Genomic DNA, 127944 nt, shown 5'->3' with positions numbered 1-127944 from the left:
TCTGTATTGTTTTTTTTTAATATTTATTTATTTATTTATTATATTTATTTTGGTTGTGCCGGGTCTTAGTTGCAGCACACGGGATCTTCGTTGCTGCATGTTTAATTGTGGCATGCGAGATCTTTAGTTGCGGCATGCATGTGGGATCTAGTTCCCCGACCAGGGATTGAATCCAGGCCCCCTGCATTGGGAGTGCGGAGTCTTACCCACTGGACCACCAGGGAAGTCTCCTTGTATTGTTAAATACATGGATTGTGACATGTTTCCTTGTTGGAACTTATTTAGCATCTACAGATACGGTTTTAATTTTTAATTATGTTTCACTAGAAATCCTGGTCTAAATATACGATCTAATTTTAAACTTTTCTATCTGTATTAAACCCTCATGTTACTATCACATGGGATTCCCAGGTCCAGGTGATACCACTGCCTGTGAACCTGATTCTTTCTCAGTAAGATGATTCCATCTGTGCTGATACAGGGACTCTTTATTTTTAGGACAGCTATTGCCATGGTTACTGTGAACCACAGAGTGGGCCTTCAGTACTATGTCCCTGAACAGTATTTCCCACGAAATTTTGTAGCAAGAGAATAAATGAAATAAAATATATCATACATATAACACAAGAAGAGCTATAATCACAAAACATTCACTTAACTGTGTCATTCATTTAAATGTGTAATGCAAAGATTTTTTAAAAATCCCTTTGCTCTTCTACAATAAGGTAAAAAAGTCTGACCAATGTATTTAAAATAAGTACATTTAGAAAGACGTTTGATTAATTATCAAGTCAGCAGGAAAAGGCAAGTTAAATGCTGTTATTATTTCCAAATTCAGTTTGGGAACTGAACAATTAAAATTAAAGTAGGTGGAACATTTGCATGGGGTATTAAATGCTTTATTTATAATGAGATTTAATTAATAATTTACAAATACTCTAATTGGTAAAAATCTAAATGTAAAACATTTCTTTCTAGTCATAATTTGCTTTGCAGGGCACTCTTTGGAACATTATTAAGAATTATTCTTTCAGCTTTAAAACACAAAATGAAAATATATGACTTTTCCAAATGGCACAAAATCTTCTGATTTACTTCTTAAATGTACTTAATGTTCTTATTTTGCAATGGATTTCCAGAAACATAAGTCTTTAGCAATCCTTTTTAGGTAGTTTTATAACTTGGGGCCACATTTCCAAAGAGTTTTTTTTTTTTTTAATTTTTTTTATGTGAGATTCAACAGAAAAATATACAGATCTTGAGACAAGAAATTTTGTTGTTGTTGTTTTTAAATAGCTAAAGCCAGTTTTAAATTGTTTATATGTGTCAAAGTTAATTCTATCTAATACAATATATGGCATTTAATAATTTAATGAGTTAAGCATTTTGAATATTATATTTATAATATATGATAAATGTAATACTATATAAAAATAAAGTATATAATATATATTCTATACATAACATAATGTGTTAAAATAACACTCTGCAATAGATCCTTTTTAATATAATTATTGGCAGGCAATGCAATTTCCATTGTGTGGTCTAGTTTCTGAGTTCCTGAAGCTGATTTTCTGACCCAAAACAAAAATAAAAACAAAAGCAAAAAAACCACCCCATTTCCCTCTGCTAACTGATATTGAGGTAAATTAGGACTCAAGTGGAGGATTCTATTCTCAATAGTATAGCTGTTTAATTTGAATACCTTGAAATTCTAGAGATTCTGAGGACCCATGAGGATTACATCAAATTTTGAAACTCATGTTGCCAACTGAGTGAGAAGCCATCATGAAATAACATTTAATTTTTGTTGCTAAACTACCCAGGTTTTATATAATAAACTATACGTTAAAAAAAAAAAACTTTAAATATCTGATGAGTCCTCTGAATGCTATTTTTTAATGACAGCTGAATACTCTGAGGAGAAAGTACATTAAATCCCCATCTTTGTCTTAACATTTTATATGTAATATGTAAATATTATCATCTACATTAAGAATACACAAATATAGAAATTAAGGGTAATACAAAGATTAAACACAATTTTTTAAAGTGTTATTATTATAAGTGGTTATTATTATATTCACAGTTATGTGTACCATCACTACAGTCAATTTTAGTAATTTTTTTTTCGCCTTACCACATGTGGGATCTTAGTTCTCAGACCAGGGATGGAACCCAGGCCCCCTGCAGTGGAAGCACAGAGCCTTAACCACTGGACCACCAGGGAAGTCCCCAATTCTAGTCAAACATAATTTTAAATTTCCTAATCATGAAGACTACATGAGGCCTTCCCTGGTGGTCCAGAGGTTAAGACTCCGCGCTCCCAATGCAGGGGGCCCGGGTTCAATTCCTGGTCAGGGAACTAGATCCCACATGCCACAACTAAGAGCCAGCATGCCAGCAACTAAAGATCCCGCACACTGCAACAAACATACCGCATGCGGTAACGAAGATCCCGTGTGCCTCAGCTAAGACCCGACGTAGCCAAATAAATAAATATTTTTTAAAAAGGACTACATGCCATCATTAGTTAATATATCAGATTTATATACTCTTAGGGCAAGGTTTATTGTACTAACAGTGGGTCCAATCCATAATTTGATTTTTTTTTTTTTGGTTGACTTTTTTTTCATGGTTAGATCATTGTAATTTACCTGGTAATGTTGCTGATGAAGAGTTCATAACTTATTTTCTTCTTGTTTGCTTGTTCATGCATATCACTATTAGCAGCTTCTTTGTAAAAAACCTTTTTAAGGCACTTACCCACTTCACGAAGTTTAGTTTAGTAAAACTAGTAGATAATAAATTCCAAGAACCAAGTACATATGAAGTACAATCTGTAGCAATCCACTGAAAAGTCCCTTTGTTCTCCCCTTTGGAGGGCAGAACTCCCACTTTCCCCTCAGGATACCTTAGTTACCAACAATTCTATGTGATCACTTGGTAGCCACCAAATAAGGGAAAACCTCACTGTCTGTCTGTACATTAAACATTAGCAAAATTGAATTCATTTTTATTAAACATGAAAATAAATATGTTTAAATTTCTTCTCTTCTCACATCAATGCATAGTCTCACACATCCCATGAGTTGTGTGTATCCCATTTGGGGGACCACCATGTTAGAAAATGTCTGTCTATTCTCTGATACCTAAATTTTTAAAAAGAAAAATGACAAATATGATCAGCGATAGGAAAGAGAAAGAGAAGAATGAAGGGTAAGACTCAATTTATTTCTACTGGAATAGTTTTATCTAGTCCCTAACCAAGTAAGCCTTGCCAATGTCCTCTCTCTCCAAACTTAAACAAATTTATGTTAATATGTAGATTGACTGTGTTAAAACCCAATGTAAAGTACCTTCCTTTTCACAGTATCATTAAGGTCTATATTTGATTGAAGCAGCGAGTGGATGATTGTTAATACATCCTATTGTGCAAGTTCTGCTTGTCTCTGCTGCTTCCATCAGGTCCATAATCCTACAACCACTTCTTTTCCTTTTTTATTTTCTTCTAATTTGTTTCTTCCATCATATTAATTGTCCAATTGGATAAATTCTTATTCTTTCCATGGTTTTGTCTTTGTACACATTTTCTATGCCAACTTGTCCCTCCAAAGTCCTCATGTTACTTTTAAAAAATGTCTAAATCTGTTTCATTAGGTGTATCAAAACAGAGTTCCCTTCAAAGTACAAGTATACAGTAAAATGACTGTATTCATTATTTTTTCATAAAATATTACAAGCCACACTTTAGATTGTTAAAAATCCCTACTGTTTACTTCAAGCGTAATTAGAAAGTAGCACTGAGAAAAGATCCAAAACGATAATTTTATGGCATCTTATAGTAGTTATCAGATACAACATGATAGGTAACATAATTTAGTGGTAACTATGGGCTGTGGAGTCCGACCTGGATTCAAATCTAACTCTAGAACTTACTAGCTATGCCATCTTAGGTTTTGTTACTTTACTATGAACTTGGCCAACATACAGAAAAGGGCTAATAACCCTTTTAATAATCATCTACAGTGCTTATTCATGAGGCTAGCAGACACATAATTAGCATTATTCTCAAATGTACTTCGGTCATTTTAAGAACGAGTATCACATTTAATTGGCTCTAGTTCAAGTAATGGCAACAGCTAAGATGACAGTCGTTTGTATGCTTTGCAACTCCTAAGGTATTCAGGCAATAATTTTCAAATTAAAATATAAAGAAAACTTTACTTCTTGCTTCCAGCAAATATTATGATGGATAAGAAAAATCAATTCTAAGATTTGAGAACAAAACTACTGTTATTCTCTACTATTAATGTATCAAGCACTGCACTTTCCATCTTTTCGCTACCTAACCCAGCAAATGAATTTACAATTAACCAGAGATTCAATTTCTTTAATATATATATGGCTATTCAGGTTATTTACTTCTTTAGTGAGCTTTGGTAGTTTGTCTCATAAGGATGTAGTCAATTTCATCAAAGTTTATTTGCATAACGTTGCCAATAAATATTGTTTCATTGTTGTTTTAATGTCTCTAAAGGATCTGTAGTGATGTCTCTTCTTTCATTACTAGTATTCCTAACTTGTGTCTTTCTTCTCATCAGTCTAGCTAGAGATCAATCTTATTAGCTGCATGCCACAAATTTTGCTATTTGTGTTTTCATTTTATTCAGTTAAAGATATTTTCTAATATACCTAGACTTTTTTGAGCAGGGGCTATTTACAAGTGTGCTGTCCAATTTCCAAATATTTGTAGATTTTTCAGATGTTATTTTTAGTCTAATTTCTTCATGGTCTAAGAATATACTTTGTGTTGTTTCAATCCTCTTAAATATAGTTTTATGGCCCAGAATATAGTCTGTTGTGGTAAATGTTCCATGTTCATTTGAAAAGAATGCTCTACTGAGCCTGCGCTCTAGAGCCCACGAGCCACAACTACTGAAGCCTGTGTGCCACAACTACTGAAGCCCACGTGCCTAGAGCCTGTGCTCCACAACAAGAGAAGCCACCGCAGTGAGAAGCCCGTGCACTGCAACGAAGAGTAGCCCCCGCTCTCTGCAACTAGAGAAAGCCCACGCACAGCAACGAAGACCCAATGCAGCCAAAAATAAATAAATTTATTAAAAAAAAAATTCTGGGGACTTCCTTGGTGGTCCAGCCTTCCAATGCAGGGGATGCAGGTTCGATCCCTGGTCAGGGAACTAAAGATCCCACATGCCGCGGGGCAACTAAGTCCGTGTGCCGCAACTACTGAGCCTGTGTGCTCTAGAGCCCGTGCACCACAACTAGAGAGCCCGTGTGCCGCAACTACTGAGCCCGCACGCTCTGGAGTCTGAACACCACAACTAGAGAGAAGCCCACGCACCGCAAGGAAAGATTCCACGTGCTGCAATGAAGATCCTACGTGCTGCAACTAAGACCTGATGCAGCCAAATAAATACATACATAAATAAATATTGTTAAAAATATTTTAAAAATTCAAAATAAAAATCTGGGGACTTCTTTGGTGGTCCAGTTGTTAAGACTCCGTGCTTCCACGGCAGGGGGCACAGGTTCAATCCCTGATCAGGAAACTAAGATCCCACATGCCACAAGGTGCAGCCAAAAAAAAAAAAAAATCTGTTACAGTACACCTATGTTCATAGCAGTATTATTCACAACAGCTAAAATGTGGAAGCAACCCAAGTGTCCATCATGAATGAATGGATAAGCAAAATGTGGTATGTACATAAAATGGAATATTATTCAGCCTTAAAAAGGAAATTCTGACCCATGCAACACAGATGAACCTTGAGGACATTATGCGAAATGAAATAAGCCAGTCACGAAAAGACAGATTCTGAATGATTCTACTTATATGAGGTACTTAGAGTAGTCAAAAATCACAGAGACAGAAAGTAGAATGATGGTTGCCAGAGGCTAAGGGGAAGGCAGAATGAGGGGTTATTAATTAATGGGCACAGACTTTCAGTTTTAAAAGATGAAAAGAGTTATGGAGATGGATGGTGGTGATGGTAGCACAACATTATTAATATATTTAATGTCACTGACTGTTCACTTAAAAACAAGATGGCAAATTTTATCACAATTTAAAAAATTAAAACAAAAACAAAACTATTAGAACATACCCATTTGTTCAAATATATGCTGGCTGCCTGCTATTTGCAGAATGTACTGCTGCCAGTCCTCAACTCCCCAAGTATTCCAAACCAAATCTGATATGGCTGGAGACACTTTTTTTTTTTAAAAGAATGACAAAGCAGACTGGTACATGTTCTCTTACTTTATTAAATCTTACTAGTATTCTTTAAGGAACAAACACACAGATGAGTAGGCTACAGTGAAGAAATCTTCTTTTTATAAGAGAGTTAAGAAGACATTAAAAGATAATTCCAGGTATCATCTTCAGTGATGCTTCTTATCTTTTTTCTGGGACTCCAGGTAATATTCAGCCCCTACAGCTACCACAAATGCAGCAAATCCCCATTTGAATCCTTTTAATAATGCACCAACAAAGGAAACATTATTTGCAAAGCCACCCATGTATCTCCAAGCTTCATTGCTAGAGGAAAAAAAAGGGGAAAATTATATTCACATATGACTTACATACATTCATTGAGTAAAATATATTTGATTTCATCTTTCTAACAGACTTAAATGCAACCTTATATAAGATAATCTAAGCAGATCACAATAGGAATCTTTCTTCGGCATAAGATAATTAGATCTATATGCCCACATTTCGTACATGAAATACAAGAAAAAATACTTGATGATTTCATATTTCACAGTCATAGTACTCAGGATTTTACAGAATTCTCAAATGCAAGGCTCACCTTGGCCTATCCATCACAGGTCAGTTGTGTAGCTTTGCTCATACTAGTCATTACAGCTTCATGGAAAGAGGAAGTTAAGAGACCAGGATATTAATCTTTGCTCTGCCATACTACATACACAACTTAGGCTCGGCAAGTTACTTAACCTGTTGGGGTCTGTTTCTTCTACTCAATAATGATTACTATTTACCTTATAGCATTATTATAAAGATTAAACAGAGTAATGTATGATGTATTTTGGCACAAAGAGTATGTAACACTCGATAATACTATTACTATTCAAGAGGATCATTGATTTTCCCTGTCATAGAAGTCGGAACTTTAGTAGACTAATTTCGTGCTCTGGCAATCATTCTTTTGAGTATCCTGAACAGAGAAGGAAACAAATCAGAGCGCTCTAGTGAAAAAAAGTCTTCTCTCGCAGGTAAGGATAAATAAGTGGAAAAAAATCATGTTTTAAAGAACAAAATCCACTTAACTCTAAAAATCTGACTTATGAAAGCTAATCAAATCTAATTTAAGACACCAAAACCAGACAAAGACATTAGAAGAAAACTACAGATTAATATTCCTCATGAACATAGATGTAAATATTCTTAACAAAATTTTAGAAAATTGAATCCAGCAATATTTAAAAGGATAACATATCACGATGAAGTAGAGTTTACCTCAAAAGAATGCAAGATTGGTATAACATCTGAAAATCAATAAAATGAACTCACCATATTAACAGAATAAAAAAAGAGGTTAGCATCTTAATAGATGTAGAGAAAGCATTTAACAAAATTCAACACCTATTAGTAACAATAACAATAATAATAGTAACTCATAGTAACCCAGGAATAGAAGAGAAATTCCTCAACTTGATGAAAGGCATCTCTGAACATCCCACAACTAACATTACACTTAATGATGAAAGACTGAATGCTTTCCCCATTAGTAATAAAGCTAGGATGTTCAAATACACCACTTTTATTCAACATTATACTAGTAGTGTTAGCCCATGCAATAATGCAAGAAAAAGAAATTAAAAGGTTATAGATCGAAAAAAAATAACGTTGTCTTTGTAGACGAAATGATCTTCTATGAACTAAATTCTAAGGAATCTGTAAGAAACGTCTGCTAGAACTAAAAAGTGAATTTAGCAAGGTAACAAGATACAAATTCAATATATAAAAAGCAATTATATTTTTATATATTAGCAATGCACAATTGGAAATTGAAGTTTAAAAATACTGTTTACAATAGCATAAAAAATATGGAATAGTGAGGATAAATTGAACAAAATATGTACAAGACTGTATGAACACTGCTGAGAAAATTAAAGAGGATCTAAACTGTCCATGGACTGGAAGACAATATTGTTAAGACAGCAGTTATCCTCAACTGAGTTAAAGATTCAAGGTGATCCCAATTAAATTCCAAGCAGGCTTTTTATAGAAACTGAAAAGCTCATTCTAAAATTTAAATATAAATACAAGAACTTGGAATAGCTAAAACAATTTTTTTAAAAAGTTGGACATCTTATTTTATACTACCTGATTTGAAGACAGTGTGGTATTGACATAAAATAGATATATTGATCAGGGTAACAGAAAAGAATCCAGAAATAGACTGTACAGATATTGTCAACTGACTTTTGACAATGGTGTCAAAGTCAATTAATGGGGAAAGACAGTCTTTTAATATACGGTGCTAGAACAACTGGAGGTCCATATGCAAAAACATTAACCTTCATCCTTACCTCATATGACATAAAAATTAACTCAAATGGATCATATACCTCAATGTAAGAAAGAACACTATAAAAGCTTCCAGAAGGGGCTTCCCTGGTGGCGCAGTGGTTGAGAATCTGCCTGCTAATGCAGGGGACACGGGTTCGAGCCCTGGTCTGGGAAGATCCCACATGCCACGGAGCAGCTGGGCCCGTGAGCCACAATTGCTGAGCCTGTGTGTCTGGAGCCTGTGCCCCGCAACGGGAGGGGCCGCGATAGAGAAAGGCCCGCGCACCGCGATGAAGAGCGGTCCCCGCACCGCGATGAAGAGTGGCCCCCGCTTGCCGCAACTGGAGAAAGCCCTCGCACGAACCGAAGACCCAACACAGCCAAAAATAAATAAATTAATTAATTAAAAAAAAAAAAAAAAAGTGGGATGAATATCAGGAGTCCCACTTTAAAAAAAAAAAAAAAAAAAAAAAAAAGCTTCCAGAAGAAGATTAGGAGAAAATCTTAGGATGCAAAAAGCACAAACCATAAAAGAAAAAAATGCTAAATTGGGACTTCAGCAAAATTTAAAACTCTTTGAAAGACATCATTAAGAAAATGAAAAGAGGGACTTCCCTGGTGACACAGCGGTTAAGAATCTGCCTGCCAATGCAGGGGACATGGGTTCAATCCCTGGTCCAGGAAGATCCCACATGCCGCAGAGCAACTAAGCCTGTGCACCACAACTACTGAGCCTGTGCTCTAGAGCCTGCAAGCCACAACTATTGAGCCTGTGTGCCACAACTACTGAAGCCTGCACACCTAGAGCCTGTGCTGTGCAACAAGAGAAGCCACCGAAATGAGAAGCCTGTGCACCGCAATGAAGAGTAGCCCCTGCTCGCCGCAATTAGAGAAAGACTGTGCACAGCAACAAAGACCCAACGCAGCCAAAAATAAACAAACAAACAAATAAATAAATTTATTTAAAAAAAGAAAATGAAAAACATCTGCAAAACTTTTATCTGATAAAGGACTTATATTAAAAATATATAGACAACTCTTATAATTCAATAAAAGACAAACACTCTGATAAATAGAATGGGCAAAAGATCTGAATAAACATTGCACCAAAGAAAATATACAAATGACAAATAAGCATGTGAAAAGATTCTCGTGATCTTCATTCTTCATGGAAATGCAAATTAAAACCCAAAGAGATATTACTATTACATTCACTAGAATGGCTAAAATTAAAAGGCTGATAATACCAAGTATTGATGAGGACATTGAGCAACTGAAATTCTCATGCATTGTTGGTGGGAATGCAAAATGGTACAGCCACTTTGTATAACAGTTTGGCAGTTTTTTATTTAAAAAAATACACTTTTCAAATGATTCAGAAATCCCACTGTTAGGTATTTACCCAAGAGAAATGCAAGCATATGTTCACACAGACTTGTACTTGAATGTTTAAAGCAACTTTGCTCATAATAGCCAAAAACTGGAAACAAGCCAGATGGCCATCAACTGGTGAACAGTAAACAAAATGAGGTATATGCATACAATGGAGTAGTACTCAGCAATAAAAAAGGAACTATGGATATAAGTTAACAATGAACATAAGTCTCAAAAGCACTATGATAAGTGAAATTGGCCAGAACAAAAGACTACAGACTGTATGATTCTAATTGAAAAAGCAGATCAAGGGTTGCCAGGAACCAGGGGTAGGATAGCACTGAGTGCAAAGGATCATCAGGGAACTTTTTGGTATTCTAGAAATATTCTGCACCATGATTGTGGTGGTAGTCACGTAACTGCACACGTAACTGCACATATCTGTCAAAATTCATGGAATGATACACTTAAAGTGGGATGAATTTTACTGTATATAAGTGGTATTTTAATAAAGCTGATTTTAAAACTTAAATGTAAAAGGCCACTTTCAATGATTTTTTAAAAAAGAGAATACATTGAAATGGAACATAGATACTGCTTCTCTAGGATAAGTTCTATTTAAATTATTTAATTATTCTTACCGGCCCCATGGATCCCTTAGCCCTCGTGCAGCCAGCTTCTCCTGGACAGTTTCTAATGGTGTCCCTTCTATAGTCCATTGTTTATAATCTGGAAGTTCCATTTTACTATGACCATGTTCATGTCCATGTCCATGGGCCATGTCTACAGGAAAAGATTAATTTAAGGGAGAAATACATATATTGTAGATATCAAATACCCAAGTTTACTATTTATGTTTTAAGGTAAAACATTTAAAGCTAATGTTTTAAAAAGAAAGGCAATATAAATACTTGAAAATTCTAAGCCAAGAAATTTTATAAAACAGTGTCTCTTTACATAACTCGTACATGTTCACAGTTTGGAAATATACATATGCAAAATATAAAAAAGAAAAATAATCGGTAATCCCATCACTAAGAGATAACCATTTGCTGTTTGGTTTCTTTCTTCATTATAATAATAGCAAATATTTATCATGCCCTATGTGCCAGGTGCACTATGATAAAGTGCTTTAACTGTCTTGACTCCACATTATTCCTAAAACAACTCTTTGAACTTAAATTACTATTATTATCCCCATTTTATAGATGAAGACAATGAGGCTCCAAGAAAGTAAGCAACTTTCTGAAGGTAACAAAAATAGTTAATGGTACAATTGGGTTTTGAACATTGCAGTTTCATTTCAGAGCCCTTGCTCCTAACTTTTAAGCAATACTGTTTCCTTCTTTTCAGTCTTTCGTAATGCATGAATATCTATAACAAAAATGTTGTACATACTGTTTTGTTACGTGCTTTCTTCAGATGATTCTTTAAAAATGCAGTACTACTGTGGTTAATACATATGGATCACATGAACTTTTTCTGTAAAAAGCCACATAGTAAATATTTTAGGCTTTGTTGGCCAAGAGGTAAAATCAAGGTTATTATGTAGGTACTTTATATAACAGGAGAGAAAACAAATTACCATAAATATTTATTGATAAAATTCAAAATATAACTGAGTATAATTTTTTATAATACAAGTCTTCTGATGAAAAAATGCAATTCCTTTTTGGGGGGATAACATTTTGCTTAACTGGGGCTCAAAGTTTAGTGTTCCTTAGTATCAAATTGATTGCAAATGTTCATCTGTAAAAACCCTTCTTAACTCATTGGCCACATAAAAACAGGCAATGGGTTGAATTTGGCCAGCAGGCTGTAGTTTGCTAACTCTTTTTTTTTTAAATAAATAAATGTATTTATTTATTTATTTTTGGCTGCATTGGGTCTTCATTGTTGTGCATGGGCTTTCTCTAGTTGCGGGGAGTGAGGGCTACTCTTCGTCGCAGTGCGTGGGCTTCTCACTGCAATGGCTTCTCTTTTTGCAGAGCACAGGCTCTAGGTGCATGGGCTTCAGTAGCTGTGGCTCGCGGGCTCTAGAGCGCAGGCTCAGTAGTTGTGGCTCACAGGCTTAACTGCTCCGCAGCATGTGGGATCTTCCTGGACCAGGGCTCGAACCCATGTTCCCTGCATTAGCAGGCAGATTCTTAACCACTGCGTCATCAGGGAAGTCCCTAGTTTGCTAACTCTTGATGTAGATCAACAGAGACTTTTTTTTTTTTAATTTTTATTGAAATATAGTTGATCTACAATGTTGTGTTAGTTTCATGTGTACAGCAAACTGATTCAGATAATACATATATTAAGTATAAGTATTCTTTTTTTTCTAACATTCTCTTCCGTTAACAGAGTCCTTAGGACCCCTTTTTAATCGATAAATTTGCTTTAATAAAATATGTCCCCAATGGGTATATAAATATTTCAGTTTTCTAGTGTTACTTTTATAGATAATACAAGAATAAACTTGAGCTCAGTCCCCAGTTATATTGTTATGAATTTCGAATTAACAGGGTATGAATTAATAATGCTATACTGTCATTTGTATAAGGTTAGCAGTAGCAATTCTATAATCACTGCTTTCCAGAAATAAAACCAAACCAAATGATTATTACCATTTTGTCTACATTTATAACTATAAACAAGTCCAATAATAAGGCAGGATTCTTACACTGAATTTTAGAAGACAGAGGTAATTATTAGATAGTGTATACTAAAGACACATTATGTGAAGTGCTCATTTCATTAAACAATAGTTCCCAGAATATGGGGGACAAAACTGTACATAGTAATTTTGACGAATTAGCCAACACTTAATATTTTTATTTATAGACATGTTAAGATATCAAAAAACATTATGTTGATGATTTTCACATTTAGAAGAGAATAAAAATGAATACTTACCAAACACAAGTTAAAACTACAACATTCACAACTTTGAATGAAACATTTAATCCATTATTTCATTATTATTTGGTGGATTCAATAATATAAAGGAAACAAATTATGGTTTCAGATTTCAGTCTGACTTTTTTTTTTTTTTTTTAAATTTGAGTCTCAGATTTTTTTTTTAATTTTATTTATTTATTTATTTATTTATTTATTTTTGGCTGTGCTGGGTCTTCGGTTCGTGCGAGGGCTTTCTCCAGTTGCGGCAAGTGGGGGCCACTCTTCATCGCGGTGCGGGGACCGCTCTTCATCGCGGTGCGCGGGCCTTTCACTATCGCGGCCCCTCCCGTCGCGGGGCACAGGCTCCAGAAGCGCAGGCTCAGCAGCCGTGGCTCACGGGCCCAGCCGCTCCGCGGCATGTGGGATCCTCCCAGACCAGGGCTCGAACCCGTGTCCCCTGCACTAGCAGGCAGATTCTCAACCACTGCGCCACCAGGGAAGCCCTCAGTCTGACTTTTGAGATTCAATACCTTATCACAAAAGAAAGACTTCTAGAAGCATTTAATTATAATGATAAAGTGTTGGCTTCTTCTAACTATGTTTTCCAAAAAATATTTTTTAAATAATGTTTCAGGGGCTTCCCTGGTGGTGCAGTGGTTGGGAATCTGCCTGCCAGTGCAGGGGCCACGGGTTCGAGCCCTGGTCTGGGAAGATCCCACATGCCGCAGAGCGGCTAGGCCCGTGCGCCACAATTACTGAGCCTGCGCGTCTGGAGCCTCTGCTCCACAACAAGAGAGGCCGCGATGGCGAGAGGCCCGCGCACCGCGATGAGGAGTGGCCCCTGCTCGCCGCAACTGGAGAGAGCCCTCGCACAGAAACGAAGACCCAGCACAGCCAAAATAAATAAATAATTAATTTAAAAAAAAAATAAAAAAAAAAAAAAATAGTGTTTCATTCCAAAAATCTTTAGATTACAAGAAAACCCTTATTTTGGCAAATGTCAATTCTAGAACATTAAACGTACTTGAGTATCAATGTACCTGGAAGAGAATACAAAACAAAGGTCAAATATTTTTGACTAAATAGCTTGATTTTGAAAATGAAAATTGAAATATTACCATGGTATGAAGGCTATCTCAAAGTTACAATACTACTACGCTCAAAATATTAAGTAATTTGGAAGATATATCTTTGAAAAAAAAAAACCATGAAAGTATACCTATACTCATTTCTCCTAAACAAATTTCCATTAATAAATTCAATGTATTTTCTCTTCTATCTAATTAAAATATTTGAGTAAGAGTCCCTTCATAGGCATTTACTAAATATTTTAATGACTTTTCAAGAAGAACAAAAAGTTGAACAACACTATTTTTAGGGAAGCTTCATTTTCTCTTAAAAATTATTTCTACTTCAGAATAGCCATAAATCAAACAATGATATCCTGATCACTTGAAGGAAGAGTTTGGAATCCTACAGAAGGGCACTTTGGTGCTGTACAGATCTGGCATCAAACCCTGAATGCACCATTAATAGCTATAAAATCCTGTGCAAATCATTTAAATCTTGCTCAACTTCAGTTTCTTCATATAACATGAGGTTAAAACCTACCTTGCAAGATTGTGAAAATTGGGGAAAACACATTGTGATGATGTGCCTTCCACTGTCACACCCAGGTGGTAAGAATGTGATTTAACAAAACCACTGTAAAAAACTGCTTGGTATGACCTAGAAAAGTTAAACGTTTGAATACCTTACGGCCTAGCAATTCTAGTCATAGGTACTGTATATATACTCTAGATCTCCATTGTCCAATACAGTAGCCACTAGCTCCCTAAATGTGGCCTATGCAACTGGGGAACTAAAAATTTTTATTTAATTTTAATTAATTTAAATTTCAAAACGGATTTTCAAACCAGTTATTGGAAAATTTTTAAGTGTGTTTGGTACAAACTGGGCATGCAAAGCTGCTTTATCAACTGTAAATTTTATGAAATATAAATGCAGATCAAGTGTTTGCATTTATGAAAACAGCGTATTCTGTAAAACACATCACTTTTGAAGACAGCATGAAGAAAATGTAAAATATTTCATTACTAACTTTTAATACTGATTACACCTTAAAATGATAATATTTTGAATATATACACTCGGTTAGATAAAATACATTATTAAAATTAATTTTATGTTTCTTTTTACCTTTTTAATATGGCTACTAGAAATTTTTAAATAACGTGCGGTTTGTATTACATTTGCACTAGACAGCACTGCTCTAGAGAAACTCTTGCATCTGTATAACAGATATATTTTATAATCAACAGGCAAATGGATAAGGACTTCCCTGGTGGCGCAGTGGTTAAGAATCTGCCTGCCAGTGCAGGGGACACGGGTTCGAGCCCTGGTCCAGGAAGATCCCACATGCCGCGCAACCACGCCCATGCACCACAACTAATGAGCCTGCGCTTTAGAGTCCGCAAGCCACAACTACTGAAGCCTGCGTGCTGCAACTACTGAAGCCCACGCACCTAGAGCCCGCGCTCCACAATAAGGGAAGCCACCACGATGAGAAGCCCACACACCGCAACAAAGAGTAGCCCCGGCTCACCACAACTGGAGAAAGCCCGCGTGCAGCAACGAGGACACAACGCAGCCAAAAAAAAAAAAAAAGAATGCAAGAGAATCAGGTGGAAAAACTGTTAAAATAAAAATTCAACAAAAATGCCAAACACACGATGAAAAAAAAAGAATCTCTGTAGCCATATTATTTATGCTAGCCCCAAACTGTAAACAACTCAAATGTCCAACTATGGAATGGATTAATTATGGAATATTACACGATAAAAACAACATGCAAAAGTATGAATGAATTTCACAAACATAAGAATGAGCAAGGGGTGAGTCAGAAAAAAATACACACTTTGAATCCCATTTATATAAATGGAAAAACCTAACAATTCATTTTCTAGGAAAAAAATTTAAGTGAAACAAGTAAATGATTATTACAAGTTAGGATGCTGGTTACCTCTTGCTGGAGGAGATGGAATCACACAAACTCATTCAGGGAGCTTCTAAGGCAGTGTTTTTCAACGTATTGTAATTACTGTACCCCAAAAGCTCTTCTTAAGATCTTTTTTCCCCCCTAATCATGTTCTCACCCTACCCCTCCACATGAAAATTTAATACCACAGTTTATGTACTATGGCTCTTTGGAGGGCCACAAATTATTGTATTATCTAAGGGTTTTTTTGCCCTCTCACCCCCACCCAACAAGAACCAGTTTTTACCTCCTTAAAGGCAATCACCTCTGTTGAGAATGCATATTTAAGTTTTTGGCAATGCTTTGTTTCCTAACCTGAGGAGTGGTGATCAAGTGTTTGCTTAATTATAATTCTTAAAAATGTACTTACGTTTTATACAGCCTTCTGTTATGTATACTTCACAATAAAAACTAAAATTAGATAAAGTGACTTAAATCGTGCCAAGGACTCAACAAGAGGTGATTATTTCCCTTTCAGAGCTTTTCAAACAAGAACAGCAAGGAAATAAGTTCAACAAGGAAAGAGCATGTAATCATGATTTTTTTTTCACCTCCTTCTATCTACCTATGTTTGGAGTGAACCTACAAGTTCAAGTTTGGTGGATATTAACCTCCACTAATGAGAGCTGGCTCTAGTACAGGAACAGTGTTGGCGTACTTTCCCTGAGAAGGAAATAAAAGGGTAATGCCGCTTACACTATATGTAATTTCAGTTTACCGAAGACTTTGAAGTATATATTCCAATTTCTCCTCATTTAAAAAATTGTACCATAAGAACATTACAAAATAAAAGACAAATTAACTGTTTTCCCCTTTAGTGTCCCTTCCAGTCCCTGTATCCGCGTATATGCAATTTAATAGTAATCACACTAAAAATTGATGTGATTTTGTACCCTTTTAACATTGTGTCATAAACTTTAATACCAGAAAAATCTTATTTAAAACTGTACTATACATGCTCGTGAGGCAGGCATTACAAGTATTCCTATTTTACAAATCTTCGATTTGAGTGCGGTTGTGCCTTCATTCGACTCAAAGGTAAACCAAAAAACACGGGGCGGGGGGTGCTGAGGGTGACACAGGAGGAAAAAAAGCATCTGGACTTAACAACCACAGTGATCCTCACAGCATCCTTCTACAACCACCCCTCACTACCCCAGGACTTCATAGTTCTCTCCTGCTAGTTCTTCGATCTCCTTCCCTCTTGAGCTACTCATTCTCATCATCCTTCTCTATTTAGTCTCTCCTTTTCGACAATCCCCGGAGTAGAGTCTCATTCTCATTCCCGATCAAGAGATCTACCACCAGCTCCCCTATTTACCTGACAACAATCTGACCTCTCAGGACACTCAAGATTCAACCCGCCAGCCGGAGGCAACCGGAAACGGAAGTTGTCACCTCGAGTACCTTACGGCAGGAAAGCAGAGGAGAAATTTAACATTCTGGTCCTGGGTCACAGATTCCTGGACCAGGTGGAGGTGACATGAAGGAGGCTAGAAGTGGACATTTTCCCCGCACATCTGTGCATCCGGAGTCTGACCGAGGTAAGAGAAACTGTGGAGGACAGAGGGCGGTGTAGAGGCGACGTGGTCCTTGCTCGGAGACCGGAATCTTTAGACTCTGCACAGGGGGAGGGCCGCGGGCATACTGCTGCCAATCAGCGGTGCTGTTGTTGGAGCGTGGAATCACCCAATGGGAGGTCCGGTTGTTTCGCTGCAGTTGGCAGGCTGCTGCGGGAGGCGGTGGCGGTAAGAAGCCGGAGGCAGAGGGGTGACAGGTAGGCGGCGGCGCTGTCTCTGGGGGACGCGGAGTGCCAGATAGAAGGGATTTTCTTCTTCTCCGGCTACAAGAACTATAGAGGGGATCTGCCGAGGGTGGTCTGGGAAGGCGGTAGCCGGAGTGTTGGGTGTTGGTGGTTTCGGAACCTCTAGGAGACCAGCTAGCATCTTGGGAGGGTCGTGAGGAGAAGGCAGCCGAGGCGGGTGGAGGCTGAGCCCTGCGGGGCGACGTAGGGGCCTCAGGCGTGGGGGCTGCGGTGGCGCCGGCGGAGACGGGAGAGAGGCCGGAGCAAGACGGCGTCGTGAGGGCTGGAAGAATTCCTTGCACGGAGCTCCGAGAGAGAAGAGGACGCGCGGCATTGCAGGCACCTGAGAGAAATCCTAGGGCTTGCTTCTTCTTAGGGCCGTTTCTCAGGGTGGGAACGGAGGAAGCGGAGAAGAAAGATATTTATTGGCGGTCAGATCCTTGACACTCTTCGTAGCTGTATATTATGTAATCCTTGGCCGTTATTTACCCAAACAACCAGGTTGCCCCTCCTGGAAGAGGAGGTCTTGCAACCCCTTGATGTGTGAGGATAGTTTTTTCGTTGGTTTGACTGTTTTGTACCCCGGCAGGCTCTGTGGGCGAAGAAGCATGAAGGATAGAGTAGTCACGAAGAGCTTATCCCAAATATGGACTTGGGTTGAGAGATGTGTTAGTCTGAGATGAGCGTGGCCAGGTTCACGTTTTGTAGTTCGTGAATTTATTTGTTTTGAGGGTCAAGGCTGACTACAAATCTTTTTTTTTTTTCTTTTAATCTTCAGGAAAGTGGAGACCCTCAAGAATCTATAGTGGGAGGTAAGTGCAAGTTGGAAAATGACTAGAAAATTAGTTGGTAGATTTTACCCCCTAAATATTGTGAATGTTAGAGACTGTGAAAATTAGGTGGTGGTCTGATTTTGGTGGGGGGAGAGTCGTCTTTTTAGGTAATTTGCTCTATGAGTCTGAGAAACCAGTTTGAATTATTTATTTCTTAGGTTTAAAAAGTATGTTCTCTGAACCTCTCCGGTAGAGGTAAAATGTATTTAAAGACATAATTAATTGTAGATTATCATGTTTTTTCTAAGTTTTTATAATTCATTATTTGTACAATGAAATACAGAATTAAAATAGGAATTCCATTTAGTGTGTATTATGGAATGACGGACTACATTAAAAACTTGATTTTATAGCTCACTGGAAAGCAGTTTTAAAGGAAGTGTTATAAACTTCTAAAATGTGAGCTGATTGAAATGTTGCCTTTAGCTTAGAAGATAAAGACTCTTGTAGTATTTATTAGCAAGTGTATCATTTTCCTGAGCTTATTTTAATACTGCATGTCAAAAAAACTTTCTAAAATGTGATTTTTTTTCTATTATTGATAATTTATATTAGTCCATCCCAGAAACTAAATTGAAAAAAATTTTTTTTCCACATGTCATTTGGTAAAGAGAGCTGGATCATTAGAGTTTGTTCTGAAATGTTTAGCATACTCAGATATTTATCAGTGTTTCAGATAAAAATTTTGATACTTGGTGTTTCATTCTTGGTCGTTTTATCTTTTGGCAAGAATAGTACTCTCAGTCCAAAGAACAGTTCTGCTTCTGTTTTAGGTGCAGTTCTGTAGTGTGAGTACCTGTGAACAAACCTCTGCTTTCATGCAGGGTATATGTGTCTCTGTGTGTGTATGTATGTGTTTCTTCTTATTATGTAACCAGCCTACTAGAGTTGTCTTAGAGAACTAATGGCTGATTTTGAATGGCCAGTAGGTGTCCTTGTAGCATGCAATAAAGTTGAACATTCAGTAGGAAATTACCAAGTGATTTAAGGAATGCTAGTCCAAATTAGAATATAATAATTGGCTGATTATTTATACATCATTAGAAATTCTGTTTTCTGATACATTTCAGTACTGTTTATAAGGAATTTGAAACAATGGCTGTAAAGAAGTATGATCGTTTGCCCTAAAATGGACCTTGAAAGCTTGTTTTTTAATCCAACTCTTAAGCTATCTTGACAGGCGATATGGATTTAGGATTGTTCGATTGTTTTTTAATACAGTTTTGTCATCTTATTGTAGTTTATTAGGTTCTAGAATGGTTAAGATTTTCAGCTTGACTGAATTTTGTCATAGAAAAATCAATACTACATAACGAAAAACTAAAATGATAAAACATGGGCAGAAAGTCTCCAAACAAATTAACAACTGCACAAAATAATACTTTGTTATTGTTCTTTTAATGCTTTGTTATGTTCTTTTAAAGAATAGAGGAATTTTTGTCTTTTCTTTTTCTGTGGCTTAGTTTTTTTGATGTCCCAAATAGCTTCTTTTTACATTTTTATCTGACTGGTAGACAGTGTGCTCTTCTCAGAATGATGAACTGAACATTTGTCATTGTCTAAAATATATAATGAATTCTGGAGGGAGCTGGTACAGAAAGATTACTGCTGCCATTAGTACAGCCCCTTACCTGCAGAGCTTTCTGCTGTGCTCTTATCACTTTGTAGCTCTGCTCCTTTTGCCTGCTGTTGATACAATGTTAAAAAATAGAGTTGGACCTAATTCAGGCATTCTCCATAAAAGTGAGTAACTCCAAGAGAGTTACATGTATATCAGAATAATCTAGGAGTTAAAAAACAAAAAGCAGACATGCATATCCTTATATCATCTCCACTTCCCTGCAGAATCTTAGTGGTAGGGGGAATATGAAGGGAGGCAGATAGATTTTGAAGGAAAAAAAAATCCCCTGGATGATATGGTTTATGACGGGCTTCTACTTGAGAATCATTGATCTCATTCAAGGCTCTCACACTGTGGTGTGAACCAGAACAGTAGTTTTAGCTTGAGAAAAAGGGCTTCTAAGTCTATCAGTATATTATAGCTCAATAAACTTTCACCATTTAATGTCATAGCTGGGATGATGGATTGTCTAACCAGGAGCTGAAGTTGCCAGAAATAAAAATTGTGCTGAATGTTTTGGTTGGGATTACTTTTTACTTGGCACTTAGCTGCTTTACATAAACCAAGCTAATTTCTTTTATAATTCAGACCTGTGCTTTGCACAGATATTTACTTGTACCTGTTCTCTCAATGTCTCTGAAAGCTATCTAGTACTAAATTAAACTAGAATTGGAAAATAAGAATTGGAAGTTTTCTTGATAAAAGGGTTTTTTTGCAATATTGCTATGATATGATGAAGGTATACATTTATCTTTTTGTAAACAAATAATATATATTAAAGCTTGAAATTGTGAATGTGTTGACTTTGATACAGGTCCTGTTTAGAAATTCATGGTTCATTCTTATGAATCCTAGACTTTCTGTTTGGGTATTTGTCTGCCATGGAGACAATTACGAGAAAAAGTAAATGAGTAGACTTTAATTTTGGAGAAAGGAGTAAAAAACTCAATTATGTAATATATTAAGGGTGTGACTTTGATTACTTATGGGATTATAGTTTTTTCTAAGTTTGAACTACAACTGCCAAAAATGTGGTCATAAAATATGGTAAGTGGCACTTAAATTGTTAAATGGCAAAGCATGGATTACATAATAGTTATTTTGTTCTATTCCAAAAACTGAACTTCAAAAAAGGTTAGAATCAAACTTATATATCACTTTTGTCATTATGAATCCTTGGCTTTTTTTCATTGAGGTATAATTGACATTATCCGTTGACTCTTTTTTTTTCTTCAATTTTATTTATTTATTTGCATGGGTTTTCTCTAGTTGTGGCGAGTGGGGGCTACTCTTCGTTGTGGTGCGCGGGCTTCTCATTGCAGTGGCTTCTCTTGTTGTGGAGCACGGGCTCTAGGCGCACCGGCTCAGTAGTTGTGGCTCGTGGGCTCAGTACTTGTGGCTTGCAGGCTCTAGAGCGCAGGCTCAGTAGTTGTGGTGCACGAACTTAGTTGCTCTGTGGCATGTGGGATCTTCCCGGACCAGGGCTTGAACCCGTGTCCCCTGAATTGGCAGGCAGATTCTTAACCACTGTGCCACCAGGGATGTCCCTATTCCTTGACTCTTGATATTGCTTGCTTCTTATTTAGCTACTAAGGTTTGTCAGTTTACCTCCTTAAATTCCTTTCCCCATATATTTTTTTGAAAAATGGGTGGAGGGAGTTGGATGCTGAGCGAGGAGTAAAACTTACGCTTTTTACATATTCTTTTGTACTGAGGCTTAATTATTTTTGTTTGTTTGTTTGTTTACTGGACGTTTTAGAGCGGTTTTAGGTTCACAGCAAAATTGAGTAGAAAGGACAGAGATTTCCCATAAACCCTCTCACATATGCATAGACCACCCCCCCCATTATCAATATCTCCCACAGAGTAGTACATTTGTCACAATTGATGAGCCTATGTTGACACATTATCACCCAAAGTTCATAGTCTACATTAGGGTTCAGTTTTGGTGTTGTACATTGTATGGGTTTGGACAAATGTATAATGACGTATAATCATTATAGTATCATACGGAGTAGTATTAAGGCTTTTTAATCAGCAGGTATTCCTTTTGTAGTTCTTTCTTTTTAAATGAAAAAGGGAGTGGGGAGGAGAGCATATATTACTCCCTTTATACTTTATACTTTATAATATGATTGTAAAACTCATATGGAAGACATGATATGCTGTAATATCTAAAGTTAATATGAATTTGCAGTCTGTCACAGTACCTACTGTTTTATTGTTTGTGGGAAAAAACTAGAGGAAATGAATGTTTCTGTTCTTCAGGGTTCTGTTGTCAAATCTCTTTGTCATTCTGTACCCTGTCCCTCTGATGTTATTTGCTCAAATCTATCTCTAATCCAGAGCTTTTTCTTAATCTCTGGTTCCTAGTCTATAAATCTAATTGCCTGCTAGTTGAGGATGACCTGCAGATACCTCAAATACAGTATATATAAAAGTGAATTCGTATTTTGTCATCTATCTGATGTGCTGAAGCTGGAACCTGGTGTTACCTTTGACACTTTATTCATATACCCCTCATCTGAGCGATGCTATATTCTGTTGACTCTACCTTTTAACTCTTTCTTTAATTCCATTTACTACTCTCAATTTCTACTACCACTGGAAATAGTGTGAAGAGTTAGGACCTAGAGGCAGATTATCTAGATTAGAATCCCAGCTCCACCATTTCATTTATAGCTTCAGTTTCTTTAAAAACAGAGTGTACAGTCCAGCAGTTGCACTGTTGAGCATTTATTCCAGAGAAATTGAAACTTACATTCACACAAAAACCTATACCTGATTGTTCATAGCAGTTTTATTCCTATTAGTCAAAAACTGGAAACAACCCAAATGTTCTTCAACAGGTGAATGGTTAAACAAACTGGCACGTTTATACTATGCAGCAATAAAAAGAATGAACTATTGATACATGCAGCAACTAGGATGGGTCTGAAGTGAAAAAAGCCACACTCAAAAGGTTACATACTGTATGATTTCCTTTATATAGCGCTCTTGAAATATCAAAATTATAGAGATGAAGAGCAGAGTAATGTTTGGCCAGGAGTTAAGGATCAGGGAGAAGGGAGTGGGTGGCTACAAGGGAGCCTCTCGGTGATAGAACAGTTCTGTATCTTGATTGTGATGGTAGTTACACATATCTACATCTGTTATAAAATTGTATAGAACTACACACACATGCACAGACAAATGAGTGCTTGTAAAACTGGTGATATCTGAGTAACCCTCTGTGGACTATACCAATGTCAGTTTCCTGATCTTGATATTTTACTATAGTTATGCAAGATGTTACGATTGGGGGAAACTGGGCAAAGGATACATGGGACCTCCTGGCATGTAGTTTGGGAACTTCTTATGAGTCTGTAATTATTTCAAAATAAAAAGTTTTTTAAAAGGGTTGTATTAAGGATTAAATGAGCAAATACATATGAGGTTCTAGTTATAGTACTTGCTTAGTTCATCATAAATACATAATACCTCTACTATATATAAAATAGATAACCAACAAGGACCTACTGTATAGCATAGGGAACTATACTCAATATCGTAATAACATATAATGCAAAAATATCTGAAAAAGAATATATATATGTATATATATACACACACATATATAAACTGAATAACTTTGCTGTATACCTGAAACTAACACAACTTAGTAAATCAACTATACTTCAATAAAAATAAAAATTAAAAAAAAATCACCAAAGTGACATTCTATTAAAACAAATAAAATAAATATATAATGCAAATAATAGTAGCAGCAGCAGCAGTAGTAATGATAGTCTGGCCTTCTAACCTCTTACTAGGCCTCTCACTAGGACTATTCCAGCAGTATTCATATTGGTCACTCTGCCCTCATAGGTCTTTTCCTCCCTGTGGTCCACTCTACAGTGTAACCAGAGTTCTCTTTCTAAAGTGCCTATTACATATTATTCACTTCATACAAAATCTTTTAATGGCTCCCCATTGTATTTTCATACATTAATTTCTTTTTTTTCAATCGTAGTGGAAAGAAGCATTGGAGTCGACATGGCTTCCAGGGTGCTATAACATATGAATTAAAGTTAAAAACAGAAAAATCTCAAGCGATTGTTCTCACCTTCAAGAAGCTGTTATTTTAAGTGTTATCTTAAAGTTTATTTGATATTGCTGCCTGAAACACTACTGCAAAATTAAATGACTCAGGAAAAAAAGATTTATTGTTATTTTTCATGATTCTGTAGGTTGGCTAAATTGTTCCTTTATTGGTTTCACTTGGCTGTCTCATGTAGCTGAATCCACCTGGAGGGTTGACTGAGTTAGAAGGTCCAAGATATCTGCACTCACATGTTTGCACATGGTGCTGGCTGTCCATTAAGGTGCTTCAGTTCTTCTCAGTGTGGCTTCTCATCCTCTGGTAGGCTAGTCTGGCATCCTTACTTACATGGCATTCTCAGGGTAGCATTCTAAAAAGGTGAAGGTGGAAGCTGTAAGGCTGCAAGGCCTCTTTGAGGATTAGGCTTTGAAACTATATAACAGCCCTTCCACCATATTCTGATGATCAAAGCAACTCACCAAGCTAGCCCAAATTCAAGGGAGTGGAGAAATGGAAAAGGACCTTTGTCGCAGACAATTCAGGCTGCTATAATAAAGTACCATAGACTGGGTGGCTTAAACAACAAACTTCTATTTCTCACAGTTCTTGAACTTGGGAAGTCCAAGATCAAGGTGCCAGAAAATTTTGTGTCAGCTAGGGACCCACTTCCTATTTCCGAGATGGCTACATTCTCATTGTGTTATAACATGTGAGAGAGCTCTCTGGGGATCTCTTTTATAAGGTCACTAATCCCATTCATGAGAGCACTACCCTCATGACCTAATCACCTCCCAAAGGCCCCACCTCCTAATACCATCACACTGGGGGTTAGCATTTCAGTATATGAATTTTGGGGAGACACAAAAATTCAGTCTATAACAATAGTCCACAGAGAGATCAGATTATTTTCTATTTTCTTAATGTAAGGATGAACAACAGTCCAAAAAATGACACAGTCACTATAAGAATTTGAAAATTTTTGCTGAGATCTAACAAATAAAAGTAAAAACACAAGTACCAAAGACATTAAATAGCAAGCCAAGAAGGACAGGTTCAAAATCTTCATGAAGTAGAATAATGTGCATAATATGTGGGAGAATCAACCTTATCTAACTGTTGTGCTACAGTAGTGTTTCCTGAAAACTTGAAGGAGGTTAATCTGTAGAAAGTTCACTGGGTTTTTATTTGAGCAGGTTTTAAACAGCTGATTTAACATCTTCCATTAAACTGTTTATTTTTCCTAACCTCTCATTTTCATATAATTTGGTTTTGGCCAGTCACAGTAAGCCACATTACTTTTCTAGAACATAACTCCCCAAGTGTTGGCAAGAAATTATAGTACTGCATTATGAAATGTTGTCAGTGTACTGAACTATTATAAACACCCCTCTGTCTGAACTGTAATGGTGGTGCACCTTCACAGAGTAGATTCTTTGGTCAGTCTTGCTTCCTACATCCCCACCACCCCAATTTCAGTGGAATATCCCAAACACTTTATTATTAGCATTAAATTGAAGCATAACTGAGATGGCTTGTTGGCATCTTAGACCATAAATTTGTTCCTGCAGTCTCTTTCTTACCTTATCAGGTAGGAATTGTGTTTGGCTGCTAGAAACAGAGATAAGAAATAACCATTGCTTAAATAAGATAGTAGTTCATTTCTTTGTCTTGTAAAAACAAATTCAGAAATAGTCTTAAGACTGGTACGGCAATCCCATAGACTTGTCAAGGACCCAGTCTCCTTCTCTCTTGCCTTTGCCAACCTTATCATGTGGTTTCTATTCTGAGGATCACAGAATGGTTGCTGGATATCCAACTATCACATCCATGATCTAGGCAGAAGGAAGGAGGAAGAAAGGCAGAGGACAAAAGGGGCATACCTTCCATCTTTTAAGAAAACTTTCTAGGGACTTCCCTGGAAGTCCAGTGGTTAGGACTCCATGCTTTCACTGCCGTGGGCCCGAGTTCAATCCCTGGTTGGGGAATTAAGATCCTGCAAGCCACATGTGGATGACAAAAAAAAAGAAGGAAAGAAGCCTTTCTAGAATTCCCTATACAGTATTTCGTCTGATCTCATTGACCAGAACTTAGTCATTTGGCCATACTTAGCTATATAAGTCAGGGTCAGAAATGGCTTTAGCTGATTGTATAGACTAGATCATTGCGGGTGGAGGTGTGGATCTCTATCGGATGGGAACTAGTAGTCTTTGCCATACTTGCTGCCTGTCTCCTCTGCTGAGTCTGCCGCTGACTGACTGCTTGTTGCTGTTAGGCCCTTCACTCAATAGTCATGAACTAAGTGCTAACTGTGCTAAGCCCTGTCCCAGGAACTGGGAATACAGATACATCTGAGACGTCCTCCCAGTCCTGGAGAAGTTACGGATCTTACAGTTTTCCTGCCCAACCCCCCCCCACCAGGCAGTCACATCTCTCTCTAGGTATCGGTGGTAGGTATTGTTGATTTCTTCTGGTCTTTGGCTTGCCTTTTTACTCTCTCAGTTTCTTTTGATGACAGGTTTGATACAGTCCGATTTATCGTTGTTGTTGTTATGGTTATGGTTAGTGCTTTTTGTGTTTGCTTAAAAAATATTTGCCTGCTTCAAGGACACAAAGATGTTTTGCTATGGTTTTTTGTTTGTTTACTTTCACATTTAGACCTGCCTTCTATTTGGAATTTACTTTTGTTGAGTTGTGTAAAGTTAGAGATCATGGTACACTCATTATTTTCTATAGGGATATCCAGTTGACCCAACGTCTTTTATTTAAAAGAATGTCTTTTCCCAACTGCACTGCAATTTGCCTTTGGCATAAATAGTCTTATTTGTGTGTGACTTTCTAGGCTCTATTTTTTCATTGGTAAGTTTTAGTTACTATACTTGTACAGTTAATTACTATGGCTTTATAACAGGTCTTAATATTTTACAGTATAGTCCTCCAATTTTTGTTGTTTTTCAAGGTTGCTTTGACTATTCTTGGCTCCTTGTAGTTCCCTAGAGATTTCAGAATCAGCTTGTCAATTTCTCTTTCAAAGGAGAAGAGGGGGATTTTGATTATGATAGCTTTGAAACTAGAAATCAATTGGGGGAGAATTGACATTTTTACTATGAGTCTCCAACCTGTGAACATGGTATGTCCTTCAATTTATTTAGACCCTTAAATTCTCTCAAAAATGTTTTCTTGTTTTCAGTGTAGTGGTCTTGCACATCTTTTGTTAGATTTCTTTCTTTTTTAAAAAAATGCTGTTGGAAGTTGTGTTTTTATTTTCTTTATTTATTTGATTATTTTATTTTATTTACTTATTGTTTTTGGCTGTGTTGGGTCTTCGCTGCTGTGCACGGTCTTTTCTCTGGTTGCGGCGAGCGGCGGCCACTCTTCGTTGTGGTGCGTGGGCTTCTCATTGTGATGGCTTCTCTTGTTGCAGAGCACAGGCTCTAGGCGCGTGGGCTCCAGTAGTTGTGGCACATGGGCTCAGTAGTTGTGGCTCGTGGGCTGTAGAGCACAGACTCAGTAGTTGTGGTGCATGGGCTCAGTTGCTCCACGGCATATGGGATCTTCCCAGACCAGGGCTTGAACCCATGTCCCCTGCATTGGCAGGCGAATTGTTAACCACTGTGCCACCAGGGAAGCCTGAAGTTGTGTTTTTAAAAAACACTAGTTTACAGAAATATAATTGATTTTTATATATTAGCCTTTTATCCAGAAACCTAGATAAATTCACTTATTAATTCTAATAATTAGTCTGCAGAATCTTCTGAATTTTCTTGGTACATATTCATATTGTCTATTAATAATAATATCATCTCTAAATAATGACCTTTTTTCTTTTCTGGTTATTATTCTTATATCATTTTCTTGACTTGCTATAGTAGCTAGGTCCTCCAGCACAGTGTTGAATAGAAGTGGTGATAATGGTTATCTCTTTCTTCTTCTTTTTTTTTGGCGGCACTCGGTGAAATGTGGGATCTTAGTTCCCTGACCAGGGATCAAACCCGTGGCCCCTGCAGTGGAAGCGTGGAGTCTTAACCACTGGACCTCTAGTGAAGTTCCTCTTTCTTGTTTTCAACCTCAGAAAGTAAGTTTTCAATATTTTATCATTGACTGTGACACTTGTACAACCTTGGTGGTGTTTCCTCCTTAACTTTTTGGAAAAATCCACTGGTGAAACCATCTGCACTTGAGATTTTCTTTATGGAAAGATTTTTAATAATAGATTACATTTCTTTAATGTCCATGACGCTGTATGGATATTCTGTGTCTTTCAGTGTTGGTTATTTGTATTTTTCAAGAAATGTGTTCATTTCATGCTAAGTGTCACATTTATTGGCATAAAGTTTATCATAACTTCTTGTCTTTTTGATGTCTAAAAATTTCATAGTAATTTGTGTTTTCTCTAATGAGTATTACTAGGGGTTTATCAATTTTATTAATCTTTTCAAAGAACCAACTTTTTTTTTTAAATATTTTATAATTTATTTGGCTGCGTCAGGTCTTTGTTGTGGTACACGGGGTCTTTGTTGCGGCATACAGGATCTTCTGTTGCGGTGCGCGCGGGCTTCTCTCTGGTTGCGGCGCTCAGGCTCTAGAGCGCACAGGCTTAGTTGCCCCGTAGCCTGTGGGATCTTAGTTCCTTGACCAGGGATCGAACCCACATCCACTGCATTGGAAGGCGGATTCTTAACCATTGGACCACCAGGGAAGTCCCAAAGAACCAACTTTTGACTTTGTTGATTTTTTCCCTCTATTGTGTGCTTGTTTTCTGTTTCACTCATTTGCTATCGTCTCTGACCTCTAGAGATAGATATCTGTCAATAGATAAAACCACTGATTTTTTTTTTCAGCCTCTCTGCTAATATAGGCAATCTTAGCTTTGCAAGGTACCAGGTTAACTGAAACTCCTAAATGCATATAGGAATTATGTCTTTGCTTAATACATGCAAAGTAAGAACTTTCTACATATGAAATAAGGCTACAGCTACATCCCACAAGCTTTAATATATCTTTTTTAGCATTGAGTTCGGCATTTTTACTAATTTTGGTTGTTTTTTGGGTTTTTTTGGCTGCGCTGTGCAGCATGTGGGATCTTAGTTTCCCGACCAGGGATCAAATCTGTGCCTCCTGCATTGGGAGTGTGGAGTCTTAACCACTAGACTGCCAGGGAAGTCCCTAATTTTGGTTTTAATATCTTCTTTGACCCACAGATTATTTAGAAGTATAACTTAAAATTTCCCGGTAGTTGGGGTTTTTTTTAGGTTTTTATTTATTAATTGTTGTTAATGATCTCTAGGTTACTTTGGTTGTGGTTAAAGAACATACTCTGGGGGCTTCCCTGGTGGTGCAGTGGTTGAGAATCTGCCTGCCAATGCAGGGGACATGGGTTCGAGCCCTGGTCTGGGAAGATCCCACATGCCGCAGAGCTACTAGGCCCATGAGCCACAACTACTGAGCCTGCGCGTCTGGAGCCTGTGCCCCACAACGGGAGAGGCCACGACAGTGAGAGGCCCGCGCACCGCGATGAAGAGTGGCCCCCGCTTGACGCAACTAGAGAAAGCCCTCGCACAGAAACGAAGACCCAACACAGCCAAAAATAAATTAATTAATTAATTAGATTTTTAAAAAAAAGTAAAAAGAATCACTCTCACAGAAAACAAAAAAATTAAAAAAAAAAAAGAACATACTCTGAATGGCTCGGTTTTCCTGTCATTTGCACTGTTGGGTTTTCTTGTTTTGTTTTGGCTTCTTCCTTAATTGAGAGCCTAGTATCTGTATCCTTAGCCTTGAAAGACTGTCAGAGACAGTCTTCCCAGCATAGCTCTCAAGTCTGCCTGCCTGCACTGCTTCAAAATCTGGTGATTGTCTTGGTGGTTCCAAATTCCCAAGGTACAAAAAGACAGTCTCCTTGACACCAGCTGCCCCTTCCCAGAGTGTCACCAATTTCTTGTGTATCTTTCTAGAGACTAATAGAGAAGACTTGCTAGTCCTTTTCAAGTTTTTTCCCCACTGCAGATCTTCTCATGAAATAAAAATCCCATGGGATAGCCCAGTATATACGAGATGGTTGGAGTAGGAGGTCCTGACACATCTTCAGTTGGGAAAACATTGGAGACTTTACAATGATAATGTCGTTTAACTCCGAGAGAATATTATTGCAGTATTCTTTGTATTAAAAAATGTTTTGGGGCTTCCCTGGTGGCGCAGTGGTTGAGAATCTGCCTGCTAATGCAGGGGACACGGGTTCGAGCCCTGGTCTGGGAAGATCCCACATGCCACGGAGCAGCTGGGCCCGTGAGCCACAATTGCTGAGCCTGCGCGTCTGGAGCCTGTGCCCCGCGACGGGAGGGGCCGCGATAGAGAAAGGCCCGCGCACCGCGATGAAGAGCGGTCCCCGCACCGCGATGAAGAGTGGCCCCCGCTTGCCGCAACTGGAGAAAGCCCTCGCACGAACCGAAGACCCAACACAGCCAAAAATAAATAAATAAATAAATAAATAAATAAATAAGAAAATCCTTTAAAAAAAAAAAATGTTTTGTTAATGAACATATTTTAAAATGCTAATTTTCTTCTGGTGTTTTAGCTTTTAAAGTTGTGATAAGTTTTGAATCAAAGAAGTAGAGTATAATGTGGTCAGCAACTACATGATAATAGTTATTACTTTATGAGAAAAGTATACTTTTATCAATTTGAAAATGATTTTTAATATTTTTTGTGCCAAAAGTTCAAGTAACAGCATTTTCTATGTTCTTTCTCAAAATGATAAAATTTTCAGTCTGTGAAACTCATCCGAAATTATAATGTAGCCATTGATACTTATTTAAGCTTGGTTTTATAGTGCATATTAAAATTTTAATGATCGTTGCATGTGTGTGTGTGTATGTGTGTGTGAGATCACTGTAATATGTTTCAAAAGTTGGATTCATAGAATTTTTGGCTGGAAAGTACTTATTTTTGTAGATTTTTCAGGTGAGGCTCCAGAAAATTTAACTTACTCGAAGTCTTTACAGATATTTAATGGTAAATTTGAAACTAAAACTCAGACTTCTTTTTTCCAAATCTAATGTTTTCTAAAATAGGTTTGATAATGGTACATAAGTATAGCCTAGTTATTATAGAAAACTTAAAAATAATCCCAATTATTTTTAAAATTAGATAAACTATATTATAAATGCCTTTTCAAAATTGTTCTTTCTCCTTTATATTACATTCTTGAGGATATTCTCTCTCACTGTTTCACAGTTTTTCGTTTTCATTTTTTATAGAGTTGGAAAACATTTAAGTCTCAACAAATGAATCCCACACTTGAACTCTGCCGCATTCCTGTGCCACCTCCTCCATTGGAACACTGATCTTAGAACAGAGGTAAAATTATAGAATTTAACTTTTTAAAGGATAAAGAATGAAGTTCCCATAGTTAGACATGTTAGAATTTTTGGTAATTTTTGGTGGGTAGCTTCTATATATTAAGCAGTTTTACCTAGGAGAATAGTCACATCTTAATTATTGCCTTTGAATTTTACTTTTGAAAGTGTTTCCTTTTTAATAGTTGTGTCTTTTAACTTTTTTGTTACCTAAATTTTATAGCACTTGAATTACTGAGTTTACTCAGCATAATTGTATTATCTAGCTACATCTAGATTAGAGCTGATCATAGAATTTCTTTGATAATGTCTGTGTTCTACATCTGTGCTGTCCAATATGGGAGACACTAGCCACATGTAGCTACTAAGTGCTTGAAATGTGGCTAGTGAAACTAAGGAATTGATTTTTTTTCTTTTTAATACAATGTTAGGTGTTTTTTTTTTCAATTTTTTGGCTGTGCCACGTGGCTTATGGGATCTTAGTTCCCCAATCAGGGATTGAACCCAGGCCCCCTGCAGTGGAAACGCAGTCTTAACCACTGGCCCACCAGGGAATTCCCAGGAATTGATTTTTAAATTTTTTTTTTTTAATTAATTAAAACTAACTGGACAGTGCAGCTCTAGTTTTTTCCTTAGGGAATTTGGTATTTACAATACAGTAATAGCACATGTTAAGTGCTTTGTTTCTGACTGATACCTTGAAATATCTAGATAGTTGTTGACCTAGTTTGAAAATTTGCAGTAGCATAGCCATTTTTTTACTGTCATATGTTGCCCTGATAATTGTATAGGTTTGTTTATACAATAATTTTGGTCCATTAGAAACCCTTGAGAGCAGTTATCATAATTTTGCTCACTGATGTGTTAATTTATTTAATCTTCTAAAAAAAAAAAACTTTGACATAGGTACTTATATTATCCCCATTTTATAAATGAGGGATTTGAGGCCACAGGTTAGGTAAGTAACTTTCCCAAGGAAACACAACTTGTAGGTCATGGAGGTGGAATTCAAACTCAGGCAGTCTAGAGCAAGAGCCTGTACTCTTTTTCTTTTTTTTTTTTAACATCTTTATTGGAGTATAATTGCTTTACAATGGTGTGTTACTTTCTGCTTTATAACAAGGTGAATCAGTTATACATATACGTATGTTCCCATATCTCTTCCCTCTTGCGTCTCCCTCCCTCCCACCCTCCCTATCCCACCCCTCTAGGTGGTCACAAAGCACCCAGCTGATCTCCCTGTGCTCTGCGGCTGCTTCCCACTAGCTATCTATTTTACATTTGGTAGTGTATATATGTCCATGCCACTCTCTCACCCTGTCACATCTTACCCCTCCCTCTCCCCATATCCTCAAGTCCATTCTCTAGTAGGTCTGTGTCTTTATTCCCGTCTTGCCGCTAGGTTCTTCATGACCTTTTTTTTTTTTTTCCTTAGATTCCGTATATATGTGTTAGCATACTGTATTTGTTTTTCTCTTTCTGACTTACTTCACTCTGTATGACAGACTCTAACTCCATCCACCTCACTACAAATACCTCCATTTCGTTTCTTTTTATGGCTGAGTAATATTCCATTGTATATATGTGTCACATCTTCTTTATCCATTCATCTGATGATGGACACTTAGGTTGCTTCCATGTCCTGGCTATTGTAAATAGAGCTGCAATGAACATTTTGGTACATGACTCTTTTTGAATTATGGTTTTCTCAGGGTATATGCCCAGTAGTGGGATGGCTGGGTCGTATGGTAGTTCTATTTTTAGTTTTTTAAGGAACCTCCATACTGTTCTCCATAGTGTCTGTATCAATTTACATTCCCACCAACAGTGCAAGAGTGTTCCCTTTTCTCCACACCCTCTCCAGCATTTCTTGTTTCTAGATTTTTTGATGATGGCCATTCAGACCGGTGTGAGATGATATCTCATTGTAGTTTTGATTTGCATTTCTCTAATGATTAATGATGTTGAGCATTCTTTCATGTATCTGTTGGCAATCTGTATATCTTCTTTGGAGAAATGTCTATTTAGGTCTTCTGCCCATTTTTGGATTGGGTTGTTTGTTTTTTTGTTATTGAGCTGCATGAGCTGCTTGTAAATCTTGGAGATTAATCCTTTGTCAGTTGCTTCATTTGCAAATCTTTTCTCCCATTCTGAGGGTTGTCTTTTGGTCTTGTTTATGGTTTCCTTTGCTGTGCAAAAGCTTTTAAGTTTCATTAACCATTAGGCCATACTGCCTGTTATATACTGTTTCTCTCTAAATTGACAATTCCTAAAAAAGAATATATATGCTGACTATCAGCTAAGACACAATTTCTACCAGTGTTGTTAATGGAGAACTTACTGTACTTGTGCAAGTACTGTGAGTTTGCTTCCTGGCAAGTAGTTATTGACCTCTTTCAGATCATGTTCCAGCACTTTATTATTTTTTTCATTATGTTTTATTCAGGGCTTGCTAATAAAGGTTGCCATTACCATGGTCACCCAAAAGATAATCATTTTCTGTGATATCCTCTTTATTTTGTTTCATACTCTGGAAGTGAGGCAATATGGGCCTGAATTGATCTGCATGCTAGAATATCAGCTTGACTTTTGCCTTTAAATATAGCTTTTAAACTAAAAATAGAACTACCATACAACCTAGCAATCCCACTGCTGGGCATATACCCTGAGAAAACAGTAATTCAAAAAGAGTCATGTACCACAATGTTCACTGCAGCTCTGTTTACAATAGCCAGGACATGGAAGCAACCTAAGTGTCCATCGACAGATGAATGGATAAAGAAGATGTGGCACATATATACAATGGAATATTACTCAGCCATAAAAAGAAACGAAATGGAGTTATTTGTAGTGAGGTGGATGGAGTTAGAGTCTGTCATACAGAGTGAAGTAAGTCAGAAAGAAAAACAAATACTGTATACTAACACATATATATGGAATTAAAAAAAAAAAGGTTCTGAAGAACCTAGGGGCAGGACAGGAATAAAGACGCAGATGTAGAGAATGGACTTGAGGACATAGGGAGGGGGAAGGGTAAGCTGGGACGAAGTGAGAGAGTGGCATGGACTTACATATACTACCAAATGTAAAATAGATAGCTAGTGGGAAGCAGCCGCATAGCACAGGGAGATCAGCGAGATCAGCTCCGTGCTTTATGACCCCGTAGAGGGGTGGGATAGGGAGGGTGGGAGGGAGACGCAAGAGGGAAGAGATATGGGGATATATGTATATGTATAGCTGATTCACTTTGTTATAAAGCAGAAACTAACACACCATTGTAAAACAATTATACTCCAATAAAGATGTTAAAATAAATAAACAAATAAAATAAATAAATACAGCTTTTATACATCAGATGATGGGATGGGTGTAACAGTAGAAGAAATGATTTTCAGAATTCCATATTGTCTGTTTAAATAAAAAGAGGGCTTGCTGTATGTTTATAACTGTGTTCATAGCTACCTCTAAATACTAAAAGATGCTGATTCTAGTTAAAAAACATATATTTAAAAAATTTCTCTGTAACTGGTACTGTTCTGTTTTCCAAATGAAGGTACTAAAATATATTTATAGGATTTTAGATTTAGAAAGTAATTTATCATTGTAGTGACCTGTAGTGACCGCTTAAGCCCAAAGGGTTTAAGCGATTTGTCCAAGGTCATACAAGCTATGTCGTTCATTGATTCAATGAATATACATTAAGTACCTGTCATATGTCTAGATACCATAATATACTTGTTAGCATTGAGTCCATAGTGAGCCCTCAAATGCTAGCAGAACAGAAAAGGACCCTGTTCTCATGGAATTTGTGACCTGATGGGAAAGATAGACAATAAGTAATAAGGTTTAATATATAAGGTATAAAATCCAAAACCCTGGGAAGGAAATTAACCATATTTGTTGGAATGGAAAACACTGGAGAAGGGAGAAAGGGCTCCTTTTTAGATAAAGTGGTCAAGAAAGGCCTGCTGAGATTAACAGGATTGGAAGGAGCCAGTTATTTAAATAGCGATTGTAGGACAGCATTCTAGGCTGGAACAGTCCACACAGAATCCCTGGGGTGAAGGTGTGCATGAAGCTCTAGAGAAACTGAAATGAGAATATGGCCAGAACATAGGAAGCTGTGGTGGGGGAGAAGTATGAGCTATAAGAAAGGGACCACGTTACATTTTTCAACCATAGATTTTATTTTATTTTATTTTTTTAAGCAAGGGGTTTTTTAAAATTTTATTTTATTTATTTATTTATTTATTTTTGGCTGCCTTGGGTCTTCGTTGCTGCGCACGGGCTTTCTCTAGTTACGGGGAGCTGGGGCTACTCTCCGTTGCCATGCTCGGACTTCTCATTGCAGTGGCTTCTCTTGTCGCGGAGCACGGGCTCTAGGTGCGCAGTCTACAGTAGTTGTGGCACGTGGGCTCAGTAGTTGTGGCATGCAGGCTCAGTAGTTGTGATGCATGGGCTTAGTTGCTCCGCAGCATGTGGGATCTTCCTGGACCAGGGCTCGAACCCGTGTACCCTGCATTGGCAGGCGGATTCTTAACCACTGTGCCACCAGGGAAGCCCAAGGATAATTTTTAAGTCATATGTGATTATATGGATATGCTTATGCTCTTATCCTTTAAACATTTTGTTTCATTTTAATAAAGGATTGTGTCTTACTTCCTACTTAAATTTGTTAATAAATTACTGTCTTAAAATTAGTATCATGGGCTTCCCTGGTGGCACAGTGGTTGAGAATCTGCCTGCCAATGCAGGGGACACGGGTTCGAGCCCTGGTCTGGGAAGATCCCACATGCCGCGGAGCAACTAGGCCCGTGAGCCACAACTACTGAGCCTGCGCGTCTGGAGCCTGTGCTCCGCAACAAGAGAGGCCCGCGCACCGCGATGAAGAGTGGCCCCCGCTTGCCACAACTAGAGAAAGCCCTTGCACAGAAACGAAGACCCAACACAGCCAAAAAAAAAATAAATTAAAATTTAAAAAAAAAAAGATTAAAAAAAAATTAGTATCATAAAATTGGGGAAATATGTTAGTGTTTTGGTTATAATTATTATTAACACCACTATGTTCTTCTATCTAAAGTTAATTAACTTGCAGTCATTTAAAAAATGGTATTGGTAGAAACTAAAGTGATTTGATGTGCCAAATTTGTGGTTATAGGAGAGATCATACAGGAATTAAAATAAGAAATTTAACCTGGATGTGATACTTTTTTTTTTTTCCAACTGAAGGGTGGTCATCAGGATTACTTGGGAAACTTTTTCAAAATATATATTCCGGGCCCTATATCAGATAGGGATTCTGATGCAGTATATATCACATTTAAAAATTTTGTGTTTCTTTCAAAAAATAATGTTTGGTTTTCTTTTTTATTTTAAGAGCTGTGCTGATGTTTTTTGTAAAGAATTTGAAAAACTTTTTTGATTAATTGTACTTGCTTTTTCTTATCCCTTTCTATAATGTAGTCAACATTTAAAACATCTTCTAATCCATTGTAGTTAGTAAAAAGATAACTTATTAGTTTATAAATTTTTCCTAAAACATAGAAATCTTAATTTAAGCCATTTTCAGTATTTTAAATATTTACCTAAAAACTTGTTCGTTTTGATTTTTTTAAAAAGTGTTTATTTTTATGTGTGTAACAACAGCTAGTTTGAAATAATGAAAAAGAATCACAGTCGCAGCAGGAAAATATAAACTTTTAACCCTTGAACAACACTGGTTTGAACTGTGCAGATCCATTTATACTCAGATTTCTTTTCAATAAATATCAATACATGCAGTGCTACACAATGCATGGTTGGTTGAATCTGCTGATAGGGAGGGCCAGCTCTGGGACTTGAGTATTGTTGGATTTTGGTATCTGCAATGGGTCTGGAAACAGTTGTCCACAGAAGATTATACTTAGGAATCAGCTTAATTTGAATGTGTTGATCTATATGAAGAAAACACAAAATTTATACAGACATATAAAAGATTTTTATTAAAAAAATTTTATTTATTTGGCTGCGCCAGGTCTTCATTGCGGCACGCAGGATCTTTTAGTTGCGGCACGTGGGATCTAGTTCCCTGACCAGGAATCAAACCCGGGCCCCCTGCATTGGGAGCGTGGAGTCTTAACCACTGGACCACCAGGGAGTTCCTAAAAGAAGATTTTTAATAAAGAGCAGTGCCATGCTTCTGTATTGGATAACTCAATTATGTGAAATGTCACTTGAAATTAATTTGTAAATTTAATTCCAATAAGGATGGAGTATGGGAAAGAAACTTATCATTAGAAGTCTAATATTCACCTGGAAGAATAAGCAGGCAATAAGAATAAAATACATTTTTAGGAAAAATAATTAGTATGGGACTTGTACTATATTATAAAGTGCATTATAAAGCCACAGTAATTAAAATATTATAGCCCCGGTACAAAATTAATGGGTAAAGTAGCTCAGAAATAGTTCCAAATATACGTGGGACTTTTAGTGTATGATAAAAATAGCGTTTCAAGTCAGAAAAAAATGGACATGCAAACAAGGTATTAGAACAACTGAGAAAACAGTTTTTATTGGGAGAAAACATTGTTAGATCTTGATCTCATATTGCATTCTAAAATAACTTTCAGGTTGTTTAAAGAGTAAACTATAAATGTGGTTTTTACCTTTAGAAGATTCAAGCCTTTACTAAACAAGCAGAGTGATTTTTAAAATACAGTGAAATACATTGTGGTATCTTTTTTGCCATGTCTCTTTCAAATACATTACAGCATTCTGTGTATTAAATTTTTAATGTTTTGGTAACTAGTACTCACTCAAATGTTCTGATACCGATTTTTGTTGTCCTAGTCTTAAAAGTCATATACATGATATTAACAAATGTAGAAAAATTGAGGTATTTATATTTAGAATTTTTTAGATTTCAGTGCTAAGGTATTAACTTTATAAATAGAGCAGGAAGAAATTATTTTGTATATGTAACAATCATATGCTCTTTAAAATTATATCATGGATTATGGTTTTGAGAATTTATTTGTATTTGGATATGCTATTAATAATATTTATATCCTGTGACCTTAAAAATTCAAATTCAAGTTTTAGAATTTATACTACAGAAGATAACAATACAAATACATAAGTATGTACAAGGATGTGTATTGCAGCATGTTTCTGTAATATAAAGAAGTTGAAAACAGATTTGTTTATTAGTAAATAATTAAATAAGTCATGGGATTATACTTATAATTAATTACACCCATTAAAAAGAATGAGCTTGCATGCAGCTCAATAACAAAAAAATAAACAGCCCAATCCAAAAATGGGGAGAAGACCTAAATAGACATTTCTCCAAAGAAGATATACAGATTGCCAACAAATACATGAAAGAATGCTCAACATCATTAATCATTAGAGAAATGCAAATCAAAACTACAATGAGATATCATCTCACACCGGTCTGAATGGCCATCATCAAAAAATCTAGAAACAAGAAATGCTGGAGAGGGTGTGGAGAAAAGGGAACACTCTTGCACTGTTGGTGGGAATGTAAATTGATACAGCCACTATGGAGAACAGTATGGAGGTTCCTTAAAAAACTAAAAATAGAACTACCATATGACCCAGCAATCTCACTACTGGGCATATATCCTGAGAAAACCATAACTCAAAAAGAGTCATGTACCAAAATGTTCATTGCAGCTCTATTTACAGTAGCCAGGACATGGAAGCAACCTAAGTGTCCATCATCGGATGAATGGATAAAGAAGATGTGACACATATATACAATGGAATATTACTCAGCCATAAAAAGAAACGAAATGGAGGTATTTGTAGTGAGGTGGATGGAGTTAGAGTCTGTCATACAGAGTGAAGTAAGTCAGAAAGAGAAAAACAAATACAGTATGCTAACACATACGTATGGAATCTAAGGGATTAAAAAAAAAAAGGGTCATGAAGAACCTAGTGGCAGGATGGGAATAAAGACACAGACCTACTAGAGAATGGACTTGAGGATATGGGGAGGGGGAAGGGTAAGATGTGACAAAGTGAGAGAGTGGCATGGACATATATACACTACCAAACGTAAAATAGATAGCTAGTGGGGAGCAACCGCATAGCGCAGGGAGATCAGCTCTGTGCTTTGTGACTGCCTGGGGGGGTGGGCTGGGGAAGGTGGGAGGGAAGGAGATGCAGGAGGGAGGAGATGCGGGAATATATGTATATGTATGACTGATTCACTTTGTTATAGAGCAGAAACTAACACACCATTGTAAAGCAATTATACTCCAATAAAGAGGTTTAAAAAAAAAAAAAAGAATGAGCTTGAACTATAGGTCTTTCATATATTTTTGACAATTGAAAAAGCAATTATAGAATACTATGTACAATGAACACAACTATATTTAAACTGTATACACACACATACACATACATGCATATACGTAAACATATATGTGAAGAAAAATACATACCAAATGGTTAACTCTGTTTATCTTTGTGGGTGGGGGAGGTAGTTAGGTTAAGTTCCTTTTTTTAGTAGATATATACTATTTATAATAACTTTTAAAATTATTTAATAATTGAATATCAACTATTCATATTTATAGCTAAGGATATTTGTAAAATTAGAGGTAATAGTTGGGGTACAGAGGAAGAATAGCTTTTTAAGTTTCCAGTAAATAAAAACCAAAAATCAATCATTATTAAAATTCAGGGGCTTCCCTGGTGGCGCAGTGGTTGAGAGTCTGCCTGCCGATGCAGGGGACACGGGTTCGAGCCCTGGTCTGGGAAGATCCCATGTGCCGCGGAGCAACTGGGCCCGTGAGCCACAATTACTGAGCCTGCGCATCTGGAGCCTGTGCTCCAAAACAAGAAAGGCCGCGATAGTGAGAGGCCTGCGCACTGCGATGAAGAGTGGCCCCCACTTGCCACAACTAGAGAAAGACCTCGCACAGAAACGAAGACCCAACACAGCCATAAATAAATAAATTTAAAAAAAAAAAAAACAACCACCATTTCATTTAAAAAAAAAAAAAAATTCAGCAGTGGAAATAAAGGAGTTTTGTGGGTTTTTTTAAGTGCCTATTTTGTTTATTTTGGAAGATAAGTCCTTTCTGTCACCACTAGAATGAAATTGTGGTTTTCTTCTTTACATGGTAGTATATTTATTGAAAGTATTTACCTCCATTTCTGGAGTACTTCTCAAAGAGGAAGTAAAATTCAGTCTATTTTTCCTCAATCTTGTGGCCTGCTGAACTCATTAGCGATAATGAGGTGGTAGAAGGAGATGTTGTAAGTAATATCAACAAAACAGCCCCTTTTGTTTGTACTTTCATAAGAGACTTGGGATAAAAGGGAACTATTAAAGGGAGATTCAAATGTTGAAATTTATCACTAAAAAAATTATTTCCGGAGAAAATAACGTGGGCATTGCTTTAACTTTTTATACTTTATTTGAAGCTTAATAAAAATGGAACCTACTTTATTTTTCAGGTACTTTGTAAATAAAAACCATTTTTATTATCAGTAGCTATTTAGGTTTCTTTTTTTTTTTGACTTCCAGAGACTTGACTTGACTTAGTAGGAACTCTCAGAGCAAGTGCTATATAGCAAACCTGGAATATTTTTAGTCTTCTTTTTTTCTTCTTCTTTTTTGAATTTCCTGTTTGTATTCTTCACCTAATTCTTTTTTTTTTTAAATTTATTTTTGGTTGCGTTGGGTCTTTGTTGCTGTGTGCGGGCTTTCTCTAGTTGTGCCAAGCGGGGGCTACTCTTGGTTGCGGTGCGTGGACTTCTCCTTGCGGTGGCTTCTCTTGTTGCGGAGCATGGGCCGTAGGTGTATGGGCTTCAGTAGTTGTGGTACGTGGGCTCAGTAGTTGTGGCTCGCGGGCTCTAGAGCACAGGCTCAGTAGTTGTGGTGCACAGGCTTAGCTGCTCCGCGGCACGTGGGATCCTCCCGGACCAGGGCGCGAACGCGTGTCCCCTGCATTGGCAGGCAGACTCCCAACCACTGCACCACCAGGGAAGCCCCTAGTCTTCTTGCTAATGGGAATTTTGTAGCTAGCTTTGAAAGAGTGTTCTCTACATCATAGCCAGGTAAGCCTTTCAAACCTTTAATCTTATCCTCAGTCACTTTCCATACTTAATGTAGACTAGAAGGTCTTGTTTATTATAACATCAGCCCATGCCTCTCTCTCTCTGCCCTCAACTTCGCCCCTTGCTGTCTGTGCTCCTAACCACTTGGATATTCTTTCAGATTCTACATCTTCCTATGTTATTTTCTTGCCACAGAACCTTTTTATATGCTGTTCCCTCTTTCAAGAATGTTCCTTCACTACTCCCCTTGACTCCTACTGATCTTTGATATCTCAGTTTAAGTGCTACCTCAGAGAAACCTTCATCAGCACTAGGTTCCTTTGTTTTATGCTTTCATGTACCTTTCCTTCTTACTCCTTATCTCTTTGCAAAAATGTGTTTAGCCTCCTCTACTAGATAAGTGCCCCATTAGAGTGAGTCTACATCTGATTCTGTTTACCATTGTATTTCCAGCTCCTAGCATAATGGCAGGTATATAGTTTTCGCTTAAGAAATACTTATGGGGGACTTCCCTGGTGGTCCAGTGGTTAAGAATCTGCCTTCCAATGCAGAGGATGTGGGTTCGATCCTTGGTCAGGGAACTAAGATCCCGCATGCTGCGGGACAACTAGAGAGCCCGCGTGCCACGACTAAGATCCGACACAGCCAAAAATAATAATAAATGAAAGAGAGAAAGAAAGAAATATTTATGGAATGGATTGATGAATTTCTGACTGAATCCTTCCTTTGCTTTTTGGTCAGTTGCCTCCTTGGGTTCTTTCTGAGAAGCTTCCAGGGGCAACTGCCTTAGGATATTTAGACCATTATTTATAACTGAAAGTTATAATGTACGATGGATCTAGGCTTGTTATTTTATTTTTTATAGTTAAATTTTTTTAAAGAGGTGTAATTTGCATAGAGTAAGATACACAGTAATCATAATTATCTCATGGAGTCCGTTTTTAGGTGAAGTACTAGGTTATACAGAGTATTTAGTACCACTTAACTAATTGGTACTTGAAAGAAAAAAAGAAAATTCTGACAGTGATTTGAACAATCATTGTAGTAAATATAGGAACCTTACAAAATGACTTCTTTGAAGGACATTATCATTAGGAAGTGTAGTTGTGCTCTACTTCATAAAGTTATTTTTAAGAGTCTCATTTCTTCACGAGTTTATAACTTGGGAGTCCATATCTATTAATGGGCTTTAGTGAATCAGTGAGCTTCCTGAAATTATTTGTAAAATCATGTACATGCAGGCATTATATTTATCTTTTTCTGAAGTACGGATCAGTACATAGTTTTGCTCAGCTATCAAAGGGGGTCTGTGACTTTGTGCTTTTGCCCCCCCACAAAAAGGTTAAGAACGTTGTTTTATATCATTTATATTATAATTTGTATGTAGAGTTAGTTCATCGATCCTTTTTTTTCCCCCCTTGAAGTTCATTATGGAACACTTCAAACCTATAACAAAGTAGAGAGAATAGTGTAATGAAACTTGTATACCAGTTAGCTTCAGAGGTTATCAACTTGCGACCAGTCATATTTTATCTGTACCCAATGCGCTCTCCTCCTTTGGCTACCCTCATCCCGATTATTTTGAAGCAAGTCCCAGGGCTTCCCTGGTGGCGCAGTGGTTAGGAATCCACCTGCCAATGCAGGGGACACGGGTTCGAGCCCTCGTCCGGGAAGATCCCACATGCTGCGGAGCAACTAAGCCCGTGCGCCACAACTACTGAGCCTGCGCTCTAGAGCCCGTGCTTCGCAACAAAAGAAAGCACCGCAATGAGAAACCCGAGCACCACAACAAAGAGTAGCCCACGCTCTCCGCAACTAGAGAAAGCCTGCGTACAGCAACGAAGACCCAATGCAGCCAAAAATAAATAAATTTTAAAATATATATATTAAAAAAAAAAGAGCAAATCCCAGATATCATTTCACCAGTAAATATTTCAGTGTGAATCTTGTAAGAGATAAACAGTATTTTCAAAAACCTAACTATAGGGACTTCTCTGGCTGTCCAGTTGCTAAGATTCTACGCTTCCACTGCCGGGGCGGGGTGGGGTGGGGGGGCGTGGGGGACGAGTTCGATCCCTGGTTGGGGCACTAAGATCCCACGTGCCACACGGTGTGGCCAAAATAATAAATAAATTGTATTTAAAAAATAAATAAGTAAAAAGCCTAACTATAATGCCATTATCAAATATAAAAGTAACCTATCATAATTCCTTGATTTAGTATCATCCAGTGTTAAGTAATAAGTCATGTTTAACCTTTTCCAATTGTGTTATGCTCTTTTTTATTGTTTGAATCAGAGTCCAAATAAGATTCATACTTTGGTTCTTGATTTTTTTTAACATATCTTTTAATCTGCTGTCTCTTTTTTCCTCTTGCGATTTATTTGAATAAATCCACCAGTCCATCTTAAGAGCATTTGCTACTTGAGAATAAGGGGCATTTCTTACTCCTTTTTGTACTCCTCGCTTACATAATACTTGGTATAGTGCATTATATATGGATATTTAGGGAATGGGGGGGTTAGAAAATCTGATTTCTTTTTTTTAGATAGAAATTTATTATGGAATATGACACATATTGTCTTTTTGATAAATATTGTCTTTTTAATAAAGGAACTTTCATTTCAGTTGCTTTGGAGACATTTCCCTCCCTGCCCAAGAAATTCCTTCTTTCTTTTGGTTACCTTTTGAACCTTAAATTTAAAACCAAAAACCTTCTGTTGCTTGTCTCACTTAAAAAATAATACATACCAATTTTTTTTTTTATATTTCAAAGTTACATAATTAGAATATCCTCAGTAATCCTTCCCTCAGAGGCCAACACTTAATAGTTTAGTATATATATTTTTCCTCCCAACTTTTTCACATTTATGTAATTTTTAGTGGAATTATTATAGCTTATATACTGTTGTACAACTTGCTTTTTCTATCTGGCCATTTTTCCATTTTAGAAAACATAAATCTACCTCCTTCAAAGGCCTTATTTCATATTATATATATATATGTTTAAAATCAGTTTGCTGTACATATGACCCTTGATTTCTAACTTTTTTACCTTTGTAAAGATCTGTCACAGTGTTCTATTATGTATAACTTTTTCCAGTTGTATGTGCCAGTTGTATATTTGGTAAAAGCTCTAGGCATAGACTGTGCATTTGTCTTGGGTAATGTGCAGTTTGATTTTACTTAGTAAACTTGTTTTTGCTACTTTGGAGTATAATTGGAAAATAGATTTCAAACGTATCATTAAAAATAGAACTTATTTCTTATAAACAGTTTTGTTTTAATTGAACACTAGTCTAAAAGTAAACCTCCTTATCTAAAATGTACACTAGATGAGTTTCTTCTTTAGTGAAAGGCACACATCATTTACTTTTGATAGTTTCTGTAAGTAACACTGTCCTCAAGTTCAGTGCCTTTTTCTTTCAGAGAGAAAAGAGGAATAGAAGGTAGAAGAAGATGCTGGGATCTGAACGTGGCGTTGTGGAAGAATGGTTATCAGAATTCAAGGTAAACTGGATTGAGGATAAGAATGTGTCATATGATTCTATATATCAGTAATTCAGTTATACATGTTCATGGAAAAACTGAAACAAAAGTTATGAAGTAGGAATGGCAAAATATGAAATAACATGTTTCTATAGCTGCACCTCTTTAAAAAGGCACTAATGTGAATAATGGCTAGAAGGTAACTTGAAAATGAAACTAGTAAACTTGTTTTTGCTACTTTGGAGTATAATTGATATGGATTGATATCAATGGATTGATAAGGTGATATATAAATTTTAAGATATATTCAATAAAAGAGGGGAAGCCTCCAAGCTTTAATAAGGCACAGAAATGAGATCTGTGCCTTATATTTTTATTTCCTGTGATTAAAAAATCACTCATTAATTTGATTGAAAACTATATAATTTATAAACACTACGGAAATAAGTGTTTTGTGAACATAAAATACAAGAATTAAAATATATCCCACACTCAGGGACATCCCTGGCGGTCCAGTGGTTAAGGCTTCGCCTTCCAATGCAGGGGGTGTGGGTTCGATCCCTGGTCGGGGAGCTAAGATCCCACATGCCTTGCGGCCAAAAAACCAAAATGCAAAACTGAAGCAATATTGTACCAAATTCAATAAAAAGACTTAAAAAAAATGCACACCTCATTAAAAACAAAAGACTATATTTTGCACACTAATTTTTTAGACCAGATTATAAGGTGACTCATTTCAGCAAATCTTGGTGTAATGTGTGATTTCTAATCATTTCTCATTGTTGAGTAGTTAGAAGAATTGTATAACATCCTAACTAATTTGTTTTATTAGCTCTCATGGTTATTTCTTAAATTAATTATTTTTACTTTTCTTAGTTGATTCAATTATAAATCTTTTCAAGAGAAACTCATATAAAATAAAGTTTCTAACTTCTCAAATATTAAGTTCACTTTTGGTTTCCTTTGATGTTTTCTTTTAGGCATTACCTGACACTCAGATCACCAATTATGCAGCAACTTTACACCGGAAAAAAACACTGGTACCAGCCCTGTATAAAGTTATTCAAGATTCGAATAATGAGGTAGGAACGTTTATAAGAAAAGTAATTTTAATGTAGTACATAATGAAATATGTGCATTAAAACACATACATGTAAGTTTTGCAGTTTTCCTTCTTTTTTTTAAATCCTTCCAGTGGGACTGGAAAACTTTCTTTCTGCTATTTTTCATTCTGATAGTTGCTTTGGCTTTCCCCATGACCTCCCTCTCCATATTTTTAAATGTTTTGATTAAATTTGTTCCTGTTGAGGACAGTATGTTTTGATTCTTGATTTGAGTGACCACCATCTCAGTAGATTTATTTAATTTGAAACTTTTCTCTGTTTCCTGTTCTGGAATGTTTCCTTTCCTGGAGTCCAAATTTTAACCATATACTGATTGAGATTTATTAATTTTAAGTATTGTTTGCAGTCCGTTTATTGACAGTAAAGAACTATGTGTCATCACTCTAATCAGTGAATTCAGTCAAACTGATAACATAAAATGATGCTGCTGTAAGTTTAGCTTGAAAATGATCAGAGAAAGCCTAAATAGTCAGGATCAGTAAACTTAAAATAACAGTTTCCTATTATTTAGCCTGTACTAGAAGGGAAAAAAAGTGCAGCTATTGGCTCTATGTGTTAACTTAACGCAAAATACACACATTATCTTTCCATTAACACAACAGTATGACATACAGTTTTATCACCACTGGAGTCATGTATGCTTTAAAATGAAATGAAAGGAACACACAGGAAAGTAGCTTCTTATCTTCCCAGATACAGCCTCCAAGAGTGCCTCTGCTGTGTACTGGAGTGAGTTTGAAGAAGTTCAGGTAATCATCTCCTAACCAGCAGCTTAACTTAAAGTGCATCTTCATTTTTGTACTATCACTAAAAGCTTGCTTATTGACCTCTTTCTTTCCTATCTTCTAAACTTGGATTGGCTCTCAGTTGGGCTTGCATCTGTTGCTATTTGTAGCAGCAACCGCAGGATTCATTTGCTTCTTTTTCTCTTGCTATGTATTTTTGAATGTTTTATAACTTTAGGTATGGTAATGGACATATATGCATATCCTTCTTGGTCAGGAGTTTTCAAAATTCTGTGTGAATATTGAATGTATGTATCCCTTGTTTTGCACTGTCTTAACATTAAGCTTTGCTTATTAAAATGCATTTGTTTTATGCTTTCTCTTTAAATTGTAAGCTCTTCATGGGCAGTGGTCGTATATTCTATATCTGTTAACATATATATCTGTTAATTCCCTAGAATCCAGTATTTCATCATGTGCGTAATGAACACTTAATAAATATTGATTAGAAGAATAGTGAAATACATGGAATTCTCTGGCGGTCCAGTGGTTGAGACTCCACGATTTCACTGCCAAGGGCACGGGTTCGGTCTCTGGTTGGGGAAGTGAGATCCCGCAAGCCACGCGGCCAAAAAAAAAAAAAAAAAATCACCGGGGGGGAAAAAAAGAATAGTAAAATACAAAATGAGATTCTAAAATGCTATCATTTTCATTAGGACTCACAAGTATGTAAAATGTATTGGCCTCCTTTTTTTCTTTTATGCTTTGGAAGCTGTGATATTACAAGAATTAACTCACTTTATATTGTCATACTTCATAATACTAATGTGTGAGACTTTGTCAAGGCTAGAAATAGAAAAATTACAACTTGAGAGACTCAAGCTCAAGACCCAGCGGTCATTATAATCAGCCAGTTACTAGAGCAGGTCTGTCTTTCCATCCTTTCTCCTGTCAGGTCATAAGATTCTAACCATGCGTTCATACTTCAGAAAAACAAGAGTGTTAAGTTCCGTAGAATCTCAAAGCAATTCTGGACTTCAGTTCTAGAAGGAGAACACTTTTAGTCCTGATTTTGTTATATTCTGAAACATAAATGTATTATTTACTTAATAAGAAACAATTTTGCCTTAAATACCATAAAAGTTCTTAAGAAAGTATATTTCCTAGAAGTTCTTTTTTTGTGTTTTGTTTTGTTTTTTGGCCGTGCCACATTGCACGGCTTGGGAGATCTTAGTTCCCCAACCCGGGATCGAACCCGGGCCACGGCAGTGAAAGCGCTGAGTCCTAACCACTGGACCACCAGGGAATTCCCAAAGAAGTTTAATATTACATATCATGGCCAACCTGTACTACAGCTCAAGTTTTAATCTCTAGACCAACATGTTGCTTTATTTTTCTCCTTTCCCTCCTTCCAGATCCCTTAGTCACTCTACCAGTTCTTCCACTTCAAGGAGACCATTAACCCTATTGCTTTTTTATGATTTGATTGTCCTTCTGCCTCCCTTCAAATGTCTCACTTCCTTCAAATGTCTCACTTGCCTCTTCTTAGCTAAATTTTCTTGATCCATCATTACAGTCATTCCCTTGCAAACATTCTGAGCTCCTTTGCCTTTCATTCCCTTAGTTCATATTCTTTGGGCAAAATCTCAACACTGGATAAAACCCAGCCATCCACTTCATGCCTGTACCTGAGTGGTTGAACGTACCTGGAAAAAACACAATTTTGTTGACTTTTTCCATTTAAATGCAGGACTAAAAATCATAAATGAGCACATAATATTTCATTGGTACACTGTCCCAGTGTTCATTTTATACCTTCTCTTTCCTCACACTTACTGCCCTTCCTCCTCATTTTCAGTTTGCCTTCTGTGTCATTATAGAAGAAGAACATAGTTGAAAACTCTTATTTTCCCATTCAAATCTACCACTCTACCAGCATCTCTACCCACACTCTCCTGCCGTTTCTGCTGTTCGGTGGATGAAGTGTCTCAGGTTGTATCAAAGGCCATCTCTTCCACTTAGGCCTGGATCCCATCTTCTCTAACTACCTCAAAGATTGCTACTGCAGTTATCCCCTCCCTTTCCTCTATCACTGATTTTTTTTTTCTTAAAACAGCAGTGTTTTTTTTTTAATTAATTTATTTTATTTATTTATTTTTGGCTACGTTGGGTCTTCATTGCTGTGTGAGGGCTTTCTCTAGTTGTGGCGAGCAGGGGCTACTCTTCATTGTGGTGCACAGGCTTCTCATTGCGGTGGCTTCTCTTGTTGCGGAGCACGGGCTCTAGGCGTGCGGACTTCAGTAGTTGTGGCACGCAGGCTCAGTAGTTGTGGCTCGCAGGCTCTAGAGTGCAGGCTCAGTAGTTGTGGCGCACGGGCTTAGCTGCTCTGTGGCACGTGGGATCTTCTCGGACCAGGGCTCGAACCCATGTGCCCTGCATTGGCAGGCAGATTCTTAACCACTGTGCCACCAGGGAAGTCCTTGTCACTGATTTTTTTTTTCCCTTTCTGATGAAAGGAATATGATAAACAACAATATTCCATTTTTTTAAAAACCTTCTTTGATTTGCCTCTTATTTTATTATCTACCCCATTTTTCTGTCCTTCTTCCCAATGAACTTTATAAAGTATTGCTTATTCATAGTCTCTGTCTACTTGTGCCCGTTTCCTCACCTCATATTTTTTCTTTAACCCACTCATATTTGGGTTCAGTTTCCATTATTCCACCCAAACTGCTCTCAATGCATTCATCATATGGCATGCCTCTTAGTAATTATCATGTCAAAACTATTTGCTAAGTTTGGGGAAGGTGTAAATTATTCTTAAGCTTTTTTTTAAGGAGATAATGATTTTTAACACCTTTTGCTGTGGGTGATAGCGCCATTTAGGGGAGGTCATTTCTGATACTGAGAAATTGAGAACATGATGGCATAATAACATATGCTTAGAATTAAAGATTTTAACAGAGCACATTGGCAAGTTTTTAACAGTCTTATTTTGCAGTGGAGCTGATGAAAATTTACTGGATTGCCACCCACTCCTCCTCCCTCCTTTTAAAAAAAAGCAGAGTAATAATTTTGGTAACTATTTCTTTGCAGTGCTTATTAAAATATAGTCTCTACATGCCAATGTACTTGCTGCTGAGGAAGGAAAATAAGGTCTTTATAACATAGACAAATTGTAATTGTACCATGGCCAATGAAATTTAGAGAAGGCAATTTTAGAGTCTTTTACTAAAGAGGAAAGTAGATTTGAAACATGGACATATATTTTTAATACATAAATTTATGAGAGCAACAATGTTTAATTGTCCCAAGGAGCTGAATATTGTTGTCGGTACTTTAAAAAGTTGCCAGCAGTTGACCATTTTCAAAAGTTTATTACTTCATTATTGGCACTACATAGACTACACTATTTGTAATTAAACAACGCTCACCTCCTCCTCCACTTCCATCCTGGTATAAGAAATGCGGTATAGTGAGAACATCAACTTGGTGTCAGAAGATCTGAATTCTGGTGTCTTTCTCCGCTACTAATTTCTGTAACCTTGGGCAAATTGTCTGACTGGTCTACACTTCAGTGTAAGGGAGAGTTGGAACGTTTTTTAATATTTTAAATCCTACGAGAGTGATTTCATATAAAGAGCTTAGTAGTTACTAGACTAGGTGTGTAAATTTTTTTAGCTTTAGAGTTGTTAAGAGCTAAGCTTAAGTCATCTAAGTATATTAACTGTACAATCAACATAGGATTTGTTGACTTTTAATTTACAATTTTGAAAGTAATGACTTTATTCTGGAGTGTTAGATTATTACAGACATATATAACTACATTCAAGCAGATATACAAGTGTATATATATATTATTATAATCATTCAGAATAGAAGTAAGCATATAAATTACTGAATCGTTCCTTGTTTTTAAAAGCTAGTGTTACAATATTATATATAAAGTAGATAACTAATAAAGACCTACTGAATAGCACAGGGAACTCTACTCAATACTCTGTGAGGACCTATATGGAAAAGAATCTGAAAAGAGTGGATATATATATATATATATATGTATAACTGATTCACTGTGTTGTACACCTGAAACTAACACAACATTGTAAATCAACTATACTCCAATAAAAATTTTTTTAAACAAAACAAAAATAGCTAGTGTTAAATTTTTTTATAATTTCCTCTCAGTGTTTTATCTGCATTTTAAAATCATAGCCAGTTTTGTGTAGTCTGCAGTTATTCTAACAAAACCAGTCTAAATTAGCAGTACAAGTTTAGGGGAAAAGGGGAGGTTTGTTTAAACTGCTCATTTTCTTCAGTTTTTAAGATTATGAAGTTCCTTATAAGTCATATTGTGTGATATCATATGAAAAATTATCCAGTTAAACATTGGAAAAGCTATTTCTGTATACTTATACTTCCTCCTTTTCAAAATCTTTCCAATAAATATAATTAGTAGAATTTGTCAGTCTTAAAACATAGAAGTAATCTGTTTTACTTGTATGTATTTAAAATATTAACTAGCATTTTGGATGTCCAAATATTATGTATTGCCAAATAATTTGTTTAAATCATAGTCTTAAGTTGAGATTTAAAGTTTATTTCCAACAAGATTATTTGAAATTATTTTCTTCCAATAGAAACTTTTAAAAATGGAGGATAGTAAGGGTTGGTAATAACAGAAAAGGAAACTCACTAAATATGAAGTAGTACATTGGTTAAAGAACTAATTATCTAATAAGTTTAATAGTACAGTGTATTGAAAGATATGTTGATATTATCTGGGCACAAAGTACTTCTTGCAGTTACTGGATTGGTCAGTTTAATGTGTAGTCTCTGAGTATAAATAGAGATTGAGGTTTTGGTTGCATTGGTTCAGAATAAGCAAAAATTAATGTTGAGAATTTATTTTAAAAATATTATACAAGTATATGTGCCTAAAAAAAAAAAATTACAGTTACAGCCAAAGGAATGGAAATAACTGATGCACTTTATTTTCTTCTTAGCTCCTGGAGCCTGTCTGCCACCAGCTGTTTGAGCTCTACCGTAGCTCTGAAGTTCGACTTAAGAGGTTCACACTGCAGTTCTTGCCAGAATTGATGTGGGTTTATTTACGGCTTACAGTTAGCCGAGACAGACAGAGTAATGGTTGCATTGAAGCACTTCTTTTAGGAATTTACAATTTGGTAAGTGGAAAATGGTAGTTTGGGAAACTTTAAGTATTTTTTAAAGTCCTCTGAAATAATACTTGAAGAATATTTAGAGGAAAATAAATTTAAATGTCTCTTGAATAACTTATTTGAGTTAATTAAATTGAGTACAGAGGTGTGTAATAAGTAATTGCTGGTGATGCATTTTATAAAGTAGGTGAAACTATTATAATTGATAGCATTATTAATATTTTATGGCTTATTTTTCTAATTATTTTGTTTGACTAATATTTATAAATGCCTTGCATTTAATTTTTTTAATTTATTTTTAATCATTTGATAAAACATTATGTATTTGATACTACATTATTTATGAAACTTTTTTCTTCTAAGGAATTCTTAAGTTCCTTAAACATTATTATTCTGTTTTTTTTTTTCCTCATGGTGCCCAGTTTAGAACATTGGTATTGAAATTCCTGCCCTTTGAATTCTTATATTCTGTGTATTCACTCTAAACAGACACTCCACATATTAAAGTTAAGTTTGTAGTTGAGAGGTACCTCAACCAAAGTACCTCACAAAACATTGAATCTCACAAAAAAATAAATATTCTTCTGCACCAGTGCTCATTCCTCTTAAGTATTATCCCTTAAAAAATCATTAAAAAACATTTCCATCACTAGAATCTGAAGGACGGAGCCTGGCCTGTGGAATCACTTGTATTTTGTTTAAAATCAGGTCCTGTCACTTACTGGCTGTTTTAAATTTAAGCAAGTTACTTAATATCTTGACTTCAGTTGCCTCATCCTGTAAAACAGAAATAAAACATTGTTAGTAGGATTAAAAGCGATTAGAAGAACCCAACATGTTTCCTGAGGTGTTTATCGAATGTTTACCACTATTATTATAAATAGTAGTAGTAATAGTTGTATCACAATTAAAGATGAGTTTTTTTAATGAAAAGCTGGTGTAGGTATAAAATTCTTTATTTTGCTACCTTGCCTGATTTTTTCTTTTAAAGTAGGAAATTTGTTTCACATATCACTGTGTTTCTAGTGCTTAGCAAGGCACTTAGTAAATGTCGATTTAATAATTGAGTTTAGTGTTTTAGATTATGTTTGACATTAAGCTATCATTTGTCTTGTTTAGTGTAATAAAATTCAGTAGTGGGACAAATGAAGCAAGAAATTTTGTATAGTGGGATGCCTGACAAGTTCTTGACAGTACTTGTTGGTGCTATGGTTTAATTATCTTTTGGTGTCTCAAAAATAGTGTACTGTTTTAAAAATGCTCAATTATATATCAGAAATGTAACGTCAGGTTTCTGTCTTCTTTTAATTCCTTTGATACCTGTGTTCTCTCTTCTCTGTGGTTCTTGATTTTTCTTACCACACTGGATTTCTTTTATATATTCATTTCTCTTTTTTCTTCTTTTCTCACTCCAGCACTTCTCCCTTGCTTCAGTAGCCCAAGAGAGAGTTTTATATTGCCCTCAACTTAAAAAAATTTCATAACATTCTTCTCCACAGATATATACACAGATATAAATAAAAAGTATTTGGCTTAATTTGAAATTTAGGAATAAAAATTAAAATTTTATTGCCTAGCTTAAATCAGGCCCATTCATCTTAGCATAAATGTTCTCTGAGGCACAGTGGCCCAGATGTGGTGGTAACTATTTTGCCTACAGAGTAGTTAAATGATCTTTCTAGGGATTTTTAAACCATTTTCCTGCCAAAATTAGAGGTATGGCCATTGTTCACATGTAATTGGTACTCTCCTATGACATATGAAACCCCAAAACTAGCCCTATAGGGAAGTTCTTTTGGGTTTGTGTCTTGGTGATGATGGTTGTTTTTTTTTCCTGTTGTTTATTCCTCTTATGCTGTGCAACTACTCAGTCTCTCTCTGACTACCTTCCTTCTAGGGCAGTCTTCTCTGTCTGGATTTTATGCCAGTTATGTATACTAATATGAGTTTTAAAAGAAACAGACTAAAGACAGTAGAGAAAAGGAGTGATGCAGGAGGAGCATTTCCCCTCTCTAATTGCTGGCGTCTGTAGGCAGTTTTTTTTTTTTAAACCTTATTAGATCTTTTATTATTTTATTTAATAGGATCTCATATCTATTTTTGGGGGGGGCGGTGCTGCACTGGGTCTTCCTTGCTGCCCGCAGACTTTCTCTAGTTGCGGCGAGCGGGGGCTACTCTTCGTTGGTGGTGCGCGGACTTCTCATTACGGTGGCTTCTCTTGCTGTGGAGCACGGGCTCTAGGCATGTGGGCTTCAGTATTTGTGGTGCGTGGACTCAGTAGTTGTGGCTCGTGGGCTCTAGAGCGCAGGCTCAGTAGTTGTGGCTCACGGGCTTAGTTGCTCCGCGGCATGTGGGATCTTCCCGGACCAGGGCTCGAACCCGTGTCCCCTGCATTGGCAGGTGGATTCCCAACCACTGCACCACCGGGGAAGTCTGTAGGCAGATTTTTATTGATACCTGTAGAAGATTGGCGTGCCAGAGACTGTAGAAATAGATGCTGTTGACCTTTCCAGTGAAAGATAAAGTGCTTTTAAAAATCACAGGAATGTTTTTGTAGTCAGTAAAAACCACTTAAGTATGAACTTATGATTAATCACTTGGACTACTATTAATTATGTTAATATGTCGCTTATTTCAGGTCATTAATTTATTGCTGAATAATTGTGAGATTTTCTTTTAGTTAAGATTCATCCTGTGTTACAACAGTGTTTTTCTTTTTTTTTTTATTGAATTTATTTATTTTATTTTTGCTGCGCACGGGCTTTCTCTAGTTGCGGTGAGCAGGGGCTACTCTTCGTTGAGGTGTGCGGGCTTCACATTGTGGTGGCTTCTGTTGCAGAGCACGGGCTGTAGGTGCACAGGCTTCAGTAGTTGTGGCTCACGGGCTTAATTGCTCTGTGGCATGTGGGATCTTCCCTGACCAGGGCTCGAACCTGTGTCCCCTGCATTGGCAGGCAGATTCTTAACCACCACTGTGCCACCAGGGAAGCCCTGTTTTTCATATTTTAATAAGTGTGGGTTTCTTGGCTAAAACCTTTAATTTTAATTTTTTATGTGGTGATTCTACCTTTAGCTTTCTGAGGAACCTCCATACTGTTTTCCATGGTGGCTATACCAACTTACATTCCCACCAACAGTGTAGGAGGGTTCCCTTTTCTCCATACCCTCTCCAGCATTTGTTATTTATAGACTTTTTTTTTTTTTTTTTAATAATATTTATTTATTTATTTATTTATTTCTGGCTGTGTTGGGTCTTCGTTTCTGTGCGAGGGCTTTCTCCAGTTGCGGCAAGCGGGGGCCACTCTTCATCGTGGTGCGCGGGCCTCTCACTATCGCGGCCTCTCCTGTTGCGGAGCACAGGCTCCAGACGCGCAGGCTCAGTAATTGTGGCTCACGGGCCTAGTTGCTCCGCGGCATGTGGGATCTTCCCAGACCAGGGCTCGAACCCGTGTCCCCTGCATTGGCAGGCAGATTCTCAACCACTGCGCCACCAGGGAAGCCCTATAGACTTTTTAATGATGGCCATTCCGACCAGTCTGAGGTGGTATCTCGTAGTTTTGATTTGCATTTCTCTACTAATTAATGATGTTGAGCATCTTTTCATGTGCCTACTGGCCATCTGTATGTCTTCTTTGGAGAAGTGTCTATTAAGGTCTTCTACACGTTTTTCGATTGGGTTGATTGTTTTTTTTGTTTTGAGTTGTATGAGCTGTTTGTATATTTTGGAGATTAAGCCCTTGTCTGTTGCATCATTTGCAAATATTTTCTCCCATTCCAAAAATATGGAACACTTCACGAATTTGCGTGTCATCCTTGTGCAGGGGCCATGCTAATCTTCTCTGTATCATTACAATTTTAGTATATGTGCTGCCGAAACGAGCAGTGATTTTAATCTTTTAAACTCAGTCATGTTTCAACTAAAAGATCTGATCACTTGTAATCTCCCTAGCCTGTATGTAAACTTATCATGAAATTTGTGTGCCTACTTCATGTTTTTGTTGTCATGGTGTATTTGATTGATTGTAGTATTATATCTTTCAGTGTCTCTCAAAGGATAACTCAACTACCAAAGTGTACAAATCTGCTAATAGGTTAGAAAAGATACACTAGGGTAATAATATTTTTATGTATTACTGTATCTAAACATTCTCCTCAGTTGCCAGTGATATATTTGTTAAGAAAGTAGTTATTATTTCTTTTAATATAGTCCTGTGATTATTTTATTATCTCTGCATTTTTTTTAACCATAGGAAATTGCTGATAAAGATGGGAACAATAAAGTTCTGTCTTTTACTATCCCTTCCTTATCCAAGCCTTCAATATACCATGAGGTAAGTAAGACTGCAAAGGTAGAATTTTTAAAAATTATGTTGAGTAAAAGTCAATTTCTTACTAGAGATAAATATTCCTAACACATCTTTACTGATTTGTTTCTTAATGGAGATGTTTGTTATTAGTGATATAAAGCTGAGCTGTTGTCAAGGGAGACAGAATGTAATTAATGGAAAATTTTCCTCTAGTTCTGGTTTATTTCTTTTTCATTCTTCTACCAGTATCATTTTTGGTCTTTTTTTTCAAAAATATTCTTTTAATTTTTTTGTCTTCTGTATTAATTAGAAATCATCTATGTTAGATTGATTTATTTTTATTATTTTTTAGGAAAATAATTACACTTCTGATTTTTGCTTATATTTATTTGGTTGAAGATTGTGAGAACACTGATAATTATATAGGTAGATGACTCCTGTTGAGCTGAACTCCTTCTGCCTGCTCTCTTTAAGGTTATAGGCTTTGAATCAAGCTTCTTGTCTGTAGTGGCCTTCAGTGCATAAACTTGTGAGGAAAGTGCTTAAAGAAACTTTACCAGTAGTCTAAAAATTTAAATCCATTTTCTTACCAACAAACGGTATCCAGTTGCCTCATAGCTCTATGCAACTATTTATTTTCTTAATTAATTCCCCTGGGACTTTGTTTTGTGTTGAAAATAGAATGCCTCCTATTTAACCAGGGCTGATTTTAGCATAGAACATTTCTGAGTAATAGATTTTAACTGTGTTCCATGTATCAAGTTATAAAATAAAATGGAGGGTAGTGAAAAGTTTACAAATGGATGGTTCTTCTAACTTTAGAAACATGAAATCAATTATATCACTATTAAAGAGACATTTGATCATAGTATTCTTGTTTGTGTTCCATAATTATAACTCTCTGCGCCTTGCTTTCTTCAGTGTGGAATGAGATTAATGAGAGCACCAACCTTCCTGAAGTTAGAAAGACCTCCAGGTTTGAATGCATAGTCCCCAAGAGTGCTCTGAGTTCTGGAAACAAACAAATTAAAGTTGATGCATTTGTAGCCTTTATTCTTTTCAGCAACTTTTCTTATTCTGTCCTAAATATAGATTCATTCCATAATATTTCAAAAAACAAAGCAGTGTATTTTTAGTTTTATATAATGTATAAATATTTTTTAAAAGGAGCTGTAGAATGTATATAGTAGAAAAATGGAAGAGGTTTTGAAACGGAAGAAATGGTCTGAAACTGTCTTTTGTTGAGACAGAATTAAATATCCTCACATGATATAGATTTTTACTTCATTTTAGAGACACAGTCTCATACTTTACCTTGTTTTTGTAGCCCTCAACAATTGGATCCATGGCTTTGACAGAAGGGGCATTGTGTCAGCATGATCTCATCAGGGTTGTTTACAGTGATCTTCATCCACAGAGGGAAACATTCACTGCACAAAACCGGTAATGGTCAAAACTGTAGACAGTAAAAATTGTTAATTTATGCTTAATAGTTATCTACAATTACTTTGGTTCAGGTTTGGTGTGAGAAAAGGCAAAAGTTAAATATGTCATACTAGTGAAATACATCATGGCAGTGAAATACTCATCCATAAACCTAGCAGCTCTTTGTTGATCAATAGAGAGTTGTTCACAGGGGCCCATCTAGGTGATAGAATCTGGCAGATTGTCAGGTGGTGCCAAAGTTGGCCCTAGGGAAAAAGAGGTTTCCTGCCTCCCTGCTTATGAGTACTACAAGTACTTCTTTCCATTCCCTTGGTAACATGTTTCTGCACAAACCATTTGCACCTTATTATGGAACTCTTCTGGCACTTATAATGGGACTCTTCTGGCACTTATTATGGAAATCTTCTGGTGTTTTTCTGACATCACCCAAGATATTATGGGTATTTCAGATTTTAGGATTATTTTATGTTTCAGTCATGGGGGCAGTCTCACTTCGTACCCATTGGTAAGCAGGTTGTCTCTCAGATGGAAATTTTCTGGTCCCAAATCCCAGAAGTTGTTGCTAGGTGGCACTTACTGGCTTCTCCCATAAGCTCAAGTCTGTATTCCACACAGGGCTATTGTTCAGCAAATTAATGACCTTATAGGCTTGGGCAATCTTACTGATCCCAGTTTAGCATGTTCAATTAATATTAGAGGAAGGATGGATGGATTTACAGGCCTTCTGTTTTACAATACTAGATAGGGGAAGTGTTCCTCAGACACAGACACAGTATCTGTTCCCATAATGCATTCAGGTAAATGAGACACAGTCACTTCACATAAAGTTCACCCAAACTTTCACCTTAATCCTATCAATCATCGCAGTCTTATAGCCTTTCAATCGAGCCATTACCAACAAAGAGAGCTTGTGTCACCAGCCCCCACTCTAAACAACTTATCAGGTATGACATAGGTTACTTCCCAGAAGCTGAGGGCAAAGGCTAAAACTTTCTTTGGGCAAGGCCAAATTTTTTACCATACATTGCCCTGCATGGTTATTGTGAGAAATAAATGAGATGATGCTTAAAACATGCTTAGCACAATGCCTGGAACATAATATATGTTAGTGATAGTATTATTATTCTTCTTTTTTACAAAATGTTTATTTATTTATTTATTTGGCTGTACCGGGTCTTAGTTGAGGCCTGCGGGATCTTCGGGATCTTCGTCGCGGCACGCGGGGATCTTTAGTTGTGGCATGTGAACTCTTAGTTGTGGCATATGGGATTAGTTCCCTGACTAGGGATCAAACCCAGGCCCCCTGCATTGGGAGTGTGGAGTCTTAGCCACTGGACCACTGAGGAAGTCCCGATACTGTTATTTGTTATATAATATTTTATGTTCATAGTAAAGTAGTACTCTTATCTTATTGGTTATAATATTAGAGTTATGGAAGGACTATAGGATCAAGCAGATTTCTAAATTATTGACGTTTGATCAAGTGCTTCAGTCTAGAATTCCAGTTCTTCTTAAGGGTCTTTCCAATATTACACATATGATAGAAAACACAGTGGCTTTCCTTGTTTCCTAACACATTGGAATTCAGCTTTAGTGATTGTTCTTTATTAGCCATCAGGGTGCTGTATAACACCTGGAGAAGGCCTTATCCCAACTTAAAGTAACAACTTAATTTTTTTCTGTGCAGTTATGTTGGGGTACTCAAATCATTTAATAATAGAAAATGTATATTAGAATAGTGGTTCATAAGTACTGTTTGCAGACTAGTTTGCATAAAAATCATCTGGTTACCTGATTCCTTTTTTGTTTTCTCATTTTAATTTTTTAAAGTATAACAATATATACTTATGGTACATTTAAAATAGAAGAGTATAAAGTAAAAATAGACAAGAGTACAAAGAGAAAAGTATATGTCCTCTTCCCTCTAACCACCCATTTCTACTCTCAGTAGTTAAATTATTAGCAGTTTTTTATGTGTCCTTCCAGAAAATTTTCATGCATGCAAAAGCATATATTCAACCTTAAACACCTGCAGACCCATACACACTGGATTCATTGGTACATGTTGTTGTACAACTTGCTTTTTTTTTTTTTGGCCATGCCACATGGCATGTGGGATTTTAGTTTCCCCACCAGGGATTGAGCCCGCACCCCCTTCAGTGGAAGTGCAGAGTCTTAACCACTGGGCCACCAGGGAAGTGCCCATACTATCAGTTTTTAACCAGTCTCATTCTGACTAAAATTTAGATTTTTTCCAGTTTTTTTAAACAATCTTATAAGGAACACAATATTTTTTGTATAAATATTTGCATGGGAGCACTGAAGTATCTGTAAAGTAAATTCCTAACAGTGAAATTGCTGTGCTAAAGAATGTCTGCTTTTTCAGTTTGAGTCAGTATTGCCAAATTACCCTCCCCAAAACCGATGGACTAATTGAATCTCCTACGAGTAGTTTGAGAGTGCCTCTTTCCTCATACTAACCCCCAGTACTAGATATTTTCAAATTTTTTAATCTTTGCCAATCTGAACATTAAAAATTGATGTCACATTATTTTACTTAGCATTCCTTTAATTATGACTAGGCTTGAATGCTTTTAATATGTTAATTCATTAAGTATTTTTCTTGACCTGTGAACTGCATATTCATGTCCTATGTCCATATTTCTTATTGAACTGTGTATTTTTTTTCTAGTGATTGGCAAGGGATTTATTTATTTATTTATTTATTTATTTTGTTTGCACCGAGAGGCTTGCGGGATCTTAGTTCCCCAACCAGGGATTGAACTCGTGCCCTCTGTAGTGGAAGCACAGAATCTTAACCACTGGACCGCCAGGGAATTCCCCGAGAGTTTTTTAAATATTGAGGAAACTGCACTGTGTTTTATACTTGCACATTTTAAGTTAATTACTGACTTTTAAATTTATTTTAAATTAAGATATAATTCACATACCATAAAATTCACCCCTTTAAAGTATACAATTCAGTGATATTTAGTGTATTCACAAGCTTGTGCATCCACTACCACTAGCTAATTCCGGTATGTTTTCATCACACTAAAAAGAAACTCCCCTTTCCTTTCTCCCCAGTCCCTGGCCACCATGTATCTCACTTTCTATCTCTATGGTTTTGTCTATTTTAGACATTTCATATAAGTGGAATTATACAGTATGTGGCCTTTTGTTGTGTCTGGTTTCTTTTACTTAACATGTTTTCAAGGTTCGTTTATGTGGTAGTGTGTAGTTCCTTTGTATGACTGAATAATATTCCATTATGACAATATACATTTTGTTTATCCATCCATCCATCAATTGATGGATATTTGGGTTATTTCCAGTTTTGGAATATTTATGAATAATACTGCTGTCAACATTTGTTTGTTTACAAGTTTTTGTGTAAACATTTTCAGTTCTTTTGAGCATATACCTAGTAGAATTGCTGGGTTATATGGTATTTATTTCATTTTATTTTACTTTATTTGATTTTTATTTGATTTTTATTTTTTGGCTGCACCACACGGCATGAGGAACTTCCCTGACCAGGGATCGAACCCGTGCCCCCTTCAGTGGAAGTGCGGTGTCTTAACCACTGGACCACCAGGGAAGTCCCTATATGGTATTTAACTTAATACTTAACTTTCTGAGGAACTGTCATATTGTTTTCCAGAGTGGTGTACCATTTTGCATTCCCACCAGCAGTGTATGATAGTTCCAGTTTCTCAACATCCTCACCAATACTTATTTTCCATCTTTTTGATTATATCCATCCTATTGGGTATGACAATTGGTATCTCATTATTGTGCTATTGTTTTGTCTTTGCTGTATATTTTACTTTTTTGTATAGCCGACTGTATCAGTAATACACACACACACACACCCTTTTTTTTCGGTTAAATATGCATTAGTCCTACAGAGCTTATTAAGAAGAACTGCAATCTCCAGCTCCCTCTCCCTTCCACTTCTCCCTTCCCAGATGTAACAACTTGTAACCAGTGGTTTTCAGCCAGTGCACTTCTGCCCCCCAGGGAACATTTGGCAATGTCTGGAGACTTGTTTGGTTGTTACAACTGAGTGGGAGGGAGGACTGCTACAGGGATCTCAGGTGTAAAGGTCAGGGATGCTGCTCAACATCCTACCATGCCTGGGCCAGCCCCCCACAGCAAACACTTATCTAGCCCGAAATGCCGATAGTGCTGAGGTTGAGAAATCTTGCTTTTAATATTTACCTCCACTTCTTTGAGTAATTTACTGCTTTTTAATTTTTCACTTTGGGGCATTATCTAATAACTTATCTCTAGGAAAGATAAAAATTTAGGTTGTTACCTCTCTCATTGTCCTATCTTATGTTGTAATTCTGGGGAACTCATTATTTAGATTTCTCATTATTATGAATGATCATTGTTCATCAGAGCCATTCAGGCTGAGCTTTGTGATTAGTTTATTACTTTTCCTTTCCTGCATATCTTTTTATTTTCCTTGAAGTTCATCGTTGGCCTTTTGTTTTCTTTGTTTACTATGTGCTTTGTAATTCAACCCTGCAAATTTTCTATCAGTTTTCTACATAGCCTTCCAAGACTTCATTTACACCAGTTATTTTCTCAGTTTTATCTTCCCAGAACCTTTTGACTTACTCCAATCTGGGCTGTGTTGCCCTCTTTGCCTGGTGTACACATTGTCTTGGGATCTCCCCTCACTCTTATCCTGGGAATTCTCTTTGTCTTTTTCCTGTGTGGATGGATCCACTGTTGCCTGCACCCTATATCCTCATTCTTTGTTCCTAGTACTCTGAAATTCCATGGTTGTATTTCTTGGTGTGGGTTTATTTCCTCCTTTGTGCTGAGCACTATGTGGACCTTTTCTATTTGGAAACTCATGTCCTTCAGACTGGGAATTTTCTTGAATTATTTTTGTTAATTAGTTTAGGCTCCCCATTTTATCTGGTCTTTTACTATTTGTCTTTTATCTATCTTGTCTTTTATTATCTTTCTTCTGGAGCTTTTATTATTTGAATGTGGGAACTCCTATTTTGGTCCTCTTTCCTCTCCCATTTGCCATATCTTTTTCCTTTTGCTTCACTTTCTGTGGTATTTCCTCAACTTCATCCACCAATCCTTTTCTTGAGTTTTTAATTTCTGTCATCATATTTTGTATATCTAAAAGGTGTTCTTGTTTTCAGAATGGTCTTTTAAAATAGATCCTGTTTGGTGTTTTTGGTTTTTTTATTTTTTTAAACAACATCTCATCTTTTAGAATATTAATGATAATTTGCTTTATATTTTCCTCTTTTATGTTCTCTGTGTCCTCCAAATTGTGCCCCCGCCACCCCCCATTTCTTTATTTTGATCTCATTTTCATGTTAGTGAAGTTCCTCAGGTGTCTGGTAATCCTTTTTTCCCGCTTATGTTTAAAAGTAGGGGAATAAAACAAATGAGAAGCTATGGCCATGTTGGTAGGGCTAACTGACGGTGAACTTCACAACTTCTCACTGGGCCATCCAGCTGGGGAACTTCCCAAGTCCATATCTTTAAGTCTTTTCTCTTAGGGTGGTCAAATTCCCCAAAGAAAACTCTTCCAGTCTCTTAACCAGAGGGCTTGCTGCTAGCATTCTGATGACCACATGGGGAAAGAGAACTTGAGGTCTCAATATCCAATAAGACCTATTTCACTTAAGTTTTCTATTTTCAGTATCTTCCCTTCCTCCCCCACCGCCCGCCCTGACCCCAAATCATAATTGTGCCTGGTGGTTCCCAGGTAGAAATTTGTCTTTTATCCTTTCAGAAAATAAATCTTCAATTTCAGAAAATAAATCTTCAATAAACCTAGCAGCATAGAGAAGGAGAAAGGATCTGAAGATGTGCCTGCTTCCACGTCAGACTTTGAACTCACTTTCTACCTTTTCATTTTGAAATAATTTCTGACTTACAAAAAATGTTTCAAAAATAGTACAGTGAGTTTCCATATACTCTTCACCACCTATGGGAAGCTTTTTAGACATACAACGTTCCTGGGTCCTGCCCTCAGAGATTCTAATTGGGTCAATCTGGGTTGAGACACAGGAATATATTATTCCAAAATGTCCTTAAATAACTGTAATGTGCATCCAGGCTTAGGAGCCACTTTCTTAGTGATCATAAAGATTAGGAAAGCATTCATTTATTCATGCAATAAAAATTAATTGAACAGTAATAATGTATTAAACACTATGCTGGACACTAGAGTTAAAGATGAATAAATCAGGGTCTGTGTCCTAAAGTTGCTTATTACTAAATAGATAAAACAGAGGTAAAGACAGAGTTGATTTAGCGGGATAAATGCTGTATTAGAGCTACACAGATAAAGGGAACAGTGTTTGTTTGTTTTAGTTAGAAGAATTAAGAATGGCTTTATGAAAAAAAGAAAAAAAAAAAAGAATGGCTTTATGTCTGAGATTAAAGTTTGAGCCAGGTTTTGAAACCTTAGCAGGAGTTTCCCAAGTGAAAAGTATGTTCTAATAAAAAAGGGTGCATCCATAAAAGCAAGGAATTATGAAAGGTTATGGCATATTCATGGAATGGTATAAGACTGATGTAGTGTGGTGTATGTGGTAGGCAGTAGAGGGAAGTAGGGTTGGAGAGGTAGGTTGAGGGTGGATTTTAAAAGACTTTGTATGCTATGATGAGTTTGGGCTTTATCATGCAGTCAATAGGAATAGTGGATTAATGTAGCATAGAGGAGTCATCTGTTCAAGCATGATGGGGGTTTTTCTGAGGAAGAAAATATAGATGGCAGCAAGAGCTGTGACCTTTAATAAGGCAAATGGAAATAGGGAAATTATTGAGGAGGATATTACAGTAATCTGATTGAGAAATTATGAAGGTCAATATTAAGGCATTGCTGTTATAACCATCAAAGGAAGAAATCATTTACTACAGTCTCTAAGTAGAAATAATTGTAATCCTTTTTCCTTGTTTTTGTTTTTTCTAGGTTTGAAGTCCTGAGTTTCCTCATGTTATGTTATAATTCTGCTATTGTATATATGCCTGCTTCATCTTACCAGTCTCTTTGCCGAATGGGCTCCAGGTAAGAAGAATAATCATCATTAACCTTCACACATATTTATTGAGCACATTCTCTCTGGTAGGCCCTGTTCTAACTTCTGGTGATATAGCAGTAAACAAAACTCAGGGAACTTACATTCCTATAGGAATCCTTATCATCCCTCATGCATCATGATTTCTTGAAAATATTTCAGTTATTAAAGAAGCATTTTCTAGCTCAACATTGAGCTAAGCCAAGATGTTTTAGGTTTAGGGTGGTTTAGTGATAAATCTAGTCACTGCCCGGATGCCAGTTTTTATAAATCACTTTAAGTGATTTGAATAAATAGTCCTCTATGTAGAGAAAGTTGTAAGAAACATGAACTTTTTCCTTTATATATCTCACAAATAACTGCTTTGGATAAGATTAGCAGTGACATCAATTATGTGTATGTCTCGTTTGTATTTGTATATTCTAATCTTTACTAAATCAGAATTTCTAATAATTTGGACAAACCTGAGCTGAAATTTTAAATTTCAACTGTTGAAAAAAAATTAAGTAATATAAATGAGTTTGGAGATAGAGGAGCAGAATTTTAATTATAGAAGGAACACTCAGTTTATCCTGCCCAGTTGATTTTTATTTGAGGAAACTAAGCCCCCACAAAAGTTAAATGCTATATTAGTTTTTCTATTGCCTCATAACAAATTACACCATGGATTTAGTACCTTAAAATAGCATGCATTTATCATTTCAGTTTCTTGGGGTTAGGAGTCTAGGTATCATTTAGGTGGGCCCTCTGCTTAGGGTATTACAAGCTGCAGTTAAGATGTTGGCTGGAGTTGCAGTGTTATCTGAGGTTCATTTGAGGAGTTATACACTTCTCTTGGCAAAATTCAGTTCCTATAGTTGTAGGACAGGCTTCAATTTCTTGTTGACTGTCTGCTGAAGGACAGTGGTCAGTTCCTCTTACATAATATATAATGTGTACGTGTACGCATGAGAATCCTATCACCTTTGCCTTGTTACAAGCAAATCACAGGTTCCACCCACACTCAAGAGGAGAGGATGACACAAGGGTGTGAATACCAGGAAGGAGGGATCATAGGGATCAGGGCCCCTGACCTCACCCCCAAAGAGTCTGCCCACTGCAAATGCTTTGCACAAGTTCATGCTGTTGTATTATTGGGAAGAGACCAAAACTCAGTTTTGCTAAATGGAGGAAGGCCGATCTAAATTAGCTGTGAGATTGATTTATAGATTATCTTAAAGTTCACTTGCCTATAATAACATGATTAATGACTAACAAAATTCTTGTCTCTAACCTAGATGCTGTTATCAAGAGAGTATACTGTTTTGTTTAAGCACTTGCTGCCTATCTACAGATAAATTTATTTATAAATGACTATTTTTTGGCTCATTAAAACAAATCTGCCGTATCTCTAATTGGTAACATTACTGTGGCATGAAATAGAGTTTCTTAATAACAAAAGTGATGATAGAGTATAGTAGTCCTCAGACTTTTATTCACATATCCCCTAAAGAATTTCGAAAAACTGTGTAGCCTTTGTACACTTTTAAGTTAACATTTAAATTTTTTATTCTGTTTTAAATAGTTGTAAATTATATGATTTCCAGTATGTAAATATTGACATAATAAAACAAATAATTGTTGATCACTATTTTAAATGTATATAATGTAAATACACAGTGATCTGATTGATAACCACCATCATCCCATGTATGGAATAAATGAACAAGCTTTTCTTTAATAGTCTAACATTCTTTTTCTCCTTAAAATTGAATTTCTGTTCCACTTTATCCACATAATTTTATCCTAATATCATGCCATATTATACTTACAGATCTTTTATTGATCACCTAATTATACATCTCTGCTACCAAAAAAATGCGTAAATTAAAAATTTAAAAATATTTCCTGAGACCATAATGCACGAAACACTAAAAAATTTCTTCTGGACTCACCATTACAATTATTCTAATAAATTAATTTCTTAAAATAATAGAAGTACATAACAGTTTTTGATAATTATTAAGCGTAACTTTTCTGGAAGCATCTCTTAATGAGATGGAAAACAGAGAATTGTTTATGATACTTTGGTTATTTGTTTTGAGATTTCTGTATCTTCCACTAATTCCATCCTGATTCAATTTGGGATGTGTGAAAGTTATGCATTTCTTTTGGGAAGAGGGAGAAGGATGATTATGAAAGAGATACCTATTTGAAAAAAGTTATTACTTTTATTGATATAGTCCACTAGAATGTATGTTTTATGAGGGCACAGATTTTATTTTTATCTTTTTGCCTGTTTACAACTGTATGCATGGGCCCAGGATAGTGACTGACACATAGCAAGTACTCAAAGAATATTTGAGAAATGAGTAATTGAATAAGTGAATTTATGGAAACAAAAATGTTTTATTTAATGTATCAGGAAATCACATGTGATAAATAATGTATTTTCCTAGGGTTTGTGTGAGTGGATTTCCACGGCAACATGAAAAACACTGGAAAGAACTCTGTGGTCGAATAGTATTGGATCCTGAATTTATGGTGCAGCTTCTCACAGGAGTTTATTATGCCATGTAAGTAGGTGTACTGTGAAATTGGGTGAATTCTTTCTAGTGTTTGGAAACTTAATGTTTCTCTTTTTTCCTTATTAGTTACACAACACTGAATTTTTTGTTCCATGATGGACCCATTATCTTGTTTTTCTAATATGAATTTCTTTTAGTACTTTTTTTTTTTTTTTAGAGAAACTTGTTATTAAATTTAATTTTCTTTAAATACATACCTTTTTCCCACCCTCACCCACTTGGGGGAGGAACAGAAAACCCTTACCCCTTCCATTTGGGGGATTCCATGTATAAAGCCTGAGATGGTGAGGGTGAAGTATAAAAATACTGTTTACAGAGGGGAAGAGGGTGTCCACTGCGACCTTAATATTCAGACACCCCCATCCCCAGGCCCCTTTTTGCTCTTTTAGAAAAAACCCTGGGAATCCATTTGGGTGTAGACCAAGCCCTTCCTCTGGGGCAGTGGATACTCAAACCCCAACACGTAATAGGAAGCTCTGAGATCAGCCAAAGAACAGGGAATGGACAGCACCTCAGATCTAGGAGGGGGAGGGGACTGCCCTCCACCCCCCTGTAGTCAGCAGGCCGGCCAGCCAGCCTTTGTTTCCATAGGTCCCATGTAAACATTGACTTTTCTTTTGTTCATCCCTGCTCTTCCCGATTTCCTACAGAGCCTCCCTGGCTTCCACTGGAGGCACTTGGTTCCTCCATCTTTCCTTCCTTCCCTTCTAACCTTCCTCTGGAAGGAGTGGGGAGAGGGCGGGGAGGTCACAGGTGGGGCAGAGCCCATCTCATCCCTTCTTCTAGGTCAGGGCAGCTTGTCCTCCTCAGCGGAACCCTCAAGGGAGTGTGCTCTAAGTTCTTGGCCAAATAGGAATGGATTTCTTTTCCCAGAGCAGGGACAAGGCAGGCAGATAGTCCAGTACCAGGATACAGTGGTCCTGATGGGCAAGTCCATCAAAACTGAGTAGCAGGGAAGAAGGCTTCAGGAAGCAGAGAGGTGGGCAAGTCTAGTCTCACCCTGACGCTGGAAGACCAGCCCTGCACCCCCGCCCCTCCAGGTGAGCATGCCTATCACCACCCAACAGTCTTGTTCGCTGCGGCTTTGCGGAAGGACCAGGCACCCATGAGGCTAGAGATATTCTCCAGGCCTTGGTATGGAGGCAGCACTCACACTGGCTCATCCAATAGGATCCCGATGCTCTGGGTGGCCTCTGAGGGACCAGCAATGGGCTTGTTACACATGGGGCAGACATAGCGTACTTCCAGCCACTTCACCAGACACTTGCGGTGAAAGGTGTGTTGGCATGAGAGAGAGCACACCCTGCTCATCCTTCCCCTTGAAGTCTTCCAGACAGACTGCACAGGTCTGCCCATATAACTGTAACTTCTTGGCATCACCTTTAAGCACCACCTCTTTATATCCGTATCGTTTGCTCTGTGCCTGGTTCCAGAGTTTGCTGATAAAATAACAGCAGAAGATGAGGCTGAGCATGAAGACAAAGATGCCTGTGCCAAAGATGACCATGTAGACGTTGAGGGGAAGGTCTTGGAAACTGGTGGGTGGCATCGAGCAGGACTTGTTGGTGCTCACCAGTCCCAGGCCGCAGAAACACCCATTACCCCACTGGAATGGGTACATCAGTGAACTCTTGGCTGGCTTCCTCAGGCGAACGAACGCAGGCGGCGGGTTGGGCAGGCGGGCTGGGCACACCGGCTTAAAGGGTTGCAGGAGGGGTGGATGCGGTGCGCGGCAGCCGCCTTCCTCTGCAAGTCGAACTCTCTTTTTTAGTACTTTTTAAAAAATGAATTACACATTTTATTTGAAAGCTATATAATAACAAAGACAATTGTTTTATTGAGATATAATTAAAATGTAAGACTGAATTAGTTTAAGGTGTACAACATAATGAATATGTTATATTGCAAAATTATTACCACAAGTTAACATCCATCATCACCCATAGTTACAAATTTTTCTTTTGATGAGAACTTTCAATATCTGCTCTCTCAACAACTTTCAAATATACAATACTGGATTGTTAACTATAGTTACCATGCTGTACATCATATCCCAGGATTTTATCTTATAACTGGAAGCTTGTACCTTTTGACCACCTTCACGATTTTTGCCCACCCCCCCAGCCCCTGCCTCTGGCAACCATCAATCTTTCTGTATCTATGAGTTCAGTTACTGGTTTATTTTGTTTTGTTTTAGATTCCACAAGTATGAGATTATACAGCATTTGTCTTTCTCTGTCTGACTTATTTCACTTAGCATAATGCCCGCAAGATCCATCCATGTTGTCACAAATGACAGGATTTCCTTCCTTTATTTTTTCTTTTTTCTTTTTTTTTTTTTTTTTTGGCCGTGCTGCGCGGCATGCGGGAGTTCCCCAACCAGGGATTGAACCCAGGCCCCCTGCATTGGAAGCATGGAGTCTTAACCACTGGACCACCTGGGAAGCCCCAGGATTTCCTTCTTTTTTTTAATGACTGAATAATATCCTATTGTGTGTATGTATGTGTATATATATGCGTGTGTATATATATGTGTATGTATACACTTACGTACATATACTTACACATGTGTGTATAATTGTATGTATACACATACTGTATATACACATACATTACATATATACACACACACACCATATTTTCTTTATCCATCTATCTGTCCATTTACAATTAGATAGTCTCCATGTCTTGGCTATTGTACATATGCTGCAGTGAACATGGGGGTGCAGATATTTTTTTGAGATAGTGATTTAGTTTCCTTCAGATATATAACAAGTGGAATTGCTGGTTCCCTTTTCTCCACACCCTGTCCAGCATTTATTGTTTGTAGATTTTTTGATGATGGCCATTCTGACCAGTGTGAGGTGATACCTCATTGTAGTTTTGATTTGCATTTCTCTAATGATTAGTGATGTTGAGCATCCTTTCATGTGTTTGTTGGCTATCTGTATATCTTCTTCGGAGAAATGTCTGTTTAGGTCTTCTGCTCATTTTTGGATTGGGTTGTTTGTTTTTTTGATATTGAGCTGCATGAGCTGCTTGTATATTTTGGAGATTAATCCTTTGTCAGTTGCTTCGTTTGCAAATATTTTCTCCCATTCTGAGGGTTGTCTTTTTGTCTTGTTTATGGTTTCCTTTGCTGTGCAAAAGCTTTTAAGTTTCATTGGGTCCCATTTGTTTATTTTTGTTTTTATTTCCATTTCTCTAGGAGGTGGGTCGAAAAGGATCTTGCTATGATTTATTTCATAGAGTGTTCTGCCTATGTTTTCTAAGAGGTTTATAGTGTCTGGCCTTACATTTAGGTCTTTAATCCATCTTGAGTTTATTTTTGTGTGTGGTGTAAGGGAGTGTTCTAATTTCCTTCTTTTACATGTAGCTATCCAGTTTTCCCAGCACCACTTATTGAAGAGGCTGTCTTTTCTTCATTGTATATTCTTGCCTCCTTTATCAAAGATAAGGTGACCATATGTGCTTGGGTTTATCTCTGGGCTTTCTATCCTGTTCCATTGATCTATATTTCTGTTTTTGTGCCAGTACCATGCTGTCTTGATTACTGTAGCTTTGTAGTATAGTCTGAAGTCAGGGAGCCTGATTCCTCCAGCTCTGTTTTTCTTTCTCAAGATTGCTTTGACTATTCGGGGTCTTTTGTGTTTCCATACAAATTGTGAAATTTTTTGTTCTAATTCTGTGAAAAATGCCATTGGTAGTTTGGTAGGGATTGCATTGAATCAGTAGATTACTTTGGGTAGTATAGTCATTTTCACAATGTTGATTCTTCCAATCCAAGTACATGGTATACCTCTCCATCTGTTTGTATCATCCTTAATTTCTTTCATCAGTGTCTTATAGTTTTCTGCATACAGGTCTTTTGTCTCCTTAAGTAGGTTTATTCCTAGGTATTTTATTCTTTTTGTTGCAGTGGTAAGTGGGATTGTTTCCTTAATTTCTCTTTCAGATTTTTCGTCATTAGTGTATAGGAATGCAAGATTTCTGTGCATTAATTTTGTATCCTGCTACTTTACCAAGTTCATTGATTAGCTCTAGTAATTTCTGGTGGCATCTTTAGGATTCTGTATGTATAGTATCATGTCATCTGCAAACAGTGATAGTTTTACTTCTTTTCTGATTTGGATTCCTTTTATTTCTTTTTCTTCTCTGATTGCTGTGGCTAAAACTTCCGAAACTATGTTGAATAATAGTGGTGAGAGTGGGCAACTTTGTCTTCTTCCTGATCTTAGAGGAAATGGTTTCAGTTTTTCACCATTGAGAATGATGTTGGCTGTGGGTTTGTCATATACGGCCTTTATTATGTTGAGGTAGGTTCCCTCTATGCCTACTTTCTGGAGAGTTTTTATCATAAATGGGTGTTGAATTTTGTCAAAAGCTTTCTCTGCATCTATTGAGATTATCATATGGTTTTTATTCTTCAACTTGTTAGTGTGGTGTATCACATTGATTTATTTGCATATATTGAAGAATCCTTGCATTCCTGGGATAAACCCCACTTGATCATGGTGTATGATCCTTTTGCTGGATTCTGTTTGCTAGTATTTTGTTGAGGATTTTTGCATCTATGTTCATCAGTGACATTGGCCTGTAGTTTTCTTTTTTTGTGACATCTTTGTCTGGTTTTGGCATTAAGGTGTTGGTGGCCTCGTAGAATGAGTTTGGGAGTGTTCCTCCCTCTGCTATATTTTGGAAGAGTTTGAGAAGGATAGGTGTTAGCTCTTCTCTAAATGTTTGATAGAATTTGCCTGTGAAGCCATCTGGTCCTGGGCTTTTGTTTGTTGGAAGATTTTTAATCACAGTTTCAGTTTCAGTGCTTGTGATTGGTCTGTTTATACTTTCTATTTCTTCCTGGTTCAGTCTTGGAAGCTTGTGCTTTTCTAAGAATTTGTCCATTTCTTCCAGGTTGTCCATTTTATTGGCGTATAGTTGCTTGTAGTAATCTCTCATGATCCTTTGTATTTCTGCAGTGTCAATTGTTACTTCTCCTTTTTCATTTCTAATTCTGTTGATTTGAGTCTTCTCCCTTTTTTTCTTTATGAGTCTGGCTAATGGTTTATCAGTTTTGTTTATCTTCTCAAAGAACCAGCTTTTAGTTTTATTGATCTTTGCAATTGTTTCCTTCATTTCTTTTTCATTTATTTCTGTTCTGATCTTTATGATTTCTTTCCTTCTGCTAACTTTGGGTTTTTTTGTTCTTCTTTCTCTCATTGTTTTAGGTGTAAGGTTAGGTTGTTTATTTGAGATATTTCTTGTTTCTTGAGGTAGGATTGTATTGCTATAAACTTCCCTCTTAGAACTGCTTTTGGTTTAGGGTCATAGTGTTTTCATTGTCATTTGTTTCTAGGTATTTTTTTATTTCCTCCTTGATTTCTTCAGTGATCTCTTGGTTATTTCGTGGCATATTGTTTAGCCTCCATGTGTTTGTATTTTTTACAGGTTTTTTCCTGTAATTGATATCTAGTCTTACAGCATTGTAGTCGGAAAAGATACTTGATACGATTTCAATTTTCTTAAATTTACCAAGGCTTGATTTGTGACCCAAGATATGATCTATCCTGGAGAATGTTCCATGAGCACTTGAGAAGAAAGTGTATTCTGTTGTTTTTGGATGGAATGTCCTATAAATATCAATTAAGTCCATCTTGTTTAATGTTTCATTTAAAACTTGTGTTTCCTTTTTTAGTTTCATTTTGGATGATCTGTCCATTGGTGAAAGTGAGGTGTTAAAGTCCCCTACTATGATTGTGTTACTGTCGATTTCCCCTTTTATGGCTGTTAGCATTTGCCTTATGTATTGAGGTGCTCCTATGTTGGGTGCATAAATATTTACAATTGTTATATTTTCTTCTTGGTTTGATCCCTTGATCATATGTAGTGTCCTTCCTTGTCTCTTGTAATAGTCTTTATTTTAAAGTCTATTTTGTCTGATATGAGAATTGCTACTCCAGCTTTCTTTTGATTTCCATTTGCATGGAATATCTTTTTCCATCCCCTTGCTTTCAGTCTGTATGTGTCCCTAGGTCTGAAGTGCATCTCTTGTAGACAGCATATATATGGGTCTTGTTTTTGTATCTATTCAGCCAGTCTATGGCTTTTGGTTGGAGCATTTAATCCATTTACATTTAAGGTAATTATCATTATGTATGTTCCTATTACCATTTTCTTAATTGTTTTGGGTTTGTTTTTGTAGGTCTTTTCCTTCTCTTGTGTTACCTGCCTAGAGAAGTTCCTTTAGCATTTGTTGTAAAGCTGGTTTGGTGGCCCAGCACCATTTAGTAAAGACACTATCCATTCCCTATTTTATATTCTCATATTTGTTTAAATTAATTGACTATATATGCATATGTTTATTTCTCAGCTCTCCAATCTGTTCCATTGATCTCTGTGTGTTTTTAGGCCTAAAGCTTTGTGATACAGTTTGAAGTTAGTAAGTATCATGCCTCCAGGTTTGTTGTTTCTCAAGATTGCTTTGGCTATTCAGGGTGTTTTGTGGTTCCGTATAAATTCTAGGATTGTTTGCTCTATTTCTATGAAAAATGTCACGAGAATTTTGATAGGCATTGCACTGAATTTGTAGATTGCTTTGGGTAGTATGGACATTTTAACAATATTAGTTCTTTCAGTCCTTGAGCATGGAATATTCTTCTATTTATTTGTGTGTTCTTCAGTTTCTTTCATTGAGGTATTATATGAAAATCATAAGTGTACAATGCTCAGGTCTTTCACCTCCTTAGTTAAATTTATTACTAGGTATTTTTTAATGAAATTGTTAATGGGATTGTTTTCTTAATTTCCCTTTCTGATAGTTTGTTATTAGTGTATAGAAAGCAGTAGATTTTTTTTTTTTGGCCACACCACATGGCTTGTGGGATCTTAGTTCTGCGACCAGGGATTGAACCCACGCCCTCAGTAATGAAAGCGTAGAGTCTTAACCAATGGACCACCAGGGAATTCTCTTTTTTTGTTTAAAGAAATGCAGTAGATTTTTGTATATTGCTTTTATACCTACAAGTTTACCAAATTTGTTTATTCTAACAGTTTTTTGGTGTAGTTTTAAGAGTTTTCTACAGTTGACTCTTGAACAGCAAAAGGGTTAGGGGTGCCAGTTGCACAGTTGAAAATCTGAGTAAAACTTTAAAGTCAGCCTTCCATATCTACGCTTCAACCAACCACAGATTGTGTATTACTGTAGTTAGTATTTATTGAAAAGAATCCACGTATAAGTGGTCTTGTGCAGTTCAAGTCCGTGTTGTTCAAGGGTCAACTGTATATATATCATATCATCTGCAAATAGAGACAGTTTCACTTCTTTTTTTCTGATTTGCTAGAACTTCCAGTACTATGTTGGATAAAAGTTGCAAGAGTGGGCATCCTTGTCTTGTTCTTGATCTTAGAGGAAAAGCTTTCCATTTTTCACTGTCAAGTTTGTTGTTGACTGTGGGCTTATCATGTATGGCCTTCATTATGTTGAGCTACATCCCCTCTGTACCCACTTTTTTGAGAGTTTTTTTAATCATGAATGGATTTGGAATTTTGTCAAATGCTTTTTCTGCATCTATTGAGATGATTGTGTGATTTTTATCCTTCATTTTGTTAATATGGTGTATCACGATTGATTAAATTGTAGACATTGAACCATCCTTGCATCCCAGGGATAAATCCCACTTGACCATAGTGTATGATCCTTTTAGTGAATTGTTGAATTTAGTTTGCTAATATTTTGTTGAGGATTTTTGCATTTATGCTATGTTCATCAGGCATATTGGCTTATAGTGTCCTTGTCTGATTTTTGTATAAGGGGGATGCTGGCCTCATGATATGAATATGCAAGTGCTCACTCTTCGAAGAATTTGAAGATTGGTATTATTTCTTTAAATGTTTGGTAGAATTCACCCATGAAGCCATCTGGTCCCAGACTTTTGCTTATTGGGAGGTTTTTGATTACCGATTCAATCTCCTCTGGGTACAGTGATGGGTCTGTTCAGATTTTTATTTCTTCATGATTCAGTCGTGGTAGGTTGTATATTTCTAGGAATTTATCCATTTTCTAGGTTGTCCAATTTGTTGATGTATAATTGTTCATAGTCCTTTCAGTACTTTTAAAATAGCCAAAATATAACTAGTCATTAAATTGAAGACTAGAAACTGTCAGTTTTTCTGTATGGAACTCTATGTCTTTCTACGTAGTTCATAACCCCGGTTTTCATGAATGCATTAAATAGATTACCCTAAATATCAACACATGATGAAAACCAATTAATATGTAGAGACATCTGTAAAATATTTTATTTTTAGAAAGTTTCATGACTTTCTTTTTTTTAATTAATTAATTTATTTATTTATTTATGGCTGTGTTGAGTCTTCATTGCTGTGCACGGGCTTTTCTCTAGTTGTGGCGAGTGGGGGCTACTCTTCGTTGCAGCAGGCTTCTCATCGCGGTGGCTCCTCTTGTTGTGGAGCACGGGCTCTAGGTGCGCGGGCTTCGGTAGTTGTGGCACACGGCTTCAGTGGTTGTGGCTTGCGGGCTCTAGAGCGCAGGCTCAGTGGTTGTGGCACACGGGCTTAGTTGCTCTGCGGCATGTGGAATCTTCCCGGACCAGGGTCAAACCCATGTCCCCTGCATTGGCAGGTGGATTCTTAACCACTGTGCCTCCAGGGAAGTCCTGTAAAATATTTTAAATGTTAGTATTGAAATCTTCATTTTGTTCTTGTAACCAAGAAATGAAAGGATGCAAAAATTAACGTGAAAATCTTGTTACAGAACCAAAATAATAGGACTTGGAAGAATAGAAAAGATGGTTGTTGAAAATTAGAGATATTTGCTAAAGATAGTAAATAATCTGCTTCTCCATAGGTATAATGGACAGTGGGACCTTGGCCAGGAAGTCCTTGATGACATCATTTATAGAGCTCAGCTAGAACTCTTTTCTCAACCGCTATTGGTAAGTTGTTATATTTAGTTTTTATTAAACATTCCTGTGCCTGAAAAGGGCACTAGTAAGTTTAAAATTCAATATGTAATATATGAGGCGTTTTAAATCATTGAGGGAAAAAGATTTATTCCATAGTAACAATTGGAGAGAAAACAAAACTGGTTTAGATCCTGTCCTCTTACAACGTGTCAAAATAAAGTTCAGATAAATTAAAGAATTAAATGTCTTAAAATCCTTTAAGAAAAGAAAGAAGAAAAGTTATAAATATTTCCTCAAATTTCTAGAGAAGGAAGGACTTTCTAAGCTTTAGTGATGGTGACACATCACCAAAAAAGGCTGAATTTTTTTTTTTCCTACATAAACAGCTAAATTCTAAACCATCAGTTTTTGTTTGTTTGTTTGTTTTGTTTTGTTTTGTTGGCTGCACCGTGCAGCATCTGGGATTTTAGTTCCCTGACCAGGGATCGAACCCACGCCCCCTGCAATGGAAGTGCGGAGTCTTAACCACTAGACCACCGGATAGTCCCTTAACCATCAGTTTTTTAAAACCAAAATTAATATGTGGTATACAAATTGAGAAAAATATTATCAACAGGCATGACAAAAAAGCCAATTAATATTTTGTTCTATATAAAAATGTCATACTCTTCCACAAATAAATATGTCTCCAAAGGGTAAATGATCATTCAAAAAATAAACGTGAACATCCAGTAGCAGAGTAAGGAAGGCATTCTCTCTGTTACCAGTAACAGTATGACACAACTCTGATCATCCCTTTGCAGAAGCAGTTTGGTAATGTGTGTGTATTTTCTTTGACCTACTATCCCATGTCTAGCAACATTTCCCAAGAAACTACTTAAAAATTTTTTTAAAGTATTGTGAACGCTAGATCAATGTTAGTTTAATTGCAAAAGAATCAGAACTCTAAACATTTTACAGCAGAGAATGATTAAGTTATGTTATTTACTTGATGAAATTATATGTTTGAAAATTCATATTAAAGGAACATGCTAGCTGTGTTAAGTGGTAAAGCAGTATACAACTATGTTTTTTTTTTTTTTTTTTTTTTTTTTTTTTAATTTTTTTTTACTTATTTTTTATTTATTTATTTTTGGCTGTGTTGGGTTTTCATTTCTGTGCGAGGGCTTTCTCTAGTTGTGGCAAGTGGGTGTCACTCTTCATTGCGGTGCGCAGGCCTCTCACTATTGCGGCCTCTCTTGTTGCGGAGCACAGGCTCCAGACGCGCAGGCTCAGTAGTTGTGGCTCATGGGCCCAGTTGCTCTGCGGCATGTGGGATCCTCCCAGACTAGGGCTCGAACCCGTGTCCCCTGCATTAGCAGGCAGGTTCTCAACCACTGCGCCACCAGGGAAGCCCTACAACTATGTTTTAAATCTAGACAGGACAAAGGAAACAAAACAAATACTAATAGTTGTCTAGGTGATTCAACTGTGGATAGTTTTTATTTCTTTGCAATTTTCTGTGTTTTCTAAGCTTTCTGTAGTATTTTATAATGGTATTTTAAAAATATTATTTATGTATTTTTACTTGCATCAATTTAAGAGTACAATTTTTAAAGCCATTTTCTTCATATCATTTTTTATATCTTAAGCTTAATATAAATTTATTGAAGTAACATTTACATTAATTCTTTCATATTTGAATTTTTTTCCTCATGTCAACATCCCTAATTTTACCTAAAGGTTACTGTAAAACAAATGGACAGGGAATTCCCTGGTGGTCCAGTGGTTAGGGTTCCACACTCTCACTGCCGAGGGCCCAGGTTTGACCCCTGGTTGGGGAACTAAGATCCCACAAGCTGCACGGTGCAGCCAAAAAGAAAACCAAAAAACAAATGGACAACAAGATAAAAAATTATATCATGATAATAAGACCTTGCATGTCAGACTCTTTAAATTCATACTTTTATCCTTGTAAGTCTTATAAATTAACTAGAGGTGGCATTTCCAAGGCAATATAGGTAGAGAGATTAGTAATCTGTAGTTCTAGAATAATCCTTTATTGTTAGGGGTCTCCAAGGGACCCAGTGAATAACACTCCTTTTCTCTATTCAAAAATAGAGCCCGGTGATAAATAGATAAAATAGTTGGTAGATAGAAAAACAAGCATCATCTTTATTGCTGATAAAGGCTAGATTGAAAGACTTCACTCCCTACATTTTCATCTGGATGTTGGAACAGCCCGCTGGAGAGAAGGTTTGAGTTGGCAGAGCAGGCACAGGTATCCAGGCTGTTGGATTTCACTTGTCCTGTCCAAGTGGAGAGGGAGGGAGAAAACGGTCCTCTAGCTTAAGGTCTTTGCTAGATTAGGACTACCCAATCAGGAAACACGGAGCAGCCAATGGCGATTACTCTGCAGGCACATATCTCACTCTCCTCCATGGAGGGCAGAAAGTGGTGGAACAAAATGCCAGATGTGTTTAGGGAAAATTTCTCCTCATGGAAACAAAGCTAATTTTTTTATTATAGATTAAATTTTGCATGTTATTTATCATCTGAATAATCAGAAACTTATTCTAAATTTTCTTATATCAGGATTCAAATGTTAAAAACACTTTTTCTTTCTTTGGAATGTTTTTTTCTCTTTGAAAGTCAACAACTTCAAGGAATCGATGGGGTGTGTGACTCACATTATTTTAAATGAATTCTCATTTTAAAGCCTGCCTAAAAGAATATAGACCAGTGGAGATACAAACATTTCTGACACATTATACTTGTATATTTTATAATAGACGTTTTAAGTACATATTTTAAAAAGTAGGGAAACATGAAGTGTAAAATAAGCATAAATTGTATATTGGGTGTAAATACATATAGACTTATGTTATCATTTTAGGTTGCCAATGCCATGAAAAACTCATTACCATTTGATGCTCCTGATTCTTCACAAGAAGGCCAGAAAGTACTTAAAGTCGAAGTCACTCCAACAGTGCCGAGGATTTCTCGGACTGCGATTACAACAGCTTCAATCCGTCGCCATAGATGGAGGAGAGAAGGTGAGTACGAAATCCCTACAGCCCACTCATGGATTAAAGTAAGTTTTTACAGACTATATTAGCACATGATATTATAGTACTTTATGTAATTACAGTAAAATTGTTTAGTTGTTAAAAATAGCACTAGAAATATGGTTTAAATACCTGAATTCATTTTAATATAAATATGTATATATATTTTATAAAGCAGAAAGATGTTATTTAGACTGCTGTATGAATGTTAAAACAGAAAATAAGATCAAGTTAATTTTTGTCTTTTTTTGAACTAGTAATAACAATAGGAAAGAAATTTCTTTAAGCCTGTTATCATACTGGGAAAAAAGGTGCCTGTATGAGAATTGTGGGAGAAAACTATATAACTGGCCAAACTAATGGTATAATACAGCTATCCATAAAAGAATTGATTTTTATCTTTCTTTTTCTTTTCATATAAGTGCTGAATCCAGCAGTATTTCATAGGCGTATGGTACTTGAATAGTCAAGCTGTCTTGCCTAAGAGATATTAATTGCCGTTTTAATGATCTCTATTTTTCTCTCCTATTCATTTGCAAACCTCACATTATTCATCTGCTGCCTTATGTGTGTGCATGCTGTGCACACACATGTAACTATATAAATAATGTTTGCGTTTATATCATATCCATATATACATTCTCTTATCTGCCTGGGTCAAAATGCTCAGAAAAGAATAGAGCAGCACAAAAGCACTAAAATTTTATATGTTGAATCCCAGATGGCTTTGACTTCTCAAACGAGGCTGACTCGAGTATTCCTGGCTCCCCGATCCAACACGGCTCCACTGACCTAGGGATCAAACGTGTGCAAGAGGGGGAGGTGCTGGTGCGCAGGACTCCTGAGCACGGCTCACCGGAGCCCAACTCAGCAGCAGCCACAACAGAGGGTAGGACAGAGATGAGGAGGCAAAAGTCAGTGAGGCAGTTGCTGGAGAAGGATCCTGGCTCTCTGACCCCAAGCAGAACATCTTTGCATTCTAGTGTGTGTTCCCACTACCCCAGGGTATATTAGCTCCTCCTTGCAAAGTGCACCCCCCCCCATATGGCTAGCACCAGGTCAGGTACAATCTTTAGTTACCATTTGTGCTGGCCTGGAGTCTGCATCCCTGTGTAATTAAAGAACAGCTTGGCATGGCTACTAACAAGGGAGAGGCCTGTCGCCAAAAGGTCTGCAAATGCTTGGGATTTTTTCATTACTGAGCATGTTTATTCTAACATCAGGAAAGGAAAAATGCACCCAATGGACATGAGCCTTATTAGTCAGTATGCATCAATTTCATTTATATAGTAATGTATTCTTTTGAAAATATGTGAGGAGAGTTGTAAAGCATTAATACATTATCTTTGAGAAACTGGACTAAAGTGGAGCCGGCTGATTTGTCTGTAGTCCCAGGGTGGTCGATTAACAAGAATTTCTTATCTCTTTGACAGAATAAACAAGTATTGATTGGCTTTTTATCATCTTTGAGTCAGGTTGCCTGGGTCTAACTAGTGTACTACTGACATCTTTCCTCTATAAATGTGCTGTCCTGGTGCACACTACATTTTATCATTTATTGTAAATAATGATTACCTTATAAAGCTCCCAAACAGAATTGAAATGTATTATTTAGAGGTTATAAATCCTAGCAGATCCTTGTTTCTACAGTGTGGGTATCTCAAATGAGAATTTTTTTTACCCCTCCCCTGCCACCACACCCACGACCACTATCTGGAAAAGAATACGTCTCTGTGATAGGAAAGTATTTATTTGCAGTTTTACATGTGATGCCATAGAAGCTGGTTTTGTGAAAGAAGGAACTGTGGCCTAATAGTTTTTCATTATTTAATATATTGCTGCTGTGGACGCTATACACTAATTTATGAAATATAGCAAGAAGTTTTAAAATAGGTTACATATTTTTACTTATTTTAAAGACCAAACATACATGAAGCAGTCACCTTCTACCTTAGGGAAATCTCTTGCTTTTTGGTGCATTAGAAATTTGAGCATGCTCAGTAAGAATCTAAATCTACCCTCTGTTCCCTTGCCCATTTGCCCAGATTGACCTTACTTCATTTAACAGTGTTGCATGTGCATGATCTAGGGACACAAAGAAGTTGGTGCTATGAAGAGAATCGTGTGAAAGACGCAGTCTTCCCTTTTCGTTCTTCTGTATCTCTTTATGTTATCCCTGGGAGTCAGTTTTATCTTGTATAATGCATAAAAATAAATATATGAATAGATGTCGAATTCAGAGTTGGCCTAAATTGAACAACAGTGTATTTCTCCACATTCTTGATGCCAAATTAAGACACTTGAAGTGTATCCACTACCATTGTTAGAATATTGGAGTGTTTGTGCTAAACGGAAGTACATTAACACTTGATGAAATTCTAAAAAGTATGGGATTAGGTAGAAAAATTTCTTCCTGTTAATCATAAGTCATACACTTTGAAAAAGAAATCAAAATAGAATTCCTTTAAAATATCCTATTAAATGTTAAAACATCCTATTTTAATATCTCCTATTACTGGTAAAATTTCACTTTGTGAGGGTGGGATGTAGCCACAAAGAAAGAGGAATGAGTCCCTTCGGTGTGTTTGAAATTTCTCAAATTATTTTCCCTTTTAATCTAGCTTAATTGTAGCTTTAAATCAATATTGGTAAAAGCTAATTTATAAGGAAAGGCAGACGTAAGTAGAAAAGTTCATTAAAAATCCTTTTTGGTTGTCTCATCTTTGGATCATGAATAGTATTATCACCCAGGGAGAAAATTAGAAAGGAAAAAAGTTGTTAGATACAATTGCCTTTTTATTCCTTGAGGTTTTTTAAACAGAAATATGGAAATTGCTAAAACCTATGAAAAGTTTTGGTAATTCTGAAATCTTCTGGAGCTTTTGGATTAGCATCAATAATTGGTCTTCTAAAAGAAAAAGAAGGGAATTCCCTGGTGGTCCAGTGGTTAGGACTCTGTGCTCTCACTGCCGAGGGCCCAGTTTCAATCCCTGGACAGGGAACTAAAATCCTACAAGCCGTGTGGTGCAGCCAAAAAAAGAAAGAAAGAAAGAAAAAAAAAGAAAAAGAAAACATGTTTTCTAATGGTTTTAAATAGTTTTACAGTTAAAGTTGTATTTATTATATGTTGAAATTGAAGGGAGAATATGAGCCCATCACCTACCTTTATCCTGATTGTGAAGTGACTTTTAAAAGCTGGATTTAAAGTTATTACTAAACTGAGGACAACGCTTGTGATTAAAGTATATTCAGTGTTCCACTATACTGAAATAGCATTTCTTAGTATATAAAATATCAGTAGATTCTCTTGCATGGTGGTTTTTATGTTATCATCATCTTTTTATGGCCATATTGCTTGGGCATCAGATCTGCATGTGGCAAGATTCAGAAGCTAGCACTAAGTCTCTCAGTCTCCTTTCCTAACCATATATATACCCAATGATACATTTCTGTTCACTCCTAGTTTTATATTACTGATATTAATTCTGAACCAGTAACTATCTTTTCTTGGGCATTGTGGAGTTCTTTAGAGTAATTGTAAATAAATTGCTGAGATGATGTCATATAAATATAATTTAAAGTTTTTGTTTTGCTGTACATTATATACGGTTCTTTTGAAGAAGGGGTTGAGAGAAGTGGTGTCAGCTGCATTTTCATATGGCTTTGCATGATGAATAAAGATTATTAAACTGCTGGATATAACAAGATGCCTTTTGCTTTAAGGATAGCCTAGTTCATTCTTCTTTTGAAGGAAAGAAATAACTAATCCATATGAGAAAACATTTTTATTTTTTTCAGGTACTGTGTTAAATAAAGATTGTGTTTAAGTATTTCATGTATATTTTACTTAGGTAACTTGTATCTCAAAGTAATGTTTTTTTAGATTTCTTTCCTAACATTTTACCTTAACTATAATATTGATATCTGTATATAGATTCAGATTTAACTTTTTTACAGTCTGGTAAACATATTTAAAAGGTAGCAAACTGCTATCAGTTTTTGAAAGAAACAAAATGTTCTACTTTCTAAAAGAATGTTGATCATACTTTCAGTAAGAGAATTGGGCTTTCTGGAAACCCCAAGCTAAATATATTATATATGCTTCCTTTCTTACAAAATCCCAAGATAAGGATTCTTTCATTAACTGCAGTTTCTGCATGAAACGTAATGAGACACTATAGTATTTTGTGATCCCGACAATAATATATCTCAGTACTAAAAATATTATAGAAATACATCATATAAAAATTATTGTATATTATTTATATATTATAAAATAGTAAAGATTCTTCCTCAGTATCCCTGCTGGTTCCCTACCCTTGCTCTCTGATAATCAAATATTTTCACATTAATCGATCAAGAAAATATGGAAACCAGTGAGTAGAGATTTTCATAAGACAAAATGTGAATATGAAGTTACTGGAAGCAATCTAGAGCTTTTAGTTTAGAGTTAGAAAATGTACTAGTTCCATGTTAAAGGTTTTAAAGCCATTTAGAAGCACTTAGCTGTTGAATAAATATAAAATTTCATTGTAGTTAAAAAGGGTTTGGGGATGAGTTTTTGACATTATTCTGGGTGACTGAAATTAGAAGGGGGTCTCATTTGTAAGTTCTATTTTATGATAGGTTAAGGAAGATATGAGGAAAAATTTTTGTTTTTTTAAATAGATATGGTCACCTCAAATTGACAAGGTGTATCATAAAGATTTATGATAACAAGATATTGTATTTTACCTTAAGTTGTTTTGTGTGTCTAAATATTGATAGTATGCTAGGTTTGTTTGTGGATAGTTTTACAAAAGCTAGCCTAATTAAAGCTAAATGAATAGAATGAATAACATTAGAATTCTGTATAGATTAAGGTTTCTTCCCCTAAATTATTTAGGGGAAGTGTTGATAGCAAGGGCCATTGCTGACCTATAGCAAACATTACCTAGGAGATAAGGTCAGTTGAGTTGTTATTCACAGCTGCTTCTTATTTAATTTAGCTATTGCTGAGTCTGTCTGATTTGTTTTTTAGGTGCTGAGGGTGTAAATGGAGGAGAGGAGTCGGTAAACCTGAATGATGCAGATGAAGGATTTTCATCAGGGGCTTCCCTCAGCAACCAGCCAGTTGGGACCAAACCATCCTCCTCTTCTCAGAGGGGAAACTTAAGGAAAGTAGCAACTGGGCGTTCAGCCAAGGATAAAGAAACAACTTCTGCTATCAAATCCAGTGAGAGCCCTCGAGATTCAGTAGTTCGCAGGCAGTATGTACAGCAACCAAGTGATCTTAGTGTAGATTCAATTGAGCTGACGCCGATGAAGAAACACCTGAGCCTGCCTGCTGGCCAGGTGGTGCCAAAAACTAATAGTATAAGTCTAATCCGGACAGCCAGTGCTTCCTCAAGTAAATCATTTGACTATGTAAATGGCAGTCAAGCAAGTACCAGCATTGGGGTTGGCACTGAGGGTGTTACTAATTTAGCAGCTAACAATGGTAATCGATATTCAACTGTCAGTCTACAGGAAGACCGGCTAGGTCAAGCTGGAGAAGGTAAAGAGCTCCTCAGCCCAGGAGCTCCCTTAACCAAGCAGTCTCGATCCCCAAGTTTCAATATGCAGCTAATATCCCAGGTGTAGTCTTGACATCCTCTCTCATCTTTCTGCTTACCTTCTAAACTGAACATTTCATGTGCAAGAAGACACTTCATCCCACTTGTGAAAATATTGGTCATCATAAACAGATTTGATTTAGTTTAGGTATCTTCATACTGTATTTTGTATGGAAACAGCAATAAGGTTTTCTTTTCCCTCCTTCCTATATCTTCTCTTCACCTATTCCTTGTAAATGTGTTTGTGAAGCAGTAGAAAATGTTTGTGTTTTCCACACCTTCCTTTCTCCTTGGGTGAAGTGCAATCCATCGTAGGCTGATCGGTCCCATTTCAACACTGTGAGACTGAGGTTATGTTAGAGGAAATGGTGTATATGATCCCTATGAATGATTCTTCAGCTTTTGTTAAAAAAAAAAAAAAACGGGTTGTTCTCATAATCTATGAAGATTACTGGGTCATATTTTTTCTCTCTTAACCAGGAGTGCCTCAGAGATTCTGCTATGACTTTGGACTTCTCTGAGTCTGTGCAATTATTTTCTTGAGAAGCATGGGGAAAGGTGGTAGACTGCTGCACTTTTTCATTAAAACGAGGGTGGCTCTTTTTTCCCCCATCTCCTTTATCTCGAGGACACAATGTTCAATTACTGAGGCATTTAAATCAAGTTGTGGCCGCCTCTGTTGGAGGACAGGGCTCTAAGTTGATTGTGTAATAGATAATGCACTTTCTCAATGGCTCTATAGTCATTATTAACATGTCTTCCCTCCTCCCCACAAGGACATAAGGTCATTTCTGTCCTTCAAGTTTGAACAGCTAATAAATCAGAGAATCCAAGGGGCATGTTCTATTTCCCAGGAATGATTGACACTTTGGTGCTGGGGTTTTATGGGGGGAGGGGGTAGTTTTTGTTTAGCTTGTGTGGGATTGTGTGTGAGGGGAAGTTTTGATTGTTTTTTTTTCTTTTCCTTTGTGAGCTGTTGATGACTGAAGTAGAACAGGTACGTCTTCAGGTAAAGAGAGGGATTTCTCAACCCACTTTCTGTGATGTCAGACTATTGGAGAAACCCTTTCAGCTGCTTTCTAGATGTACCTAAATTCAGTCAGGTATTTTGGATTAAGAAACCTGAAGTCCTGATAGATCATATACTCCAAGGAAATACATCAGGGACAGATAATTGGCTGAAAACACTGACGCTTCAATGTGACACGTTTTTATAGAACATTTCTACCAGGGGGTACTGACTTGATTTCTCCTACAAGGACCACACTGCCTTTGTGTTTAATGTAATGCAATTTGTGTACCTTCTAATCATATATCTGCAAAAGTTTCTCATTTTTATAAAAAATCATGCCAGTAAGCTAGATGTTGAATGTATGTAAGTAGCATTTGGTAACTGTGCGAAGAGGCTACAAAAGTGCATTATTGGTTTAAAAAAAATTTTTTTTTAGATCTGATTTGGTTGGATAAGGTTTCATTATGACCTCTTCTGGGTCTCAGGCTCTAATGCTTGATTGAAATAGAAGAAAATATATTGGTTTTTGAAAATCAGTGTATTGTGACTTGAACTGCTATACATTCTTCCACACAGTATGTCAGAGTGATTAGTGCTTTGTACATTTAGACATTTTTATTTTATTGTTGTGAAAGAAAAGTATACTGAATTTATAGAAAGCAAGTATTCTCCTAATTAACAAAGTTTAAAATATTATCTCTACTGATTAAAATTACAATAGATTTTGATAAATAAAATAACCAGAAAAATGCCTCTTGTTTTTTTCACACCTAAAAATCTACCCATCCCCCCCACCCCGCCTTTTATTGTAAGAGGTTTTTGTAAGGGACTTTCTGTTAGAATCTTTATAAGAACAGTGAGATGCTTGTTTGAATTTGGTGGTGTGTAATATTTTTCAGCTCACATGAAAATGGAGAACTAGAACCTGAACTATTACCTACAACATTGCCAAAGTCCGGGGGAAAGCTAAAAGTTGATAAACAGAGATTTGTTGATTTGTGTGTGTATATATATGTTTGTTTGTGTGTGTGTGTGTATAGTGTGTATATGTATAAATCACAAAGAATATTTTAGATATCCCTTACCTCTTTTAATTTAACTAAGGGATGTCAGATAAATGAATTAAAAGCAACCAAATAAATGAGGTATAAAGCTCTATAACACACAGAGATTCAGGTGTGAAAGGAAAAGAGCATTGTACTTACCAGGGGGTGAGATCTTGGCCATGGCTGGAGATCAGTCACTTTATGGCAGAAATGTCTGGTTGATGTAAGAGACTGAAGGGTTGTTTTTAATTCAACACATTGTGCATTTATTGGCATCTAAATCGAGCATGATTTTAGTTAAAGCACAAAAAAATACCAAATAATACCAAATTACAGCAAAGGCTATAATAAATATAATAAGCTCTCCCTCTGGTTTGTTAGAAATCTTATGTTATACCTGAAAAGTTGGTTCTGAAAAACTTTCACCTTAGAGAATTTCATTTATTTCTATGTGTATTTGTATATATTTTGTACATATACATACCTGTTAATATTTCATGACCCTCTAACATTTGTGTTCCATTATTTTAAGTGATATAATTTGGCCCCAAAGAAGAAACATTTCATTTAATTCAAATTTTGCATTCGGGGTCTTAGAACAGATTTCCTGTGCAAGGTATAGTTAAAATGAATGAGTTAGTCATAAACCATAGTCAGATTTTCTAAGATTTTTGACATTCATTTGCATTATTTATTGGCATTTAATGTAAAATAGTTTTCAGATATACAGCTGTTACAAATATATGCCAGCAATATTCACGCTTTATCCTTTAACAACCTTTTGTTTCTATACTTCCTGATTTCCATTTTAAAAAGTTCTTCCATTTATGGACAAGCTAGTTAGGGAGAAAATACTTGTTTTCTCTAACAAAACAATTTGATTGATGCCGTCTATGCCACGTTTGATTAAAAAATACAAAGAAATATCTGAAAGCTTTGGGAACTCTTCTCTATGACATTAATTTGAAATCATGTTACCAGAACATTTACGTCTTCTAGAACAAACCAAGTGTAAAGTGAAAGCTACCTTGGAAGTAAGATTTTTAAATATAAAAATATTTTGAGAATCTGGAGGGGGGTGATGGTTGTAATTTGAAATCCTGACCCCTACCACCACTCTTACCCTCCTGATGACTCTCCTGTGCCTGTTTATTATAGAGTCAGAATTTTTGTGCTAAAGAGACCATAGAGATAATCTAGCCAGTCTCGCAGCACCCACCCCTCCATATCCATCCTCAGGAAACTGAGGCTCAGAAAGGTTGTAATGTGATCAAAGTCACATAACTAAGAAGCAGAGCCAGAATTAAACTCCTGTCTCCCGTTGAATGCGTATTAACACCCCACTGCCTCCTTTTACTCGTCCTATGGTAAATGTAACACTCTCCACTTCTGTAGCTTCTTTACAGTTCTGGTCTAGTAGTTGGTGAATACAGCATGTGAAGAAAGGTATTAAATCCAGAAAAAAATGTAGAGTAGTAAACATAGATGGGGAAGTGTTAGAAATGTAGGTATCTATACCACAGATACAAGGATAGATACATTTTTCTTATTCTAATTTATGCCTTACTATTTTCTGCCACATAGCAGTTGAATGCTGCCATTTTATAGTTGATTATATTTCTGGGGATTTATTTAAATGCAAAAATAAACCCAATGAAATGACTTTGATCAGTGTTTCTAGCTATCTTATGTAATTTTTGAATCAGCCAGCTTTCACAGTCACCTAGGTGGCAAGTTAATTGTATTGCACAGTGGAGTACTGCAAAGTAAAGATTAAATAAATTTGATTCCACAGTTTCTAATGTAAAGAGGTTGAACCTTATTTGTGCCCAGAGCAGATAGATAACGGCAGTATTTCCTCATGTGATTGAAAAAGGTATATAGTGTGAAGCGTATGGTTCCATAACAGAATGGTGACCGTGTCATTTAAAGTGTATATACAGTATAAAATATCTTAGTTGCAGTAGCCTCAGCTATATAAGCTCAATATTTCCAACCTACATTCTCAAACTCCACTTAGTAGTTTTAAAGTAATTATAACTATTTATTAGACACTGGAACACTGAGAATAACTTCTTTCAAATTGTTTTGTTTGCACTATATTTGTGACTATTTTAATGAAGTGGGGTGTTTTTGCTACCTCACTTGGCTAGGTTAGTATGGGTCCATTTTTTGAGTACTTTAGTTGTTGACAATCAGTTGTCTCATTTACTTCCCTGCATGTTCATTTGTAAATAAAAACACTAGTATCTGTCTTCAGTGGGTAGTACACTGTTTATACAAACACTGGCAAGGAGGATCTCTCCATTTCTGATCTTAGATTACAAAGTGGGGTTTATGGTTTTGTTTTTTTTTAAATCAGTATTCAGTTACATACTTGTTTTTCAGTTTAAAAATGTTTAAAGGCCATGCCAGTGGTCAGAAAATCTGCAAGAATTTCAGAGCAACTTTTCTATACTATGGCTATGTTAAACAGTCTGAACCTGAGACTTTTTATATTTCAAGTTGAATGATTAGTGATGTTTCAAACCACGAAGTCGGTTGAGACACTTATTTGTAATACTTTAATTTTTTTAAGTGCTTTTTAGAAACAAATTGTTTGAAAACCAATTAGAAATAATTGATAGCTTAAACTCTAAATATTAGAATATTTGCCAGATTATAAGAAGATGAAATGCAGTGTAAAACTGTTAACATGCTAAAAAAAAATCATGAGTCACCAGATTGGTACAACTTTCCATTGCCAAGGTGGTCATGTTGATAATGTAAGACATAAATTTTAGTATTACCTGCATTGTGTACCTAATGGGTATATCATATTGGCACTGAACATACATAGGAAATGCTGTTCATAGAGTCAACCAATGTGCACTTAAACTATATAAGATTTTTGGCGGTGCCAGAAATTTGTGTGGTGATCTCAACCCATTAGAATTAGAGGAGTCATATATCATCCAACCTTCCCCTGCCCATATAGGTACACTCCTTCTGAACCTGACCACACAACCACAAAATTTTGGTTAACTTCAGTCTCTTCAGTATTTTTGTAGTCTTTGCCATTAGTCACGTGAGAAATACACACAAGAGCAAACAGTTCAGGATAGACATTAGCAGAAAGCTGGGAATGATGTGAAATAACTGGCAGCATAGTACAGATATGTAAGTTCTATGTTTTGTTTCTGGATTTTAAGAAATTGTTTACAAATTAAGTCACATTCGGATGTCTGCTATTATGCTATTCTGTTTAATATAGATTTTACCCCCAAAATTAGAATTAGGTGTCGCTTAAAGTATAAATGAGTCTTTTTTTCATAATTGCATACCTGGAGGTAGGTTTAGTAAAGAAAGTCTTTTGTTTTCAAAGAAAATGAACTTAATTGGACAATCCATCCCCAACTACAGAATTGATATCAATCTGGTTTGCTGTATTTTAGTGTCAAAAGTGCCGTGTTAATTATATCAGAGGAAGTTCTTCACATCTTCATAAATTACAAAATTTACCAAAGAAAATGTATTAACCAAATATAAATTTTGGAGTACCTAACTGTTAAGGAATGAGGCCCCTTTAACATAAAGGATTGATTTCTAGCCCTGGGGGAAATGTTCTTCCATCTGGAACAGATATACAGTACTTACAAGATTCCATTTGAGGTTTTCTTATCATGTTGGTAAAATGTCAACATTTATACTTCCAGCAAAAGTACCAGTTAAAGGTTAAGTCCAAATATTTCTTACAGCACATTTTCATGTCTCCTTAACTCAGATTGAGGATTCTGCTCATCAGTATTAAATAAAAGGGGGAGGGAGGAATTCCTAAAATTGGCATATTGTATGATATTGTGACTTTTTAAAAATAAAATTGACAGGTAAATTATGGAAATGTATCTTTTTAAATGGGCAATGTCAATTATATCTAGTAAATATGATATTGGCTAAAACAGTATGTTTACATATTTATATACATGATCGCTCTATTGTTGTTTTTCTTTGCAGAAAAACAGGATTGGGTTCAGAAAGCTGAAATATTCGTTTTTAAATGTATAGCTTAATAAGAACTAATGGATTTACTTAAACTATTAAATAATGATTTTTTTGGAAAATATAAAACTGTATATTAACTGATGTTCCAAACAGGCTCTATGTATTATTTTTTTTTCATATCAGGTGGTAGTTAAAAAGTAATGAATGTGTTGATCAGCTATCTTACAAAAGAAAGTTGGCTTTCTAACAATTACTAATTTAGGTTTTTGTGGGGTTTTTTAAGTTTTATCATCCAAACTGAATTGAGAGATATGTTCAATGTTCTTTGTTGGTTTTAAAATATTTGTAATAAGTTCATTAACTACAGTGGATTCTTATTCTAAAAATTATGCTGGCTTTACATTCAGTTTAATTGGTTAAGAGAAACAGTTTTTATGGTGCAGATTATTTTCCCACTTTCTCATAATAATTTGGCTTTCCTGAGCTACAATTTTTGAAAAGTTTTTACTGCTGTAACATTAGGTAGTCTGATCTCTGTCACAATGGACAAGTATACAGGAAATATCCCACTTTCACATGTTTGCTTCATAAAAGGATATAGATTGTATAGGTCAGCTCTTGCGTTTTTGTTTGTTTGTTTGTCTTTTAACCAGCATCAACCTACTGCTTGGTGTAAACTTCCCAAGTATTCAGAGAATAGTGCTGGTTAAAATTTAAATAGGCTAGGCATGAAGAAAATATGATCTCTATTGACTGATGTCCTTTCACACTAGGACTAGTGAAAACATTCATTTTTTTTCAGAACTGAAGAAAAAAAAAAACGTACATTTAAGATCATATTTATTGGTGCATGTAAGCCATTATCTTAACTGTCTTACTGAACTGATTAATGCTGTTGATTGTTGAAATGTGAAATGTAGTCACTGTTGACCTTGTAAATATCTGCCAGAGATGAAAAAATATTTTAAGTTATTGTAAATAAAGATGTATAAAATTCATTAACAGTCTGCAATGCAGAAACATATCTAAGATGTTAAATATTGTGTTTCTTGAGAGATGTGTAATTTTCCCTAGATGTATCTAGATATATTAAGAATGTAAATTTTCTTTTGTACAGTATAAAATACAGCTTTATTTGGCTTTTGACTGGATTTCCCGGAGTTAATTTTATATCTACCTAAGTTTCATAGCTTAAAATGGTCCTTCATTGCATTTTTTCAAAGCATGCAATTTTATTTATGCATGTCTGAACTTTTTACTTTTTAAATTTATTTTTCTAATACAGCAGGTTCTTATTAGTTATCTATTTTATACATATTAGTGTATATGTGTCTCCCGATACCAGTCTCCCAATTCATCCCACCGCCACCCCACCCCACCCCGCATTCCCCCCTTGGTGCCCATAAGTTTGTTCTCTACATCTGTGTCTCTATTTCTGCCTTACAAACCGGTTCATCTGTACCATTTTTCTAGATTCCACATATATGCGTTAATACATGATATTTGTTTTTCTCTTTCTGATTTACTTCACTCTGTATGACAGTCTCTAGGTCCATCCACATCTCTGCAAATGACCCAATTACGTTCCTTTTTATGGCTGAGTAATGTTCCATTGTATATCTGTACCACATCTTCTTTATCCATTCGTCTGTTGATGGGCATTTAGGTTGCTTCCATGACCAGGCTATTGTAAATAGCGCAGCAGTGAACATTGGGGTACATGTGTCTTTTTGAATTATGGTTTTCTCCGGGTATATGCCCAGTAGTGGGATTGCCTGGTCATACGGTAGTTCTATTTTTAGTTTTTTAAGGAACACCCATACTGTTCTCCATAGTGGCTGTATCAATTTACATTCCCACCAGCAGTGCAAGAGTGTTCCCTTTTCTCCACACCCTCTCCAGCACACCCATTCTAACTGGTGTGAGGTGATGCCTCATTGTAGTTTTGATTTGCATTTCTCTAATAATTAGTGATGCTGAGCAGCTTTTCATTGCCTCTTGGCCACCTGTATGTCTTCTTTGGAGAAATGTCTATTTAGGTCTTCTGCCCATTTTTGGATTGGGTTGTTTGTTTTTTTAATATTGAGCTGCATGAGCTCTTTATATATTTTGGAGATTAATCCTTTGTTGATTCATTTGCAAATATTTTCTCCCATTCTTGGGTTGTCTTTTTGTCTTGTTTATAGTTTGCTGTGCAAAAGCTTTTAAATTTCATTAGGTCCCGTTTGTTTATTTTTGTTTTTATTTCCATTATTCTAGGAGGTGGATCAAAAAAGATCTTGCTGTGATTTATGTCAAAGAGTGTTCTTCGTATATTTTCCTCTAAGAATTTTAGAGTATCTGGTCTTACATTTAGGTCTTTAATCCACTTTGAGTTTATTTTTGTGTATGGTGTTAGGGACTGTTCTGATTTCATTCTCTTACATGTAGCTGTCCAGTTTTCTCAGCACCACTTATTGAAGAAACTGTCTTCTCCATTGTATATCCTTGCCTACTTTGTCATAGATTAGTTGATCAGAGGTGCATGGGTTTATCTCTGAGCTTCCTATCCTGTTCCATTGATCTATATTTCTGTTTTTGTGCCAGTACCATATTGTCTTGATTACTGGAGCTTTGTAGTATATTCTGAAGTCAGCGAGTCTGATTCCTCAGGTTCGTTTTTTTCCCCTCAAGATTGCTTTGGCTATTCGGGTTCCTTTGTGTCTCCATACAAATTTTAAGATTTTTTCTTCTAGTTCGATTAAAAAAATGCCATTGGTAATTTGATAGGGATTGCACTGAATCTGTAGATTGCTTTGGGTAGTATAGTCACTTTCACAATTTTGATTCTTCCAACCCAAGGACGTGGTATATCTCTCCATCTGTTTGTGTCATCTTTGATTTCTTTCAACAGTGTCTTAGTTTTCTGAGTACAGGTCTTTTACCTCCTTAGGTAGGTTTATTCCTAGGTATTTTATTCTTTTTGTTGCAATGGTAAATGGAATTGTTTCCTTAATTTCTCTTTCTGATCTTTTGTTGTTAGTGTATAGGAATGCAAGAGATTTCTGTGCATTAATTTTGTATGCTGCAACTTTACCAAATTCATTGATTAGCTCTAGTAGTTTTCTGGTGGCATCTTTAGGATTCTCTATGTATAGTATCATGTCATCTGCAAAGAGTGACAGGTTTACTTCTTTTCCAATTTGTATTCCTTTTCTTTTTCTTCTCTGATTGCTGTGGTTAGGACTTCCAAAACTATGTTGAATAAGAGTGGTGAGAGTGGACATCCTTGTCTTGTTCCTGATCTTAGAGGTAGCGCTTTCAGTTTTTCACCATTGAGAATGATGTTTGCTATGCATTTGTCATATATGGCCTTTATTATGTTGAGGTAGGTTCCCTCTCTCCCCACTTTCTGGAGAGTCTTTATCATAAATGGGTGTTGAATTTTGTCCAAAGCTTTTTCTACATCTATTGAGATGGTCAGATGGTTTTTATTCTTCAGTTTGTTAATATGGTGTATCATATTGATTGATTTGCATATATTGAAGGATCCTTGCATCCCTGGAATAAATCCCACTTGATCATGGTGTATGATCCTTTTTATGTGCTGTTGGATTCTGTTTGCTAGTATTTTGTTGAGGATTTTTGCATCTATATTCATCAGTGATATTGGTCTGTAATTTTCTTTTCTTGCAGTATCTTTGTATGATTTTTGTATCAGGGTGATGGTGGCCTCATAGAATGAGTTTGGGAGTTTTCCTTCCTCTGCAAATTTTTGGAGGAGTTTGAGAAGGATGGGTGTTACCTCTTCTCTACATGTTTGATAGAATTCACCTGTGAAGCCATCTGGTCCTGAACTTTTGTTTGTTGGAAGTTTTGTAATCACAGTTTCAATTTCATTACTTGCGATTGGTCTGTTCATATTTTCTATTTCTTCCTGGTTCAGTCTTGGAAGGTTATACCTTTCTAAGAATTTGTCCATTTCTTCCAGGTTGTCCATTTTATTGGCATAGAGTTGCTTGTAGTAGTCTCTTAGGATGCTTTGTATTTCTGCGGTGTCCATTGTAACTTCTCCTTTTTCATTTCTAATTTTATTGATTTGAGTCCTCTCCCTCTTTTTCTTGATGAGTCTGGCTAATGGTTTATCAATTTTGTTTATCTTCTCAAAGAACCAGCTTTTAGCTTTATTGATGTTTGCTATTGCTTTCTTTGTTTCTATTTCATTTATTTCTTCTCTGATCTTTATGATTTCTTTCCTTCGCTAACTTTGGGTTTTGTTTGTTCTTCTTTCTCTAGTTCCTTTAGGTGTAAGGTTAGATTGTTTATTTGAGATTTTTCTTGTTTCTTGAGGTAGGATTGTATTGCTAAAAACTTTCCTCTTAGAACTGCTTTTGCTGCATTGCATAGGTTTTGGATTGTCGTGTTTTTGTTGTCATTTGTCCCTGGTATTTTTTGATTTCCTCTTTGATTTCTTCAGTGATCTCTTGGTTATTTAGTAACGTTTTTTTTTTTTTTAAAGCAGAAGCTGCAAGATCTCTTTTTTTTAAAATTAATTTATTTTTGGCTGCATTGAGTCTTCGTTGCTGCACACGGGCTTTCTCTAGTTGCGGCGAGTGGGGGATACTCTTCGCTGCAGTGAGTGGGCCTCTCATTGTAGTGGCTTCTCTTGTTGTGGACCATGGGTTCTAGGTGCACAGGCTTCAGTAGTTGTGGCACACAGGCTCAGTAATTGTGGCTCACAGTCTCTAGAGCGCAGGCTCAGTAGTTGTGGTGCACGGGCTTAGTTGCTCCATGGCATGTGGGATCTTCCTGAACCACGGCTTGAACCCATATCTCCTGCATTGGCAGGCTGATTCTTAACCACTGCACTAACAGGGAAGTCCAGTAACGTATTGTTTAACCTCCATGTGTTTGTGTTTTTTACGTTTTTCTTCCCTGTAATTTATTTGTAATCTCATAGCGCTGTGGTTGGAAAAGATGCTGATATGAGTTCAGTTTTCTTAAATTTACCGAGGCTTGGTTTGTGACCCAAGATGTGATCTCTCCTGGAGAATGTTCTGTGTGCACTTGAGAAGAAAGTGTAATCTGCTGTTTTGGGATGGAATGTCCTATATATATAAACTAAATCTCTCTGGTGTATTGTGTCATTTAAAGCTTGTGTTTCCTTATTCTCTGTCTGGTTGATCTGTCCATTGGTGTAAGTTAGGTGTAAAAGTCCCCCACTATTATTGTGTTACTGTCGATTTCCTCTTTTATAGCTGTTAGCATTTGCCATATGTATTGAGGTGCTTCTATGTTGGGTGCATATATATTTACAGTTGTTATATCTTCTTCTTGGATTGATCCCTTGATCATTATATAGCATCCTTCGTTGTCTCTTGTAACATTCTTTATTTTAAAGTCTATTTTATCTGATATGAATATTGCTACTCCTGCTTTCTTTTGATTTCCATTTGCATGGAATATCTTTTTCCATCCCCTCACTTTCAGTCTGTGTGCGTCCCTTGGTCTGAAGTAAGTCTCTTATAGACAGCATATATACAGGTCTTGTTTTTGTGTCCATTCAGCCAGTCTGTGTCTTTTGGTTGAAGCATTTAATCCATTCACATTTAAGGTAATTATCGATATGTATGTTCCTATTACCATTTTCTTAATTGTTTCAGGTTTGTTTTTGTAGGTCCTTTTCTTCTCTTGTTTCCCACTTAGAGACATTCCTTTAGCATTTGTTGTAGAGCTGGTTTGGTGGTGCTGAATTCTTTTAGCTTTTGCTTGTCTGAAAAGCTTTTGATTTCTCCATTGAATCTGAATGAGATCCTTGCTGGGTAGAGTAATCTTGGTTGTAGCTTCTTCCTTTTCATCACTTTAAATATATCCTGCCACTCCCTACTGGCTTGTAGAGTTTCTGCTGAGAAGTCAGCTGTTAACCTTATGGGAGTTCCCCTGTATGTATTTGTCGTTTTTCCCTTGTTGCTTTTAATGATTTTTCTTTGTCTTTAATTTTTGTCAGTTAGATTACTATGTGTCTCAGCGTGTTTCTCCTTGGGTTTATCCTGCCTGGGACTCTTTGTGCTTCCTGGACTTGTGTGGCTATTTCCTTTACCATGTTAGGGAAGTTTTCGACTATAATCTCTTCAAATATTTTCTCGGATCCTTTCTCTCTTCTCTCTCTTCTTCTGGGACCCCTATAATGCTAATGTTGGTGCATTTAATGTTGTCCCAGAGGCTTCTTAGGCTGTCTTAATTTCTTTTCATTCTTTTTTCTTTATTTTGTTCTGTGGCAGTGATTTCCACCATTCTGTTTTCCAGGTCACTTATATCCGTTCTTCTGCCTCAGTTATTCTGTTATTGATTCCTTCTAGTGTATTTTTCATTCAGTTATTGTATTGTTCATGTCTGTTTTTTTGTCCTTTAATTCTTTTAGGTCTTTGTTAAACATTTCTTGCATCTTCTCGATCTTTGCCTCCATTCTTTTTCCAAGATCCTGCATCATCTTCACTATCATTATTCTGAATTCTTTTTCTGGAAGGCTGCCTATCTCCACTTCATTTAGTTGTTTTTCTGGGGTTTTATCTTGTTCCTTCATCTGGTACATAGTGCTCTACCTTTCATTTTGTATATCTTTCTGTGAGTGTGGTTTTCATTCCACAGGCTGCAGGATTGTAGTTCTTCTTGCTTCTGCTGTCTGCCCTCTGGTGGATAAGGCTATCTAAGAGACTTGTACAAGCTTCCTGGTGAGAGGGACTGGTGGTGGGTAGAGCTGGGTGTTGCTCTGGTGGGCAGAGCTCAGTAAAACTTTAATCCCCTTGTCTGCTGATGTGTGGGGCTGAGTTCCCTTCCTGTTGGTTGTTTGGCCTGAGGTGACCCAGCACTGGAGCCTACATACAGTTTCTTTGATGGGGCTAATGGTAGACTCCGGGATGGCTCACGCCAAGGAGTACTTCCCAGAACTTCTGCTGCCAGTGTCCTTGTCCCCACAGTGAGCCACAGCCGTCCCCCACCTCTGCAGAGACCCTCCAGTACTAGCAGGTAGCTCTGGTTCAGTCTCCTATGGGGTCACTGCTCCTTTCCCCTGGGTCCTGATGCACACACTACTTTGTGTGTGCCCTCCAAGAGTGGAGTCTCTGTTTCCCCCAGTCCTGTTGAAGTCCTGCAATCAAATCCCACTAGCCTTCAAAGTCTGATTCTCTGGGAATTCCTCCTCCCATTGCCAGACCCCCAGGTTGGGAAGCCTGACATGTGGCTCAGAACTTTCATTCCAGTGGATGGACTTCTGTGATATAATTGTTCTCCAGTTTGTGAGTCACCCACCAAGCGGTTATGGGATTTGATGTTATTGTGATTGTGCCCCTCCTACCATCTTATTGCAACTTCTCCTTTGTCTTTGGATATGGGATATCTTTTTTGGTGAGTTCCAGTGTCTTCCTGTCGATGATTGTTCAGCAGTTAGTTGTGATTCCGGTGCTCTCACAAGAGGGAGAGAGTGCACGTCCTTCTACTCTGCCATCTTGAACCTATCTCCCTGAACTTTTAAATTTATATGATACCCTATTAAGGAAATTTATAAAATTAAGGCAATATATAAAATTACATATAGCACCCAAAGTAAGAAATAACATGTAGGCAGGAGAGAAATTAATCCATAAAATGTGTTCCACACTTTTATGTTATTGTTGAGATACAAATTTCTCTCTGAACTTTATAGCAGCCAAATACAAAGAGGCATAGATTAGTCATGTGATTTTCAGGTATCCTTAAGATAGAACAAATCAACTTCTCAGGTGAAGCACGACTGTTTCTAATACTGAGACATTAGAACTAATTTTCTTTCCTGGGTCCTTATAAGAGGAGCCATCGTTATTACAGTACCATTTACACCCTTCAGCAATGTATGAAAGTGCCTGTTTTCCTGACAGTCTTACCAGCAGTTAGTTCTCTAATCAGTAAACTTTTCACTCTTTCCCACATTGTCTTTTCTAAAGGTAATACTTTAGCCTTCTCTTGGAATGTGAGTTTAATGAAGGGCTGAGCCCCAGGCCTCCTTTTCCCTTCCCTTTACATGCACTCCCTAGAAAAATCTCTTCTATACCTTTTCCTTATGGCTATTATTCCTTATTGATGGATCAAAACTTTGTTTTCTCTTTTATATCTTGTTATGCCTTAATCCAAAATTGCTGGTGTAGATTAGCCGTTCCAGAAGAGTGGCTTAAGGCAACTCACCAAGCCTGTTTTTTTTTTTCTCCTCGACTCTAGTTCTGCATTAGTTAGGAAGAATGAGCTTTACCAGTTGACAGTTTCAATTTTCCTTTTATTAAAAATGTATTACTTGGGGCTTCCCTGGCATTCCAGTGGTTAAGACTCCACGCTTCCACTGCTGGAGGCACAGGTTTGATCCCTGGTCGGGGAAGTAAGATCCCGCATGCCATGCAGTGCGGCCAAAAAAAAAGTATTACTTGCTCATTTTGAAAACCTTAGAAAATACAGAGAAAGTACAAAGGGGAAAGTCACTTTAAGGTACTGTAATAAAATAGTGAATATTAATAAGATAATGGAGGCACTATCCCTCCACACACATACAAGTCTGGTCCAGGTCACAATACTTTATTGTCCAAAGATGAATTAAATAAAAACAACATTTATTCAGTGCTAGGATGTGCCAGGCACCATTCTAAACACTTTGACGAAAGTGCCACAATTCAATATTCAGTTAATACAAGTGTCTGATAAGTAGTTATTCTTCCTATTTAAGAAAAGGAAAGTTCATCTGTCCAAGGTCACAGAGCTAGTAAATGGTAGAGCTGAGATTGAACCCAGACACTCCGGCTCACAGACTTGTGCACTTAACTATCAAGATACTGCTTCATACAATGTTGATTGTTCTCAGCTATTGGTACACTTGCCCTATCCCCACAAGGCCAAGGCCCCTGTGGAGTTGGGAAGGAAGGGGAGATTTGACCTCAGTAGAGCTAGATAACTAACAGGCAAATTAAATCCATGAAAGAATTGAGTCCTAATACCCTAGGTATCCATAGTTATAAACTAACTTTTCTCCTACATATATACAATGGTTCTAATTGTGTACTATCCTTAATTATGTACCATTCTCTGGAGAAATGAGAAAATAGTCTTTCTGTGGTTCATATGAGGAACCTCAATTGTGAAAAGCTAGAAGAGGCTCCCAAATACAGAACTTAAAAATATTTTAGTTCCTTCCTCCCAACCACCATGGAAAAAAAGTGGCCAGGTAACTTAGGAAGAAATCAGTATTTTGTTAGACTTACTTGAAATTATTTTATGATTTAATGTTATTTTAAACTACATGGGAGAGGGTAGAAATAAAAGTCTTTTGTGTTTAGGGCCTCTAAAGGTCTAACTGTGGCCCTAGGTCATAATCCAAATAGGATGGATATAATCTGTGGTAACAGCCCTAGTTTTGTTCAAGATGTTATATCAGAAAGGGATGGTACTGACTTTTAAAACTTGAAGGGCCAATCACTTTTGGCACTTTGTCTTAGGGAACAATGTTTAGTACACACTGAATGATGAAAACTTTTTTTTATGGCAGATTATGTTAACCAGTACAAACTTAGGTTCTGAATCACTGTATAATTTAACTAAAAAGCACTATTACATTCAAAAAGATTAATCACAGGATTTTAAGAAATCTATAGACATTATAATTTGTTATCAACTGCTATAAATAATGGTGTTATGCACACTGTAAAATTATTTCTGAATTGAAGATTATAGTCTATATCTAGTTTCCCAGAACTTGAATTACTGTATACACATTTTTTAGGGCTTACTCTGCCAAATCTTTCACTGCTAATTTGTGTGTGATTTATGAAGGCCTCATTATCCCTGGTTCAAGAAAATCCTGCAGATAAAATAGCTTCTGGTTACCATATTCTTTTATTCCTAGATGCTAAGAGGTAATCACTTTTGTTTCTTGCGCATGATTAAAATCAATTGATATCTTTAAATATCTCTCAGTAGAAATTACTTGCTGAGGCCTCTGCCACTGACATTCTAGACCTACTGTACCCTTATCAAGTGTGTGTTTAATGCATAGCATCTAGGTCATTTCATATCTGACAAAAATTTATTGCCAGTTTTCATTCTCCCTAGCTCAGTGGTTTTCACCCCTAGCTGAACATTAAAATCATCTGGGAATTTTTTTTTTTTTTTTTTTTTTTTTTTTTGGCTGCACTGGGTCTTCCTTGCAGCACACGGGATCTTTGTTGTGGCCTGCGGGGTTGCGGCATGGGGACTCTTAGTTGCGGCATGCATGCAGGATCTAGTTCCCCAACCAGGAATCAAACCCAGGAGCCCTGCATTGGGAGCTCAGAGTCTTACCCACTGGACCACCAGGGAAGTCCATGGGAATTTCTTTTTTAAATTCTGATGAACGGGCCACATTCAGGCCCTCTGGAATTGGGATATGGCATCAGTAGTTTGTTTTTTTTTTAATAAATTTATTTTATTTTTGACTGCGTTGGGTCTTCATTGCTGCATGCAGGCTTTCTCTAGTTGTGGCGAGCGGGCGCTACTCTTTGTTGCAGTGCGTGGGCTTCTCATTGAGGTGGCTTCTCTTGTTGTGGAGCACAGGCTCTAGAGTGCAGGCTCAGTAATTGTGGCGCACTGGCTTAGTTGCTCCACGACATGTGGGATCTTCCCGGACCAGGGTTCGAACCTGTGTCCGCTGCATTGGCAGGCGGATTCTTAACCACTGAGCCACCAGGGAAGCCCAGCATCAGTAGTTTTAAAAGCTCCCCAGGTAATTCTCATGTGTAGTCATCATTGAAGACTCTCTTTAATCCTATGACAATCTTCTAGCATTCATACCTAAACTTTCCTTCTTCCATCCAGAACCACTGACTCAGTAAGAATGTTTTCCTAAAGAAATATATAAAACAGTAACGACAATATAAGAAAGGCAGTAATCCATTCCATTAAAAAAATATATTCATTCATATCAATGTTGCAATTTGCCTTCTCTACTACCTTAATCAGGCCATTGAACACTATGGGCATCAATACAATTTCATTGGCCCCAAACTTAAGCCCCCAACACTTTGAGGTCCTTGTACTTCTTGGCCTGCCCTAGTTCTATTCCTTTCAGTTTCTGTCCCAAAGCTTTATCACTTTAAGTATCACTTTCTCAGCAGCCTCAACTCTTGCTTCCTCCATAAAATGGAGGTCATCAAGCTAGAACACTCTTAATTTCCTCTTCTCACCTACCACTTCAAAGAACAACTATATCTGCAACTATCCTCATCCCCTTGCTGCCTGCCTCAGAAGATGAAGTATCTCACTTAACTTCTTATTGTACTCAACATCTCTGGGTAATTCTTAATTTTCCCCCTTTGGATTTAATCTATACGCTAATGACCCCTAGATATCTCTCTCTCTCTCTCTCTCTCTCTCTCTCTCTCTCTCTCTCGACCTTGACCTCTTGAATGAATTTCAAACTCATATCCAACTGTTTGCCGGATGTTTGAATATCCCTCAGGCACTTCAAAGTCAAGATGCCTCAAGCTAAACTCAATTCTTCTACTCCTTCCCTCTATTTGTAATCTCTCTTTCATAGCACAATTGGGAACTTATACCCAAGCAACCAAACCAGAAACCTGGGAATTATATCTTTCCTCTCCCTTACCTCTATAACCTGTCTCCAAATCTTGCTGACTTTGCCTTTTTTTTTTGCAAATCCATCATTTCCTCTCAACTTTTACTACTACAGCTCAAATTCATGTCTTATTTCATATCCACACTGCTTTGATAGCCTCCTAACTAGAGCCCGTGCTCCTCTCAAATTTATCTTCCTTTAGTGATTAATATAAAACTCCTATCAATTATTCAATGGTTCCATCACAGAGGATACATTCTATGTTCTTTAGCCTGGCCTTTACTTCTCCCATCCCATCTCCTATCATTCTTTTTTTTAAAGATTTATTTATTATTTATTTATTTATTTTATTTATTTTTGCCTGTGTCAGGTCTTAGTTGCAGCATGCAGGATCTTCGTTGAGGCATGCAGGATCTTTCATTGCAGTGCGCAGGCTCTTCGACATGGTGCTCAGGCTTCTCTCTAGTTGTGGCGTGCAGGCTCTGGGGCACGTGGGCTCTGTAGTTTGCAGCACGCGAGGTTAGTAGTTGTGGCATGAGGGCTTAGTTGCCCCATGGCATGTGGGATCTTAGTTTCTTGACCAGGGATTGAGCCTGCATCCCCTGCATTGTAAGGCGAATTCTTTACCACTAGACAACCAGGGAAGTCCCTCTCCTATCATTCTTACTTTACACTTAAGATTTAAGTAACACCAAACTTTGTATTACCACACCCAGTTTGTATTACCATATTTTCTTCCTGAAATTCCTTCTCCATCCCTGTTCTCTACCGTTTAAAGTTGGAATGGCCTTTACTCTGCTACCCCACCCTCTTACTCACTTACCCACCAGGCTGAGCTAAATGGTATTTGTTCTAGCAGTTCTCAGTAAATTCTATCTCTGCACTTAACACCTTAGTATTGAAATTATCTGATTCCTTCTACCCAACTAGAATCTTAAGGGTAAGGGACATACCTGGGCACTATGTTCCTGGTACAGGTAGGCGCTCAGAGTTCACTGAATAAACTGAACAGTTCAAAAAAGAAGACCCAAAGACAAAATGGATTTTTTCAAACAGCAAAAGTATCAATATAAAGCTTTTCATAAGACTGGCAATAAAAACAAAAGTTAATTGAGTTTCTCAAATTTAGGAACGAATGCAAATATCTCTTAACTTGTCCGCAAGAACTACCTGGTCCTGGTTGATTAACCTAGATCTTTCACTGACATCTATGCTTTCACTGACATCTATGCAGCTATTTAAGTTATATTTCAATTTGCAACATAGGAACTGGTATTCTTGAATTTGATCTTCTAAAATATGGTTTGAGTAAAAACTCTTGTTTGAATATAAAAATAATTAAACTTGAAAAAATGATTTCACATTTTTTAACTCAGTCATCTTCCTGAGGAAGAAATACATAAAGACATTCTGATTTGTTGTGCTGACAAATGAGATCATTGGTGAAGAAAAATGTGCAGCTGATATCTTGATGCTCAGTCTGCTGTTTAAAAATTAAAACTTTAAGTTATTTTTTCTTTAGAAATCTAAACTTGATGACCCACATTCTTTTTTATATTCCTTCTTTTATAGATATAAAGTCTTTATCTCTGAGGTATTTTTAATTACAGTTCAGAATAAATTTTCTTCTGGTTCCTACATAGTCTTTTTGCTCCTGGTCTATTTGTTTTGTCTCTTTCAGAATTGAGGCTTTATTCAAAAGTTTGGTGAAGCAAAAATTGACTGGAAAGTCTGCCTGCAGGGGCAGGGATTATCAGTTAGCAGGTTTCAATGTGGATCAACAGATCAACTGGCTTTTCCCATTGGGGTCTCCTCATCTTCTGATTAGTCTTCTGAAGAAGAAGTGTTTAAATAAATGACTAGTTGCCAGTGCTCTCTGGGAGCCAAACAAGAGAAAATTCCCAGTCTCCCACATAATCTTCCAGTTCCACCCCCACCCCCAAATTCAGTATGACTTCTCATTTCTACTCTGTCGAGTCTCAATCCTCTGGTTCACCTTGTAAACACCTGCTATTATGCTAAGTATGACAAGAGATCTAGGATCTAATTGTTCCTTGTTTCAGACTTTGACCAGTCCTCCAGTTCTCAGTCCCATTCTCCTCTTCTGACTTCAGAGGTTCCTGTACACTAATTCCTGAGACTAACTGGAGTTCTGGGACAGGAAGAGACTTATTGTCGTCATCCTTTGCTGGCCTGGGTTTCAGCTTACTCTGCTTTGCCTGATCACCATACATCTTCCAAAATTTTATTAACTTATCTCACTTCCTTTCCTGTTCTTTTGTGTGTATGTTTATACTTTAAAAAATCTTTTTGGGGCTTCCCTGGTGGCGCAGTGGTTGAGAATTTGCCTGCCAATGCAGGGGACACGGGTTCGAGCCCTGGTCTGGGAAGATCCCACATGCCACGGAGCAACTAGGCCCGTGAGCCACAACTACTGAGCCTGCGCGTCTGGAGCCTGTGCTCCGCAACGAGAGGCCGCGATAATGAGAGGCCCGCGCACCGCGATGAAGAGTGGCCCCCACTTGCCGCAACTGGAGAAAGCCCTCGCACAGAAACGAAGACCCAACACAGCGATAAATAAGTAAATTAAAAAAAAAAAAGTGCATGAAAATCTGAGAAATTATGAGTATGTCTTTCAAAAAAAAAATACAGAATTGCTATCATTCTTCTAGTGACAAAATATTTGCTTCAATACCAACTGTAAGCCCCATTGCCCTGTTCCCACACTTAAAAAAAAAAATCTTTTTGACTCTGTTATTTTAGTGGCATTTCAAGACAGTGTTCAATTCACCATGTTTAATCAGATTCTATTAGAGACTTTTAAAGCCTGGCCCTAAATTTCAAACTATAACCCAATTAACTGCTGGCATCTCTACCCCCTTAAGATATACACAAGGGCTTCCCTGGTGGCGCAGTGGTTGAGAATCCGCCTGCCAGTGCAGGGGACACGGGTTCGAGCCCTGGTCTGGGAAGATCCCACATGCCACGGAGCAGCTGGGCCCGTGAGCCACAATTACTGAGCCTGCGCGTCTGGAGCCTGTGCTCCGCAACAAGAGAGGCCGCGATAGTGAGAGGCCCGCGCACCGCGATGAAGAGTGGTCCCCGCTTGCCGCAACTGGAGAGAGCCCTCGCGCAGAAACGAAGACCCAACACAGCCATAAATAAATAAATAATTAAATAATTAAATAATTAAATCAAAAAAAAAAAAAAACGGAGAAATTCCCAAAAAAAAAAAAAAAAAAAGATATACACAAAATTGACTTGGTCCTCTCTTTCTCTTGGAAAAATCTAATGATCTACACAAAATGTGTGTGAATACATGTGGGAGTTGCCATTTTATGATCACCTCTATCTCCAACTTCCTACCACTTCTGAATTCTGGATCTCCATTCTGAATGGTATGGCTCTTTGTTTTTATCTAGCCTAGTATCAATCTAGAAGGGAAACTCAGCTCCTTCCCTCTATTTTCCACACATATACCATTAAAAACAAAATCACACCAACTCCTTTGAGTTTGCAGAAGACTTTAGTGAAGATTTGAGGGGGAGATGGAAGAGAGTTTACATCATAGAAACATAAAGAACATATTAGTTGAATATTAAATACTCCCAGATCTTCACATTTTTAAGAACTTTTCAAGCACTTCACTGTTAACTGTTGGCTACGTTTTCTTTCACCTTCTCTCTACTCAACCCCCCAAATTCTTTATCTCCAATGTAGAGAAAATTACCTTTCTCTTTTGTTTTCTTAAATCCTGCTAACCAAAATGGAATACTGAGCTATCCAGGCTACAACCATTTCCATTTCCCAATCTGATGTCCTAAACAGCTTCCAAAATGGTGTGACTCCATCTGTCTCTTCCTTCCCTCTGCTCCCACTCTTTACCTCCTTTATCCAGAATGATCTTTCAATACAAATCTGACTAGTGCCCTAAGGGCCAAACTAGCCCTTCATAACAACAGATCCAACTTTGGCACTTGCCTCTTGGCCCTTTATACACCCACTATATTGATTTGGGCCTTCTACCTGGAACACTTCACCCCTCCTCTTTTTCTGGCTTAAAGCTACTCAATCCTCAGGTTTCAGTTTAAATATCTCTTCCTCCAAGAAAATTGTTCCTGAATCCTGCTGTACTTTAATTAGATACTCCTGCCAGTGGTTCGATAAACACTGGACTTCCCAAATCGTAGCATTTTTCTCTATATTGTCTAATCAGTATCTTCCCCTATAGGATCTACTGTGAGGGCAGAAACCGTGCTCAGCTCGCTCAAAAGTGTAACGTTAGTATCTTGTACGCAGGTTTTGTTTTGAATGAATGAATGAATCCGAATAAAATCGTATTATTAGTGGGTAACACTGTTACCCCAGCAGGTTCATTCCTTTTCTTCCTCATTATCTTTCTCCTCAGCTTTCTCCGCGTCTATTCCTTCTATTTTCCCTGTCTCTTCATCCTATTAGCAGTCTGATTCCCATCTCCACATTCAGTGCCCCAGCCGTAATTCTCTTCTTACCAGAGAGCATTGCTCCCCGCCTCCCCACCCCAAACCCCTGAGATGCACTTGATCCTACCTTTCACGGCAAATGAGGTAAAGTTATAAATAAATAAATAAATAAATAAATAAATAAATAAATAAATAAACTCAAATTCATTCCCATTATCTTTTTCCTCAAAAGAAGGTATAAAGAGAAACCAATGAACACTTTCAAGATTGCGTCAAGACAGAGAGAGCCCACTAAGCCCACTCCAACTCCTCCAGTTTCCTCAGATCTAACCAACACTTCCTTCTCCCTTCACCGGAAACGGAAAGAGGAAAAGCAAAGGCCAGAACCCAGCGCTTAGGGATTCGTTTTCTTCGGGTTTCTTGTGGGCGAGGTCATCAGACCGGCGCCGACTGGCGGGCAGAGCCGTCGCTCTCAGCCAACTCCACCTCCTATTGGCTCCTTGGGGCTCCACCTCCTGAGCAGGGCGGGAGATTCGGTGTGCAGCAGGGAGGCTGCCCATCCCCCTCCAACCCCCACCGGCCTCCTGAGCGCCCCTGCTCGACCCTGCGACCCGGCAACCCTGCTTCTGCACTGCCTGAAAGAATTTGGCCTTTCCCGCTGGGGCCGAAGCCGCCTTTCCAGCGGCGACCATTCAGCGGGGTAGCGTCCGGCAGGCACGAGGCGGCCGCCGCCGCGCCACCCGGAGACCTGGCGGTGCGTGGTTGGGCGGCGGGGCAGCCTGCCTCCCTCTCCTGCTTAGCTCGGGGCTTGTGAGGTGAGTCCAGGTGCACCCAGTCCCCGGCCTTCGCCTCAGCACTCCGGACAGGGTCGCTGCGCCTCCCTCTCTGCCCTCCCCAGGCTGCCTCCGGCCCCGCCGGCCTGAGGACCCTCGGCTGGCCGAGCACGGCCGGCTGGTCAGTTGCGCGAGGCCCAGACCGAAGTCAGTAAATACTGGTTGAGGTGAGAGGCTCCCTCTTTAAAAGACCGTTCCTCTGTCCAGCAGTGATGGGCCTTCTGTGCCAGGGGTGTCTGTTACCAACGTATCTGTTTCCCGGCGCGATGAGCCTTCTGCGTGCAGAGGGAGAACTGTAAAAATCCATACCGAAAGTAGTAAGGTGTCCTGGGAGAGGAGCAGGTACAATGAGGGCTGAGGAGGAAGAGATCTTGTCCCAGAACTACCACTGGAGCGAGAACCCTTTGATGTCATCCCAGCCTGGAATCACCAAATGAATCCTCCTAACTGAACACGGTCACCCTGGGACAGTGCTTGGTTGTAAAATGTTGATAAACCAGGCTCCTTTGGTAGAGCTTTTTAAGTTAAAACAAGTTGACGCATTACTTTTCGCTTTACAGCTGAAATCCTAATAGAACCACTACACCTTCCCCTAGTTAAATTGCAATCTGAAGAAAAATAGCATGGCCCTACACCTTTGTGTGATGGCACTGCACATTAAATGGGCATCATTCATTCAGCATTTATTGAGCACTTTTTCTGTTAGATGTGCTGACGAAAATTGATCAGTAGTCGATCTAAGGAAGAAGTGGAAAATTTCATTTGAGCCAAACAGGGTTATAACTCCGAGAACAGCCTCTCAGAAAGCTCTAAGAACTGTTCCGTTTGTTAGAAGTCAAAGCACTGTTAGATGTTTTTGAGACTGTGGGCTGTACATTAAATGGCATATTATTGACAGTTTACACAATCCAAATCTACACATACAAAGCAGATAGTGGGTCATGGGTCATCGTGGCCCCTTACAAGATAAGAAGGAAGTTATCTCCTAAAGAGGTCTGGTTAATGCAGATGCGCAATACACACTAAAGTGGAGGGAGGAGGCCCAAATAGGCAAAGAAAAATTTTATGTTTATGTTTAAATATGTTTAAATCGTCTTGCCATAAAATATGAATTTTATTTCGTCAGACATTAGTTGGGATATGGAGTTGTACAAGAGATCTGCATGGTTAAGTTGAAATTTAAAGTAAAAATACCCATAGTAAGGAACCTAGTTAGCATTTTCATAGGCCAAGCACAGGGTCTCATTTAATCGTCACAAGTTTGTCCAAAGTCACACAGTTGTAAGTGTGGAGTTAAGATCGGAAACCAGGTTTATCTGATATTAAAATTGGTGCATAGCCACTAAACTATACCACCTTCTTTTTTTAAAGGATTATTATTTTTTTTAATTTTAGCAAGTCTTTTATTTGCTCTCAAAGGAGAGGGTATTGTGTTAACACTCATTTGGTGCTGCTGTATTACCTTGTTAACTCCTTGAAAAGAGTCTACTTAAAAGTAAGCACTAAGACAGTGCCTTGAAGAGTAAGTGGTCACTAAATATTTTCATTTTATTATGAGATTGTACTGGGGTTTTTTTGTTTTTGTTTTCAGAAAATGTTGGAAAAGAAGGAAGGAAAGGTTTCTTTCAAGGTTTTTGTAGAAATTTCAATTTTTTGATTCTGTACTGTATAATAAGATGCCTTAAAATCTAGAAAAGGAAATTACGTATAAATACATTTGGCTACAAACAAGACTAAGTTAAGCTGCCTCTGTCCAGACAATTCTTACATAAAATACCATACGGAAATTGCCTCGGACAATATTAAGTTGTCTAGAATATTTGTTTTTAAATTTTCCTTGAAAATCTTTTTTTTTCCCCCTGAAGGGACTACTAAACTTTTGCTAATAAGAGGTAATGTAACTGACCTTTACTCCTTTTGATTGCCAGGAAGCTAAGAGCCCAAATTCTTTGTATGATTTTATTTTCTGCCTTTCTTTAATTTTCCCTGATCCAGATCCCCTATTAGTGTGTATAGTTTATCATTTGTTGTATTGCACTGCTTATTGTCATTGCTTCAAATCCTTTGTAGAACACAGCAGTATATAGTTTTAAATAATTTAAACTATGCTTCTCTTAAAAGTATGCTTGGTAAAACTAGTGATGTTTAACCTAATGAACTAGAAACCTAGAGGAACTGTAGAAGTTCTTGGATATTTGAACCTCTGTGTGGGAGAATGACTAAACATATTATGAATAGTTTCCAGAGGTCAAGACAAGCATTTAGGATAACAGATCTGTATTTAATGGCAGGAGAAGTGTGTCATTTAATAAAATGATCAGGGTCTTTGGAATTAGTCAAACTTGGGTTTCAGCCCTAATGCACTTTCTAATTGTGTGAATTTCAGTGAGTAATTTAATCTTTAACCTCAGTTTACTCATCTGTAAATTGGGGGAATTATATATATTTTAACCATCTCAGAGAATCTGAGGATTTATTGATCTGGTATATGTAAAAGTGCCTAATACAGTGCCTGACAAACAGCCCCTTAAAAAACTTTATTTTATACAGATAGAAAGAAATTGTGTTTCTTAATTTTGTATAAATGTCACATAGATGCATTAAACTTCTTCTCTAATACATCCAATTCCCCATAATAAGAAGCAGTATCATGACTAGAAGGTTGGTCCAAATGGATATGTTCTACTGGCAGTGGCCATATAAATTATAGATGAAGTATAATCTTTGTACACAAAGTATAAACCTAATGGAATTGTTGTGAGGATTAAATGAGAATACATATAGAATATTCAGAAGTGTGTCTAGCACATAGTAAGTGCTCACATTTTGGCCTCCCTCCACCTACTTGCCCCCACAAGTTAGATCTTCTCAGTCTCTAAGGCTCCCTGGCCAAAATGGTAATGGTCATTTTGCCCTTTACTGGGCCATCATAACAACTTTGGCTTTGTAAGATCTGCCTTTATCTACTCATCTTGTTTGTTAAAACTCATGAACTTCTTTGGTTGCTTTTGTTTTCCTGTTAGCTGGCCTGACTGAGTTCTTTTTCCAATTACAGGTGACTCTACTTGAATTTCCCAGCTGCAGAATATGTAGTACCTTTAAAGGTAAATGAAAACTGAGACAAATCATTTAAGTGTGCTAGTTACAAAAGAAAACTTGGCAACATTTAGTAAGTTATCTGCATGCAGATAACTGACTCATGGGGGACTCAATCAGTAGATCCTCTTGTCAGGGGAAAAGGCATAAATAGGGTTTATGAGAGAGAGAAGAGAGAAAAAAATTCATTTTTTGAGTAAACTGATTAGCTGACAACTAGTTGGAATCGTTTATTTGTTTCAGGCATTAGCATTATAAGTTCTGAAACTAAATTTTGTCAGCGTAGCCAGAGTTGATCAAACTTTTGCTTGCCAAATCTGAAATTTGTTCAGTGAAGAACTGACTCTAAAGTACTGGAAAGATTCATGCTTACTCTTTAGTTACCGAGATACCTAGAAAACCATATTCATGATTGTCAAGTTGTTTGGTGAGCATGCAATTTAATAGTAAAGGGGGATGCTTGAAGATTATTTGATCCAGGCTTGGTACACCAGTGAAGCACACAGACTTCCCCCAGTGGACTATATCTTTCTAGTGAACAGATATGAAAATCCACCAAACCATTATTCTTTGTTTGGCTGCCCCTTTTCTAAACTCTCATGTATTAACCTCCCCCTTTCTAATAATGTTGTTATTCTGTATATTGGTTAGAGCTTTCTTTACAGGCAGAATTGTTTTCTTGTCATTATATTTTAGTTGCCTTGATTGGATTTGGCTTTTTCCTAATCTCAGGCACTTCTTCCTCTCTTCCATTTTTCAGATAAGAATTGAGTTACTTATTATCAAAAACACAATATCGATACAATAATGAATAATGTATTTTTCATACTTAAAGACTTTTAAAACTATTATGCATTCATTATGTGAATGTTTATTTGGCTGTTGATATGAATTTTTCATCACTTTTGAGTGCTTTATTGCTTTTGTTTAGGTTGGCAATGATGAGCAAGCTGGAATCAAAGGAAGACAAGATGCTGGAGGTTCAGTTTGTGGGAGATGATGATGTTCTTAATCACATTCTTGATAGAGAAGGAGGTACTGAATGATTATACAATTGAAGGGATGCTCATATAATGATTATGTATTATTTCACTTTAAAAATAATTTAATCTTCTATTTTGAAAATACAGCACAGAATATTTGATCTAGTAAGACTGCAAATAAATCTTAATTTTTAGTTTATTCCATTCAAAATGTTTTGAAAATTAAAAATAATAAAGCCTCATCTAATGTGAAATGCTTAGTAGTGGTGGTAAGTGATAACCACCCATTGTAATTAAAATGTAGTTATTTTGACCCCCCAAAATATATAATTTCAAGGTTTTGTTTTTTTAACTTATAAACTGTGGAAGAGAGATCTGTACTTGAATCAAAGAGAAAACACTGAATTTTTTTCCAGCTTTTAAGTAATGACTATGTAATAGTATAGTTTATTTATTTAAATGTAGTGTTTAGAAAGAATTTATACCTGTCATGTTCTAATTCTTTGGATGTTCTTATAGGAGCTAAAATAAAAAAGGAGCGAGCCCAGCTTTTGGTCAACACAAAAAAAATAATAAAGAAGCCAGAATATGATTTGGAGGAAGATGACCAGGAAGTTTTAAAAGATCAGAACTATGTGGAAGTTTTAGGACGCCATGTTCAAGGTATTTGTGGGGTTAGGGGGGTGGTGGTTGTTGGAGTTGGGAGTGTACGCTCATATTTCTGTGGGTGGCCGAAATTGCTTTGCAGGATACATAAAGGTAGTCTGGTAGGTTAGGCAACATTGTGCTACAATTTTTTTCCCAATTTTTTTTTTAATATTTATTTATTTATTTTGGCTGCGCCAGGTCTTAGTTGCGGCATGCAGGATCCTCGTTGTGGCATGTGGGCTCTTAGTTGCGGCATGCGGACTTCTTGGTTGTGGCATGTGGACTCTAAGTTGCGGCATGTGGGATCTAGTTCCCTGACGAGGGATCGAACCCGGGCCCCCTGCACTGGGAGCACACAGTCTTACCCAGTGGACCACCAGGGAAGTCCCTTTCCCAGTTTTTTAAATTGTAATATACCCATAACATAAAATTTACCATCTTTACCATTTTTAAGTGTACAGTCCAGTTATATTAAATACATTCATAATGTGCTACCATCACCATCATCCACCTCCAAAACTTTTTGTGTGGTGTGCTATATTATTTTATTTCTCATCAGAAGAGCATTGCTTCAGGGCTTCCCTGGTGGCGCAGTGGTTAAGAATCCGCCTGCCAATGCAGGGGACATGGGTTCAAGCCCTGGTCCAGGAAGATCCCACGTGCCGTGGAACAACTAAGCCTGTGTGCCACAACTACTGAGCCTGCACTCTAGAGCCCATGAGCCACAACTACTGAGCCCGTGCACCTAGAGCCCGTGCTCCACAACAAGAGAAACCACCACAATGAGAAGCCCACGCACCGCAGCCAAAAGTAGCCCCTACTCACTGCAACTGGAGAAAGCCTGTGCCCAGCAACGAAGATCCAACACAGCCAAAAATAAATAAATAAAATAAATAAATTTAAAAAAAAAAAGAAGAGCATTGCTTCAGATTTTTTCTCTACAGTTGGAAAGGTTGGAAGCACTGAGTTTCTACTGTAGGTTTTTTAATCTATACATAGTACTTTTGTTTTTTTTTTTTAAAAAAAAACCAGTCTGGTGCTTAAATATTTTTAGAAAGATGGTCTACAGACCAAGCACTCTAAAGTTATTTTTTTAAGATAGCTGTACTTTTAACTAATTTGAAGTAATTTCATAAAGCAAGTCACTTTATTATTACCTTGATCTTCTTTACAGAAATAGTTAGAAGGAAGATTCCAAGAAGTAATGTGTTCCAACCTAGGCATACTAGTGTTATGTTTTTTTACACCTAAGCCGGATTCCTGCCAGATTGTGCTTAAAAAATCTTAGTCTTGAATTATAATTTACTTAGTGCTCAAAGAGCACAGATTTATATTAGGGTGTAAGGAGAATAGACATACTTCAGTTGACTTAAAAAAATAAAGATCAAGGAACAAAATCAGTATTGTTGGGCACTAGGGGCATTGGAGCTGGGAGCATGTTAAGAAATGAGGGACTTTGCTTTCACATATTTCGTGGTCTCCCTCATGTCATCTCTGTGCATCAATTCTGTTCTCTCTATGCCACCTGTCTCCCTCATGTACGTACGTATCTTTTACTCTCTCATATTTGACTTATAAATGGCCACTGTGACTACTCCCAACCTTTTTGTCACCTCTTGAGTGATACTGCTTCTGGATTTGTTCCCAGTGTTAAATGATATGATATACAAAACAACCATTGTCCCTCAGCAGGCTTACTGGACAGAGCATATTCTTGTTATTTATTTATTTGTTTATTTATTTATTTATTTTTGGCTGTGTTGGGTCTTCGTTGCTGCACGCAAGCTTTCTCTAGTTGTGGCGAGCGGGGGCTACTCTTTGTTGCCGTGCACGGGCTTCTCATTGTGGTGGCTTCTCTTGTTGTGGAGCATGGGCTGTAGGCATGCGGGCTTCAGTAGTTGCGGCACGCGGGTTCAGTAGTTGTGGCTCACAGGCTCTAGGGCGCAGGCTCAGTAGTTGTGGCGCATGGGCTTAGTTGCTCTGCGGCATGTGGGATCTTCCCAGACCAGGGCTCGAACCCGTGTCCCCTGCGTTAGCAGGCAGATTCTTAACCACGGGCACCACCAGGGAAGCCCTTAGGGCATATTCTGAATAGAACTTTCGATTCTTGACTATTGTGTTAGACCTAAGAAGACATTGAAAAAAATATTTTTTCTAAGTGTTTTCTTTAAAATAGTTTCTTACTGTAATGGTAACACATATCTGTAGTAGAAACTCAGTGCTTCCAACCTTTTTCTCGTAACGGCACCCACAGCAAATGATATTTGGAGGCACACTGAAATAAAGCGGAAAATTTGGGATTTCCCTGGCGGTCCAGTGGTTAGGACTTGGCGCTTTTACTGCTGTGGTCCAGGTTCAATCCCTGGTGCAGCCAAAGAAAAAGAAAGAAAAAAGAAAAGAGGAAAATGCTCCAGACCGAGGATAAATGCCTTGGGCTTCTGACCCCTGTTCCCACCCCCTTTGCAGGCCCTGACTGCATCCTCAGAGGCCTGAGAGGATCAATACTCAGCACACCTGTAACCCATGTCTTTAATTTCTGCACACTGGTTGGGGAACTTTGCTTTAAAGCTGTATTTCTCAATCTTTTTAAAATTATTATCCCCTAAGGAACCTTTCTAGACTTTTTCTCCTTATCACCCCCCCACCCATGAAATTTTAATACTACATATATGCTGTATGTCTCTTTATGTACTAAGATTCTTTGGAGGGCAACAGACCATTGCAATATCTAAGATGTTTTCCACACTCCCCCTCCTCCCACCAAGAGCCATTTCCGTTGCATCAGGAGCAGTATTATTCCTGTTGAGAATGCATGCTTTAAGAACATGGACCTGGGACTTACCTGGCGGCGCAGTGGTTAAGAATCTACCTGCCATTTAGCTATCAGTCATAACAATGTTGCTATGAATATATATCTATCCTGGTATACACACGTACTAGTTTTTCTAGAATATATCCCAAGTAGTGGAATTTCAGGGTCATAAGATATGGGTGTCTTCAACTTTACTGGATAAGGCCAGGCTGTTTTTGTGGTTGTTTAACCTGTGGTCTCTTAAAAGTTCATAGAGTCTGTCATACAGACTGAAGTAAGTCAGAAAGGGAAAAACAAATATCGTATATTAACGCATATATGTGGAATCTAGAAAAATGGTACAGATGAACCTATTTGCAGGGCAGGAATAGAGACACAGATGTAGAGAACGGACATGTAGACACAGAGGGGAAGGGGAGGGTGGGATGAACTGGGAGATTAAGAGTGACATATATACACTACCACGCATAAAATAGATGGCTGGTGGGAACCTGCTGTATAGCACAGGGAGCTCAGCTCGGTGCTCTGTGATGACCTAGATGGGTGGGATTGGGGGGTGTGCGGGTGGGAGGGAGGTCCAAGAGGGAGGGGATATATGTATGCATAGAGCTGATCCACTTCGTTGTACAGCAGAAACTAATACAACATTGTAAAGCAATTATACTCCATCAAAAAAAAAAAAAGTAAACTGAAAAAAAAAAAAGAATCCACCTGCCAATGCAGGGGAGACGGGTTTGAGCCCGATCCAGGAAGATCCCACATGCTGCGGAGCAACTAAGCCTGTGCGCCGCAACTACTGAGCCTGCGCTCTAGAGCCCGCGAGCCACAACTACTGAGCCCGTGCACCGCAACTACTGAGGCCCGCACGCCTAGAGCCCGTGCTCCGCAATAAGAGAAGCCACTACAGTGAGAAGCCCACTCACTGCAGGGAAGAGTAGCCCCCACTCGCTGCAACTAGGGAAAGCCCACGCGCAGCAACGAAGACGCAGCCAACGAAGAAGCGTTGGCGCAGCCAAAAATAAATAAATTAATTAATTTTTAAAAAAAGAACATGGACCTGTTGACAGTTTGGTGTGTATCTGTCTGTCTGCACATGCATGCACACACATAAGTTTGTCTCGAGTCCAGGAAATGGGGCTGTTCATTTGGCTATGGGCATGTACGACAGAGGAGCCCGTAACTTACAGTTAAGTCTTGCAAACGTGACTTTTCCTGTTTTGCTTTGTTTTTTCTTATTTGCCAAAATGTGTATGAGGTGGAGAGTGGTGTTTCAGATAAGGTGTAGGAAGGAGAGTTTTCTTAGTTTTCTTTTTTTTTTTTAATGTGTGTTTTTATTTATTTATTTATTTATTTATTTATTTATTTTTATGTGGGATCTTCCCGTACCAGGGCTCGAACCCGTGTCCCCTGCATTAGCAGGTGGATTCTTAACCACTGCGCCACCAGGGAAGCCCTATTTATTTATTTATTTATGGCTGTGTTGGGTCTTCGTTTCTGTGCGAGGGCTTTCTCCAGTTGTGGCAAGCGGGGGCCACTCTTCATTGCGGTGCGCGGGCTTCTCACCATCGCGACCCCTCTTGTTGCAGAGCACAAGCTCCAGACGCGCAGGCTCAGTAATTGTGGCTCATGGGCCCAGTTGCTCCGCAGCATGTGGGATCTTCCCAGACCAGGGCTCGAACCCGTGTCCCCTGCATTGGCAGGCAGACTCTCAACCACTGCACCACCAGGGAAGCCCTCTTAGTTTTCTTTTAATGTTTTCTTTAGGGAAGAAAAGGTGACATCTATTACCATCTTCTTTAACTTTGAGATACTGAACAATAAGCTTCTGCCTAATCCTTAATTACAAACAGAAGACAATAAGGATTTTTTTTTTTTTTTTTTTGGCCACACATCTTACTTAGTTCTCCAACCAGGGATCGAACCTGTGTCCCCTGCAGTGGAAGCACTGAGTCTTAACCACTGGACCACCAGGGAAGTCCCGATAAGCATTACTTTTAAAACAGAAAGAGACATTTCACAAAGAATCTTAGGGAATATTTAAAAGGAAAAAAACTTTTCAACAAGGACCTTTAAATACTTTATTAATCAATCCCTTTACTTACTATTGAAGTATAAGCTGCTTCTTAATAAGCAACACATATCTTGACATACCTGGCATAACTCTTATATTCTATTAATCCATTCACTCTGGTGAAAAATCATTGCATGGAGGTGCTAGGTGATCTCAGGCATTAAACAGAAGGTTTTCCGAAAGTTCTCCCCCAATCAGACAGGTGTCCTCAAGAGCAATTTGTCTTAATATGCTTCTCTTAAACAATTGATTTGTTTTTTAATTTTATGAACAGAATAATTCTTTAATTGATTATAAGTTGGCTGTTAGAAAATTCTGAGACAAATATGTGGTCTATCCATAGTATTTTTAAAAATTTATTTATTTATTTTTGGCTGCGTTGGGTCTTCATTGCTGTGTGCGGGCTTTCTCTAGTTGCGGCGAGCAGGGGCTACTCTTCCTTGTGGTGCATGGGCTTGTCATTGCAGTGGCTTCTCTTTTTACAGAGCACGAACTCTAGGCGTGCAGGCTTCAGTAGTTTTGACTCGCGGGCTCTAGAGTGCAGGCTCAGTAGTTATGGCCCACAGGCTTAGTTGCTCTGCGGCATGTGGGATCGTCCCAGACCAGTGCTCGAACCTGTGTCCCCTGCATTGGCAGGAGGATTCTTAAGCATTGTGCCACCAGGGAAGTCCTAATCCATAGTATTTTTAATTTAGCCTTATTCAGAGTTCCATTTTTGAACTTAAGGGTGATGTCAGATTTTTAATTGTGGTTAAATTAAAAATCTATTTTTTAAAATTGTGGTAAGAAAATATTGTGGTAAGATATACATTAATATAAAATTTACCATCTTAACCATTTTTAAGTATATAGTTCAGTATTAAGTATATTCACATTATTTTACAACCGATCTCTAGAACTATTTTCATCTTACAGAACTGAAATTCTGTACTCAATTAAACAACTGCCCAGTCCCCCCTCCCCCCAGCCCCTGGAAGCCACCATTCTACTTCCTTTGACTCTGTGAATTTGACTACTCTAGGTACCTCATATAAGTGGAATTGTACACTATTTTTCTTTTTGTGTTTGCCTTATTTCACTTAGCATAATGTCCTCAAGGTTCATCCATGTTTAGCAAGTGTCAGAGTTACCTTCCTTTTTTTTTTTTGAATTTCCTTCCTTTTCAAGGCTGAGTAATATTGCATTGTATGTATATACCACATTTTGTTTATCTGTTTATCTGTTGATGGACATTTGGGTTGCTTCAGCCTTTTGGCTATTGTGAAACTAATGAGAACATACTGTATAGCACAGGGAACTCTACTCAGTGCTCTGTGGTGACCTAAATGGGAAGGAAATCCAAAAAAGAGAGGCTATATGTATATGTAGCTGATTCACTTTGCTGTACAGTGTAATAATGCTCCTAGGAACATGGGTGTACAAATATCTCTGTGAGATCTTGATTTGAATTCTTTTGGGAATTTCCCAGAAGTGGAATTGCTGGATCGTATGGTAATTCTATTTTTAATTTTTTTAGGAACCACCGTACTGTTTTCCATAGCAACTACATCATTTTGCATTTCCACCAACAATGCACAAGGGTTTCAGTTTCTCCACATTCTCACCAACACATGTTGTTTCTGTTGTTGTTGTTTTTTTAATAATAGCCATCCCAATGTGTGTGAAGTAGTAGTGTTATTTCTTTCTAAATTTAACATACTGTTAAATTCTTAGAGATTATTCTCTGGACAAAAAAAACTCTAATAACTGAATAATAATATATTCTAACCTATAAATAATACATAGTTTCCTCTGTTAGACTTCTGAATTATTTCTAAGTTTTTATTATTATAACTAATGTAGTAGTGATTACCCTTGAACATAAATCTTTGTTCAGATGTCTTATTTTTTTCATCAGAGATTCCTCAAATAGAATTACTGGTGAAAGTATATGAACTTAATTTAAAAAAAAAGTAAATGAACTTTATAAGGCTTACATATTGCTAAATTACTTTCTAGGAAGATTGTATCAGCTAGTATTAAGATCCCTCATCAGCATTAAACATTTTTTCTTTTATTTATTAGCCATTTTAACTTCTTCTGTGAATTGTATGTTCATAGTTATTTTGGTATTGTCTATTTTGAGTAATTTTTTTTTTTTTTTTTTTTTAATGAGGATCTTGAATCAGATGCATATGTTTTGATTGATTGATTGATTGATTGATTTTGGCTGTGTTGGGTCTTCGTTTCTGTGCGAGGGCTTTCTCCAGTTGTGGCAAGCGGGGGCCACTCTTCATCGCGATGCGCGGGCCTCTCTCGTTGCGGAGCACAGGCTCCAGACGCGCAGGCTCAGCAGTTGTGGCTCACGGGCCCAGCCGCTCTGTGGCATGTGGGATCTTCCCAGGCCAGGGCTCGAACCCGTGTCCCCTGCATTAGCAGGCAGATTCTCAACCACTGCGCCACCAGGGAAGCCCTATTTTGAGTAATTTTAAAACTATTAAAAAGTTTTATTTATGTATTATACTAAGTCCCTGTTGGCCAGTGTGATTAGAGCCATTGTTAATTGGTCAGTTTATCAAAATATCAGAACAAGGAAATCATAAAAATAATTATATACTGTAAACATTTTGTTTTACATATAAACATATATGTAGATATTTATGTATCATTGTCTTTTCTTTAAATATAAATTTGCCAGTCAGCTGGCTGAAGAACAGCAGCACCTTTTTGTTCTGGTTTTGGGTTTTTTTAGATAGCATATCCATAATGTATTATCTAGGATTTCAAGTTTTATTTCCTTCCATTAGATAGATCATTTAAAGACACTTCTCATGCAGTCTGAAAGTAGTGTGCTTTTATGTTTTTCAATTTTTTTTTACATCTTTTATGGTTTCTCATCCATACCTAATTTGAAATCAGTTGTTTTAGTTAATAACTTTTATCAAGTCTTTCTAAAGCATTTAATTTAGTTTACATAGAAACTACTTGATATTTTTTATTCATATTTTGTCTGTGTGCCAAACATTTAATTTACATAATTACAGTAACAAGTTCTCCATAAACAGACTTATCCATATGTGCATATTATAGATATATGATAGAGGTAGCATTGCAGATCACTAGGCTAAGGATGAACTGGTCAATAAATAGTGTTGGAACAATTGAGTATCCTTATGAAAAAAAGAAATTGGATTCCTAACTGCCATCATAAACAACTTAATTACCTTAATTAAAGATCTACACATGAAAAGCAAATTATAAATGCTTTTACAAGAAAATATAGGAGAATATGGCTTTGGTCTTAATTATAGAAGAATTTCTTTAAAAATGTGTAATCAAAAGAAAAGATTGACAAACTAATTAAAATTCAGAACTTCTCAAGAAGACAAACCACAGCTAGGAGAAAATATAGCAAAAGACATATCTATTAAAGAACTGTTAACCAAAATATACAAAGAGCTCTTAAAACTCAACAGTAAGAAAATGAACAACCTGATTAAAAAATGGGCAAAGGACCTGGACATCTCACCAAAGAAGATACACAGATGGCAGATAAGCATATGAAAAGATGTTCAACATTATATGTCATTAAGGAATTGCAAATTTAGGCAACAGTGGGATACCACTACACATCTATTAGAATGGCCAAAATCCAGGACTTCCCTGGCGGTCTAGTGGTTAAGACTTCACCTTCCAGTGTGGGGGGTACGGGTTCGATCCCCGGTCGGGGAGCTAAGATCCCACATGGCTCACAGCCAGAAAACCAAAACAGAAAACAGAAGCAATATTGTAACAAATACAATAAAGACTAAAAAAACTGGTCCACATCCAAAAAAAAACTTAAAAAAAAAAAAAGAATGGCCAAAATCCAAAATATTGAGAACACCAAATGCTGACAGAGATGTGGAGTAACAGGAACCCATTTACTACTAGTGGGAATGCAAAATGGTACAGCTCCTTGGAAGACAGTTTGGCAGTTTATTACAAACTAAACATATTCTTACCATGTGACTTAGCAGTTGTGTTCCTTCGTATTTACTCAAATGAGTTGAAATCTTTTGTCCACCCAAAAACTTGCACACACAGATGTTTGTAGCAGCTTTGTTCATAATTGCCAAGGCTTAGAAGCAACCAAGAAGTCAACCAAGGATAAATAAACTGATACATCCATGCAGTGGGATATTATTCAATGCTAAAAAAAAATAGTAAGTTATCAATCTATGAAAAGACATGGAGGAGCCTTAAATGCATATTGCTAAATGAAAGAAGTCAATCTGAAAAGGCTACATAACTGTATGATTCCAACTCTATGACATTCTGGAAAAGGCAAAACTATACAGACAGTAAAAAAAGACATTGGTTGCCAAGGGTCAGGGGTAAGGAAGGGATGAATAGATGGAGTACAGAGGATTTTTAAGGCAGTGAATCCATTCTGTATGATACTATAATGATGGATACATGTCATCATACTTTTGTCAAAACCTATAGAATGTACAACAGCAAGAGTAAACCATAATGTAAACTATGGACTCTGGATGATAATGAAGTGTCAACATAGGTTCATCGATTCTAACAAATGTACCACTCTGTTTTTTGTTTGTTTGTTTGTTTTAATTTTAATCATTTATTCATTTTGTTTGTTGTTTTACAAATGTACCATTCTGGTGTGAGATATTGATAATGGGGGGAGGCTGTGGATATGTAGGGCAGGAGATACATGGGAAATCTCTGTACCTTCCACTTGAGTTGGTTGTGAACCTAAAACTGCTCTAAAAAATAAAGTCTGTTTTTTAAAAATTCAGTACTTCTCTTCATCAAATGACATTATCAAGAAGTGAAAAGACAAGACACAGGATAGAGAAGATATTTCTTCTTCTGGAAATAAGAAACCCGTAAAAAGGTGTTAAGCTTCATTAGTGACTAGGGAAAGGAAATTAAAATGCTTTTGCCCGTGAAATTCATTTTGTACCCACTAGATTGGCAAAGATTAAGGAGTTTAGATAATACCAAGTGTTCGTGCATATACACACCAATGGGAACTCTTAAGCAGTAAAGGGAGCAAACACTGACTTTGGAAAAGTTTGGCACTTTAATAAACTCATTAAAAGTTTGGGGACTTCCCTGACATCACAGTGGTTAAGAATCTGCCTGCCAGTGCAGGGGATGCAGGTTCAATCCCTCGTCCGGGAAGATCCCACATGCCACGGGTCAACTAAGCCCGTGCGTCACAACTACTGAGCCTGTGCTCTAGAGCCCACGGGCCGCAACTACTGAGCCTGTGTGCCACAACTACTGAAGCCCACACGCTCTAGGGCCTGTGTGCCACAACTACTGAGCCCACGTGCTGCAACTGCTGAAGCCCACATGCCTAGAGCCCATGCTCTGCAACAAAGAGAAGCCACCACAGTGAGAAAACTGCACACCGCCACAAAGAGTAGCACCTGCTCACCACAAGTAGAGAAAGCCCACTGGCAGCAATGAAGACCCAATGCAGACAAAATTTTTAAAAAGTTTGGCACAATAATAAACCCATTACATGTTAACATAAATTACATGTATTTTGATGAAAAACATCTATTTCAAAAAATTATTGAAGAGGGCATAGTTTTACATTTTTGCAAATCTCTTTAATGTCTGACCAAATAGACAACAGCTGGATTTTCATATCTGCTCACGCATTCTGTTAGCTGACAGGATGGTGATGTCACCACACATCATGTAGTTTCTGGATTACCTCAACATACACTCATGATTGAGGGTCTGAAAGTCAGATCTTGTCTTAGTGTTACTATGAAACAGTTTCAGCCTCAGGGACCTCAGAGACGCCCTACCCGCCACCCTGCAACAGACTACATTTTTTTTTTTTAATTTTATTTATTTATTTTATTTTTGGCTGTGTTGGGTCTTTGTTTCTGTGCGAGGGCTTTCTCTAGTTGCGGCAAGCGGGGGCCACTCTTCATCGCGGTGCGTAGGCCTTTCACTATCATGGCCTCTCCTGTTGCGGAGCACCAGCTCCAGACACGCAGGCTCAGTAATTGTGGCTCACGGGCCCAGTTGCTCCGCGGCATGTGGGATCCTCCCAGACCAGGGCTCGAACCCGTGTCCCCTGCACTGGCAGGCAGATTCTCAACCACTGCACCACCAGGGAAGCCCCAGACTACATTTTGAGAATCACTGTGATAGCAAGTAGACTAATAGCCATGAGTGTCCAGTATGTTGTAGGTAGCAGTTGTTATTTAAAGGGAGGATTAAAGAATGAAATTAAGTCAGGGTCTTAGTTGAGAGTAAGAGAACTTCTATCATATAACAACTGTTTAAATCTCAACCTCAGGGCTTCCCTGGTTGCGCAGTGGTTAAGAATCTGCCTGCCAATGCAGGGGACATGGGTTTGAGCCCTAGTCCAGGAAGATCCCACATGCCGCTGAGCAACTAAGTCCATGCGCCACAACTACTGAACCTGTGGACTGGAGCCCACGAGCCACAACTTCTGAGCCCGCGCTCCTAGAGCGCATGCTCTGCAACAAGAGAAGCCACTGCAATGAGAAGCCCATGCACCACAATGAAGAGTAGCCCCTGCTCGCCACAACTAGAGAAAGCCCGCATGCAGCAATGAAGACCCAACGCAGCCAAAAATAAAATAAATAAATTTATAAAAAAAAAGAAAGAAGCATAACTAATAAAGTTCCTTTTGTTCTCCCTCCTCAGGGGCAACTTCTATCATGAATTGAATGCATATCTGGAGTGTTTTTTAGTGGGCTTTTTATTGTTGTTGTGTTTGTTTATATATTTTTGTGTATCTGTGAATAACATGTTTTCTGTGTTTTAAAATTTATATAAACAGTATCATAGTCTACTGTGTATTTTAAATATCTTATTTATAAATATGTATTGTTAAACATTTATGCAAGACAGTGAGGGGTACAAATCCTAAGTTTTTGTTAAAATTCTGTCTTTTTTTTCCTATTAATTAACCTCACCCATTTTTCCTAAATGTATGTTGCATTTTTCTTTCAGAATCCTTGAAAAATGGCTCTGCTACAGATGGTGGGAATAAAGTTTATTCTTTTCAGAATAGAAAACACCCTGAAAAGATGGCTAAATTAGGTATGTTGCTTTTCTGACTTCTGTAATCACTATTCACCTTTTCTAAGAAGGTGTATTTAACCACATTTCCCACTGTTATCACCCCATTGCATTCACTAAAAGAATGAATGAGAGATGTTATTTTATTTTCAAGCATACTTAAAGTTATTAGTTTTTTTCATGCTCAGATGTCTTCTGTTCTTAGCTAGGTTCTAAGGTTATAGTAGAGACCCTGTCTTAGTTTCCTTCCCACAACATCTAGCATAGGCTCTTAACAAATTTTTGTTACGTAAACGAGTGACTTAAGTCACACAGAGATATTCTGAATTTATTGAATAAGAGTTTTACACTGTATGTAGAAGAAAAGAGTTGTTCGTATTATAGAAAATTATTTATGTAAAATTGTTAGGAATGGGCTGTTCTAAAATTTTTCTTACCCAGGTTACCACTTATACTAATTACACATGAATTACTGATTTTCAGAGAACTAAACTTAAATAAATTATATATAACATTAAAATTAAACTGGCAATTTAATTCTTTTTAAAAATTCAGGTGGCACTATTCTTGGATCCTGTGGCATGAGGGGTCATCAGTTTTGAAAGCTTTGAGGAAAGGAAATAACATGTGAAAGCACTTTAAAATTAAGGACGTCCATAAGTATATGGAAGTTTGGGAATACCAAAAAGTTAAGAGCAAGGGAATAATAATTAACTACCTGGCAAAATGTAGTCGTTGTACAAGAGGACTTATAATCTATAATTATAGAACATCTATATATGTGTCTTAAGTGGTGTATTTTTATGCAGTCATTGTAGCCAGTGATCATTTAAACATTCAAAGTCAAATGAATGTCACACTTGTTGAGTGTTGACACTGATGAGGGACATAAAAGAAGTAATTATAAGACCTGTGTTTCTGAACATAATACAATTTAAGCATTTGCAAAATTCAGTTTTTCTGAAAGGTATAATATTATATGCATCATTAATTTTGAACCTAACATGGTACGTACAATAATTTACACTAATTGATGTGTTTCTTAGAGTTTATTATCTACATAAAGAAATTTAAAAAGTTTTTGATACAAATGAACTTATTTACAAAACAGAAATAGACTCACAGACCTAGAAAACACACTTATGGTTACCAAAGGAAAAGTGAGGGGAGGTTTAAATTAGGAGTCTGGGATTAACAGATACACACTACTATATAGAATATAGATAAACAGCAAGGATCTACTTACTGTATAGCACAGGGAACTATACTTGATATTTTGTGATAACCTATATGGGAAAAGAATCTGAAAAAAATGGAATCACTTTGCTGTACACCTGGAACTAACACAACACCTTAAATCAACTATACTTCAATGAAAAATAAATAAATTTTAAAAAAAATTAAAAAATTTTTGATCTGTAAAAATGACTGAATTCTGTATAGGATCTCTGGGACACCAGAGGAAAATGCTAATATAATTACTAGAGGAAAGATCAGATAGACACCAAGGCCAAAGTGAAACCCTAAGGACAGAGAAGCATTGGAGAAGGAGAACTAATAGTGGAAAGAAAAATGGAACCTCACTGGAGTATCAAATAGAAGTTCCCTGAGTGGATAGTCAACATGCACATAACTGCAGTGATACATGTCTCATATCTGTATGTGCTGTGAGGAACTTAAGTATTGTTATGATGGGCATTTCTGTCATCAGATCTGAAAGAAATATAGTCATGAAAAGATAGTTTTCTGGATAGTTTAAGACTGATCATACTTTCCAAAATCTGTGTTTAGTTAGGACCTGTGTTTAGTTATGTTGCTCTTTGACTTATTAAGTATTTTTGCTAATTGTGTTTACATCTAAATATATCAATAAAATAGAATGCCTTAATATTTTAAAATAAGTTATGATCTGTCAGAAAATCATATATTACTCTGAGTATAAAAGATGATTAAATATAATTGGACTAACCAAGATATAGGGCTAGAAATAGAGCAAGAGTTAGATTGGAAGGCTTTGTAAAACACAGAGAACACGTCCAGGATGAGTAAGTAAATGCAAAGAAAGAGCAAAGGTAGAATTACCACATAGAAAGGGCAAGGACAGTAAGGAGTTTGACCAGCTTCGAGAAAGAGATGAATTTAAGGAAATTGAAACTAGATTGGATAGATAGGATCAGATAATAACCTGATGAGAAGTTATTATTAGGCAAAGAGGAGTTTTATTTTAAAATTTCTAATATGTTGCAGACCAGTTGTTGTATGAAATATAATACAAATGAATTAGAAAATTAAATAAAATATTTGCCCCAATTTTTTATTATTGAAATTAATATCCATACATGGATGACTGTCTCTTGTTTCCTTTCCTCTTCAATTCTTCCTTTTTCTTCCTTTCTCCTTTTGTAGTTTAAAGTTATTTAAAAGCAGAGAATTTTTGTTTCAATATAAAACCAAAATGATGTCAGCTAAGTTACTTTGTACTTTTGTGGCTTTTTGTTGATGTGAAGGTTTTTTTCCTATCCTGTGGATCAACAGCCTTTAATCCAAACATGGCATATTTTTCTGGTATAAAGAGAAGGCCAACGCCTGAGCTTTAGGTACCTGCAGGTTAGAATGCTTGGGAGGATGAGGGCAGTGAAGTAGAGATGGAATAACTACCAACAGTAGGCAGGGACCAGGCTAATACTATGAAACCCAGATGGAGGAACAATTTCAAAGAAAGATATAAAAAACTGTAATGAATGATACAGAAGATCAAGGAGGTTAAGAAAAAAGAAACCAGTGCATTTGTAGGGACTGTCATGAATATCTTGGGTCAGTTCCAAGATTGGATAAAGCTGTGTGAAATAGGTTAAAAAGAGTTTGAGTCAGTAAAGTGGCTTAATTTACACAATTCAACTATACTTTGTCTTTAAAAAAAAAAGAAAAGATGGAAGAGAACTTAAATAGTGTTCTCAGTGAACAGTGTTCTTAGTGTATGTTAATTGGGGAAATGTAAATCTCTTCCTTCAGTTAGACTCAATTCCCATATGCCTATCACAGTGTGAGAATGTGAGCATCTTTAAAGATAAACATTGTATTTTTCATTTTAAATGGCCCCCTTTTTTAAAAGTAAATTTATTTATTTATTTATTTTTGACTGTGTTGGGTCTTTGTTGCTGCGTGCAGGCTTTCTTTAGTTGCGGCGAGCGGAGGCTACTCTTCGTTGCAGTTCGTGGGTTTCTCATTGCAGTGCTTCTCTTGAGCACGGGCTCTAGGTGCG

General features: G+C 37.0%; 3 protein-coding genes, 1 non-coding gene and 1 pseudogene across 10 annotated transcripts in view; 2 read left to right on the top strand and 3 right to left on the bottom strand.

The window, feature by feature from the left end:
* Positions 1 to 6268: 6268 nt before the first annotated feature.
* Positions 6269 to 17456, bottom strand: NDUFB3 (NADH:ubiquinone oxidoreductase subunit B3). Of its 4 annotated transcripts, none has more exons than XM_028168627.2 (4): positions 17179 to 17451; positions 11333 to 11416; positions 10576 to 10717; positions 6269 to 6562 (listed from the first exon to the last, which is right to left on the bottom strand). In XM_028168627.2, the coding sequence occupies exons 3-4, from the start codon at positions 10713 to 10715 to the stop codon at positions 6406 to 6408; spliced, it is 297 nt and encodes a 98-aa protein (XP_028024428.1). In that variant the 5' UTR covers positions 10716 to 10717; positions 11333 to 11416; positions 17179 to 17451; the 3' UTR covers positions 6269 to 6405. The 4 variants fall into 4 exon arrangements, with proteins under 4 accessions (XP_028024428.1, XP_028024429.1, XP_057407866.1 ...); XM_028168628.2 differs by lacking the exon at positions 17179 to 17451 and adding an exon at positions 15843 to 15867; XM_057551883.1 differs by lacking the exon at positions 17179 to 17451 and adding an exon at positions 15346 to 15370.
* Positions 17457 to 17536: 80 nt separating this feature from the next.
* On the top strand, positions 17537 to 92281 carry HYCC2 (hyccin PI4KA lipid kinase complex subunit 2). 4 transcript variants are annotated; one of them, XM_057551170.1, is made up of 15 exons: positions 17537 to 17634; positions 18440 to 18473; positions 28165 to 28268; positions 31450 to 31549; positions 45054 to 45134; positions 46094 to 46195; positions 51969 to 52148; positions 56393 to 56473; positions 57777 to 57892; positions 64857 to 64952; positions 67401 to 67517; positions 76393 to 76480; positions 79326 to 79485; positions 80219 to 80386; positions 84518 to 92281. In XM_057551170.1, exons 5-15 carry the CDS (start codon positions 45084 to 45086, stop codon positions 85117 to 85119), a joined length of 1761 nt encoding a protein of 586 aa, XP_057407153.1. In that variant the 5' UTR covers positions 17537 to 17634; positions 18440 to 18473; positions 28165 to 28268; positions 31450 to 31549; positions 45054 to 45083; the 3' UTR covers positions 85120 to 92281. The 4 variants fall into 4 exon arrangements, with proteins under 4 accessions (XP_057407153.1, XP_007190563.1, XP_007190562.1 ...); XM_007190501.2 differs by lacking the exon at positions 80219 to 80386; XM_007190500.2 differs by lacking the exon at positions 28165 to 28268 and having other exon boundaries at positions 17584 to 17634.
* LOC114238907 (U6 spliceosomal RNA) lies at positions 55919 to 56025 on the bottom strand. The gene has a single exon (XR_003624152.1). It is a non-coding gene; the product is annotated as a U6 spliceosomal RNA (small nuclear RNA).
* On the bottom strand, positions 68677 to 69150 carry LOC103001065 (RING finger protein 122-like; annotated as a pseudogene).
* A 15422-nt stretch (positions 92282 to 107703) lies between the features above and the next one.
* Positions 107704 to 127944, top strand: part of ORC2 (origin recognition complex subunit 2) — a 51200-nt gene continuing 30959 nt past the window's right edge. The window contains exons 1-5 of the mRNA XM_007190498.2: positions 107704 to 107992; positions 111066 to 111114; positions 112038 to 112141; positions 112609 to 112752; positions 124614 to 124703. Coding sequence (XP_007190560.1) covers positions 112045 to 112141; positions 112609 to 112752; positions 124614 to 124703 — 331 coding nt within the window. The 5' untranslated portion in view covers positions 107704 to 107992; positions 111066 to 111114; positions 112038 to 112044. The remainder of the gene's footprint in view (positions 107993 to 111065; positions 111115 to 112037; positions 112142 to 112608; positions 112753 to 124613; positions 124704 to 127944) is intronic.

The sequence above is a fragment of the Balaenoptera acutorostrata genome, chromosome 8 (assembly GCF_949987535.1).
Source record: "Balaenoptera acutorostrata chromosome 8, mBalAcu1.1, whole genome shotgun sequence".
NCBI classification, from domain to species: Eukaryota; Metazoa; Chordata; class Mammalia; order Artiodactyla; family Balaenopteridae; genus Balaenoptera; species Balaenoptera acutorostrata.
The sequence above is the reverse complement of the archived record's forward strand: the minus strand, read 5'-3'. Positions and strand labels throughout refer to the sequence as shown.

Coding starts and splice junctions, on each gene's coding strand:
- NDUFB3 (XM_007190503.3), bottom strand. CDS start 10,715: ATGGCCCATGGACATGGACATGAACATGGTCATAGTAAAATGGAACTT. Junction 6,563..10,575: donor CTAAGGGATCCATGGGGCCG/GTAAGAATAATT, acceptor TTTTTCCTCTAG/CAATGAAGCTTGGAGATACA.
- HYCC2 (XM_057551170.1), top strand. CDS start 45,084: ATGCTGGGATCTGAACGTGGCGTTGTGGAAGAATGGTTATCAGAATTC. Junction 64,953..67,400: donor CTTTGCCGAATGGGCTCCAG/GTAAGAAGAATA, acceptor GTATTTTCCTAG/GGTTTGTGTGAGTGGATTTC. Junction 67,518..76,392: donor ACAGGAGTTTATTATGCCAT/GTAAGTAGGTGT, acceptor GCTTCTCCATAG/GTATAATGGACAGTGGGACC.